The sequence below is a fragment of the Xyrauchen texanus genome, chromosome 14 (assembly GCF_025860055.1).
Source record: "Xyrauchen texanus isolate HMW12.3.18 chromosome 14, RBS_HiC_50CHRs, whole genome shotgun sequence".
Classification (NCBI taxonomy): Eukaryota; Metazoa; Chordata; class Actinopteri; order Cypriniformes; family Catostomidae; genus Xyrauchen; species Xyrauchen texanus.
Window position 1 is genome coordinate 41,562,782 of NC_068289.1, and position 121,896 is coordinate 41,684,677.

At 37.2% G+C, this 121,896-nt stretch overlaps 1 protein-coding gene across 1 annotated transcript; it reads right to left on the reverse strand.

Moving 5' to 3' along the window:
• Nucleotides 1–38,146: 38,146 nt before the first annotated feature.
• On the reverse strand, nt 38,147–121,605 carry grb14 (growth factor receptor-bound protein 14). The gene is made up of 15 exons (XM_052142674.1): nt 121,088–121,605; nt 98,766–98,989; nt 95,046–95,172; nt 62,672–62,828; nt 58,947–59,068; nt 58,737–58,811; nt 58,503–58,640; nt 52,489–52,599; nt 51,831–51,926; nt 49,989–50,045; nt 47,402–47,518; nt 47,209–47,278; nt 45,287–45,374; nt 42,783–42,876; nt 38,147–42,693 (listed from the first exon to the last, which is right to left on the reverse strand). The coding sequence occupies exons 2-15, from the start codon at nt 98,960–98,962 to the stop codon at nt 42,547–42,549; spliced, it is 1,596 nt and encodes a 531-aa protein (XP_051998634.1). The 5' UTR covers nt 98,963–98,989; nt 121,088–121,605; the 3' UTR covers nt 38,147–42,546.
• Nucleotides 121,606–121,896: the final 291 nt, after the last annotated feature.

Genomic DNA, 121,896 nt, shown 5'->3' on the forward strand with positions numbered 1-121,896 from the left:
ACTTGTTGACTGCTTTTCCTACATTACACTTTAAAATCTAGTTAGATATCCTTACTTAAAAAAAGCATTTAAAGCGATTTTCTTGTAAATGTACTTAATTGGTTGAAGTAAAGTGAACTGGGAATAGTCCACTTGAACAAAATAAGTATATTTACTTGATTTTTTTTTAAGGCAATTGGTTTCCCCTTTTTTAAGTAAAGTCTGCTTATTACATTTTACAGTGTATTTGGTAAATGTGTGGTTAAATTCAGTTTTGTAAATAAATAATTTTTTTAAGCTGTCGAAACAAACTTGTTTACACATACAATCAATTTAAAAAGTTTAACATATAAAATGACATTATGACATTAGGTTCTAACATTTTATGCAGCTCTGTGTGAGTTATAAACGCTGGTTGGGATAGGCCAGAACCTTTGCGATGAGTCTGGGACATTATACCTACATACACACAATACAAAGCGATTCTGTGTCAATGATTAAGGGAAGCACAAAGGACCTCTTAATGCTATTTTTTGTACAAAGCAAACTTAAATGGAGCTGGTGACTAAATAAAGTACTTTTCCTAATTACCACAGAAGCGCATCAACTCATACCTATCACCTATAAGCCAAACACATGATAAATTCCACTGATGAGGGACCGCTGTCGTTGGCTAGCTTGTTGGCATTCTCCCATGGAAGGTCTGTTGACTTTCACACATGCAGCGAACCACAGACCCATTCACCTGACACGCTGCAGGGAAGCATACGCGTTTCCCAGTGCCGCAATGTGATTCTTCTTACCGGACAATTCGGACAAAGTCTCATTACGTAGTCAGTGCTAGGGCTAAAAGCAAAACAAGACATTCTATATAGCGCTTTTCATGTGGAGCTCAATCATGTGAATGCGGCTTCACAATTGCTGTAGCAAAGTGAGTACTCCTTGTGAAGGATGAGGGTTTAGAGAGAGATTTAATGTGCATTGACACGAATATGCAACCTGTGAGGACACGTTCTTTCAATCAGTCAACCTCCCACTTAGACTTTGGGAAACATTTTATGTTACTTGAATTGGTGCTATTGTTGTGCATTTCTATCTATATACTGTGGAAGGCTGTTTTTAGCCAATTACTTCTGACAGGAGGTGTACTAAATTGGAGGTGTACCTATGGATGTATTTTAAGGCATACCTTCAAACCCATTGCCTCTTTGCTTGACATCATGTGAAAATCAAAAGATATCAGCCAAGACCACAGAAAAAACAATTGTGGACCTCCAGAATTCTAGTTCATCATTGGGAGCAATTTCCAAATGCCTGAAGATACCACGTTCATCTTTACAAACAATAGTATGCAAGTATAAACACCATGGGACCACACAGCCATCATACCGCTCAGGAAGGAGACGCATTCTGTCTCCTTGAGATGAATGTAGTTTGGTGCGAAAAGTGCAAATCAATTCCAGAACAACAGCAAAGGACCATGTGAAGATACTGGAGGAAACTGATAGACAAGTATCTATATCCACAGTAAAACGATTCTTATATCAAGAACCTGAAAGGCTGCTCAGCTAGGAAGAAGCCACGTCTCCAAAACTGCCATAAAAAAGCCAGACTACAGCTTGCAAGTGTACATGGGGACAAATATCTTACTTTTAGCTAAATATCCTCTTGTCTACTGAAACAAAAATTGAACTGTTTGGCCATAATGACCATCGCTATGTTTAGAGAAAAAATGGTGAGGCTTTCAAGCCGAAGAACACCATCCCAACCGTGAAGAATGGGGGTGGAAACATCATGTTGTGGGGGTGCTTTGCTGCAGGAGGGACTGGTACACTTGGCATCATGAGGAAGGAAAATTATGTGGATATTTTGAAGACAACAGCCAGGAAGTTAAAGCTTGGTCACAAACCAAATGGACAATGACCCTAAACACACCTCCAAACTTGTGGTAAAATGGCTTAAGGACAACAAAGTCAAGTCACTCCAATAGGAGTGGCCATCACAAAGCCCTGAGCTCAATTTGATAGAACATTTGTGGGCAGAACTGAAAAAGCTTGTGCGAGCAAGGAGGCCTACAAAACTTACCCAGTTATACCATTTCTGTCTGGAGAAATGGGCCAAAATTCAAGCAGCTTCTTGTGAGAAGCTTGTGGAAGGCTACCTAAAATGTTTGACCCAAGTTAAACAATTTAAAGGCAATGCTAACAAATACTAACAAAGTGCATGTAAACATCTGACCCACTGGGAATGTGAAGAAAGAAATAAAAGCTGAAATAAATAATTTTCTCTACTTTTATTCTGACATTTCACACCCTTAAAATAAAGTAGTGATCCTGATCCTGTGAGAACTGACCTAAGACAGGAAATGTTTTCTACGATTAAATGTCTGGAATTGTGAAAAACTGAGTTTAAATGTATTTGGCTAAGGCAGGGGTGGACAAAGTACAGCCCGTGAGCCATCTGCTGCCCTCCAACTGCTCTGATGCGGCCTGTGAGATATTTCAGAAATAGAAAAGAATTAGGCCCGCTATGGAGAAATTATATTAAATTCATATTCTGGACACTGAATGTCGCTATCATGTACAGCCACTACTCACAGCACATCATCTCCACTAGTGGGTTCTCACTGGCAGTGTTCAACAGGAGTTTGCAATACTCCTTATTTTCAGTGATGACATAAGATTAGAGACTTTACTCATGTTACTAAATTGTATCTATAATTTCAAGCATTTAAGCATTAGCCTTTTGAAAATAATAAATTAATCATGAGAAAATAAATCAGTCTACTGTGTCCTATCATTTGTCTGGGAGTGTATACGGTTTATTTATACATGGTTTCTAACAAATAACCGATTACTCTGCCACTAGTCAAACCAAAAGTCTGAGTCATTAGCTTCATATTTGTACATAAATATCAATACAATTTTTCTATTTAGTTTCTCACTGGTAAATGAGCTTGGTCATTTGTGTGCATGTAACCCGAAATGGCAACTTTACTTGAAGGCCACATACTCCAATAGTGTGAGCAATTCTCTGGACACCCTGTGATGTCCTTCTACCTTAAAGGGTTAACAGAAGGGAGTGACTGTTAAAGTACAGGATTCTTCAGAGTGTCAGCACAAAACCGAATCATTGATTCAAATACAATACTGCTGAGGTGGTTTGAGTCCTCACATACCTTGATGTGCCCATCAGCAGAATCGCCACCAAGCTCCAAAACAAAACAAATATATACACTGACAAATGAGATGTACAGGACAGCTTCCCACCATAACTGATTCTACACCCAATTAAAGGGTTTCAGCTCATCCACCCTAAGTACAAATGTTTAAAAAAGTAGGCAGCATAATTATCCTGCACTCTAAGGGCGTTTTCACATCTGGCTCGTTTGGAGCATTTGTTTTACAACCTGATGCATATTTTTGCTTAAGGTATGTTCATTTAGGCATATATGAACATGGCAAACACACTCGAATCCGAACCAAAACAATTGGTCTGAGATCACCTCGACAAACTCTGGAGCAGTTCGGTTGAGGTGTGCAATCCTACCCAACGGACCACCCATTAACCCTATTATACTGTATATATCGATGTATGAGCTAAATCCCCAAACATTGTTCAAACATTCTGAGCAATGAGGGAAAGTTTGCTCACATGTGACTTTTATTGACGTAATTTTGGCTGAAACAAATCAAACGAGATACAACAATTTTTCTATCAGATCTAGCTGTTAATGTAGATAGAGCTTTAATTGTTGGTGACGTCAACATTCACATATATAATGAAAATGATGCGTTTGGGATTAGAATTTATCGATATTCTCTACTCTCATGGAGAGACTATGTGACAGGACCAACTCATCTCCATAATCATACGCTAGATTTAATTCTGTCATATGGAGTTGATGTTGATACTATAGAAATTCTACTGCAGAGCGATGACATCTCAGATCATTACCTCATCTATTGTTTGCTGGGATCAGCTAATGTCACTCAATCTACACCATGCAATCGTTCACGTAGAACTATTCTTTCGACCACTAAAGTCTAAAAAAACTTGATGTAATAACAGAAAATATTAAATACAGTCTTCTCTAGCACACTTGATAGTGTCGCCCCCTTTCGATTGAAGAAAATGAAATAACAAAACCTTGCACCATTGTACAATGATCACACTCATGATCTCAAGAGAGCTGCTCAGAAAGTGGAGCACAAGTGGAAGAATACAAAATTAGAGGCATTTTGCGGTGCTAGGAAAGATAGCATCTGTAGCTACAGACAGGCACTAAAAGCTGCCAGGTCAGCATACTTTAGGAAACTCACAGAAAATTACCACAACTATCCTAGGTCTTTATTCAGTATTGTAGCTAAATTGGTTAGGAATAAAGCATTGACTGAACCAGATATTCCATCGCAGCACAATAGTAATTACTTCATGAATTTCTTTAATGATAAAATTTGAATAAACGTAAATTAAATTTGAACTATGCGATCAACTGTCACAGCACCTCAGAAAACAGTGTCTCAAATTTTTTTCTTATGAGCAACTTCAATCCTTCGGTGTCATTGGTCATGAAGAGCTAACAAAACTTATCAAAAATCAAAGCCACAACATATATATTAGATCCAATACCAACTAAGCTCCTAAAAGAGGTCTTCCCTGTAATCTCATAACCTCTCATAAACTCCTCGCTATCCTTAGGGCATGTCCCAAGAAACTTTCAAATGGCAGTTATAAACCGCTTATTAAGAAGTCATAGCTTGATCCTAGATAATTGGCTAACTACAGACCAAATTCAAATCTACCATTTATGTCGAAAATACTGGAAAAGGTAGTGTACTCCCTACTATGTTCATTTCTACAGAGAAATGGTATATATGAACAATTTCAGTCAGGATTTAGGACTCACCACAGTACAGAGTCTGCACTTATCAGAGTTACAAATGACTTGCTCTTAGATCACAACATTATCTTGAATAGGCTGGAGAATTATATTGCCAATAACAGACTTGCATTAGCATGGTTTAGGTCCTATTTATCTGACTGCTACCACTATGTATGTATAAGTTTCTGTGATGCCGACAAAACACAACTTTATATTTCTTCAAAACACAATGAAAATTCACAATCCTCCAAATTAGCTGAGTGTTTCATGGATTGCTAGAAATGCCGACAAATCAGAGGTACTAATTATTTGACCACAAACCACTAAAAATAAGCTGCTAAAATATAATTTCACTCACAATGGATGTACTGTTACGTCCTCTTCTACGGCAAAGAACTTAGGTGTTATATTTGATACCAATCTGCCCTTTGAAAATCAAAGGTTCCAATGTATGGCTAAGTTACAACACATGCTCTCTGTGCAAGGTCAGGGAGGACGAGGAGCAACTCATCATAGGATCACCCTACTGGCCCACCCAGACTTGGTTCTCGGACCTCACACTCCTGCCACAACACTGAACTATCCGCTGAAATCGCCGGGACCCTGTCTCGGCTCCTCAGCACAAAACCTGAATGAGTGGCTACGAGCCAGCTCCTTTTATACCCGTATGTCCGGGGGCATGGAATGCAAATTCCACTCGCCAATTCCCATTGGCCTTTTCTCAAAGATCAGAGGTGTTTGGAGCTCCAAAGGGCAACACAATATCTCATTCCCACCATCAGGGAATGGAGTTTACGAAAGTAACCAGGACGTTCACCTTAAAATTGACATCATGGGTGAACAGCTCTATTGCAAAAAAAAGAAAAAAGTTAGAAAAGCTCTAACAGATGAAATATAAATCCAATAAATACATGATTATTAGTCTATATGGTTTGTTAATTTTTTATGCGGTTAGGGAATTTTTACAAGAATAAAGGATGCTTATATGAGAAATGCTAACCAATGTATCCTGTAGCATAATATAGAAAGCTTCAAAAGAAAGATTTTGTGTCTCATTTTATGAACAGAATCTACAATTATCAGAAGATTTCGTGTACACTCTATAGGGTTTTGAAATTATTTTGGAGTATCAGAAATAATTCCTAGTTTAAATTGCCATATGTACATTTAGCATTGTCAGTGTAAAATGGTATTTCAAGCCATTAGATGCACCAATTACCAGATATGATTATATTTTATAATGAATTCTATTAAGAAAATCCACGTTAGATCTTTTTTTATCCCCTCTAGTGAGATCTTTGATATTAGTGCAAAGATGTACTGCAAAAATATGACTCTTAATAAGATTTTTTTCCCATGTAAAAAAATTGTAATACATCCTTAAAACACATTTAGTAGAGAAACTACAATGCATGAAATAATTTGCTTTTTCAGGTCATGTATATTTTGTTTTACTGCAGTTTTTTCACGTATTTCACTTGTTTATTTAAAAAAAATATATATATTATCTGCCAGTGCTGATTTAGAATTAGGTATTTAGACAACTTAACAGCTCAAATAATACACAAGTTTTAACAGAAAAATGTATGAAAGTGCCTTATTAAAAATATAAGTTTCACATGTCTACCTTTAAACACACCAAAAATTGGCCTATTCACTTTCATTGTAAGTGCCTTTCTGTAACCTCAATTTTTGCTTTTGTTTTTTTTTTTTTTTGTGGTAATCAACATTATGCCACAAATGCTTTTGATTGAGCTTAACTTGTATTGAACCCGGAATATTCCTTTAATAGAACTTTTATTATTAATAATATTTAGTATGAATAGATTTCTTCTAAAATACCACAGTTCAGTGTTTTACTACGCTTAATCCATGGTAAATGTATGTAAAGTTGAAATGGTTTCTAATGTCTGTCTGTTCATGGCACAGTGTTTTCTCCTGTTTTCCTTGCTGTTTAGAATGTCTGGCTGTTGTATATGGTTGTATCATTGAGTCACAGTCTGCAGGTCTGTCTGTACTAGCATACTCTCTAAAAGTTGTCAAAATCTGACAATTCCCACTACTTAGTAGGTCCTTGCAGTGGCGTGGTTACTCACATCAATTTGGGTGGCGAAGGACAAGTCTCAGTTGCCTACGCATCTGAGATAGTCAATCTTCGCATCTTATCACGTGGCTCGTTGTGCAAGACATCGCGGAGACTCACAGCATGCTGAGTCTAATGCTACTCTCCACGAACAAATTACCATGCGCCCCATTGAGAGCAAGAACCACTAATCGTGACCACGAGGAGGTTACCCCATGTGACTCTACCCTCCCTGGCAACTGGGCCAATTTGGTTGCTTAGGAGACCTGGCTTGAGTCACTCAGGATGCCCTGGATTCGAACTCACGACTCCATGGGTGGTAGTCAACGTCAATACCGTTGAGCTACCTAGGCCCCAAGCCATTTAAAATTTACAGTCTTTCTCCTGGGAAAATGGATCAAAAAATATTGATGACTAATCTTGCACTTACGGGCATATTACATTTTTTGTCCAATAAAATGTTGTCAAGAATGACAAAGTCTCTCCCCCTAATACCACCGTTAATCCTATTTGGTCCATGGCAGAAACATAAGCTGAAGGCTATTTAAAAAACTGTGACAAGTCCTTTGATATGTCCAACTACTTCTTTCAATAGGAAATACCTCAACACCGGAAATAAAATGTAATATGTCAAGGGTCCTGAACGCTGGAAAGCATAAACAAGCACAATATCCACTGCTTTTAACAGTTCTCTTGAAGCTTTGGAAATACACACAAGTTCATGTACTCATCCCTGCTGTGAGTATGAACACAATATAAAACTTATCTCCCTCACTCATTCAATCAAAATTGCTCTTTTTCCTAGAACTCTATTTTCTCAGTCCAAACCAGAGAAAAAAATATATAAAAAATAAACATCATGCCACATACTGAGTTTGTGCTTTTTCCTCGTTACAAACCGAGATGACACGTGACACAAGAAGTGATGAGAAAACTGTAGGGAGGCTTCCAGCAGATTGATTCTTCCATTGCCTCATTCTTTTCTAGTTAGTTTTTTATTGACTACAAAGGTGTGGGGAGAGGACAGGCTGGCCTGTTTAATCCTGTAGGGCATAGCAGGAAGGTGAACACTTATATGGACCTACAAGGAAATGCGTAGAAGGGCACTTAAGATGCTTTAAAACACAGGACGGGAAGAGTTCAACATCGGTTCTCAATAGGGAACAAGAGGAAAAGACAAAAACAATGAAGAACTCAGAAAGAGATAAAGAGACACATGTGGTGATAGTAATGGGAATTTCAAGGAATTTAACAATTGTGGCTCCAGTTAACGGTTCATTGTTTTAGTACTTTTGAGGAAGTGTTCCTAACAGTATACTAAAGCTAAATACTAAACAACAATGTGTCTATTTTTTTATTTACTGCAACAAAATTTTGTTATAAGTAAAAAAAAACAATGTCTTGTTTTGCAATAATAATAAAAAAAAACTAATCATCCTTAAAACAAGGTAAATCTACTTGAAAAGCAAAATTGTACACTATTTTTTTTTAGGAAATATGTCTTGAATTACAATTGTTTTTTTCAGTAACATTTTACAGTAAGTTTGTATTAATAAATAACATTATTAAATGGAGTGGAGGTGGCGTAGTGGGCTAAAGCACAGAACTGGTAATCAGAAGGTTGCTGGTTCGATCCCCACAGCCACCACCATTGTGTCCTTGAGCAAGGCACTTAACTCCAGGTTACTCCAGGTTGCTCCGGGAGGATTGTCCCTGTAATAAGGGCACTGTAAGTCGCTTTGGATAAAAGCATCTGCCAAAATGCATAAAAAAAAATAAAAAAATATTTAATTTTCTATATGTTAATTTCAACATATACTAATGCATTTTTTAAATAAAAGTTAAGTATATGTTAACATTAATTAATGCATTATGAACTATCATGAACTAGCAATGGACAATTATATTTTCATAAATAAGATTAATCAAGATTAATAAATGCTGTAAAAGAATAGTTTGTTAGTATATGATACACCTATTGCATTTGCATATGTGTTACCCTACTTTACAATAGAGCTGCATTTAAACTAATGACAAACATCATTTTTAACAGCTTGATCTTAATGCTATAAAAATGCAATTGTTTACTGTTAATGTTATTTCATAGTGCATTAACTAATGTTAACATGTACAACTTTTCAATTAAAAATGTACTACGTTTAAATTAGCATTAACCAGGATTATTAAGTTCTGTAAAAGTATGGTTCATTGTTGGTTAATGTTAACTAATGTAGTTTCTGTTGACGAATACAACCTTATTGTAAAGATTTAGTGTTTTTTTTTTCTTGTTTAAAGCGTAAATCTCACAACATTTGTTAGATCTATGTTTAAAACAAGCAAAAAAGGTCTCTTTCACAGCTTTTCTATAAAAGTGCAAAATTGATTGTGTCAGACAAATAGCACTGACTTTTGTGAATAAGCTGCATTCTATATTCATTTTAATTTACATAGAAAGGAGGCACTTTTGTGATGAAAAGAGAGACAATTGCATAAATATGCATTGCAGAGCTCCATACCAGCAGATAGCACTGTGTTAAACTAAATCGTGTGTTGTTAATGAGTAAAATGCAGGTTTTTGTGCTGAAATACTGCTCGCAGAAGTGGTGCCACTGTTTGAGAATATTATGCTGATCCATCTGCATTGGCCAAAGACTGCAGAAGTAAAAAAAAAATAACTATTAACAGTGAGGAAAATATATGTATATTTTTTCTGTTATTTCAAAGAAAATGTAACCAGTTCTCGATTACCAACCCTTCAGAGTAAGGAAAGAGAGTTTTGAAGGCAGGTGGTAAAACTTGATGTGCTTGATCACACAAGGAGTTTTCGGTCTTGTTGATGCTTGAGCTGCTGCATAAAAGGACAAAAAGAGAAAACATACACAGACCTTGAGATGTCAACTAACTATTTCAGCATTTTCACCATGTTATTTTATCTATCGCAGGCTCGGTGGATTTCGGGGATTTAGATTTACAGATTAAACAAGCATCACACCCGGCGTCATATACAGCGTCCTCAACTTTTAGTATTTTTCTCCTGCTCTCCGTAGCTCTACCCCCGGCCATGTCAGACAGACAGCGGTGCCGATTACCCGTTGTCCTCGGGGAGAGAGGAGAGGACATGAGGTAAGCTCTCTCCATACAGCTTAAACTCTATTGCACTTCAAGGCAGATCAGTGCTGTTTATTCAGGGATAAGCCAAATGCATTACAAAATGTAATTCTTTCATCTCTCTCCAACTTACACAATATAAAGCAACAGATATTGCAACCGTAGAAGTTATTCTGCACCATGTTACGATATAAACAGAATAGTTGATTCAGAAATGAATTTCTGTCATTACTTACTCTCCCTCAAGTCGTTCCAAACATGTATGTTGAAAGTAGCCAAACAGCTCTTTTCTATACATATGGACAGTTCATTGTGAGCATGGCTGTCAAGTTTCTAAAACGACAAACAAACAAAAACATAAAAGTACTATAAATAACTGCCCCTCACTGGATGTTTTTTTGTTTTTGGCACCATTCTGAGTAAATTCTAGAGTCTGTTGTGTGTGAAAATCCTAGAAGATTAGCAGATACAGAAATACTCAAACCAGCTGATCTGGCACCAACAATCATGCCATGGCTCAAATCACTGAGATACATTTGTTTTCCCTATTCTGATGGTTGATGTGAACATTGACTGAAGCTCCTGACCCATATCTGCATGATTTTATGCACTACACTGCTGCCAAACAACTGGCTGATTAGATAATCCCATGGATGACTGTTGGTGCCAGACAAGCTTGTTTGAGTATTTCTGTAACTGCTGATCTTCTGGGATTTTCACACACAACAGTCTCTAGAATTTACTCCGAATGGTGCCAAAAACTAAAATCATCCAGTGAGCTGCAGTTCTGCGAATGGAAATGCCTTTTTAACGAGAGAGGTCAACGGAGAATGGCCAGACTGGTTTGAACTGACAAAGTCTACAGTAACTCAGATAACCACTCTGTACAATTGTGGTGAGAAGAATTTAATTTCAGAATGCTATTCAGAGATGCGAGTTGACGCTGTTTTGGTGGCACAAGGGGGAACTACACAATATGCTGGTGGTTTTAATGTTGTGGCTGATACATACATACATACATACATTTCATGTATACATACGGCCATTCATGTGGACGAAAATTTAACACGTGCCACCTACCTGAACATCGTTGCAGACCAGGTACTCCCCTTCATGGTAATGGTATTCCCTGGTGGCAGTGGCCTCTTCCAGCAGGATAATGCGCCCTGCCACACTGCACACATTATTCGGGAATGGTTTGAGGAATATGATGAGAGTTCAAGGTGTTGCCCTGGCCTGCAAATACCCCAGATCTTAATCCGATTGAGCATCTGTGGGATGTGCTGGACCAGCAAATATGATCCACTGCAGCTCCAACTCACATCTAACAGGACTTGAAGGATCTGCTGCTAATGTATTGGTACCAGATACCACAGGACACCTCCAGGGGTCTTGTAGAGTCCAGCATATTAAGCAGGTGGTTGGTTCATCAGTGTATAATGTTCTAAAATAACACTAAATAACTTTTCAACTTCTGAGACCAGGTTGGAATATTAGAGACTGACAACCTGAGTCCCCATGCATTTTCATTGAATGTGAATGTGATGCATTGACATTCTTCAAAATATCTCTTTTGTGTTCCACAGGAGAAAAAAAAAAGTTACATGCATTTGGAACGACACAAGGGTAGGGCAAATGATAACAGAATTTTCCATTTTGGGTGAACCATTCCTTTTAACATTGCAGAAATTACACACTTCAACTTTAATCGATTTGGTTGTCTCATCATACGCTTATTTCCAGTTCTGCACCAAGTTACCTTTGCCCTGCTCATTCAGGACGCATTCACTCATATGTTTGTTTACACAGAACTTCTCCTTTCATGCGAGGGCTTGAAGGAAGTCTCGTTACCGGATGATTTAATTGAATCAAGAGTTCACTCCGTCCGCACAGATGCTCCAAGGAGGAAAACACAAAGAGTTGGTGCAGGTGTGTCCGTGTTAACACTTACAGCATTTCCATTAAAGATCTCCACAGCGGCCGGCCTCACCGCAGGCCGGCATATTTGTCTTTTTAAACATTCTCTGAACATTATTCTGAAGTTGGCACCATTTAAAAAGATTACACTCTGACCTTGGTACATATCAGCCTATTGATACATCTGAGGAAAGTCAGGGTTGCTTGTGCATTCCATGCGGAAGAAGAAAATTCAGATAGAGAAGGAGATGTGTTTATTTCGTCTTGATATGCACACTGTTAGAACGGCCCTGACCCTCTGTTGCCCAGACCTTTTAGGCATCACAGCGAGTGATTGCGATTCACAATAGTGTAAACGGACATTACATTAATAGTTGGTTGCTCCGAGCACACTAATGTATTCATGTGTGGAATGACTGTTAACCTTCACATCGTTTTTCTTATAGCCAGTGTAATTTTGAAAGATTAGCTTTGAAAGAGTCTCTTTATTAAGACCAAAGGGGAAGTTTAAACTAATGAAAGCGTGGAATAGTTTTTATTAATAACTCTTTATGTGTCTATTTTTTTAGGCAACAAGAAAAAAATGCTTTGTTTTGTTCAGCAGCTTTTGATTGGTTATATTTATTCATAATTTTTAGGAAGCAGCTCTCAGTGTGTTGTGTGAAATCGTTAATTATAAATCATTTTATTTATGATTTACTTTATTTATTATTTGAATCAGATACAACATAAAAATCCCTACTGTGTTTTACAATACAAAACAGAAAACCTGAAACTTTCATGAAAATGAATACAATGTCATATGCATTATACATTTTTCTAGTTTTGCTCTGGTCTAAAATATTAATTTGTCTAGATATTGGATCAAGTATTCAGCCTGACTTTAAGCACAAAATAAAATACTAAAATTGTGAATTCCACCTTCCAAAGTACATTTTCACTCCCATCATATTTTTGTAATAGCTGTTGACAAGTGAACACAATAAAACCACACAGGCATACATTAAGGTAAGGGTCAGCTGTATTATGAAAGCAGATTTTACTGAAAGGTTTAAATGTGTTCTCAGGAGGGGGGCCTGGGTTGCTCAGCGAATAAAGTCTCTGACTACCATCCCTGGAGTCGCGAGTTTAAATCCAGGGCACGCTGAGTGACTCCAGCTAGACCTCCTTAGCAACCAAATTGGCCCGGTTGCTAGGGAGGATAGAGTCACATGGGGTAAGCTCCTCGTGGTCGCTATAATGTGGTTCTCGCTCTCGGTGGGGCGCGTGGTGAGTTGCGTGTGGATGCTGCGGAGAATAGCGTGAAGCCTCCACATGCGATAACGCGCTCAACAAGCCACGTGATAAGATGCGCGGATTGACGGTCTAATATGTGGAGGCAACTGAGATTCGTCCTCCACCACCCGGATTGTGGCGAGTCACTATGCCACCATAAGGACTTAGAGAATTGGGAAATGCATATCATAGGCTTAGATTTAAAGAGAGGCGCAAAATTTGTTTTGGTGGGAATATATTCCCCTGTCTACGGAAGCTCTGAACCACATTGTGATTTTTTTTTTAACTAGGTGAAATTTCTTATGTCCTACAAATATTTTTTTTTCATCTCTCAAAACAAAACAAAAATGCTTGATGACATTCACCACCGAGAATATGGATGCAGCTCTTGATAAAGTGTTTTTTTAATTGTTGGCCCATGTAAACGTGTGTTAGATAAATGTCTTTTCCCACTGACCGAGGGACAACCAGACAGGTCCTGAAGCAGTTCTGCATCTTCCTTGAACTCAACACAGCGCGGAAACACTATGTGTTCATTGATTTGGGCAACACTAAAAATTAGTCATGCCTCTAAACACACTATTTAAAAATGAAAACACAGCGAGAGGTGTCAAAACGGTTAAAGACATCTATCTAGCGCATGTTTACAAAACTATTGTAAAAAAAAAAACTATAATGTGTTGCCTCTTCTGGAAAAAATAAAATAAAAAAAATTTGAGTGGAAAAGAAAAAAACATTTACAGAGGAAAATATTATTTAATATTTTTTTTGAGAGAGAAACAAATTTTGATAATAAAAAAAACGTTTTTTTTTTTAGAAATGTTTTTTTTTATATGACGTTGGCTCAGGAAGGCTCTAAAACACAGATAAAAAAAAAGAAAGAAAGAAATCACATAGTACAATTATTTTCCCACAGTGCAGTTCAGGGCTTCCGTACCTGTTGGCTTCCATACCTGTCAACCTCCAATGTGTGCCTGAATCCTACAACACTGGTTCAAGTTCCATTATTACAACTTGCCCCATCATATGGTGTGACAACATGCCCTGCCTTGCTTAAGTGAACCATAGTTTAATGAATTGTGTTTTTTTCCTGGGCAGAGTAGTGGGAAAAAGATATTAAATAATGTGGCTATGCAGAAACTGACTTTTATAATAAGAACTACTCTGAGAAATATTCACTGGAGTAAGAAATTGTGACAACTAGCCTTAATTGCAATATATACGACTAAAGAAAACAGAAAGTGAATGGGAGCCTGATATTATGCCTAACATCTCCTTTTGAATTCCATGGAAGAAAGTAAGTCATACAGGGTTGGAACAAAATGAGGTAAATGACGACAGAATGATCATTTTGGGGTGAACTAAACCTTTAAATCTATTCATTTATCTCTATAAAATGATTCCCCAAAGAACATTTTCTAGTAATCACGAATGTCTGGAAAGGTCATGGAAATCTGGCCCAGCATAGAGTTTGTAAACAGTACAGCAGCCTACAGTTTAACCTCAATCCCATTCCCTGCCAGAAAGATTAGTTATTTTTCATGTTTCAGTGCCTAAATCAGTGCTCCAATCAAATCTTATTGTCATTTTTGGTTCTGGATGAAATGCACACACTGTTCCTTGCTCAAAATGCTTTCACAGCCCTGCAGTGCTGAGTGATCCATGGTATTGCATGCAAAGGGTCGCATGGCATTTACATTTAACGTGCGACACTCTATAAGGATTTGTTAAATCGTCAAATATTGAGCCTGACGAATTCAAAGCACACTGCCATCAATATCAACTTCCAGCAGTTCTTTCAACGGACTAATAACCTTTGACCTTGTGAGCACTCACTCAGTTGTGAAGTGATTCGTCAGCTGACTGTGAGAGGATGTATAGGAATCTCATTGGCATGTAAAGAGCTTGTTTTTATGTACATGCCACATTGATGAAACAACAAATGAACACATATAATGATCATATGCATTATTCAGTAACACTTTACAATAAGGTTTCATTCGTTAACATTATTTAATTCATAAGGTGTCATAAACTAACAATGAACAATATATTTTTTACTGCATTTATGAATCTTTGTAAATGTTAGTTAATAAAAATACAATTGCACATTGTTAGTTCATGTTAGTTCATATTGCATTAACTAAAGTTAACATATACAACTTTTCGATTGAAAAAAATGTATTAATAAATGCTGTAAAAGCATTGTTCCTTGTAAGTTCATGTTAACTGATGTTGTTAACTAATGTTAAGAAATGAAACCTTAACCTTAAGTTTTACCAATTATTCTTTGCCGTTTATAAAGATTTACCATGTTCCCAGACTTTGCTGTCGCTGGTTTTTGAATTAATGAACATAATCTCAAAGCAGCTGTATTTGGAAAGATCAATTCCTTGGGATACTCTCAGCCACACAAACAGCAGGACATTGACACGCCTATTATAAATTCAATTCCCGCTCTATTTTCCGGCTCTTTATTTCTTATGGATTTTGTAAATTAGACCCATGAAGCGGACATTGATTTACATGGAACTCACAAACTTGACAACAAGGTCTATTATCAATAAGAGGCAATACACAATGGCAAGCTCGCAAAATCCCCCAAAGAGAATCTAAAAAGCTTTTGGGATTTAAATGAGCTTACTCTTACGAACAAATATGATGTTTCTTAATTAGCATGAAAGCAAATGCTCTTTTGGCCTCTGAACAAACGCTAAGATGATTTTTATTGACCGAACTTTGATCCGTGGGATTAAAGACAAAGCGGGGTTGCTGGTTGCGCAGTGATTCCTCAGGGTCACGGAGATCGCGACGACTTTGAGAGTTGTTGCCCGATGCACAAGAACAATACATTTAGAGATTCTCAGCAGCGTCGTGCATGCTAGTTGGAATCTTTATTAGCATGTTCTCTTTGTGGCCTTTGTGGCCGATGAAAAAGAGGAATGGAGGCTTTGGGGTGCTTTTACACTAGAACTGTTTAAATTTAGGGTTCATTTGACTGGTTTCAAAGTCGTTTGCTGAACTTAGGTGCTTGAAAAGATGGTGATGTTCCAAATAATTTATATGCATGTATGATAATTAGCATGTTTGCAATAGTATTTGTCATTGCTGTTTGTCTCCAAATAAACTGTCTTGAGAGAGCAGCTTACATTTGAACTGGAGTTCTGTGCATGCAAAGTTTTGGTGTTAAATCTGGAGTCCGAGAACTTGGTCACTTCATGTGTTATTACTGATCCGATTGCTATCTGATTGAATAAGAACATTTACTCTTGGCCACATCAATGGGTCTCTGCTTAGTGGATATAAATCTGATCTTCTATTCCCACGCTATATGTATCAAATAGTCTTCATGTACACAAGGTCATTTCATGATCAGATTGTAATCCAATAAATACCCCCCATTGTGTTTTGTATGCATGTTCACTTGTAAGATAATATGTCATTGCTCAGTTCATTTCTGGAGTTCTTTGCTTTTGTTTACATAGCAACACCATCTGTTGTAATTGTGCAGGCTTATGCATTCATTGGCATTTGATGCAGCTGTTTTGCAAGAGGAAAGTCATTGTGTCTCAAACGACTACATATGGTCTTTGTTTTCTTGTTAAAGTCAGTGTAAAATACTGTTTGTAGCACATTTTACTTCAGTATTTCTGCAGCATGATTACACGAGAAATGTACATGTTGCTTCCGAAAGTTCACATACCCCATGCAGCTGAATTACAGAAGTGGCATCTCCCATTAGGCATTTTTGCATTAATTCAGGTATGAACACATTTCCCTCTCACACTGTTGTTGCGCAAACAACCTCAGAGATGCAAATTCTGGTCCCATGTGAACCAAGAAGTAAGCACATTCACGTAAGTAATGATAAGCATGATTCAGAGTTTGAATGACATTTTTACTCCAATGATGGTTAGGTTTAGGGTTGGGGTTTGGGTTAGAGTTATAAAATATGCATTCCTGTTTGACCGTATTACATAATTTAACAATAAAAATACAACTAGCTTTTGGCGCCACCTTGTGGACATTTCATCCAGAAGCTGGAGCTCACTTGCTCTCATACGATCAACACCAATTCCAGCTTCGGCCACTGGGGGCAGTGATTTGAATTTCGGTAAATGCAGACTGATTTCAGCTGAAAAACATTCGACCTGCTGTCTCCGAATTCACAGTAAGATTAGTCTGATTTCTGAGTGGGTTTTATTGGTGTTCCAAAAAACCTTTTTGAAAACGATGATTATTTTAGCAATTCTGTTTGGTGGTGCAAATTGTGCAGTAATTACACTGATTAGACCTCAGTCACTATTCACTTTTATTGCTTCTTTTTATATTCAGTTAAAGTGAATGAAACTGAACATCCTTCTAAAGCTTTCATTTTGTATTCAATGGAAGAAAAAAAAAGTAATATGTGTTTCACTAACAGGACTATGTGTGCTTTTGTTTTAAGATATAATTCAGTAATCACGTTTTTAGATTACACTAAATGATTCCCTAGCAGTGACTGCTCATAAGTACTTCAGAATTTGGATTCACCTCAAAACTAATACATACATAAACTAAAATAAAATTTTCAAACTTACCTCTCAGTTAATACCACTAAAGCGCCATGACAAAAAATATTCATCCTCAACCCAATTGATGTCTCTCTGATGGCGTATTCCCACACTTCAAACACTTTTGGGGTATAAGCTCTGTTTTCCTCATATCTGAAGAGAGATGTTATTAGGGGGTTCACAGAATGGAGCAGTCCTCTGTGAAGTGGAGCGATACTTGAGACAAGGATAGCATTTCACAGTTATTGACAGAGAGCCGTTTTCACCCCTAGAGCTCTGGGCCACTTCAGTCGCAACTATTGGCCCAGTAAACGCCAACGAGAATCAATTCATTATAGCTGTGGAGCTGTTCTGTTATTTTGGTGGATTTGTTGGAAGATTCCTCATTTATATGAGTGTTATAATACATGTGACTGTGTCAGTGTAGTGGAAATGGGGCGAATCGTACAAACATTTTCAGTAATGCACTGATCCAGACAGACGGAATCGGGAGTTTATATTTGTGATCTGTGATCATGTAGTCCTGGAAGACAGCGTTGTTTACAATACTGCAGAAACTGGTATTATTGAACTAATCTTTTTGTTTGTTACAGGGATTGTTCCCCAAAAACAATGTCAAAAAACAATAAAATCATGAGCTGAACATGCCCAAAGCAGTGGAGATGATAGTGGACTTCAGGTGAATCACTCTGGACCCCACAGACCCTGCCCACTTCCTCTTTGAACTGTTGACCTCTGGCCGGCACTACAGAGCACTGAGCGCCAGAACATCCAGGCACAAGAACAGTTTCTACCCTCTGTCCATTTTCCACATGAACAATTAAACTGCCTCAGGACTCCCCCACGGTCCAATACTGTAAATAAATATCTCATTTACATATACAAATTCACTCAGATTTAATAACTGTACACACCCCTACCTTGCACACGCATTACCACTTGCACGTGTAAAAATGCCATTCTGTTATGTGTCCTTTTATTTGTATGTCTATTTATACTTGGGACTCAGGCTTGGCGGCCATGACGTGGATCTCGGGCTTGGCGACCAAGACGTGGGGCCAAGTCGTGGAAGGCGGAGCTGTGGGAGGCTCGTAACTAAGTGTCCTAGATGAAGAACCCAAGTGCAGTTTATTTATGTATATGTAAAATTCAGAACCCTAACTATAGACATGAACTAAACTAAACATAAACATTAAGAATTAACATAAACATAAACTTTACTTAAACAAAACTTAGCAAATAAGGTTACATTTAACATTACATACCCCCCCCCTCTTTGGGTGGATCTTGACGCCTGAAAGGCTCGAGCAGAGCCTTGGAGCAGCGGCGAGCCTAGACCATGGAGCAGAAACAGGCCTGGACCATGTAGCAGAGGCTGCCTGGACCGTGGAGCAGAGACAGGCTTATGACATGGCATGGAGCAGGCTGAGGCGTGGCTATGACATGGCATGGAGCTGACTCTGGCATGGCTGTGACATGGCCTGGAGCTGACTCTGGCATGGCTGTGACATGGCCTGGAGCTGACTCTGGCATGGCTGTGACATGGCCTGGAGCTGACTCTGACATGGCTGCCATGACGTGGAACTTGGGCTTGGTGGCCATGACGTGGATCTAGGGCTTGGGGGCCATGATGTCGAACTTGGGCTTGGAGGCCATGACGTGAATCTCGGGTTTGGCGGCCATGACGTGGATCTCGGGCTTGGCGGCCATGACATGGAACTCAGGCTTGGAGGCCATGATGTGGATCTCGGGCTTGGCGGCCATGATGTGGAACTCGGGCTTGGTGGCCATGATGTGGAACTGGGGCTTGGTGGCCATGACGTGGATCTCGGGCTTGGCAGCCATGACGTGGACCTCGGGCTTGGTGGCCATGAAGTGGATCTCGGGCTTGGCGGCCATGATGTGGAACTCGGGCTTGGCGGCCATGACGTGGAACTCGGGCTTGGCGGCCATGACGTGGAACTCGGGCTTGGTGGCCATGACGTGGAACTCGGGCTTTTGGGACCATGACGTGGAACTCGGGCTTGGCGGCCATGACGTGGATCTCGGGCTTAGCGGCCATGACGTGGATCTCATGCTTGGTAGCCATGACGTAGATCTTGGGCTTGTCGGCCATGACGTGGATCTCGGGCTTGGCGGCCATGACATGGATCTCGGGCTTGGTGGCCATGACGTGGATCTCAGGCTTGGCGGCCATGACGTGGATCTCAGGCTTGCCGGCCTTAATGTGGATCTCAGGCTTGGTGGCCATGACATGGATCTCGGGCTTGGGGGCCATGACGTTGAACTCGGGCTTGGTGGCCATGACGTGGATCTCGGGCTTGGGGGCCATGACGTTGAACTCGGGCTTGGCGGCCATGACGTGGAACTCGTGCTTGGCAGCCATGATGTGGGGCCATGTTGTGGAAGGCGGAGCTGTGGTTGGCTCGAAACTCAGTGTCCTAGATGAAGAACCCAAGTGCAGTTTATTTACATACGTGAAATCCAAAACCCTAACTATAGACATGAACTAAACTAAACATAAACATAAACATGATCAATTAACATGAACATAAACATGACTTAAACGAGACTTAGCAAACAAGGTTACATTTAACATTACAGTTAAAAATTGAATTAGATGGAGTACTGCATGTCACACCATGTCAGTTTTCCAAAAGTATTTCATTTTAACTACTTTTACAGGCATGCATGTGTAAATTTATTATTTGATAGATGTTGCCTCTTATAAACTGTGTTGCCTTGAACTTTTACTATATGTATTCAAAATGTCCATGCTTATCCACATGACCAAAACCTGTCATAAAATATATATGCTTAGAGACCTCAGGAAAAAAGTTTCATCTTTCTTTGTCTCAAACTGATTCAGCACATAAAAATTCAAAGCGCAGAATGCAAACTGATAGAAATTCAGCACCATGCAGACAACGGAATAATAACATTAATGAAAATTTTACATTAACTAAAAGTCAGAGTTCCCCCTTCATTAATTTTAAAGTCGCTATCAGACTTGGAAATGTGTTCGGACAGCCGGCTCTTTACTCAGTCTCGCCGTTGCCTTGCGAAAGACTCACCGAGCCCACCGACGCTCTTCACTCAACATTTTCAAACATGACGGCTGCTGCTGACCTTTTGGGCTCTGAAAAGAGTTTACTTTTTGGTCTCCTACTCCTCTGAAGTCATATATTTTACACTTTAATTTAATATTTTATCCACTTAAATATATCGTGGGCGTTTCATCATCATCGTCGTTCTGCGGTATGTTGATACATGTCTCAAATGGGGGTATTTAGAGGGGTTTAGTCCTAAATAGCACTCATTTCCCCTGTAATAGATGATACAAAGTTGGCATTTTCTTAAGGAGACATCATTATCAGAGAGATTTGTTGTGTGGGAAGGATCATCCACATGCACTGGTGCTGCACAAGTATGAAGGTGAACAGGTTAATGTGACAGATGCTTTGTGCATTGTGTACACTCATTTGATAGTGTGCAAGAAAGGCTTAAAGGAACATATTTGTGATCTGTGATCATGTGGTCCTGGAAGACAGCGTTGTTTACAATACTGCCGAAACTGGCATTAGTGAACTAATCTGCTTTATACAGCAGTTACATTGATGCAAAACGTGGTCTATGTAGACACAAGCTTCAGAAGAGCAAAAGATTATGAGTGAATAAGAACTTAATCAGAAGATAACTTTTGTGAACATTGGGGTTTGGAATGAGACGAGGTCATGTTATTGACATACTTCAATCATTTGTATTAAATATGGAATGAGAAACCAAATATTTTCACAGACATTTCCTTTCATAAAATAAAGTGTCGGATTGGAGGCTAGCTACAATTTGATGCCTGTATTTTACAGATTTGAAATTCTGTTTGTTGGAATTAAAGTCTTACCTTTTCATATGAGCCAAAATGTACGATATCTTATGATTTTGCCATCTCATTCGAAACAATGTTGAACCTTCTGCCTATCATCTTTTTGCGTTTTCCTGTTTAGGAAAAAAAAGTTAGATTGATTAAAATTGAGGCAGTCAATTGATTAAAATTTTTACTCAAATCAATTACATGTAATGTTGATTAATTAATTGAATTAATCACAATTCATCAGAATTAACTGCATATAATAAATATTTTCTGAGAAAGCCTTTAAAATAACAATAATTACTTATATTTAGTAATACATACAATTCATGCGTCTTCATGGCTTGGGCCACGCCCTCCTCCTCCTCCTCCTCACACCCACATTTTTGCTTTTTTAAGAAACGAAGGGACGAGTCAAAATATACTTTTTGTGGTAATCAATACTATGTCACAAATGCTGTCGATTGAGCTTAACTTGTAATGAACCCTGAATTTTCCTTTAAACCCAAACTAGCGATGTACTGGTAATCTGGAATACCGTGCATTTTCCCGGTGGGCCGATGAACTTTGGGGACGATCAGGGGTGGACTGGCCATTGGCAGCACAGAGCGGCCGTCTTATGCAGAACGGACCACAAAACGGTGCCGCAATATGCAACGGTTTCAAACGTTAAAATGAGTCATGCACTATAGTTTACGTGTTTAGATTTCACTAGATAGCATTGTGTGAGGAACAGGGCAAAAAGTAAGTGTTTATGAACTGATAATCTGCCGTTTTACTTGTGATTTGTGTAAAAGTGTATAAAAGTAATTGACGTTGTAGCATCTCTAGTGTTCATTCACCAGGAAACTGTAGCGATACATACACCTAGCCACATAAAAATCATTTTGTAAATATGTAGACATAGTAATGTGTTTCTATGAGACCAGGTAGGTTAATCTGAATTTTTGGCAAAAAAAAAAATAAAATCTCATGGGCTCAAAATCGTGATACACATCATTGTATTTAAAACATAAGTTTTGTTCTGAATTTCTGTGATTTAAATGTTGTTACTTGACGCTGGAAAACATGTGTCTGATTAGCACACGGTGTAAAAATAAAACACTGTTATTGACAATGGTCTCCTATTGCTGTCTGCCAAACCAGAGCGGCAGACCATAAATCAACCAGTGAAGGACACAACGCATGACACCACACAGTCTGACAGAGATAAAACGTGAAAACGACAAGCCTGTAGCTCTCTGTAAGAGTACCAGTGTGTTTTACACGTGTATTTCAGCGGTCATCTCACACTTTTCTCGCTTTGCTTTTGTAGAGACGCTCAAAAAACAAACCATTTAATGGTGAGGAGGATTTTGGGGGTCCACAGTTTGGCTGGCTCTGTTGAGGCACAGTTGGGGGAGGGCTTTTTATCCGCGGCAAGCTGAACGACATCGTGTCACATCCTGTCTAGAATCTTTCATGTTTCACTTCACTGCACACTTCACAATCCCTCGCCTTCCCTCGACTGCCACCGAATACATTAGTCTTGTTGTTCTGCCAGTTGTCATGTTTTGGAGACATTCAAGTAAAATGCAGAATAACAACAATAGCTGTGATAAAAGCTAATGCAGGTGGCACAGAGAGGATAAACTTCAGTTGCATCTGTACAATCCAAATAAATCTTCATACATATACACAATGATTTTGAAGTTAAAAGTTACATTTTGAATAGCCAGAGTTAAAAAGATGAAATTTTAGGGTTGCTTTGGATTTTGTACACAACAGATGTTTTGCAGAATGAGATAAGCTTGATGTTTGATTGAGGGGGAAAAAAACATCAAAATGTAAAAGGGAGTAAATGAATGATAATATTATAAAAAGAGATAATTTAATCATTTTATATCTGACTATTTTGGTGTCAAAAGAATGACAAAAATAAAATCACACACACGCATACATGCACACACGTCATATGTACATCGAGGAGATTTCTGCGTGTGTGTGTGTGTGTGTGTGTGTGTGTGTGTGTGTGTGTTTGTGTGAGCAGGTTTAAGTGGTTTACGAGGACTTTTTTTAGGTTATAAACTGGTAATTACAATGGTATTATACTATAAATGTGGTTTACGAAGACATTTCTATTGTCTCCATCATTCAAATCACTTAAAAAACATACTAAACTTATTGAAAATGTATAAATGCAGAAAGTTTTTTGTGAGGGTTATGTTTAGGGTTAGGGGATAGAATATATTTTTCGTACAGTATAAAAATCATTATGTCTATGGAGAGTCCTCATAATGATAGCTGCACCAACATTTGTGTGCGTGTGTGTGTGTGTGTGTGTGTGTGCGTGCGTGCATGTGAGTGTGTGTGTGTGTGTGTGTGTGTGTGTGTGTGTGTGTGTGCGTGCGTTCGTGCATGTGAGTGTGTGTGTGTGTGTGTGTGTGTGTGTGTGTGTGTGTGCCGTGCATGTGAGTGTGTGTGTGTGCGTGTGTGTGTGTGTGTGAAAGATATCTCCATGAGAACTGAGTAAGTGTGTCTCTGATCCAAACATCTGTTACTCCCGTACAATCTTCAAACCTCACACACACACACACACAGACACTCACACGCACACACGCATGCACGCACACACACACACACACACACACACTGACACGCACGCGCACACACATACATACACACACACACGCACGCACACACAAATGTACGTATCTAAATAAGGATGACTTTAACACCTTACACCTTATGTTCTATAACATTAACATTAGTAAATACATCAGGCATCATTCACTAACAATTCTTTTTTATATTATTAACAATATAACTTTTATTCAATTAACAATAAATCATTATTTACAGGTTTATTCTTGGTTAAGGTGCAAATATACTGTTCACTGTTAGTTCATGTAAGTTGATAATGCATTAATATTTACTCATGCAGTAAATGTTAAAATACTGTTTATTAGTAGAATTAATGCTAACCAAGAACGAACCGAGACTAAAGAATTATTGTAAAGTGACAGACTTCAATTGTTTTACATAAAGCTAATCCTAATTAGTACAGACTAACCCAAACATTAAATCTAAAACTTCAAAAATAAATACATATGATTTACATATGAATCCTATTGAGGTCATCTTTCCAATTGAGGATGTCCCCAGATGCCCCAAGTCTCTTTTGGGGGACAATTTTGTAATAAATAAATAAATAAAAGAAAGAAAGAAATAGAATGATTTGTTAATTTTTGTACCTATTTACTAAACGCTTAACCTTAAATGTATTGTGTGAAGATATTGAACACTGAGCACATGAACTTTATTGTGGTTGTGTTTGGAGAGTTTAAATCTGTCAATACAGTGAGTTTCTAGTGAGATCTGAAGTGCAGGCAGCTCTTCTGACTGGATCTGTCCTGCCCTCTAGTGCTGATCTGTGTTCAAACAACATCAGCTGAGTTCATTAGAACTTCACAAGATCATAAGAGTAGACATTATATCCTATTCAAAAGACTACAACCAAATAGCAAGATAAATGAATGCTAAAATTAAAGTGCAATAGAGTAAATCATGTTGGTATCTGTTTGGAATTCATCATCTACTGTGTCATCATTGATAACAAATTAAAAACTGAAATATTTATTTATGAAAAAAAATAATAATAATAATAAAAATAATTATATAGCTGGACCATATGCAATTCTGTTCTTTGTTTTGAGCAGTCGTGCAATTTAATGTTAAACTGAAACCTTGTAAAATGAATAGTGCTGAACTGATGTGGTTTTCAATGTCCAGCGTTGATGCTGATATCTAGAGATAAATGTGTCCAATAGCAAAATTTACAGACGTACAAATAAATAAATAAATGTAACATAATTTTTTGCATAATATAAAAAAAACAAAAATGTAACAATTCACAATAAATTAAATTGTGATTTAAAAATAAATAAAATCATAAGTATTTTTTTAATATCAGCTTATTAATTAGCCTAGCCATCAGTAAAAAATAATAACGAAATTGGAATTTTAAGGAGATTAAAAATGTACTAAATTTTTTTATATGTGTATTTTTCTTTTAACAAAACTTTAAGTTTTAAAATAAGATCAAAATTGAATCTGTATGTTAGTCTGTCTGTATTTGGTTTTGTTATGTAGAAATGTCCTCCACATGTTCAAGCTGTGGAATGCCAATAACATTTATTTATCTGAAATCTATCCTTTACATTATTCATATACCAGTCTGCTACACTCTATAAAACTGCTTTCAAGGTGCCAAACAGTATTTGTATTTATTTATTTATTTATTGGTCACAAAAGAAGTAATTTCCAAGCAAATGATTCCCTGCTATTCTCAATTTTTAGTTTTCAAACCTTTTTCAATAAATGCTAAAACTAATGTAGATTCAAAATTGCAACTATTGTGTGCAGATATTTAACACAGAGATCTTGAACTTCAGTGTGATTGTTTTAAAAGGTTTCAATAAGTTTACAGTTTTGACGTAATATATCTTGTTTTTAGCAGTCATGCAAATTAATGACAAATATAAAAGAAATAAAAGCAATTTTAGAAAAAAAAAACACTTGATACTATAGGAGAAACATGGCATAGTTCAGTTCATCGCAGAGTTGCATATGTTTATATTACCAAGGCATAAAAACACACATACATAATTCACAAAATGAATATGTAGAGTGACAACTGATGTTTCATGCATTAAATAGATCCTTTTGGTTGATCTTGCACAATAATTAACAAAAGAATACAATTTATTTGAAATCTACTTTTACTCTAGTTTATAAACCAGTCTGTTAAACTGCTTGAGATTGAGAGAGAGAGTGAAATACAGAGAAACAGAGAGAGTGAGAGGTCAGCTCGATATTGAATTTTTTCAGATTTCTCGCTGAATACCTTCTGGCACTGTAAATATTTTTGACTCCAGCCTGCTACTTTGGGGAAGCAAGATCTCCCTGCACAGCTTTTGCTGCACTTCTAGCCTGCCCAGAAACAGAGAAAGAGATAGAGAAACATTGCTTGAGGATATGCATAGATGGACTCTTCAAATCCCAACATATGCTCCTCTGTTTCCATTCCCAAGCACCGGGAGAAATGGACCATTTCCTCTCTCGCACCCTGTCTGCTGCTCGCGATGTAAATCAGAGAGAGATATCGAGATGGACGAATCAACACATGAGGGGTGTGTGTGGGCTGCCTGACTGAAGCTAAAGACCTCATCCAAGAATCTGTCAGTCCACAGTGTGTGTGTGTGTGTGTGTGTGTGTGTGTGTGTGTGTGTGTGTGTGTGTGTGTGTGTGTGTGTGCATAATAATCTTTTAAGGACGATTTCAACAAGAGCAACACAATCAGAGTCTATGTTAAGAGAGATGTACAGTAGCATACTATCATACTACTCTAACTATCCCTGCAGTATGTACTGTATGCTTAGTATGTATACTGTACAAAGTAAGCATGAAATATATGGATGATTCTCTGCAGTACATTTGTCAAAATCTGCAGTACACTCACTGTTTAAGCTCACTGCACAGAATATGGCATTTTTTTTTTTTTTTTTTTAAATAGTGTTGCTATATATGGCAGAAAAAGTAACAATACTAATTATATGTGTGTAGCACCTTTTAGCAATTTAGCACAAAGCATAAAATCAAATCACCCTGATTAAAACTCAAGGTAAAAACTCAAATTCACAAAGTAGTAAAAGCATATAAGCTTTTAAATGAGACTTGAAAACAGACAGATTGAGCAGATCTAATATCCCAGGGCAGGCTGTTCCATAACCAATGGCCATAACCATAACCATACAAACGCTCTATTACCTTTAGTTTTGCATCTGGATCAGCTAATAGCCAACAGTTCACAACAAGAATATCTAAGAGGTCTAACTGTTTCATAAGGTCTTAAAAGTTCTGCTGAACAGTCTGGCACAAGACCATGTAATGCTTTATATGTAATTAATTAATTATTCATATAAACCCTTAAATTATATGGTTACCATGCAAAGAAGCTAAAATGGGAATAATATGATTAAAAGACCTAGTTCGGGTCAATAGTTTAGCTGCAGTATTCTGCATAGATTTTATCCGTGCTTAAGTGCATTGATTTAAAGATAAAAACAGGGCATTGCAATTAGTGGTCGACCGATATTTAGCAGAGACGATAAACTGTCCGATATTCAGATTTTTTAAGAACCGCATAGGCTGATCATTTTTTCTCATTTGGCCGATTTGTTTCTTAAGGCCGCAAGGGTGCTGAGATCGCCTGATTGCATGTTAAGCATCAGAGACATGTAAAGAACCAATCACGGTTTGTTTTATTGTAACATGCTGTGGCATGGGGAGCGTGGTTGTTGTGTCTTCAGGGTCACTCTCTCACAGATGCATTGGTGTCCCTTTTTGGTGTCCATCTGCATCACTATAACGAGAGACAGGTGTTAGGGATAATTGTGAACCAGGTGATGAGGCTTACCGCTCTCTCTCTCTCCCGCAGACCAACACACGGGGGGGTGGGGGGTGGATGAGACGGAACGATGTGTCCTCCCTGACATGTCGAACATTGTTATGGACCAGGACTGGAATGGGAAATCGGCCCTTGATTTTACATAGCAACTTTTGCTGTACTTTTCTGCATTACGCGGCACAGATTTGTGGTCCGTTCTGCATAACGTGGCGGAACATTTTAGCTAATTGCGGCCCATTCTGCCCGTTTTGCAGCTGACCCACCGGCACGCTCGATTCCCCCGATGACCAATCCGCACCCGATTGGCCCCAAAGAGCATCGGCCCACCGGGAAAATGCCCGGTATGCCAGATTACCACTACAGCCCTGTTATGGACCATGCACGACACGGCTGTGTTAAGCAGTTGCGCACTGTCTCCAGGACGCGAGAGGTGTCCGAGTTAGGGTGACAAAACAAATTTTTATGTGCCACACTTTTGGCCCTGCCCCTGTTCTTCCTCTCTCTCCTCAACAGATCCCTGTAACTTTTAACTATCTTGTCTAATTATAAAAAGGAAAATATCATACCTCTATCATGTACCGTCTGCAGATATGCAGATGTCTTGTTTAAACAGACGTAATTCACAAACCTCACAACAAGCCTTTTCTTCCTGTTGAGCGCTCATCTAATAATATCTTTGCCAGAATCAAAACTTCAGGATCAGGATCAAAATTTCCTCAGATTCACAAATCAGGACTGTCAGTCCGTGACAATTCAAGCAGGCGATACAGGCCGTTTAAACTGTCAAGAGTTTGCTGCTGCTCAAGCTGGATCCGCACGAGCGCGTGAGTGCAACTTCAAAGTAAAAGTGCTTTATGTGCATTATGAATAAATGTCATATTCACTATGCACTCTATTGGTTTCATTCGGTCTATTGTGAGAAAATGTGATTACTAATGTGCACATGCCATCCATGGTTGCTGGACTACTGTGTGTACCATTGTTCCCTTCTTCCTAATATATTAATATATACAACCTCTGTTTTATAAGTATTTAACTGCAGGAAATTGCAAGCCATCCAATTTTTTTATATCTACTATACACGCTTGAAGAACGATGACAAGTACAACTGTAGGTCATCTGCATAGCAATGAAATGTATTTTCAAATCACAGAACCAGGTGGTAACATATAAAGAGAAAACTAGATTGGCTCTAACAGGGATACTTGCGGAACGCCACAATGTATTGTTGAAGAGGAGGATATCTCATCTCCTATAGACACTACAAATGTCCTATTCAACTTATAGAAAACAAACCAGTCTAAAGCCACCCCAGATATTCCGTCCACATGTACTGTGCCGATGAAGCGCATTGTGTGCAAGACCAAAGTATACTTGGGCCTTTAGTGTAATACTAAGTTTAGGGATTTTGACTAATATCAATACAGTGATTCCATGCAATTCTACATCTCATCTTTATATCCTGTTTTAAAGACAGTTACATTTCCTTTTTTTTTGTAATTTGTTGTTCTTTCATATGGTTCTGATGCTAACATAGTATGCGTCAAGTATTTCTTCTGTTTGTCACAAGCAGAGATTACTTAAATAATTGTCTCTGAAGTAATGATTAAACACTATTGCTGGATTTTAGACAGATCTTTTCCAAGCTTGGTCAAACTATCAAATCTAAAGGCAGTAAAGAAATGGCATGTTTATATTTTTGTGTTTTGAAGCCTTTCCCACAGTACGCTGCTGTCACAAATCTTTTAGTTTGTTCTATTTATTTTTGTTCTTAAGGTACAGTTTTTTTTTATCTTTTATCCTGTAAAAAAGTTCTCTCTTTCGATACCTTCCTGATCCAGTGGTGCAATTTCTTTTTATTTTGTTCTGCGTTTGATCACTTGTACTAGTCATCCATCAATCTGTGGTTCACTCCTGCATGTTCAATCTGCTGTATAGTTCCACTATAAACACTTTTGAAACTTAGTCTCAGTCTGTCTTCAGTCTTTCCCCAAGTAAAAAGACTGAAGGAATGATCTTCACCTTAGTCTAAGCCTCAGACGTCACGTCCTTGGAATATGCACCCAGTATAGTGATGGGGACACTATACTGTAAAAAAAAGTACCGTCTTTTGGATGGGATGTTATACTGAGGTCCTGACTCTCGGTGGTCATTAAAAATCCCAGGGCACATCTCATAAAGAGTAGGGGTGTAACCCTGTGTCCTAGCCAAATTCCCCCCATTGGCACCTATCTATCATGGCCTCCTAATAATCTTCATCCCTGAATTGGCTGCATCACTCTACCATCTCCTCTCTGCCAATAGCTAGTGTGTGGTTGGCATTCTGGTACACTATGGCTGCTGTTGCATCATCCAGGTGGATGCTGCACACTGGTGGTGGTTGAAGAGATTCCCCCTAAACTATGTAAAGCGCTTTGAGTGCCTAGAAAAGTGCTATATACATTTAAGGAATTATTATTAAGTCAACTGTTCCAATCTTGGTTTGAATTACACAACTTCCAGGAGTCGAGAGCATCTGCACCGGTCAATGTTGTGTTTAAAAGGTCCTGGGTTGATGCAATGAGGACATTTGAGGAAGAATGAGTCAAAGAGTTCCCAAAGTTTGTTGGTTAGTGGCATTCAATCTTTGAAAAATATTCAGAGTTTTGTTTGACGCATTTAGTAGCACGTAAACAAAATATCCACCAGTGTTTGGTGTAATCTGATTACAAAGTAATTAAGTAATTCGTTACTGTTATATAATTACTTTTTGGTCCAAAATATGTGCACCGATTTACATTTTAAATTCTTGTAATCAGATTATAGTTACTTACTTTCAGTTAAGTAAATTACTTTACTTGGGTTACACATATTTCTAAAATCATTATTAATTATATATGTATAATACTTTTAAAACATGAACAATAAACAAGGCGGAAATATACTGCAGGCATTATTTAAAATGAGCTCACAGAGCGGAGGAGGGCCTGGGTAGCTCAACAAGCAAAGACGCTGACTACCACACCTGGAGCCGCATGCTCGAATCCAGGGCGTGCTAAGTGACTCCAGTCAGGCTTCCTAAGCAACCAATTAGCCCGGTTGCTAGGATGGGTAGAGTCATGTTGGGTTAATCTCCTCGTGGTCGCTATAATGTGGTTCTCGCTCTCGGTGGGGCGCGTGGTGAGTTGTGCGTGGATGCCGCGGAGAATAGCGTGAGCTATTCTCCACACGTGCTAGGTCTCCGCGGTAATGCGTTCAACAAGCCACATGTTAAGATGCACGGACCGACGGTCTCAGACACGGAGGCAACTCAGATTCGTCCTCTGCCACCCGGATTGAGGCGTCACTATGCCACAACAAGGACCTACAGTCTATTGGGAATTGGGCATGCCAAATTGGGGAGAAAATTTACTTTGGAATAACATGCATTGATGAATCCTGCACAATACAACAAAGAATGTGCATTCAGAAAGTAAATAGGGTCCATTTTGACTGAAAAAGTGAAAACATTTTAGACTTGGTAAAAAACAAAGTGAAAAATAATGCAGCCATAATGTATTTTGACAGTAAAGATTTATTTATTTTTTGACCCAATAAATAGTTAAATTTGTAAACATTTAGTCGGTATACTGGCAAATATTTTATAGTCTACAGGCTTCAAACCTCTGCTCTACACTTCACCTCAATATACACAACCTCTTTTCAAAAGAACTAAATGCCACTAGCTTTCCTTTCTGCCATTTGCCATCGGAATTACACTGGAAATGCATAGCAACTGCTTTGAACCAATTCCCCACAGGCGTTTTCAAAAATAGAGCTTTTTTCCTTTGCCTTTTGAGACGCAATGACTATTTTGCAACTCCACGGAGAATTGCTCTCAGTAATTGATTATTAAAACTTGAAATTGCCAAGCACATCCATTATTTGATGAGTGAATGTGTTATCCTCGTAATTAACAAAGCAGGGTACTCGCCGGCCTTACATACCGAGACCTCCGAATGAAAAAAGAGAAGAAAGAAAAAAAGGACTCAAATCGTGGGGTTAAACAGACGCAAGAGAGTCCACTCTGAAACACTGCTTCATCTACAATCTATCAGAGCGAGAGTGTCTGTTTATTCCCTTGCTCTGTGTGAGAGAGAGAGAGAGAGAGAAAGAGAGTGCATTTAAAGGAAGAAAGTTTGAAGTGGAAATATGTTGTAAGCACATTTGTTTTAACTGTTGGCGTAAAGTCATCAGACTAGTGAGTTAATGGGATGTGCTCTGTAAATAACTATTTATTTCAGGAATAGTCGGCAACTTCTTTTATATATTATTATGAGAAAAAATAGGTGTTGCGTGGTGGAGCTATATTAAACGTGATCGGTACTACAGAAAAAAATATTTGGTATATAGCGACGAAAGCCCAGTGCGCTCTACAGCCCTGAGCGCTTGCGGTGTACAGCTGTTCTCCGTTGGCTTGTCTAATGATGCGGATGAAACCAATCCGTGGTCCGGTTCACCAGGGTGGGCCAACTCATGACTGGGTGGGCCAGGCCCACCATGGCCCCCCTGTGGAGCCAGGCCTGCACTAAAGTTTAAACCTCTATTCTCTAGTATGCAGCTCGTAGAAGTTGTTTATGAAATATTCATTTGTAAATAAGTACTTTTTGTAACATTTTATATGAAAGTCTGGTTTAAGGCTAAATAGAGCACAGCCTAAATGTGCATATACTTTCTGTTCTATGGATGTCTTCTCCCTATACAAATAATAACTAGGTGAATATGGCATGCACAACAGCGTTCGCAAGTCCAGAGGCTTTGATGATTGAATTCAAAGCCTGGGATGATGATGTTGCTACTTCACAGAAGACACTGTTTAAAGTGCTCTCTTCTGCTCTTATCAAGAGACTGAACCCTGCCTTAATGTCTCCTTCTGTTGTCGTGTGTGTGTGTGTGTGTGCATGCATGCATGTGTGTATAAGTGTGTATTTAAGGGTGCGAGGGAGCATTGTTTACAGTAGAGTAAAGTCACTTGCTCCTGTAATCCTTGCTTACCGTTCTGGCAGTTCACTACCTTTGGGGCTTCAGCGACATTAGCACTGGCATTATCGAGAACTAGAGTCGTTCCTGCCTCGAGGCCCGGCTTGACCTCTTTTGAGGGAACAATTCCTGGACATGCACTGGTTATGTAGCCTCACCTGCCTTAGTGTGCACCATATCACCCCACGAGCAGGTGCATCCACTGGGCAACAGACTGGTTGGGTTACCTACTTAAAAAAACACCTAAAACCAACCTAAAGGCTAGGGTATATTTATTTTTTCCACATGCCATTCCATCTCACGTTCAGTCGAGCGCTCAGCCTTTCAATTTGATGCATACGCCCTACAAAATGCAGAGAGAAAGAATAGAGAATCTTTAAGGCCTTGATATGCTTCAATCGAAATCAAAGTATGAACAAGTGTGACATAATTTCAAACTAAATCTGGCCAAAAAATACGTTTTTGAGTTCGAATTTGAGGCTGATAACTAATTACAGTTACTTTTTAGTGGGTTAAGATCAGTCAACATGAAGCGTGTTAGTGAATGCAGAATGTAAACATGACAAATTACACATTATATACTGCATTTATACAACTTTAAATCATCATCGACTGGTTAAAACATCTTCTTTTACAGACCTTGTGTGAATTCTACTCATAGAATGAGGCATGTAGTCATTGATAACTCATTTTTATGTTTTATTAGTTGATGTTTTATATGTAATCTTGTCCATCCTTATATTTAAATGCTCCTCTAAATGCTTCCCAAAAGCGGCATGGCTGATGTCTGAATGTTGGCATACAGTATACCGTTGCTCAACTATTCAAACTTCTTTTAGCTCTGAGCGAAGAATGGAGAAGAACTTCACCATGAGTATACCAGAGTTGTAAAATTGGCTATAAGTTGTATATTGGATTTTGAATATTGAATTTTTATCACATTAAAATCATCTTAACATGCATATTGGTTACGTCTTGTGGCTATACTTGTCATACAGTGAGTATTTTAATGTTTACGGATTGGCCCCATGCACTTTCATTGTAAGTCCATCACTGTAATTTTAGTTTTTTTAAAGAAAAGTAAGAGAAAGTGAAAATACATTTTTGTGGTAATCAATATTATGGCACAAATGCGGTCGATTGAGCTAAACTTCTTCGAACCCGGAATATTCCTTTAAGATGACTGTATTTCAACCGTGGAATTTTGCTGTGCAAAGGTAAATGTGACCACACCTTAAGACAGAGATGTATTAATAGCATCTTTGAGTAAACTTCAATAGCAAAAATGCCATAAGCATTGGTAAGTTTGATTGAGGGCTGTCGATTTAACGCGATAATTCAATGCGATTAATTTGACAAAAAATAACGGGTAAAAAGAATAACGTGCATTAATCGCAATGCCCGCAATAATAAGGAAGTTCTTGCGTTCAAAACACTCGATGGAGCGCAAATCCGAACTAAGGGATCTCAAGATGTGTTCTAAGTATTAAACTATATTTAACGTGACACAGTGACCTAAAAATGTATATTTATGATGCAACACACCCGAGACGCTACACAAGCATGTCTGACGCAGGTGTACAATGACGGACCTTAAACAAGCCCTCATAATATCTGAATATTTTTTATTTTATTTTATATATATATTATTATATTATTATATATTTTTTTATATTTAAAGATAACTATGTATCATTATTTCATCATTATATATTGAAATATATTTATATGCTAAAGATCCTGCGGAGTAAAAGGTATTTTTGTTTTAATATTTTCACAAAAAAACTAAATAGCAACAAAAAATAGCATAGTACTTTTCTTAAAACCTGTTTGTTACTATACACAGCAAAACATTTTCCTGATCATTGAGGTCATTGCTTGCAATTTCTAAAGATTATCCAATAAGTCAAAGGATAGTATTTGGGGTAAAAAGCACCCCTGATGCAGGAGCTAAACACATTGTTTTTCTTAAGTGGGGCAAATAAATATGTTATGTAATATGTTGAAAGTGGACTCACATTGACATCCAATCAGAATGGAATTTTAGAATGTTTCTTTTTCTTTTCTTTTAATAGAATACTAATTTAAATTGTAATGTGATTGAAATTAACAAGAAAAATTAATAATTTTCTGGAGTAGTTATTTTGAATAACAATTATCCGGATATGATACTCAAAAAAGCATCTAGCTCTCTCATAAAAATGTAAGCTTTATGAGAGATAAATTTTGTCCTATAACTATTGTCCTTATATCTACTCAATATCACCATATCCTTCACAAGTATATATAAATATAATACTATATTATTAACTAGATGTTCACTGTATTTAAGTTCTTGTGCTAAACAATTAGCATCTACTTGACAACTATGCCTTAAATTTGAAATAATGGTTCCTCCGATTGATTTATTTGTTTTTATTAACCCCTTTCATATACATAGGCTAAATATCAAGATATATGTCAAATAGTATCAAAAGATATCATTTTATATGGTGTGGCCTAATTTTGGCAAGTGGCTTTTAATCTTGAACCGTATTCCATGTGTTTGTGTGGGCTAAACTCTATGCCGAAATGTTGCCAAATTCGGCTCAAAGCTATTTTGCTATCTGGGTATGTTTTAGCTGTAATGCAAGATGGACCCCAGACATCAAGGCCTTAGCTAAGCAGATCACAGTTATCCACAGGCAGTTTGGACTGTATTTAGTGGATGAATTCATTAAGGATTGGTTTCTCTCAAGTGCTCTCACTCAGACAGCTGCTCTCACTGTGCTACCCTGCAGCCAAACACCGATCAATGGGAGAAATACATCCATAGGAGCATTTAACTGCAGACCTTGGAAGACGGGAGTGTGTTTAAGACATCAGTGCCTCTATATCCTCCAGATCTGTATGTGTTTGTTTAGTAGAGCGAGAGAAAGAGAGAGAGAGAGAGAGGGGAGAGAGATGCAGTGTTAAAACTCACAACAGGGATTAAACACAGTTCAAATATCACATGCATGAAATATGTTGTCACATGAACGATGCATGGGTTTTATGATAACTGGAGATATGTTCATATGTTTCTAACAAGATATTGAAGAAACAAGGATGTGTGTGTGTGTGTGTGTGTATCTAAAAGAGAGAGAGAGAGAGAGAGAGAGAAATGGAGCAAATAGCCATCCAATCGGGGGTATTCCTCTCTATTTCAGAGTAGCAAGTGCGCAAGAGTCATTCACTATAGAAACCACAATCTCCAATTTCGAACAGTATGTCCTCTCCAAAGTGGAAACACCGAGAGGTAAACACCTTGAGTTTGTGTAATTAATCAGTCTGTTGTGTTTCTCAGCTGTGATGATCCTTAATGCTGAAGTTTTTAGTTTAAAGCCGATTAAAGCTATTTCCTAGCTTTAGTAGTGTAGTCGTAATCCGAGCGATCACGCAGTGCTGATGAATGAAAACACTGACTGACGCTAGGACTGGGCGATAAAACGACATAGATATTTATCACAATAAAGATAATCCACGATATCGACGATAAGCTTTTCAGGAATTTTCAATATTTACTGCGTGTCACTAAAACACAAGCATTTCGGCTTTCTCTGGCTGCGTTTCCACTGGGGTGGACAAAATACGCTCAAAGGCGCTCACAGCGCTAGGAGAGAGCTCGCTCCGCACCGCTGCCATCCTACCATCCAGCTTGCAAGCATGGAGGTCAGCTTTCATAGGAATGAATTGAAATGCACTCTGCTTCGCTCACAACGCGCCAGTGGTGACGTAGCGTCAGACTGGATGAACTTGCTAATGCTAGCTGCCTTGCTAACAATTAGGCTACGTCGGACACTGGATTGATTCCATCCGCACCGCAAGACTTTATGACAACGGTTGCGCCCTCTAATCGTCTCTAGTGAAGAGTGCGACAGAACAACAGTGATGTGGACAACAGCTCTGATCTTTCTGCACTGTAATCTTGAATATTGTTCTCTAGCACCAAACACGCAGCATTTCTGCCCTGTCACACTCCGCACGCGCGTGTGTAGACATGAAGCGCCGCATGAGTTAACGTGGTTTCAAAGCACTTTTTAGACCAAAACGTTTTTCCCTTCTAACTGTATCTTTATTAATCAGCATATTACGAACCTTTAATAATAAACAAATCGATTTCTGTTCTAATTTTGTGAAAATGAATTAGATATCTGGAATGGATAAGGAAAGACTAAAATTACTAGTTGGTAGACTAGTCTCTCACTTTAATGAAAATATACAAATGTTTTTTTAAATTTGAAAAAAGAAAAAAACTTTTCTACATTTTCTGTCGGGACACCCCTGAACCCACATTCAGCATCATTCCACAGTCACAAGGGCTTCTATGCCCCATACTTGGGTATCTGAATCTAAAGATATATAAACAATATTTCATTTTAATGTAAAAATATTCCACTGGACTGCTGTCACTATGCTTCAGAACAAACAGATGATCTTTTAACATTCATTTTCAATTGATAAACGGTAAAAGAGGTAAAAGATCCCAAAGACCCCACTGCTTTGGCCGTCTCTGGACCCCAGAGTTTAGAATTATTTTTTTCTTATTTTCTTCCATCAACTTTGAAATAAAAAAGAAAGTGCAATGTGTAAATGTATATCGTGATAAATATCGTTATCGAACAATATGAAAAAGATCATCGTGATAAAATTTCGCCCATATCGCCCAGCCCTAACTGATGCTGACTCACTTCATGTCACATAACTGGCTCATATTACACAAAAAAATTGTCTTTTGCCACCACCTGCTGGCTAAAATATGTAATGTCACAAAAATAAATGTAAAGAGGCACATATAGCTCTTAACAAATTTGCACTGCTCTTACACTTTAGTTTAGAATGGCACGAACACACGTGGCATGATACAAACAGTGAAGCGTCCGAGTGATAATGTACTGAGACTCATGGAATGTCTTTCGTCCAATCAGATTCGAGGAACGGAACTAACAGTTGTATATTATTAATATCATATTTATTTATTATAATTTCAAAATTGCATAAATTATTTCTTTCCACTACTTCAATAAAAAATTTAGACCACTTTTTAACAAACACAACAGTCACAACAAATGTATCAACTACAACATCACCAAATCTGAATGGAGTTTAAAAGATTGATTAAAATAGAATTGCACCTTTTAAAAGCAGAAAAACTCCCCTTTAAGGAGAAGATATTTCAGAGGATAACCAATAATTAGTCTAGTCACACTCTTGCTAAACTTCCAAGCTAAATTGAAGATCAGCTTCACCTTGGTCCGTAGAACAGATTTAACAATCATTTACTGCCATCTGGTGGCCAAAGATGTGTGTCGCAGGTGGCGTATTCAAAACTATAGAAGTCATTTTGGATGGAACAAGGTGTTTCAAGTTTATTTGCTGTCAGTGTCATAAAAACATACAGGAAATGAAAGGGGAGAGTGAGATTCCATGTACACTGAATAATAACATAAGTACAAAAAACATTTTATATTTAGTATGAAAAAATGAAGATGAATATAGTGAGTGGATTTACTCTTATATTCAGTACACAGTAAGTCATTTGATCTGAAGCTGTATGGTCTTTTGATTTTACTCTATGATGTAGATATGCATGAAGCTGAACTGTGGCTCACAAAATGTTATGGTTTCCACACAATTATACAATTAGAGTATCTATCAGAAACACATCTGATGTGTTAAAACAACGGACAATTCATTCATCTCTATGGGTGAATTTCATGAAACCTGTCAAAAACATGTCTGGGTCATATTTCACCCCACAAAAACAAAAAACATAAACAAAACAACGACAACAATGAATTATGCTTTGCATACGGAAAATGAAGCCTAAGTTTATTTAAGATTGTCAATACTAGTAATACAGTAAAAATGACTGTAAAACATTTTTATTGTATTAAAACTAAGGCAGTACAAAAATACTACCACCTACTTTTCTTAAACAAATATTTTATATTTTCTTTATTACAGTTATGAGATTGTTTCGCATTACGGCGATGAGAATCATCAACAGCTTAACTTTCAGGAAAATAATGTCACAGTTCAAAAATGCAATTGTAAGTTTAATTGGCTTAATTTAAAATAGAATATCAAATATAATTTTGAAATGATTTTGGGGTAAAATACGACCCGAACATGTTATTGACATGTTTTGTGAGATTGACCCGTATAGTGGAAATGATGAAGAAATAAGCGGAAAGGGCATAATCGTGGTTATTTGCATGGTTCACATGCACTTCAACATTCAGACAGCTGTAGAAAAATATGGGTTATGTCTGACTAGAAGGGATATGAGAGCAATAACAGAAGTAAATATAACAAAAAAAATATGCACTGAAAATAAAACAGTCAGAGAAACAGAAATCTTATCACACTAGATTATCAAAGCATAAACAATTGAAATAAAAAGTTACCAGTGTTCCAACTACAGTGCAATTATGACCTTGGCCATGTGAAAGTTTTAAAAATGCTTTATGCGTCTCCTTTTTGTTTCAATACACAGCTGTAAAACAATATGATTATATTGTGTTCATTTTACAAGTCACTCTATGAGAAACATACACAGAAAAGATGAAAGAGGACTCGGAAAACACAGCAACATTTCTTTCTTGATTAAAAAAAACATTGCAGCCTGTGACAGTCATTTGGACACTGATAAATGTGCAGTTCTGATATGGCATTTTCCACAAATAGGGTACAAAATAAGAGTCAATGAAGCTATTTGTTGTTTTTCAGCAAAGGATCAGTGAATGGAAATGCTTAACTTTCAGAAAACAGCCAACCCTCAGGAGATAAAATGAAATAATATAAAACAAAGTTTGCAATTTTGCCACCCTGTTACCTAAACACTTTGGTAAATACTTAATTTTATTAACTACTTAATTTTGGTGAGAAAATGTTAGTTTAAAGTTATTAAGAAAAAATTAGTTTGATATGTTTTCTAACTGTATCTTATATTTGATCCTGGAGTTAAAATTACAGTTTGTGTAAAATTGAAAGTGGGGTGGGATGGAGGTTGTACAGTTAAATGTTAATAATATGTTAGATAAAATATGCCCAAACTAGTGCCCGTGGGCCAAAGCTGGCTTGTGATGAACTTTGATTTGGCCCGCCTTGCCACATATGAAAAGAGGTGAAGAAAAAAACATTAAAAAAAAAAATGCAATTGACGCAGCTCAATTTTTGCGAATGGGGTGGCCAGGGGTGGCCACCTTGGACTAAAGCCTGGCCACCCCACTCGCAATTGCCATTTTTGAGCACAAGACTTAACGTGTATTGCCTGAAAATGTCTGTGCCACCACAGACTGATCGTTGGCCCCTGCCCGGCCACCCCTGTGAAAAACTCCTGGCTCCTCCACTGAACCAGGGCAACCTTTATATTTTAATATAATACAGTTTGATATAATGCAACATTTACTTTCGGCCCACGGCCCTCCATAAGAATGATTTTCGGCACTTTGTAGGAAACAGTTTGGGCAATTCTGTGTTAGATAAGAGTTTCTACTTATAAGTTCTCACTAAAAAAACAAAAACATGGGATTTGTGTCCTATAATAGTGTAAAGAGAGACATGGGACACCAAATTGTACCCTTCTAATGGTAAATGCCTTAATGCACAAGACATTAATTCTGACTTTTTAGTAATTTGTTGTATAAATGGTTTATTCTTTATCTTTCTTATTGTACCATTACATTGGCTATAAAAACAACAAACGCTGGTTATTAGTTTTCATATTAACTATGCATGTGTGTATCCTGAAAAAGGATTCGTCTCCTGTAAAAACTGCACATGCAGCACATTTCTGCGACCGTTTTGATCGTTGTACTACTAAAAACATACCATTTTATGTGTGCAACACTGTTTATCTGAATTCTGCATTGCGTCTATGAAAAATCAGTTTCAATGTACTTTTGTTTCAATTGTGAGATCTATAATCGTTAATAAGTGACATGATTTTTGCTGTTCAATGTAAACCACATGAATCGCAGGAACATGCATGTCGCTGTCATTGGGAGGAAATTATACATTCCAAGGTGTGGTAGAGAAGAGGCTAATGTCAAGTATTCAAACTGGTGTTGTTAAATCACGTTACTATACCTAAATTTTTGCGAAATGATTTTTAACGTGGCTCGTTGTAAGTACTGCAGCAGTTTCCTGGTTAAATAGACGCTTAGGTGCAACAACAACAACAACGACGACTTGTATTTCCTTTCACACATCACAAGTAAAACGGCAGATTATCTGTTCATAAACACATTTGACATTTTAGCGTTTGCTTTACATAAACAACTGCATTTGTAAGCTTGTTCGAGTGCGATTGATTTACACGGTAGCTCAACTGCGATGCAAAGGATTGGGGTACGAGTCCTGAAGAGCACATGTGTCGACACGTGAGCCGAAAGTGTCATAGAAGCAACACAAATGGTGTGGTTGTGTATTTTCATCTCGTGTCTACATTTTGTGACACTATTGGTTAGGTTTAGGTTTAAGATTTAGGGTAGGGCGGTCGGTTTTGTTGATTTAAAGCACATTAAGCCCCATCTGTATCGGAGAACATTTAACTCGCTTTTAGCGCCACACAGTGGACATTTCACCTGGAACTATGGCGATACATGTAAAGAACCATGTTGAAATCATTTCGCAAGAATGTCTCCACAGTCACGTAATTTTCATGATATCAGGATGCAAGTGACGTGTTGCCCATGACAATCGACATCTACAGCATACACGAATTTAGATTCTCATCGCCGAACATTTCTTGTAACAAACTCTCGTGTTGTTCATAAAGTACCTGAATTGTCTTGGACATATGATTAAAAGAATACAAAGGATACATTTTCACCCTGTACACACAAAAACGGAGGGTTGCCAGGTCCTCCAGAAATATAACCCCTGGAAAAACAGCATCAGTTTCAGCTTATATTGTGTTTTGATTATGGCTAGACCATGTTTTTCCGATTGTTCACACTGTAGAGACCTGCACGATCAGCCATAAAAAGAAAAATAGCTACTATTGATGGCTTAATAAAGTGGATATGACTCATCCAGTTTGTATCAGGATATAGTAGCTGCAAAATGTACATTTTACATTCCAATCTACATTAAACCCCAAAACGTTTAGCCCTCCATGAATAATACGGTCTTAAAACGTCCATGTCTCCTTAGAAACGCTAATATCGAACCACATCCAACGAACAGCACCAGTCTTTCATGAATCCTCCGTAAATTAGCAAACATCCACATCTGATGTCTATAAGTTCTGTCTTTAATGTGGACAGAGAAACTATAATGTTCAAAGTCGCTGGGTTTCCTGTCCAAGGCACAAGCTGATGTCCAAATTGTCCCCTGCGTGTTTAAGGCGCATGAGTGCGCGGTGCATTGCAGAGGCCTGTAGCAGCCACTAGGGCGCGCTGTGGTTCAGAGGGTGATACGGGCACAGTGATGTCTCAGCTTGCAGGGCAGAACACCTCTGTTTACCTGGTAAAATTCAACTAGTTGAAGCAGGTCAGTAAACCGCGTGTTTCCATCGTCCAGACTGTAGAAGAGCTCGCAGTTATCTTCAACCTGACGCGGTAAACATACAGGTCAGATAGATGTCTTAATAAATAACATTATTAATCAAGAACAGTTCTTTTGAGTTGGTTCAGACTTACTGGTACGATTTGAAAGTGTTTGATTTTCTGCATATGGCACAGTGACAGAACAAACGTCCTCGGGTTACTTTGACTGTCCCTGACAAGAAAAACCCTGGTATGATAGAAACACATTCACTGTAACATTTTCAACATCATACAGAGAATATATCTTGAATTAAGTTTATTATTCGTACCTCTCTCTCTCTCTCTCTATATATATATAGACAGTATATATATAGACACACACACAAAGTACTGTGCAAAAGTTTTGAATAATGGCATAGTTTTCATTTATCACTTAATGTCATACAAAGTCCAGTAAATAAAAAAAGCTACATCGGTATTTGGTGTGACCACCTTTGCCTTTAAAACCACACCAATTCTCCTAGATACACCTGGACACAGTTTTTCTTGGTTGTTGGCAGATAGGATGTTCCAAGCTTTTTGGAGAATTCTCCACAGTTCTTCTGTCTCTTTCGGCTGTCTCAATTGCTTCTGTCTCTTTATGTAATCTCAGACTGACACGATGTTCAGTGGGGGGGCTTTGTGGGGGACATGACATCTGTTGCAGGGCTCCCTGTTCTTCTATTATAATCTTTTCTATTTGCAAAAGTAATGTTTGTGAGTCTAACAATCATATTTCCTATTGACACACTAAAGCTGAAGATATAAATACCCATCTTAAGACAAATGCTTTTGCACAGTAGAGTCCATCTATACACACACACACACACACACACACACACACACACACACACACACACATATATATATATATATGTATATATATATATATATATATATATATATATATATATATATATATATATATACAGTGCCTTGCAAAAGTATTCAAACCCCTGAACAATTCTCTCTTATTATCGAATTACAAATGGTACACTGAAATTTCATTCTGATTGATATTTTATTTTAAACCACTGAATCTCAAAATCAATTATTAGAAGGTGACATAGTTTTTTTTGTTGGGAAATACTTTTATGAAAAATAAAAGACATATCCAGAAATATCTGGCTTGCATAAGTATTCAACCCCCACACATTAATATTTGGTCGAGCCACTTTTGCTGCAATAACTGCTGTAAGTCATTTGGGGTACATATGTACCAGCTTTGCACACAGTGGCAAAGTGATTTTTGGCCTATTCTTCTTGACAGATTGGACTGCAATTTTCAAATAGTGCCACAGATTCTCAACAGGACTGTGATCAGGATTTTGACTGGGCCACTGTAGGACATTTATCTTTTTGTTCTTGAGCCACTCCAGTGTTGCTTTGACCTTGTGCTTGGGATCACTGTCATGCTGAAAGGTGAATTTCCTCCCAAGCTTCAGATTGCCGTATTTCCCTATATTTTGCTCCATCCATTCTTTCTTCAATTCTAACAAGATGCCCAATCCCTTCTGATGAGAAGCATCCCCACAGCATGATGCTGCCACCACCATACTTCACTGTAGGGATGGTGTGTCTTGAGGCGCTTTGAGTTTTGGCCAAAAAGCTCTATCTTGGTCTCATCTGACAACAAAACCTTCTCCCACATCGCAGCTGGGTCACTCACATGCTTTCTGGCAAACTCCAGATGTGTTTTCAGATGGTACTTTTTGAGTAACGGCTTCTTTCTTGCCAACCTCCCATACAGGCCAGGATTATGCAGTGCTCTTGATATGGTTGCACCATTACTTTACTCCCAGCCTTTGAACTCTGTACCTCCTTCAAAGTGATTGTTGGCCTCTCTGTGGCTTCTCTCACAAGTTTCCTTTTTGTTAGAGCGCTGAGTTTGGAAGGATGGCCTTTTCTTGGCAGCGTTTGGGTGGTGTGGTGCAGCTTCCACATTCTGATTATTGATCCAACTGTGCTCACTTGGATATCCAAACATTTGGATATTATTTTGTACCCTTTCCCTAATCTATGCATTTTTTATTAACTTCTGTGGAATGATCTTTGGTCTTCATTTCCCTCCAGATTCACAGCCTGACCAATGATACTTCAACGAGGGTTTTTTTATCCAGAAAATGTGATTGCAGCTTTAATGATTCACAGCTGGATGCCAACGGTAAAGTAACTGTGTGCTCGTTTGGGCAATTTCTTTCATCTGCGTAGCATAGCAGCTTCCACAGCACAGGGGTTGAATACATATGCAAGCAAGATATTTCTGTTTTTTTGTTTATTTTAAATACATTTTATTATATTTCCCAACATAAAACCAATGTCACCTAACAATAATTGATTTTGAGTTTCAGTGTTTTAAAATAATATATCAAATAGAATGAAATTTCATTGCACCATTCAGTAATACGAGATAATAAGTCAGGGGTCTGAATACTTTTACAAGGCACTGCATATATTTGTATTTTGTTTCATAGATGATTAGATTGAAAAACAAGACAAAAATACTGCTTATACTACAATAATAGTTATACACACTGACACACACACACATATATACAGTATGTATACCTTTTTTATTATTATTTTATTTATTTTTTTACAGTTTTAAATGAACGTACCCATCGATGAGGCCTTGCTGACCGATTAATTTCTGAGCTTCTTCTCGAGAGAGTTTGCTGTGAAACCACGGCTGAGCCACATGTATCGCTGGAGAAGACAATCAAATATTCAATGATAAACATTTCTTATTTCATTTTATTGACTTTGTATAAATGAATATAAGGCTAATTGAACAGTGTTGGCAGCAGTGCTGTGAAGTAACTAGTTTAAAACTAACTGTTAAGTTTCTTTTTATATAAAATTGTATTATGCACAAAACCTTTCAGCCAAGCAAAGTAAAGCAATAATGAAACACGTCTCCTAAAATACCTCTTAAACCCATATTAGAGTTCACATTAGTGAATCAGTTCATTAAAATAAATAAATAATAAAACATTTAAATTATATATATTTATATATATATATCCCTGTGCAATTTACAAATTATTTTCTTGTAAAATATTTACTGAAATACTCCTGTTTGTCTCTGTGTTTTTGACTCAGTTATTTACATTTTATTTAGCATACATTTAAATTTTAATGCTGTCAATCCAATTGAATACAATGCCTGATAAATATAAATCAATGATAAACAATTCTGTGGCAGGGCGGAGGGCAGGGCCGGGTTGTGATCATACACACCCGGTCCCTTATCAGGCTAATCAAGCCTCCGAGAGGGATAAAGGCCGACTGAGGAGGATTGTGCAGAAACCGGGAAGGAGGAGGGATACGCCGTAGTAGAGTTCTCGCCACAACCGTCCACCCCAATGGAGCAGCCGCGGCCATCTGCCGGGGGACAAGGAGCCTGGCCACCTGGAGGCGGACGATGGTCGCCGACCGTGAGGGGAGAAGGGGCTCCTAACCGACCGCCTGGAGCATTCAGGGCCGCTGCCAGGGGCGGAGGAGTCCCCTACCAGCTGTTGCAACGCGGCGGGGTCTGAGACCGCCGACCGCGAGCGGGAAGGGGCTCGCTGCCGACCGCCTGGTGCAGGAGAACCGCTGCCAGGGGCGGGGGAGACCCCTTCTGTTTCCCAAGAACGCGGCGGGGTGTTCCGTCCTCCAGGGGCTGGAGGTCTGCCTCCGATCCACCCTGAGAGGCGCGGCTGTCGTCCGTTAGAGGGTGGAGGAGTGGCCGAGGAACAAGCTACGGCGTATCGGAGAACTGGCGAGTAAGTGTTTTTTTTTTATCTCTCTCTCTCACTGCCGCTCCGCGTTGGCCTTTTCCCTCTCATTTCAATTTTACAGTGTTTTTTTGGGGGGTTCTACACTGTTACAGGAAGTACCCCCCCATTTAATTATTTCTGTTTCCCTCCCCTTGTCCCCTCCCTCGTCCAGGTAGACGGGGATGACCTGCCGGCAGACGGGGCAAGAGGCACGCCCCTCCCCAAGGAAGGGGGTGGTTTACGTAATGCCGGGGGCTCCCGTTCCTGAGAGAACGAGGGAGGAATGTGGCAGGGTGGAGGGCGGGCCAGGTCGTGATCATACACACCCGGTCCCTTATCAGGCTAATCAAGCCTCCGAGAGGGATAAAGGTCGACTGCGGAGGATTGTGCAGGAGAGAGAGATGTGTGTTTGTCTGTTAAGTTTATCATTAAAACTATTATTTTATTGTCAAGCCGGTTCTCGCCTCCTCCTTTCCATTGTACTTCTTCACAAATACATATGATGAATAATAAATAAAATAAATGCTATGATTGCAAAAAAAAAAATTATTATCTCATTCGATCTATATATTTAAATAGACATTGCCCTCAACATAGCTGCAATGTAATTAGTTACTTCTTGTTAGTAGCCTGTAGTGTAGCTTAATACTTTGTTTTAAATATGAGTATTTTAAAGAGTACTTTGACTGTAGTAACAACTTTAAACTACAAGTAGCTTATTAGCTGGTCATACGAGACGGGTGTGTTTGTGTGTGTGTTGTGTGTGTGTGTGTGTTCACCTATGTTACACATAGAGCTCTGAGATGTGGATGGACTGCCATGTGAACTCAGTCTGTGATAGCTTTTCCTCTGGAGAACAAGAGAATACATTCACATTACACAATACTGCTCACATTTGCACATATGTAACAATTAGCACATATTTGCCCAAGCACAATCCAGAATCTAGTGTGTTGTGTAAGAGGACATTACCCTCCAGGACAGGCCTTCTTCCACCGCCACTGATAACGCCTCTGACGGGTTCTCAATCACCCGAGTCGCATGCCCTGAGAAATCCATCGCCACCAAAGAGTTCTCAGAGACCCTTCTCTGCAAACACACACACACACACACACACACACACACACACACACACACACACACACACACACACACACACACACACACACACACACACAAACACACAGATTGGACTTTCTGTTTGCTTTGAGGTTGTCAATATCAGGCTGCGTATTGGGGACCCCCCCGGGGTAAATAGTAAATTAATAGATAAAAAATTCATACATTTACTAAAAAAGTTAATTTAAATACTAATTAAAATATGAATAATATCATGGTTACTATTTAGCTGCCTTTATATTTTAGGAAGGGGGTCGCTTGCAAGAGGATTATCAAACATGGGCGTCCTTGGCATTAAAGTTTGAGAACCCCTGGTCTATATGATCATAAAAATAGGATATTAAAGGGGTGTAGGAGACATGTTAAAGCTAATTGTGTCTCTTTAAATGTTAAGTGTCATATGACTAGAAGTGGCAAAGTGTGTCAATCACAATTTGGGTGTTAAAACACCTGTGCTGGTATGTGCTCATATAGAGGGAGGGGGTGAGTTTGGAGCATGTATTTTTTGATGACCATCTAATGTCGTTTATCATATGATAATGTTTACATTACACAAACACATCCTCATGTCTTGGAATCCATCAATTGCTTTCTGGATTTTGTAATCTTCAATAAATCTCAAGACGAAAGTATTTTTGGATTTTTTTTATTGACGACTCATCAAACGCTATCTCTTTGCTTATCCCCTCGGCGGTTTATGGTTTAATTATCTGAAGCCGCTGGAACAAAGGGTCTTGAAATAAGGAATGCATTTTTTCTCGATCGTTTGACATATAAGAGTTTATTGTACTTTAAAAAAACATACTTTAAGTTTCAGAACTCAAAACTACCTCCTTACTGCAAAAAGAGCATTTATTGAAACCAAGCTTCCCAAATGACTCATTCTCTACTTCCTCCATATTGTGATGTCACACTGTGATAGACATTTTCATCTGACTGCCTCCACAACAACACATCAATGCCTACTTTACCTTATCACTTCTGTAGCCCGCCCAGTAGCAGTAAGCAGTGAGATGGTGAGGAGAGAGCAGGTCAGTCAAGAGCAAAGAGCCAATCATAACAGTGGCCGTTAACTGTCAAGTCTTAAAGGAGAAGCAGCACCAAAACCAAACGTTTCTAACAGAGGTTCAGGATGAGGGTGGAAAATGATCATGTTTTACAAATATATGACTTTTTTTTGTGCAAAAAACTTTACTAATATTATAAGTGAACCTCAAGGAACATCTTAATATAATAGGAAAGGGCATGTCATGACCCTTTTAAAATGTACTCATCTTTCACTCAGAGGTGTTTACAGTTCTCATTTTTCAATGAAAAATGTCCCTCCCTCTAATATCACTTGCCTTTAACTCGCAATTACAATCAGCAAATTATGGTTTACAGCTGTAATGTAGAATATAAGTCTACTGGCTTTAACCATTCGCAGGTCAAATTGATCCAGCTTGTGCAATCCCAGTTCAACAGTAACATGTTGCACATATATAACCAACCTTTCACTAATTTACAAATATAATATTGACTCATTTTATGTAAAGTAAATGCTCATAATGTACATTCATTATGTGTGTGTGTATGTGTGTGCGTGCATGTTTGTGGCTAGTTGGGTGGGTGTGGGTGTGTGTGGTTCAGGTTTTGCTTGACACACACACACGTTTCCCCCATTTTTTTCCATTGACTCCCATGGTCCGTGGTTTTGATATTAAGCTAATAATAAAAACGTGTGTGTGTGTGTGGTTCAGGTTTTGCTTGAATCACACACACACATATACACACATTTCAGTTACGTTTTTTGTTTACCTCTCAACGTGTGTGTGTGTGTGTGTGTGTGTGTATGTGTGAGCGTGTATTTATCACTTTGTGGGGACCAAATGTCCCCATAAGGATAGTAAAACCTGAAATTTTTGACCTTGTGGGGACATTTTGTCGGTCCTCATGAGGAAAACAGCTTATAAATCATACTAAATTATGTTTTTTGAAAATGTAAAAATGCAGAAAGTTTTCTGTGAGGGTTAGGTTTAGGGGTAGGGTTAGGTTTAGGGGATAGAATATAAAGTTTGTACAGTATAAAAACCATTATGTCTATGGAAAGTCCCCATAAAACATGGAAACACAACATGTGTGTGTGTGTGTGTGTGTGTGTGTGTGTGTGTGTGTGTGTGTGTGTGTGTGTGTGTGTGTGTGTTTTAAAGCTTCTTAAAACAACACAATGCTTTCTAATGAAAGAGGAAAACTTGTCAAGGATGTGCTGAGCAAAAATTTTAGTATTTCAGCGTTGGTTTTCACTGTATGTCTGTAACGTGTGTTTATGGTTTTCCTTGAGTCTATTAGTGGTTAAAACATTCTGCTGTGCTAAACATACAGTATATGACAGATTATGGACTACACTCGCTGGCTGTAGTGTTTCAGACAAATGTGATGAAAGAGTGTGTCTGTATCTTACCATTGGAGAACTTTTCTGATAGGGCTGACTGAAGTTCTGGTAAAGCTGCACGCCATACTAGGAACAAACAAAGAAAAAGATTATGGCTCTGTGTTCCAATACAAAGTGAGCTGACTTGCTGTTTTCTATCTACATAGGCAGCTGCCTTCTAAGGCAGCATCTGAACTGAGATGGAACCTCATATGAAACCCATCTGAAATGCTCTTCATAGCCAGCAACTCAACAAATTGTGCTCCTTACATGAAGCGCACCAGACAACTGATAGATTTGCCAAAAATGTACCGCATTGGAATTTGTTTATGAAATAAAAAATTTAAGAAAAGTTTATCTTGGATGTCTAAAGTTGTCGTTGTTGTTGTTTTCCCCAGAACTCCATGTATGTGGAATATTCCTCACATTAAGCAATGGGATTGCTTGGCAATATAAATCATAGTTTAATGATAAACTGAACCAAAAACACACAAACATAAACACACAGAGCAGCTGCCTGTAATTCTCTCTCTCTCTCTCTCGAACTGTCATCACCGGCCGCCTTTATCCCTCGCGCGCCCCCATCAGGCTGATTGGGGACTGGGTGTAACAGGAGCCAGATGGTAGATAGCTGTGCAGTGTGTAAACCTCACTCTCCTGACCTCAAAAGTTGCATTAGCGACTGACGCTAGAGGCTGTAGCCTCCTTGTTAGCGCACACGCCTCCCACACCAGAGACGTTGGTTCGAGTCCCGTTTGGAGCGGGGCGATCAGGACTGGTTACAATGGTGCCGTGACCCGGATGGGAGTGAGGTTTAGGGGGGTGAGTGTAACGGGAGCCAGATGGTAGATAGCTGTGCAGTGTGTAAACCTCACTCTCCTGACCTCAAAATGTGCAATAGCGACTGATGCTAGAGGCTGTAGCCTCCTTATTAGCGCACCCGCCTCCCACACCGGAGACATAGGTTCGAGTCCTGTTCGGAGTGGGGCGATCAGGACCAGTTACAATGGTGCCGTGACCCGGATGGGAGTGAGGTTTATGGGGTGAGTGTAACGGGAGCCAGCTGGTAGATAGCTGTGCAGTGTGTAAACCTCACTCTCCTGACCTCAAGAGATGCACTAGCGACTGACGCTAGAGGCTGTAGCCTTTAGCCTCCTTGTTAGCACGCCAGAGACCTCGGTTCGAGTCCCGTTCGGAGCAGGGAGATCAGGACCGGTTACACGGGCTTGCATTGTTCCAGCCCGGCCCCACCCTCCTCTGCTCTACAGGCGTATACACGATTTTTGGTGTACTTCTACGACTTTTTGTCCCAAACACATACGTGAACTTAATTTGCATCAGTTGCACAAAGTAAAGTGGTGCCATCATTCAGACAATTTACTATTTTAACTAAATGTAAACAACAAAATGAAGTCATTAACCCATAGATTTATCACGTACATTTTCTCAGAGGGGGTGCTTACTGTCCAAGACTTTGAAAACACCTGGTTTAGGGTAAGGATGTCTGGGGGATTTCTGCCTCTCATTTGCTTGAAGGACACAATTGGTTAGGTATTTAGGTTAAAGTTTAAGGTTAGGGAGATTTGTTTTACTCATTAAAACATCCATCTAACATTCACCCTAAAAACCTTATCTGGGTCAAGTGACACCATTTCACTCGCTTTTTGCCCCCCCTGCTGGACGTTTCACTGGTAAACTGCAGCCAAACTGCAGAAATATTTCCACGGTCACATATTTTTCATGAGATCAGGCTGTTAAAAATACTTTCAAAGCAGGCTACTCAGTAGGCAGGGAATATAATGCAGAAAAACTTTACAGGGAAGAGAGAGAGAGAGAGAGAGAGAGAGAGAGAGAGAGAGAGACCGTTGTTACCTTAAAGAGGCGCATGGCTGTAACCCAACACGTCCTCGTTTGCTCGTCATCTGCACACAACAGTTTCAGGTCACGTGCAGCATTCGACTTACTTGCCTGAATATAAAAAGAGACATCAACATATGAAGGGATAGTTCACCCAAACATTTTAATGCTGTCGTAATTTTCTCACCCTCATGTTGTTTGAAACCTGTATGACTTTCTCTCTTCAAAGGAGCACGAATTTTAGCCTCCGTCACCATTTGCTTTCATTGTAGGAAAATGACTAAAATGTAATGGTGACCGAGACTAACATTCTGCTTAAGTTCTCCTTTTCTGTTTCACAGTTTTGTAACAGCATGAGGGTGAGTATACGATGACATGATTTTTCTTTTTGGGGGTGAGCTATTCAAGAGGTTATCTTGGAGCAAGCTTTATAGAAGTTTCCATGCATCTGATCATAGATTGACATTTGTAATGCCGAAGAAAGATTACAAAGTTCATGACAGATAAGGAGCCAGACAGATTGTTTGAATGTGGTTTTATATAACACACAAATCTGAAGAAATAAATCAGACATGTTATGTTATAAAACCAACTACTACCCTCTGGTAACACTGACCTGGAGTGCATGTGAAGATAAAAAGACTGAGTGATTTAATGTATTGCATAGAATTACCTTCACACTGAAGCCATAATCTGTCGGGGCACCATAAACTTTTCTTGCAGATAATAATGTGTAGACATCACTGTCGCTAAACTCTGCAATGAACTGCAGGTGCCTGGGTTCCTTAAGAAAAGAAAATATAATAAATGATCCAACATTAAAACATGACTCAAAAAACAAATTCATTGCTATTCAGGATGTTTAATTTTAAAAGTGTTAAAATAATTTCTCCTATCCCTGTTAAATATACAGAAAAATATTTGCAGGTTGATTTCCCCGAAATGTTGCTCTGTGGTGCTATCAAAACATTGCTCTGATTGTTTGAGCATTCCGACCAGCCCGAGTCTGACTCGAGGCAAAGGCATGCGTTTGGGGGCGATACTATGTTTAACAATGATAGTTTTTGAGACACTTTGTGTAGCCGCTAGTTGAGCAGAATTTACATACTTCAGCTTTAAGTTACTGTGAGGAAACCTGAAATTCAATTAACTTAGGCTGTGATATTGCAGCTCATTTAAACACCTTCATCACTAGATCATATCTAGCTATCAAAGCTACTACAGAATTTAAAGTGTTTGCATTTGTTTAAGTATCTCATATACTGTCATGCATTTTTACATCTTTTCCAGAACTTTCTAGCCCAGAAATGAAATCAGTGCTGTTTGCTCACACAGGGACTAGTGCAGGTCTTTTCTCTTCTAAACAGATTCGCCCGCTCAGTTACTTTTATGGTGTAATATGCATATCCATGACAGGAGATAGCACATTAACATGTTGCAATGACGGGAGCTTTATCTCGTTCTCAAGAATACCGCTAGTGAGGCAAGGCAAAATAAAGAGAGAAAGAGAGGGAAGTAAAAACCCCACACAAAAACAGGCTTTGTCTCACCTTTATACACCTCACCTCTCTCATTTCAAATTGAAAGAGAAACAGACAAGTAAGCTAGACTACTATGGTGTGGGCTCACAAACTGGCAGAACTGTTATACTTCTGACACACACACACATACACACATACACACACACACACACACAGACAGACAGACAGACAAACAGACAAACAAACAATGGGGTGTTTCTTCAACTATGGTCACTTTTGGTTTTGTGGACTTCTGTAAAATACTTTTTTTACATTATTTTTTAGACAATTTTTTTTGGTTTAATAGTTTACTGTCTACAAACAATGTCCAAATTTTATATTTGTATATAATATAATTTCATAGCTAATGTTTATGAGTTAAAATGGTATGTATCCTAAATGCCCACAATTAAATAATATTTTTTCAAACATCACTTGTCTCATGTTTCATCTAAAGTGTGCTCTTCACTGACACCTAATAGCTTAAAACAAATTAAATAAATACATAACAATGAAAAATTATTAGCAGAAATTTCTTTTGGTGTGGTGGAAATTATACCTCAAATGTGGGACATTACATAGCTAATGTATGAAATTATCTTTAGCAAGACATTTTATTCCAAATATTTGTAAAATGCCATGTCCACCACCATATATTGTTCTTAATTTAATGTTAAGGATAATTCATATTTTGAGATGTGTTGGAAATTACGATTGTTGGTTCAGAAAACGCATGTATAACCTCTGTAAGACATTAACCTAGTTTCCATCCACTTATCGCACTGTTTTGTTATTGACAAAGTGTAAATTTGAAAATAGAGTGGTGGTGGCGTAGTGGCTAAAGCACAGGGCTGTTAATCAGAAGGTTGCAGGTTCTAACCCCACGGCCACCACCATTGTGTCCTTGAGCAAGGCACTTAACTCCAGGTTGCTCCGGGGGATTGTCCCTGTATTAAGTGCACTGTAAGTCGCTTTGGATAAAAGCGTCTGCCAAATGCATAAATGTAAATGTAAATGCGTACCAAATTTTTTCTAAATTTGACGTCTTCTTACTGTTTCCATTCAAATGGCCTTTTTGTTATCACTGTTCGCGACAAGCATGTATTGCTGCTAGCCCATCGGGAAAAGTCCTGGTGTCGCTGTCCTTTTCTACATTCCGCGGCTCCCTTGCGTATCATTTTGCATCCCTCTTCAGCCTATTGTGGCCCGTTCTGCCCAGTTTCTCGGCTGGCCCACCGGGAAAATTCCCGGTTCTCACTATGGCCAGTCTGCCCCTGTCCAGTGGGACCTCATGTTATGCCCATTGTTAACAACAGTGTTGTCATAATTCTTCATTTAGGTTAGATCAGTGAGTACATTTAAAGTGATACTTCTCCTTATCCTGGAAAATCTGTCATCATTTACTTACTCTCATGTCGTTCTAAACCCATTTGTTGTCTGGCATTACAATTATTGTAAATATTATCTATTTATATAATATGTGTAATATTAGTCATGTGCTCATTGAATAATATTAATTTATTCAAAATATTACCTAAATTGATTGAGTGATTCAGGTAGTAGTCAGTGAAGTGTCCTCATATAGGCTATGGTTTGCAGTCCTGTGTTGGTAGTCTATTAACTGAAATGCTGAAGGCAGTAGACACTATCTGCCAGGTATAGCCTGCATGAAGTCGTCACTTAAAAACACAGACTTTAAGCCTATAAATTAGTGATTGAACAGTGTTTGAAGCATTGATAATTCTGTTCAAAGGCAATTATATAGGCCTGACAATATTATTATAATTATTTTATTTTTTTATTGAATAGCTTTATTCTTTTATTAATTATTCTAATTTAATACAGGAAATTTTGCCGGCATTTTTTCAAAGTAAGCTAAACAATAATTTGATCGAATTGGGCTATATGTTAGTGTTCCAAGTGTTCCAATATGTTCTCCTAGTATTGTGTATTCGTTTTTAATTTAAAACAACTTTGTGCATAGAATAAATGGAGGACTATAGGTCCTATGTGGCCATTCATTTGTTCTCCTTGCACTTGTTGATGACAGGTGCATGATACGAGATATTTGCGTTACTGCTGGAAGTGTCATGACGCAGATGTGTTAGCAGCATCGGATCTGTGCAGATATGCCGTTAAGGCCAATCCATAACAGTGCGAGCAATGCTTCATCATGTACAATGAATTGGCTTTCAAGAAAGTATTCCTTGTTGTCATGATTAAAACAGGCTAACGACTGGGGTAAATTATGTCACATTACACTCAATTTTTGCATTAATGACAATTTTCTCATAGAGTTTATGCACTAGAGTTAAATGGAAAAATATGATCTCAACCCTTGTGAAATTTTAACGATAATTTGCATTTCTATCAGGTATATCAGCCAACTTTTTGATGCGCTACACCTTTTGTAGCAAAACCACCCTTGGATGGCTAATGCTAATGCTAAGCTAATATTAGTAGACAACTTAAGCTATCGAGAGTGTAAAAAGTGAGTTTATTTTCTATGAATCTGGGCCAGAAGTGCCCATAGTTAAAGAAACTCCCTCATATCATGTACTGTAGAGCAAAGTCCTCTTATATCATGAACAAAAGCACCATTGTTTTATACACAACAAAAAAGGAAAAAGAAACATGGCCGAAATGGCTGGAACAGTGTAGTGCAGGTACACAGCCCACCTGTTGTTTGACTGTGAAGGGTTCGGCACTTGGCATGAGTGTTATACAAATCTGGCTCTACGAGTTTGACTGAGCTAAGCTCCATAATTATGCACTGTAAGATCTAACTATCACATCGAGTAACAAGGTTTAGACATGCAGCTCACCTTTAAGGGATTCTAATAAGTAAGAGCAAGTGGTACTGTGAATGATTAAAGCTAATCCCTGCAGACTTTGTGGTACTGAGATCAGAAGGTGGAGAGTTTTCTGGAACTTTCTCTGTATATGTTACAAAAAAGGCCTAAAACTCATTTATTTTTTATTTTTTTAGCAAATGAACAGTGGAAGGAGTTGCTTAAACGTCAGAAAATGTTGTTCATCAATTTCAGCATTTCAATTAATAAACTAAATATAACACTAATTCAATATTAATTTGACTTTTTATGTGCAGTTTGCAATTTTTGCAACCCTGTAACCAACATTTGAGTCTAAATACAGTTTAAATACCCTGATTTGTGTCATTTAGTTATTTTCTAGAAAATAAGCAGTACATAAATCTCAAAATAAAAGAACAAATTTGATCAAAAGAAAGAAAATTATATAGTGTATGCCAGAATTGGTAACAGGGTTGCATATTTAGCCTTAATTACGATATCACTCAATAGGTGCTTGCTAGTTTGGGACCAAATGTTGGTTCATAATTATAGAAAAATAGAAAAAAATATATATTTTATAATTATTTTAATTTATATTATTTTACTTCATTTTTCTAGTCAGTGTAGAGTTAAAACAGTATAGCTAAGGTATGTAATCTTTTGTTTATTTCATTTATTTACAGTATTACTGCTCGTGTGCCTTTCTTCAGTGTGTCTCCGTATTAACTTGGCAATTGTAAATATTGTGTGTATATATATATATATATATATATTCATTTAATAATGAATGTATAATGTTACATCCTGACACCATCTTGGGGTTGTAGCACTTACATTTCACATACATTAAATAAAAAAATATTGATAATTATTCTTACAAGTACTTTGGGACCAGGGTTGAAAGGTTGAGCTGGATGAAACTAGTCAACACGACAATTAATATAAAAATTTAGAACATAGAATGAGATACACTAATTTAATGTGTTTTAAATGGATATTCAACCAAAAAAATAAACAAAAAAAAAAATCCCATCCCAGATGTGTATGACTTTTTTTTTCTTCTGCTGAATATCTCAGCTCTGTAGGTCCATAAAATGCAAGCGAATGGTGACTTGACCTTCAAAGCTCCAGAAATCCCATAAATGCAGCATAAAAGTAATCCATTAGACTCCAGTAGTTTAATATATGACTTCTGAAGTGATCTAATTGCTTTTGGTGAGAAACAAATCAATATTTACATCCTTTTTTACTATAAATGCCACTTTCACTTTTAGAATGTGAAAGCGAAAGTGGAGATTTATAGTAAAAAAAGGACTTAAATATGAATCTGTTTCTCACCCACATCTATCATATTGCTTCTGGAGATATGGAATGAACCACTGGAGTTGTATGGATTACTTGTATGCTGCCCATACCTGTCAACACTCCCGTTTTTGCCGGGAGTCTCCCGTATTTCACACCGATCTCCCGCCCCCTCCCGTTTTGTTATTTTCCCCGGGAAAGTCCCGTAATTTGTATGGCCCAAACCTCGTTATATGAATAATCACATCAATATATTATTCCAAGATTGTCCAGTTGCCAGATCTTAAATGAAACGCATCCTACTCACACAACACATCAAACAAATTTCAACCCATTTGAGATCTCAACCTGGCAACCCACAACCCAGTTGCGCTGTTGATATCTGTGCAGGTAGTAGATGCGGGAAGTTGAATCAAGCATCACTGGTAGATGGGAGGAGAATACTCAGGTGGTGCTAAATATCATGTAAATTTAACAACAGCTGGACGGAAAAATTGCATTTCATATCTCGAAGCCATATCGACAATCACCAATGCCAATGCCCTTTTCCAGACGCACTGATTTTAATATCGGACACAGTGGGGTAAATGACGTTACTCAGCACATTAAATCACAGCGGCACAATTTGTATATATTCAGCCCCCCCCAACCCGCTCAGAGGTCTCCCGAAATTTAGTACCCAAATGTTGACAGGTATGATGATGCCTTAATGGGACTTTTGGAGCTTCAAAGGTCTAGTCACCAATTACTTGCATTGTATAGACCAACAGCGATGAGATATTCTTCAAAATATCTTTGTGTGCTGCAGAAGAAAGAAAGTCATGCATCTGAGATGACACGAGGGTCGGTAAATGGTGAGAGAATTTTCATTTTTGGCTGAACTATCTCTTTAAACTAGCTACATTTCATGTAACTGTATGTTAATATTATGTTAGTTTAGCGGACATTTTTAATAGGTCTCTCAGCAAAAGCATGTGAATTTTGCTTCTAATTCTTTAAACATATATATAGCTTAAAATATATGTCTATATATATGACAGATTTGTACAAACCTTGGACATGCCCTTGTTAGAGAAGTACAATCCTGATCTTCTTAACACAAAGTAGAACTTCTTCCATGATTTCCTGCCATGCTCTTTGGCATGAAGGAACCCGTGAATCTCAGGACAAGAGCTGGAACTGAGAAAGGTCTGCAGGAGAAACATCAGACAACTCAAGTTTTGACTTATTTAGGATGTGAAGTGAGTCATTTCTGTTCCAGTAGTGGCAACAAAAGAAATAGGCACCTGTATAAGTTGAGATTGGTTCATGATTCCGTTGGTTTCACTCGATATAGACACCATGTGCTCTGGGAAAAAATCCTGCAATGACCAAAAGGACCATGACAAAACCAGATTACAATTCAGCTCAACCAGATGAAATCAACTAAAACTGGGCTCCTCAGTGAATTAATGACACACTAACAGGACACAACACAGACACAAATGCACACTCACAAGGGGCTTTTTGAAGAACTCGTATTTGGCGTGATTCTTCCTGAAGTATAGGCAGCCGCTTGAGTCCATGCCCCAGCTCGACTGCACCTCAATAACTAACTCATGGTCTTCTATAGTTCTCTCTGGAAATCACATACAAACATCAGACTACTAGATTCTCATAGATTATCTTCCATGTTAATGATATCATGATGACCATCTAAAACTATTTTAAACAGCATTTACTGTAGGAAATTCTTTTATAATCATTCTGCATTTAGCTTTAATGACCTCATAGTGACTATTTAGTGACTACATGAAACATGACAACATACACCCGGCCCCCAATTGGGCTAATCAGCCGAGGAGAGGGATAAATGCAGCCGGATGTGGCAGTTCGGGAGAGGGAGAGGGAGAGCCACACGCAGCTCACTTTAAATTGGATAACAAACTCTTTTTTGTTGGACAATAAGTGTGTGCGAATTGAGAATTGACAATAAGTGTGTGGTTCTCCAACTCCCTTAGTCTAAGGAGGGCCTTGCCCTACCTAATTTCCAACAATAATGTCGGGGCTGTAAAATTAATAAACCTCTTTATTGGTTTGGTTCCTCAGGAGCCCCAGAATGTTCTATTTGGGTCCAAATGGAAATGTCATCCACCAAATATTCCCTTCATTCAGTGATTTGCTCCCAGCTTCCTGTGGTTAAAATTAGCTGGTTGTATTCTACTCTTTGTGAGCTTTCCAACAACATATGACACATATATTTGATCAGTTTGATGTTTTTACTGATTTCAATAATATGAACAGTGCACATTTTTTATAAATGATAAAAATGGAACTCTTCTGATTTGACATGTATGTTCAGTTTTGGTCATAGTACCCACATGCATTGTAAAGTACAGCTTCTAAGCTTTCAAACGATACCTATTTTGTGTTGGTCAAGACTGAAGTTATTCATATTTTGTCAATTGTATTTTCTTCCGAGCTTAAAGGGTTGCCTATGAATAATAAATGCTGTAAAACATATATTGTTCATTGTTTGTTCATGACACCTAATGCATTAACTAATGTTACCAAATTGAATCTTATTGTAAAGTGTTACTATGTACTTCTTAACAAAGCAGAGAAATGTTTCAGTGAACAGCATCCTTGAGAGGAATTATGAGTGATAATTGAAAGTGATGTTTGAAGAAAACAAAGCAAAATATTTTTCAGACATTTGCCAGTATGCACTTTACCGTTATATCCTATATACTGTTTGCACTTCTGATTACAAATTAACTTTCATTGACTCTGAATAGGTACTGTGCACAATGGAAATAAAATGTTATCTATTCTAATCTAATCTAATTTTATCTAATCTTAGGAAAATCCCATATCACAGAACATAAGTATTCTTCTCTCTTCATGAGTTTGAAGCATTATGAAGCAGTGATTAAACACATTAACCAATGGCGCAAAAGTGCCCAGGCATTTCAGAACATCTGTCTGCCAGCATTAAAGCAGGGTGTTATACCAGATGTTAAAGATGCCACATGCATTATTTACAGTATCTTCTAGGTTATCACTGCAGGAGTTTCACACAGGTGGCAACATTTCTGTGTGCTGTCTTCGTATATACAGTATATTAAATGTGCCGTACAGTCTAATTTTGCTCTGGAAAGAGATAATCTTCAAACAGTTTTCTTGGAACAGTGCAGCCCTTGTCGGTGTCTGATAAACTACATAGCCAAAAGTATGTGGACATCCAAAACAAGATCACTTAGCTTATCTGATCATAGCCAAAGCAAACAATGTTAACAGTTTCCAACTGAAAATATGTGTCCGTTCATTGCAGCTACGCTATGGAAATGAATAAGTACAAGAGATATCATTTTTCTGCATGGCTGCTTCTAAACAGATGCGTTCCATGCAGACATTAAACTTGCATTTAGGGTTGCTGGAGCTCAGTAATATTTAATGATAAAGTGAAATAATGAGCTTCTCACACATCTCTCTCATTGTTATTGAAGGTCGCTCGTTATCAAGTCATCATTCTGAAAAATATGTTAATAATTATTCCGTCAAACCCACAGTGCACTGGGACGGTGAAAGTCAAGACTTGGAAACAAATGAGGCCAGTAAAATCTCATACTATTAAACATATAGTTCAAACTCTACATTCTGACTGGATAAGACACGTTTGAAGCCATTGTAAAATGCTGATAAATGCACTCCAGTATGACCACACATTTTATATTAGACTAACATTTTTACCCCTTAGGATGACTTAATAATAATTATTATTATAATCACCAAAACAACAAGAATAATTAAAATATGACTTTGTATGTCTTTTTTCATTGGAACACCAAAGGAGATGTCTTAGTCACCGTTTATTTCATTGCATCTTTTTTCAATGACATTGAATGGTGACTGAGGCTGTCAGTCTTTAACATTGTGCCTATGCCATTATTAACAATAATGCCATTATTTTGTTTCACAAAATCAAGCATGTCAATGGTTTACAGCTGTGGCAAAAATGATTTGCAGTGACATAAATTTTGAGTTTTGCTAAGTTTTCTTCTTCAGTTGTTGTGGTGTTGATTCACGTTGTTTCTAGAATATTGTGCAGAGTGATCAGATGCATTTTAAATGATTTCAAAACGCTTCATAAAAATTAACTTTATCACAAAAACCCAAATTTCACTGTTTTTTGTCCCTGAAACAAAATGAGCATCATTTCACTAATCATATCGGCAGCACCTGGGAAAGTGTAAACGAGTACTAGTCAGGTGAAATCACTCTATCATTCTGATTGGATAATAAGAGCAGACTGATTGCTATAAAAGGAGGGAAGAAGTACTTCCAATCATTGTGTTCTTGTTAGCAATGGTTACTTCTAAGAAAGACATGCAGCCATCATTGCTTTACATCAAAATGGCCTCACATGCAAGGAAATTGCTCCAAAGAATATTGCACCTGAAAGAACCATTTACTGGATCCACAAGAACTTCAAGGAGAGAGGTTCAACTGCAGTGAAGAAGGCTTCAGCACATCCAAGAGTGTCCAGCAAACGCTAGGACGGTCTACGGAATCATGTCACCACCAGTGCAGAGCTTGAACCTGTGGTCAATCCTCAAAAGGCAAGTGGACAAACAGAAGCCCACAAATCGTGATCAACTCCAAGCACTAATATGTCAAGAATGGATCGCCATCAGTCAGGATTTGGCCCAGAAGCTGATACCCAGCATGCCAGAGTGAATTGCAGAAGTTATGATGAACAAGGGTCAACACTGTAAATATTGACTCTTTGTATATATTAAATGTTTTTGCCAATAAAAAGCCTTCAAAAATCATGAAATGCTTATCATTGTTTTCCAGTATAACATAGAAATATGTGTAAAAATAATCTACAAATACTGAAGCAGCAAACTTTGCAAAACACAAACTTTATGTCGCTGTGAATAATTTTGGCCACGGCTGTATATGGTTTTGAGGGTCAGTAAATGATGACAGAATTTTTGGTTGGACTATTCCTTCAAGCCCATTTTCTAAATCCTCAAACCAGTCCAAATGACGATCAGTTTTAAATTCCTGATGACAAGTATTTCAATGGGCCTTTTGTGGTTGATTGCATCAAATTCAGCTGTACCTTGTTAACAGCCAACAACATTTCTATTCATAAATTTCATTTGCCTGCAATGCATAATCAAAATGCATTTAAATCTACAGATTCTAATTCAATTAGAAAAGAGAAGCTTACCGATGCCCAGATGAGGCATCTGCTCAAACAGAGTCCAGCTGTGGTCATCAATACAGTGATTCTTCAAAATAAACTGCTGGCAGATGTCCCGGGCGGTGATGTCAGTTGGCACCTCCACAGTACGGCTGGTGTTGTCTTCACTGTACACTTTAATTACCTGCAATACAACAGGAAAGAAATAAAAATAGCCTTTATATTTTGCACTATTGTATATGGGATACAAGATTACTATTTACTGAATATGTGCAGAATACTCAACCACCTCCTGTACAGGTATATTAAAAAAAACAGTAAGTGAGACATTAGTCATTAATTCACAATAAATGTTTAAAACAGTACTTTATTATTTGTCACATGAGCTTAATTCAGGAAGCAACATCCAGTTCTTTTTTCCCATTTTGATCCAATTTTATTTTACATAAATACATTTGCAGTAAAGAAATAGATGTTCTGATATAATTGTGTCTGATATTACTTCCAGTTCATTTGTCATACTAGTACATATGTTGTATTCTGGTCATTTGGATCAGGACAAAAAAATAATTTTTTACTTTGGAATACAATTCCTTGACTTTGCAAATAAAAAGAATGGACAATTCTCTGTACGTTTTATTGATTTTATTTCACTTTGTAACAACTGTGGTGTTCCTGATCAAAAATGACCGGCCACTGAAATGAATGGATGAGACTAAAAAATATTAAGTGTTCAGGAGCATCCCAATCCTTTAGATGTGAACACATTAGTGGATCCTCGGACATGCGCATGCACACACACACACACACACACACAATGTGTGTTGAGGGCTCTTTTGTGCATGGACTTATAATGTACACTCTTTGAGGAATATTTCAAGATCTACTTATGTTGTGTTTGGGCTCGTTTGAATTGCTGAAAGTCATGGTATGTCATTGTCTATGTTATATGTATGTTTCTGGAAGTACTAAGGAAAAATATAACAAAAAGACACCCATTTATTCTACTAAAACTCACTGAAGTTTGGTCTCTGAGTGAAACAAATGTACTATTTGCATTTGACAAATTGAGACCTTTCCAACGATATATAACTGTATCATAATTTTTATAGTTATACCAGTTGTAAAAACAAATGTGCAAATAATGAGATGAAACAGTTCTTATTTGTCAGCTAATTAAATAGCATTGTTTAAGAATTGGTAGGATCATCTATATGCATTGTAAAGTCCATTTTTGTGTTAGCACAAAATGAACAGCACAAGGGCTTAAAAAATAAGGTTTTGATGCTATTGATTCTCACATGTGTCATAACCAAAAGTTGCACACTGATTTAAATATGCAGAATACGCAACAGTGCCCGCCCACTATTTCAGCTTAATTTAGGAAGTAATTTCCCAAATAATATTGTTCGTAGGGAATTCATAAAATCCTTCATAATAGAGTTCTAAGCCATAAACTAAACCCACCACATCCAAGGTGAATCACAACATTTGATTGTAAACACATTTTGTAAACAAAGTAAAAATTGAAAATCGACAAAAAGACAAAGGTACAAGACTGTGAACGTAACAATTCCATAAACACTGCGATTACATTATAGAATTAAAAGAACCTATAGAATGAAAATTACTATTACTAAATTTTTGCAAAACTAACTTTTACATGTCACATTCTATGTTTGGACACAGTTCCCTGCTGCAATGAACTCTAGAGGCGCTACAACTACTTTGCGTTTAATTTTACTTTTACACAAATCACAGCTACAACTTTATAAAAACATATTTGTTTCTCTAGTACTCACACAGTGCTATGTTATGATATTGAAACACTTTTACTGCAACACATAATTTGAAAAACAACACAATTTAACACTTGAATTATAGACTCACCTACATTTACACACTTATTCCAACGTGATTAGCTTGCGCAGTAGCTCACCTGATAGAGTTTTGGATTTTGGACAGCTAAAAATGCAAGATGAAACGTGAGAAAAAGTCATATGAACTGACACGGTTTCTTCAGAAGATGTGCTTTTCATGTCACATTTGCTTTTTCCGCACTAGGTTTAGGGTAAGGATGGATATTTGTTCACCTCTCATTTGCTTTTAGGACACTATCGGTTAGGTTTAGGTGTTGGTTTAGGATAAAGATGTCTGTTTTGTTCACCTCTCATTTGCTTTTAGGACACTATCGGTTAGGTTTAGGTGTTGGTTTAGGGTAAAGATGTCTGTTTTGTTCACCTCTCATTTGCTTTTAGGACACTATCGGTTAGGTTTAAGTGTTGGTTTAGGGTAAAGATGTCTGTTTTGTTCACCTCTCATTTGCTTTTAGGACACTATCGGTTAGGTTTAGGTGTTGGTTTAGGGTAAAGATGTCTGTTTTGTTCACCTCTCATTTGCTTTTAGGACACTATCGGTTAGGTTTAAGTGTTGGTTTAGGGTAAAGATGTCTGTTTTGTTCACCTCTCATTTGCTTTTAGGACACTATCGGTTAGGTTTAGGTGTTGGTTTAGGGTAAAGATGTCTGTTTTGTTCACCTCTCATTTGCTTTTAGGACACTATCGGTTAGGTTTAAGTGTTGATGTCTGTTTTGTTCACCTCTCATTTGCTTTTAGGACACTATCGTTTAGGTTTAAGGTAGCTCACCTGATAGAGTTTTGGATTTTGGACAGCTAAAAATGCAAGATGAAACCTGAGAAAAAGTCATATGAACTGACACGGTTTCTTCAGAAGATGTGCTTTTCATGTCACATTTGCTTTTTCCGCACTAGGTTTAGGGTAAGGATGGATATTTGTTCACCTCTCATTTACTTTTAGGACACTATCGGTTAGGTTAAAGTGTGGTTTAGGGTAAAGATGTCTGTTTTGTTCACCTCTCATTTGCTTTTAGGACACTATCGGTTAGGTTTAGGAGTTGGTTTAGGGTAAGGATGGATATTTGTTCACCTCTCATTTACTTTTAGGACACTATCGGTTAGGTTAAAGTGTTGGTTTAGGGTAAAGATGTCTGTTTTGTTCACCTCTCATTTGCTTTTAGGACACTATCGGTTAGGTTTAGGAGTTGGTTTAGGGTAAGGATGGATATTTGTTCACCTCTCATTTGCTTTTAGGACACTATTGGTTAGGTTTAGGAGTTGGTTTAGGGTAAGGATGGATATTTGTTCACCTCTCATTTACTTTTAGGACACTATCGGTTAGGTTAAAGTGTTGGTTTAGGGTAAAGATGTCTGTTTTGTTCACCTCTAATTTGCTTTTAGGACACTATCGGTTAGGTTTAGGAGTTGGTTTAGGGTAAAGATGTCTGATTTGTTCACATCTCATTTGCATTTAGGACACTATCGGTTAGGTTTAGGGTAAGGATGTCTGTTTTGTCACCTCTCATTTGCTTTTAGGACATTATCAGTTAGATTTAGGTGTTGGTTTAGGGTAAAGAAGTCTGATTTGTTCACATCTCATTTGCCTTTAGGACACTATTGGTTAGGTTTAGTTTATAGTTTTAGGCTAAGGAGGTGCGTTTTACTCATTAAAGCCTCCATGTAACATTCACAATAAAATTCTATAAATAAAACCTTTTAATGTGATCACACTGAATTAAAATCAATTGAAATATATATAAAAAGAACTCTCAGAGTGCAAGGAGACTTCATCATGGAAGGGGGGTTCGCTGCAGAGCTCTTGTTCTGTGGGTTGTTTGCCGCAATTCTCTTATTGATGGATCTTTTTCTTTCAGGATAATCGTTAGCGTAATTCTTCAGACAGTTGTATGGACTACTTTTATGGTGCTATGACAGACATTTTTGTACATGATCCTTTTGAAAATAAACATGTTCACTTTGTACTTTCATCCAATTTTGTTTAATGCAGTATTTTAGTATGCCATTCCGAACATGCCATGCAGTTTAAACACAAGATAATTTGCCACACTGCAATAAGCTCTTGCCATTCTACCTTCCGGGATCTGATCATTAGATACAGTGTAACTCCACCATCCCATGGGGACACTTTGAACTAAATTTCACATCATGCCCTATATACTGTATGCAACAACTTGTTCATTCAAACTCCAAGCGTGCTGACCTGAAGTCATGAATGTACCCTTTCATGAATGCAGAAGTTCCTTGCTACACCTCAAATCCTGCAAACCTAGTGTCCGATCAGCTGTAGATGCTAATATTACCTTAGAATCTTCATTCCACAGTCCTTTTGGTGCCGTTTTAGTATGGATCTCATTTTGCTTTTAGCTCAACGTGCTCTAAAATAATCCCACATAGAAATAGAGCAGCATTCATACCCCTTTTAACAGAATTCATCCATTTCTTATGCACAAAACATGCAGAAATGAGTAAATTGGTGTTTCAGCGTAACTTACCTCTGTGCTTGGTGGCAGGCAAGGCTGTGATGTGGAACTTGCTGAGCAGCTTATGTAGGGCTGAGCACACAGCATTTTGCAAGAGTTGAATTAACATAGAATATAAACGCAAGCTCTCTCACCCATCTCTCCCTGCGACCGAGGTAATTAGAGAGAGCACACTCAGTTGCAGCTTCCACTGCTGTATGTCCCCATGGTTCTGGCCAATCACCAGCCACCGTTTATCCAGTGGGGGTGAGTCTCGCTCCGTCTGAACCCCCCGCAAACACACACACAACGGAGGAGGGGGAGGGAGGCAGGAAAAGTCACAAGATTTGCCCCACCTACTTCACACAGTCTTGACAAGCCCCACTCCATAAATCTGAGCATGCAATTAGGAATCCGCTGTTTAAAGGGACAATTCACCCAAAAATAAAAAAACCTGTATGACATTCTTTCTTATGTGGAACACAAAAAGAAAATTTGTATTCAAAACAATACATCGGCAATTGATAGTGACTTAAAAGGATGCAAAGGTATCATAAAAGTAGTCCATGTGACTCATGCATCAAATTCCAAGTCTTCTGAAGGCATACGATACTGTGAGCATTATGAAAGGTAAGTTATATTTTTGTGAAAATCGTAATGTTCATTACGCATTCAAGAGCACTGTGAGAGAAGCTGGCAGAGTGACATGTTATTATGCGGAAACCTGCATTGTATACAGATAAAAACAACAACATTTTCATGTTCACATTATATACTGTATGTGTTAAAGGAATATTCCGGGTTCAATACAAGTTAAGCTCAATCATCAGCATTTGTGGCATATATATATATTTTGTGTTTATCAACATTATGCCACAAATGTTGTCGATTGAGCTTAACTTGTATTGAACCTGGAATTTTCCTTTAATAAATTGTTCTAAATATTAAAGTAAGTTTAACTGTCATTTCTGACCATGTTTAATAGCATTAGATCTTGTTAGTTCTGGTGTTGTTTAGTACTAAAAAATGTCATTTTCATGTTCACATCATATGTCTTAATAAACTGTTTTGGACTAAATATTAAATTAACTTTTAACTGACATTTTTGACCATGTTTAATACAAATAGTTCTCATTAGTTCTTGTGTTGTTTAGCGCTAATGACAACAACTACAAATAAATATTCACATTATATATGTCTAATTATATTTTATGAAATATTAAAGTAAACTTCACTGACATCATTGACCAGGTTTGTTAGCATTTGTTTTGTGTGGCGTAACTGGACATGCGAGACTTTAGAGCTTTGGAGGATGAGAAGATTCTCAGTGAATAAAGGCTTAATTTCAGTCTGTTCCTCACGCAAAGCTATTGTATAACAAAAAAATACTTGGCATATATAGCACATGAGTCGTGGGATATGATTATGGTACTTTAATGGCATTTTTGTGCTTTCTGGAGCTTAACAGATGTGGTAACTTTGTCAATAGGTGTCAAGATTCTTCAAAAAAGGAAAAAAAGGACTCCAGGGTGAGTCAATGACCGAAAAGTAATTCCCATTCTGTTCATTTCATGCCATTGTTTAAACACTCAAGTTATAATCATGTTTAAGTGCCTGAGCTTGACCAGAGCATGTTTCCTAAAAGTCTGGTATACACTTTTAGACAAAAACTTCCTTGAACTGCAACAAAAAGTGACATTGTTGAAAAGGTACTGCATAACAGGACTGGCCATGTAATAGAGAGGGCAACAGATAGGGGTTGAGGGACACAGCAAGAGAGACAGGAGAGCTAGACTATCACACTTTGTGTGTGTGTGTGTGTGTGTGTGTGTGCGTGCGTGCGTGCGTGCGTGCGTGTGTGTGTGCGCGTGTGTGTGTGTGTGTCTGAAAGTCAGATTGGTTGGGAGGACACGGCAGCCCTCTTTCAGCAAGGAAAAGGAGGTCAGTGCTCCCCAGCAGGGCTGGGGTTAGCAACCCTTTCAGCCAATCAAAGCCTCCCACAGTGACATCATCTCTAAATGAGGTAAACGATCTAGTGTTTAATCAGTAAGAGAGACCTACAAGACACAAAAAGGCAGAGAGGAGAAGGAAGGAAAACCCTTGTGAGGACTGGCGCTATAAAGCTCTCTAACAAGCGTTTACCAGACCTAACCTGTTAAGTCAAAGCAATTAAACAAGCAGCATTCTTACTGCATCCTAATCAGAGTAAATGTAAACAGTCCCTACTGGTAAATGAGAAATCGATTTTAAAGTTAAAGAATCCCCATTACAGCATGGTAGAATAGGACATGTGATATGAAATCAGGGCAATGCATTTTTTAAATGTAATTAAAACTCTATGGAACCGACAGCAAGTCAGTGGGCGGGGCCAGAAAGCGTGCACTAAGTTTATGCTTAAACTGTAAAAGTTCTCGGATAAATAGGTCACTCATATGTTGTACCATTTCTGAACCTTTCATAAAATACCATCACTTTTGCGTGCATGTTACATAAATACAACATTCGCGTCGCAAATAAGCGCCACCATGAGATGATGTAGAAATATGTGAACGAATATAAAATTCTTTCACATAGTATTTAAAAATACAAGTCATATATCAAATGAAAGCTCTCATTCTCAGGAATGTAATGTTTATTTCATTGCCCTAAAATCACTGTTTGAATGATAATTAATCTCTAGGCTCCTCCGATCACTGCTATATCAGCTCTTACCTTAGGCTGTAAAGCAGACAAAGCATGATAAACAAATCATCTGCAAAATGTTACCAACTATTAATGAGGAAACGTTATATATCATTTGAAATAAGGATTTCAGCTTTCCAACGATACCTAGATTGAGCTTCTAGTCCACTCAGAGGCCAAGATATTCTACAAAACAGTGGGGAACATGGATGCGATCTAAAATAGACTTGATGTCTATGGTCTGAGTGCTTTCCTGCATAAGAGCGCACCCTATATTTCATATCTGTATATTGTCTGTATATTTCCGTTGTAAGGTTTAAATGTTTTTTTAAGCAAATTATTTTAAATAATGAATTGTGTTCATGAGCGCTGCCAGGTTTAGATAGCATAAACGGCCAAATACTACTTGCTTTATCTCGATAATCTCTTGTAATTGGACTCTTTTTACACTGAATAAATTAATCAAGGCTGACTGCAAAGTTTTTACAATGACTTCTGTTCTGCGTAGTGCAGCATCAACACCGCTAGTGCACCCAGTCATGCAACTTGCCCTGTAGATTCATTTTGTAAAAAGGAATTTTCCTACACTAAGAACTATTAAAGTAGTTCAACTATTGGAGTTATTATAAACAAAGTTCTGTTTTTGACTTAGAAAGGCTGGGTTTACTGTATTCACACTGATAATTATGATTTTGTGTTGGCGCTCATATGGGCTCATCTTGCTCATCATTTCGGCATGGGTTTAAAGCAGCACAAGACTCTATGGCTCAAGGACGGGAACGCAAAGAGCAGTTCACCAGACTGATGAACCTTGAACTTCTTTCTCACAGCTGCAGTTTTATCAAAAACACTGAGCTTCACATCTACCTTACATTAAATCTATCCATGCAATTAATGCCACATGACTAATGACCACTCTGAAGATGCCTGACAACAGTGATTGGCTGATGGCATCATAAGGATGTGTAAAGTATTGCACTTATATCATACTTTAAAAAGCTCTACGATAATAATAATAATAATAATAATAATTAAAATTATAGTACAAGGTACTGTTAAAACATCTTGTATACTATAATGGAAGATTTCAGATTTATATGTTGTTTATCAAAAATTGTATCTTGTCAGAATATGTGACTTTGAACACTAAATTAAAAGACTGTTCAGGGTTCAGAACAAGTTAAGCTCAATCGGCAGCATCTGAGGCATCATTTTGATTATCACAAAAAATTATTTTGATACGTCCCGCATTTTCTTTAAAAAGCAAAAATCGAAATTACAGTGAGGCACTTACAATAGACGTGAATTGAGCAATTTTTTTGAGGGTTAAAAGGCTAATAATATTATAAAAGCATTTACATTCATTCTTCTATTAGAGCCTGTGTATTATTTAAGCGTTAAAGTTGTTTTAATCATCATTTTTCAGATAATTTTAGGGTTTTAGTGTTCACTGCATTATGTTGTCATGGTAACCAAGTTTAAAACTTTACACAGAAAAGGTTAGTAAGCAATTTTATCACACTAAAAACAAGTAAACACTATTGTTTACATCTCGTGGCTATAATTTTGAAAAAGTGAGTATTGTAACGTTTAGAGATTGGCCCCATTCACTTCCATTGTAAAAGGCTCACTGTAACCAATAATCAAAAAAATTCTAAATAAATGTTTATGTTAATTAACATTATGCCACAAATGCTGTCGATTAAGCTTAACTTTTATTTAACCTGAAATATTCCTTTGATTGGTAGAAACATTTTTCTGTCTGCACCACTTTGCATTTGTAGGTCAATGAGGGTTAACAATTTGAGACAACACGAGTGACCGCTGTTAAATTAAATCAATATAAAATTAAATGAACATAATTGCATTGGTAATGTATATAACTTGGCTTAGAAATGAATATATGAACAATATTATATGTTCCCCCACAAAAAAGACTATATCATATATACATATATGCTATGATTATAACTGCGGTGAGCATATTCCCTGCCAGTTTAAACAAATTACTGTCTACAGTGTACTCAATTCTGCACAGAGTCAGTTCTGAGAACTACCATGTGCAAAAGTGCCGAAACTATTTAGTGAATTCATCCTCATAGACAGTGAAATCATTTAAAAATAAATGCAATTGAATAGATAAAATCCTGTGATTCAAATATAAAGAGGAGATTTTCAAATTTGTGTTGGTTTATGTTGTATTAGGCTTTTGTAACAGTATGACAAAAAAAGATGAGAGCTACTGCCACAACTTCAGGAAGCTTGCTGAAAGGGAAATGTTGCATATCTCAAATATGACCAGCTTATCGTGCGCCCTGTTGTCAGTATGATCGTCCCAATTATTTTCATCTCCCCACTTATCTAACTCTGGACTGGCGGATAGGATCAGATTATCCCCCTTTCATTATAACATGTAATCTTGCTCAGCTATCCAGTATTGACCCTAATGTCAATTCCGCAACTAATAAAGATGTAAATAAGGGCTGTCAATCGACTCAAATTTGCTGGTTATTAAATCGATTAATCGTAGCTAATCATATATATGTTTATTTGCAGAGAAAGCCCCCCATATAAAAATTATTAAATCTATAATGGTTAATTAAATAATAAATCATATGTAAATAATTATTGTTTCCATACCAGTGATCCATATAATTGACTACAGTCAACAACAATACATTTTGCTACAGAATTCGTCAATCTAACTGAGGTAGACTTATTATAAGGGCTTTTCTAAGTACACGAATGAGCAATAGACCATGAGTTAAATGTTTATTTTGTCCAGGTTTGTCCATCCCTTGCTCCAAAAAAACTGTAAAATATTGGGAAATGTTGGAGTGTGGAGCTGGAATGTTTCAGAAGCTATACCTTTCTAGAAAAGTGTATCATAATAATTCCCTTTCTGAACTGAATGTGGCATTCCACAAGGATCAGTATTAGGACCCCTGCTCTTTTTAATACATGCTAACGATCATTATCTGTACTCCAAAAAATGTATTCCTTACTCTATTTGCTGATGACCTAGGATATGGGTTCATTGCACTAAATTTCTTCGAATAATCATAGATGATCTTTGGTTGGTAAAATCATTATTCTCTGATTGAATCAAAAATAGCTAAGAATATTGGTGTCATCTGAAGAATAAGCCATTGTCACCTACTCATACAATCATTCTTTTTACTACATTATATTATGATATACCCTTATCTTTTATACTATGATGTTATCTGGGCTTGCACATATAAAAGTAGCATCTCCTGTTTGTACCTTCGCCAGAAGCAATTTATTAGAATGATTACTTCTCATATTCAAGCAACCTCCCCTCCACTCTTTCAAAAAATACAAATTCTTAAAAAAATATTTATGAAATTAATCACATTTAAGAATATATATATATATATATATATATATATATATATATATATATATATATATATATATATATATATATATATATTACTACAGTATTTTTCATATAATAGGATATTAGTAAAGCCATAAAAACTATGAAGTAACAGAAATAGAAGTATATAAATTATGTAGTGACCAAACAAACAAACAAAACATTTACAGTTTAAAAATCTTATAATCAATTAAAAAAATGTTTTGCAAAGAAATGTAGCCCCCCTACATTTCGTTGACTGGCACACAGTTAATTTCTGGTCATTTTGTAATTAATTTCACAAAAGTATAACATCTAAATGTTCACATTCAATACTACAAAACTGATTAATTCCTTTAGGACATTTTAATTAGTAGTGATGGATATGTGTTATATTTTGATGTAAGATTTGCAAGTCTGTGATAAGGTATGCTAGCTGACTAACATCAATAACAAAAAAAAGATTGTTAGTGGGTTTGGTTGGCACATTGATTTTGTCGTTGGTTGGCACACTTGATTTTGGGTTAGTTAGCAAAAAAAAAAGAATAAATAAACTTTCATAAGCACTATTTACAAATGCACTGCCTCTAATATACACATATCCATAAAAGTATCATTATTATTATTATTACACATACACAGTTTAAGCCAAGCCAATGACTAAGCATTTATGACTAATTTCAGGCATGAAACTCTGAATGGCGCAAGCTGCCTGTTAGCCAATCAGTTTGCTCACATGTAATGTCAAGCTAATCATCTCACATGGTGTAAGCTAATAGGTCCTTTGACGTGTAATCAGGTAGCCAATCAACTTACGTACACTCTCTTTGCCTAACATTTATATTTACTCAGTTTGCACGTAAACCGATTTCACTACAGCGTGCTGCAAGAGTTTTCTCTGAAACCCTCCTCCTCCCCAGCTTCACCTGTCTAGCTCTGCGACATAGGAATTGTATTTATGTCTAATTGTGCAGCAGCATGTCATACATGCTTGATGCAGCATGTCTTGTGTTTGTCTAATTGTGCAGCAGCATGTCCACATGCTTAACTCAGTGTGTCTGTGCATGTTTTAGCAGTCACAAGTCTCCGTAGCGTAACAGATCTAGTCTGCCAAGACCAATGTCCTAACAATTCCATACCAACTTAAACATGCTAAATCTTTCCAAGAGTTTTCATGACTGAAATACAAAGTTTAGATATTTATACATATTTTATAACAGTTTATACCAGTAATAATTTTCATATTAATGCCAAACTCTAAATTAATCATATGTTATTAATAATCATTTTAAGTCAAATTAATTACATTATCATTACTTATATTAATTATTTAAGACAAACATGTGTTGACTTCTGTTGTCCTGGTTTAAAATAAACTATTGTTTGTAAATTAATCTTGTGTACCATATTTTTTTCTTCATAGTTGCAGAGGGGTAAGATTTTAGTGAATAAAATAAAGCAAAAAAAAAATAAAAATTCTACAATGGGAATATACAGTGTCTTTACATTCATGCTGGTCAAGCAATTACCTATTACCGATTAACATAACATTTGGTAAAAATGTAGATGCAAATGATAAATGATCCTACCCTTTTTTGTAAGCAGAGAGGTGTAATAGCTGGTAGTGTGACTCTTCTGGCATGGAAATTCATACTGCTCTCTTTAACAACGATCTCTTCTGTACACATTCAGAAATTTCTCAGAATTACGTTTTTGTTAATAAACAGCTGTAGCCGGGCAGTTGGCAGGATAAAAGCCTAGCGTTCTTTAAAATCATTGATAAGAATCTTAAGTCTACCTTCCTGTCAGGGACTATGTCCGTGTGACACTCACAGCGAGACTTGTCCAATATTTGACTCATACTCATTTGGCCTTGGCAACTCTCAGTGTGTTTTTCCCTGCAGACACATCTGATAAAATAGCTGCATAAAGGATTATTATAGTTGGAACATCAGGGAGGTCCAGTGGTGGAGCCGTTATCTCACAGCAAAAAGTAAAATGTCCCTCAAAAGGGAATGCTGTGACCTTCACAGTAGACGGTTTCCCATTGAAAAGCTAAAGATGGCAAAAACTATTTTTGGCTTGGTAAAGATTAAGAGGTATTTAGTCACATTACAACCCTAGTGTTGTAAGGTTAAACCTGGGGTTACTGATTTTAGGTTGCAGACCATATAGGACCATCGTATGCAGGCTGAACTATTATATATATATATATATATATATATATATAGATTAGAGCTGTCAAAATTAACATGTTGATGCATGCAATTAATTAAAAAAGGTTTTTCTTAATGACGATTAATGCATTTACCATTAATACAACATAAACCAGTATAAACACTAGCTGAAAGGCTGGCACCTGACAACCTGATACAAATCACGAACGCAGCTTCATGATTGCTATAGAAAATTGGATAGCCAGGGTCTGCTGGCTGATTAATATTTTGGAGTATGACAGATTAAAAGATAAAATTTTCATTGCAATGAATATGCAACCTATGCGGGACTAGTTCTTTCAATTAGTTAAACTCCCACTAAGACTTTGTGAAATGTTTAATGTTACTTGAACTGGTGTTATTTTTGTCCATTTCTATCTTTATAATGTGGAATACTTTGTTTGATCAATTTAATAAAGCATTATATTGTTTCATATGTATTTTGTTTTGTTTTTTTCTAAGAAGGAAATTAGAAATTAATGCATTTTGACATGAAAATAAGTATATAGAGTAAAATTCCTGCACTTTACATAATCTGCAATTCATCGCAATTAACTTTGAAAAATGATGTGATTAATTTTTAATTTACTGACAGCACTACAATATACATTAGTATATTCTCAGGAAAGAAAACAAAACAATATGTAACAATAATGCTTTATTAACTACTTCCAAACAATGCCTTCTAGTTTAAAGCTGCACTAAAATGCACTGAAATGTCACAAATTCAAGTAACATTAAACATTTCCCAAAGTCTAAGTGGGAGTTTGACTAACTGAAAGAACTAGTCTCCCCATAGGTTGTATATTCATTGGAATGGTCATTAAATCTCTTTAACTCTAATCCTCTACAATATTAATCAGCTGGCTGACTGTGGCTATCCACGTTCAGCCACCTTCAAAATTTGCATCAAGGCATCAACGCCAGCGTCAATCCCCGCTTTGAACTCCAAATAAAAATTGCTTGCAAACAACGTATCGTGGCGTGCTTCTTAAGAGGTCCTTTCCCCATCATTGGATCACTGACGCAGCTGTTGCGTGTGTGTGTCAATGTAATGACTCCGAGCAGTTTTTAATGCTGGTTTATGCTTTATTAACTGTAAATGAGTTAATAGTGATTACACATTTATTTTCAATTAATAGTGTGTGTTAACGCATTAACTTTGACAGCTCTGATATATATGTATATATAGATGTTGCCAAACATATTGGCACCCTTGGTAAATATGAGCAAAGAAGGCTGTGAAAATGATATGTCTTCAGTGTTTGTCCTTTTCATCTTTCATTCAATATATTCACAATAATCTATCCTCAAATGGATTTCAAACAATTGCAAGAACATTTTTTTTTTTTTAATATATGTGCATACAATTATTGGCACACTTTTATTGAATACTTTGTGCAACCTCCCTTAGTCAAGATAACAGCTATGAGTCTTCTCTTATAATGCCTAATGAGGTTGAGAACACATGGCGAGTGATCTGAGACCTCCATACAGAATCTCTCCAGATCCTCCAAATACAGAGGTCCATACTGGTGGACTCTCCTCTTCAGTTCATCCCACAGGTTTTCTATGGGGTTCAGGTCAGGAGACTGGGATGGCCATGGCAGAACCTTGATTTTGTGGTCGGTGAACAATTTTTTATGTTTGTTTTGGATCATTGTCCAGCTGGAAGATGCGACCAGTGTCCAATTTAGGCTTTCTGGCAGAAGCAGTCAGGTTTTGATTTTGTATCTGTTGGTATTTGATAGAGTCCATGATGCCATGAATCCGAACAAGATGTCCAGGACCTATAACAGCCCCACAACATTAAAGTTCCACCACCATATTTAACCGTGGGCATGGGGTACTTTTCCATATGGCTTGCTTACTGTGTGCACCAATCTGTGGTGTTTGCTTCCAAAAAGCTCTATTTTTGTTTTATCTGACCATAGAACCCGGTCCCATTTGAAGTTCCAGTAGTGTCTGGCTAACTGAAGATGCCTGAGTTTGTTGTTGGATGAGTGCAGAGACTTTTATCTTGAAACCCTCCCAAACAACTTGTGATGTAGGTGACGTCTGATTGTAGTTTTGGAGACTTTCTGACCCCGAGACTCAACTAATTTCTGCAATTCTCCAGCTTTGATCCTTGGAGAATTTTTGGCCACTCTAACCGTGTGTGTAGACAATCTATACACACCCTCTATACACTATCCTCTTCCAGGCCAATTCGTAACATTTACAGTTGATTCCAGTTGACAGTCCGTGACTGTGTAAATGGGTATTTTCAATGCTTTAGCCATTTTCTTATAGCCACTTCCCATTTTGCATAGCACAACAACATTTAGCCATACATCAGAACTTTATTCTATAGGATTTGAGACCTAGAGTAGAGGATAAGGTTTTCAATGAATAACATTTACATTTCTGTATACAGTATTCATGGCATAAAACTATTATAGAAGCTCATGAGTTGTACTGACTACTTTTGGTGCTTTTTTTTTTTTTGTCTTATTGGAGCTTGACAGCCTCAGTCCCCTTTAAATTTCATTAAATGGCAGTGGCTAGTTCACTCATCAACATTTTTCTTTTTTGTTTTCCATGGAAGAAAGTTGGAGAACTGTTCCTTTAAATATGTAAATGACTCAATTTTCCTCTCTACTTGAAGGTGCTGTACATGTATGAAAATGTATAGAGAATTTTTGCATACACTAATATATTTGTAAAAGTTTCTGGTCAAGATCATCTATTAACAGGGCTGTTTCACGGCGAGATCTTGGTGTCTGTTCCTTGCTTTTATCACATATTTGTTTAGCTGACAGCTATGAAAACCCACCTCATGTCCATTCAGCATTCCTGGACGGCTCATGCCAAAGGTGAGCCAAAGGTTATCAGGGAATTTTATAGTGGCACAGGAGGTTCAAAAAATCTGTTCAACTTTCCAGGGAAAGGAATATCTCACAGTTTGATTTCTCAGGGCTTCATTAAGTGTAATCATTTTCATATACAGTTCTGGTGTAACACTTTTCTGCATGTCTAATTGTGAACATTTTGGTGCAGTGTTGGGTCGTCACTTGATGCCCACAGTAAAAAATGTATCTAAAAACCAGTTGAAAACCACTGATGTAGTAAATGGAGTGAACATTGCTGTACTCAAGAGCACACACACACACACACACACACACACACACACACACACACACACACACACATTTGCTCAGCGATCTAAATGAGGACATACCACAGACTTCCATTGTTTTCCCAGTCAACTATAATTATTATAAACTAACCCTAACCTGCACCCTAAACCTAACGCTAACAGAAAATTAACTCTTAAATTGCCGATATGCACTTTTAGGCGTCTAAGCAATGGTCTGAGAAACATATAGGTCTTTAAACACATGCTTTTACAATGCTGACATGATGTGTAATAACATTTGTCTTACATAGTCATAAAACTGATATTTTCTCTCTTTTCTACCCATGTGAACTTTCTTTGAACTTGATGAACATTCCTCCAAATATCACATAAATCACGTGCAAAAATGAGTCATAGCTTGCTTGGATGCGATATGTGGTTCCACATGCTTTCTATCAGTTTTATCATTGCAGTGCAGTTAAAATCACCTCCAAAAAAACAAATTTTCAGACTTAAGTGCATATACATTTATAATTACAAGTAAAAAAAAAAAAAATATTTCAAACCTTGCTCTCACTACTAACAATTGTCCATCTATAATTTGCTCCACCTCATAGGATTTGGGTTTGAAATGTCCTCTAAAGGGTACAGCCACACCTCCAGTATTTGAATGACTCAAAACAATATCGCCTTTCTTTCAAATTTACACTCATTGTAATCTTTTGAGTAATTATGGCATTGTAGCAATGTTTATCTGTCCCGCTAGTTTAAAAAAATGCTCTCTTTGCCCAGAATAATTCTGCTCATTTAAAATGAGAAAAAACTTCACCTTGTCTTCATCTTCATTTAGTATGAGTTTAAACAAACATATACAGATGGGCTGAAAACGTCCTGGAATTTGCATGCCACTCCCCTGGACATACGGGTATAAATATATCAAAAGGAAATAGTATATATATACCTGTATATATATATATATATACTTTCCCATATGACGTTTAATGAGAAATATGTTTTATTATTATTTACAAGATATGAAGTTTGAGGCACAATGTACGTGATAAAGGCAATTTACCTTTGTGAGTGTCAGAAAACAAATTTGTACAGTGACAGAAAGAACACTTCACTTTCATTTTTACATAGTAAAGGGGTGCTGTAGACTCACACCATCGCCTCTTGGTGAAAAATACTTTCTGTGCTCCCACACGTAATCCATTTAGATCTATTATTCTCAGTAGCTTCAATACAAACAGGAAGTTAGATGACAACATTTTTAATTCTCCGTAGTGCTGAAACAGGGCGGGGCTGAGAAAGGTCAATAAGAAATGTTTAAACACACCATTCTAAAACTATTACAATGTGAGTTTAGTTTACTTCCATGATATCTAGAATCAAGGATGGTAACACCCTTCTCTAAAAATGGAGATACATTTAATTACAGAGGCATTTGTGTGAGGAGCAAACTGGGGAAGTTATTTTGTAGTACAACAAATTCAAGACTCTTAGACTTCATCACGACTCACAATGTCTTGAGCAGAGATTGGGAAGAAATTACATTTAGATTAGGTAGATTTGGTCTACAGAAGAACCTGGACCTGCTAGAGTAATACTGTCAGACCCCTGACAGTCAACCTCAATATAACTAAAATCACCAGATCTCAGGGAATACACTGTATATTCACATTAGGAACTAATCGCATAACACACTAATCAAACTACAATTATCAATTTACCAAACAATTAAACATACACAGCACGTTTGATAATTTAACAAACAATGAAAAACTGCACTTCTTATTAAGTTTACACAAGGACTGCTGTGTGATAGCAGCAAAACGTTTGTCTAATGCATTATATCTTTTAGTCTTATTGTTCTTCATTAGTTCTATTTTGTTTTTTCCTTTGTTTAACTTAATTTTAATTCCTTAAAATGATCCTATTTACTTTATTTTTCAAGTATACGCTGTATTTATATATTTTTTCTTATAGTATGTAGGTTGTTTTGCTTGGTTGGCAGGTTTACAACTATTTGTCATGCCAAAAAATCCCTTTAAAACTGAAACAAGGCAAGCAGGTGCTAAAACTTATCACATAAAATGGAATAAATATGATAATAATTTAAATTTAACTGATTAGAGAGTCTCTTCGATTCTCAAAACACTGACTAACTTAGACACAGCAGCCTTGACCGCCCCTGAGAGCCAAACAAACAGGCAGTGTGCTTGAGTATACACACATCTAAATCAAACTAGCATGCCATAGAGTGCAAGAATAAAAGAATATATTATAAATTATAAATATTAAAATTATATATATATATATATATATTTAAGTATTATCAATCGAGCAAGAGTGCGATATGGACCTACATCAGCACTGCTGTGATTCGGCTGCGTAGGTAATTACAGCAGTGCTGATATAGGGCCAAATAGCACAATGGCGAGTGTGATGTTGCTTAAATACAACAGTTCAATGAAAAAGTACATTTGTAAAAATGAGGAAAAACTGAGTACGGTCATAAGAAACGCATTTGTGCATGGAACTACTTTCTTATGTGACGGATCAGAATCTGCCGTTGCTGGTTCAAACCAAATGATGCGTCCAAACCTTCAATAGTAATTCAAAAATGTCACTTTGGAACTGGTATCATGGCTTTGGCTGTTTTAACTGGATAAACAACGATGTGTGTGTGTGTGTGTGTGTGTGTGTGTGTGTGTGTGTGTGTGTGTGTGTGTGTGTGTGTGTGTGTGTGTGTGTGTGTGTGTGTGTGTGTGTGTGTGTGTGTGTGTGTGTGAGAGAGAAAGAAAGACTGAGCGTGCGATCACCTGTTGCCACACCCAAGTAGAGATGCTGTCAGCTTTCTGAAGAGCAGCTTTCTCAGTGGAATAATAGTGGTCGAAGTGGGGGTATTTCTCCGAAGTGACGCTGACTCACTTCATGTCACCTAACTGGCTCATATTACACACAAAAAAGAATTTTGCCTCCACCTACTGGCTAAAATATGTAATGTCACAAAATTAAATGTAAAGAGACAGATGGCTCTTAACACATATGCACTTCTCTTACACTTAGTTAGTTTAGAACGACACAAACACAAGCGAAGTGACACACATTATATATATATATATATATATATAAATTGGTGCCCCCCAGCTGATGGTGTATATATAGCCCTGTATATATATATGAATGATCATATGCATTTTTGGGGGGGTTTGTTTGTTTGTTTGTTTGTTTGTTTGTTTGTTTGTTTGTTTGTTTTTTCAAATATGTCAATAGTTCAAAAATATTGTGATATAAAGCAGATTAATAGCAATCAATCTCATATAAAAATATTTGCTAAGAAAGGCCATCATATAACAATAATTCAACATATACTGATTAAAGGATTATAAATAGCTATATAACAAAAAAATGGCAGTTGTGTCTCATGAAATCGTGAAAATAATGATTCCTTTTCTATTTATCCTGATTTGTTGCATTATTTCTTTGATATATGAAATATAAAACATCAAAATATAACAAAATACATTTTAATTCTATTATTTTCTGATTGTCTTGAAAATATTTTGCAAATTTTACACAATATTGACATTCTGTAGATCCATTTGTGATAGAAAGAGTGTTTGGTGAGTTATTATTCATTACCCATATTGGGGACTAAGTTCATTTTCCATACTACACAATACGTTCAACAACACTGCCAGCTTCGGCCACTGGGGGCAGTGGTTCGAATTTTGGTAAGCACAGCCCTTTTTCAGCTAAGAGCATTTGACCTACTGCTGCCGAATTCACAGTGTGATCAGTCTATTCATATGGTCTCTAAGTCTTCCTAAGCTAAATAAATAACATCTCTCTATCACTACAGTTAAGGAATTTGCCATCCACTGTTCAACATTTTTAATTTTTTTTAAAGATCCACGATTAAGCATAGTGTGAAAAGTACTATCAAGAAATCAAGAAAATCTCACTAACATGAATATTTAGATTTAAACCCAGAACATACAACGAGACTATATGCTGAGAGCTGAATCTGGGGCAGATTCAAGTTGAGATTCTTAAGGCCTTGTTCTGGATGGGAGTTCTGGGATCAAGTATCACAGCTCCAGACATGAGTACAACACGTAGGTCTGGCTAGCCGGAGCGGGACACAGATAGCCCCTCTGCAGCACACATTCTCTGAGAGTCAGAAGTTTAAACCCAACACCAGCATGTCTGCAGGGCATCTGTCTGTCTGCTAAAAGTATCTCTCTCTGCTCATGTCTTTCTCTCTCAGTTTCATTTTGCCATCTTTGTCCTGCTTTTAATATCTAGTTTTAATCTATCACCTCTCAAAATATTGTTTTAGCTGCTGTAAAGTCTCACTTAGAAATTGCATAAAAGTGTGACTCACTAACTTAATTTAGTTGCTTCTTGCAACATCTGTTGAGTTATTTTCTTGCTGTGCTCTCTCTCACACTTTCCTGTCCTCTTAAAGGGATAGTTCACCCAAAAATGAAATCACCACTCTCAAATCATTTACTCACCCTCATGCCATCCCAGATGTGTATGACTTTCTTTCTTCTGCAGAACACAAACAAAGAATTTTAAAAGAATATCTCAGCTCTTTAGGTCCATACAATGCAAATGAATGGTGGCCAGAAGTTTGAAGGTCAAAAAAGCACATAAAGGCAGCTTAAAAATAATCTCCATTGGTTAAAATCTATGTCTTCAGAAGTGATATGACAGGTGTAGATGAGAAACAGATCAATGTTTAAGCACTTTTTTTTATTATCAATCTCCACTTTCACTTTCACTTTTCATCTTTTGGTTTTGGCAATTTGCATTCTTTGTGCATATCGCCACCTACTGGGCAGGGAGGATAATTTATAGTCAAAAAAGGACTTAAATATAACTTACATTTTCACCCACACCTATCATATCGCTATGGTATAACAATTGAAGTTTTACGGATTACTTCTATGCTGCCTTTATGTGCTTTTTAGAGCTTCAAAAGTGATACCCATTCACTTGTATTGGATGGACCTCCAGAGCTGAAGTGTTCTTCTAAAAATCGTCATTTGTGTTCATCAGAAGAAAGAAAGTCATACACATCTGGGATGGCATGAGGGTGAGTAAATGATGAGAGAATTTCCACTTTTAGGAGAACTATTTCTTTAATGGTCCTAAAACCATTATTATTATTAATATTATTATTATTTTGTGAGGTTCATTTATTTAATGGACCATCTAGACGTCATGTTGAAACTATATTACATTTATTAGTTCTAGGTACTTTCTTTATCTTTAGCCCTTTAGCTTAGAGTCTCAATTGCACTCTATATTAGATTATTATGTAAAATTACATCATAGCCAGACTGCAAGAACCCAGTCGAGAAAAGCTAATATAATTCACACAGGCAGTTATCGCTGTTTTAAAATGGGATCTATTGAACTGACACAAGATTTAGTTTGCCTTGCAGGTGTCTAGTATGACACTGTCCTCCAGAAAGCAAGCTTTGTATATAGTGATTAGGGATAATTAATCATCATCAGGACAGGCAGCAAGAAAGGGTGAAATTTATACCTTTACCTGCATTGGCATTGAGTATTCATGCTGAGGAGGCTGCAGCAGACTGAGGGCACTCAGGCTGAACGTGTTCTTGCACGAAAAATATCTAAACACAATGCAATGAATAGGACGAACGCAGGTGTCTCCAGACAGCTTTTAAAAAGTTAATGTTCTTTTTATCCTGACATAGAGTCAAAAAAATACACCGCTCCTGCGCGAGACACTGATCAAACAGTAATAAACAGTGCAATGGTTAAAGACATTCGTTGTTTACATAGAAAAACAACTGAAAAAGAGTGCAAATAGATGCAACAACGTGTTCATTGTTGATATTTTAGAGCATTTCTATCTTTATACTGTGGAAGGCTTTGTTTGGAGAATTTATTAAAGCATTATATTGTTTTGTTTTCTTTCCTGAGAAAGAAGTTAGTGCATTTTTGACAGGAAAAGAAGTGTGCATATATTAAGTAAAACTGCAGCACTTTCAAAATCTGATTAACCACGATTACCTATGAAAAATTATGCAATTAATCACAATTAAAAATCTAATCGACTGACAGCACTAATTTTCAGATGACCGATAAGAGGCAAAGACATATCAAAATAAAAAAGTGAAAAATATTTTGGTTACTATATTTTTTTCTACGGCGCTGTTCCACCAATAAGAAAAGACATACCAAAGTAAAAAAATAAAAATAAAAAAAAAAATATATATATATATATATTCTTTTTTTAAATTATTTATTTATTTTTTTATTTTTTTATTAATTAAAATTACAGTTTTGAGAATTAATTAATGCTTTTGGTATTACTCAAAGTATTTTACTTGCTAAATCTTTAAATTGCTTCTTCCTTGTCTGGTTTCTGATCATGTGTGATGTTGGATAGTAGTTGGGGAAGAGCCAAACAAGAGGACTGGTCCTTGAAAAGAACAGTCGGGTCCTTGCGCTGCTGCTGAACTTTCTGAACCAGACCATCCCTGAATTTCGTGTGGTTGGTTCAAAATTATTTTTGACCACCCACTCTTTGGCGTGTTTGGGGAAAACCACATTGCATCCAAGCACGGCCACAAAAAGATAGCATACTGTAAATGCAGTTTTAAACCTTATTTACTGACTTTTGAAGATGCTGTGCATAGTAATGTTCAGAATATTCCTACTTTAAAATCTTCTGCCAAAAACTCGTTTTAAGTGGAGTTTCGGGAACTAGGAAACTATGGCGCATTGTAAATGCATATAACCCGGAAACAAGCAAGCCACTTTATTTCAAAGCGGAAGCATATCACGAGGCTCAGTGCAAGTAGGCCATAACATTTTAAACAAAGGTTATATGAACTTCCTCTTCAGTTACATGCTATAATGTGTAGAATAACCTATTATGTAAAATAACGCAACCTCTAAGTCATTTACTTTTATTTATAGATTTATAGTGAAAAAGGCCTTTAATATGAATCCGTTTCTCACCCAAAGCGATACCATTGGCTCAGAAGACGTGGATTAAACCACTGATTACCTTTATGCAGACTTTATGTGTTTTCCAGGGCTTCAAAGTTGTGGACTCCATTGACTTGCATTTTTTTTTGGAACTACAGAGCTGAGATAGTCTTCTAAAAATCGTCATTTGTGTTCTGCAGAAGAAAGAAAGTCAAACCCATCTGGGATGGCATGAGGGTGAGTAAATGATGAAATAATTTTCATTTTTAGGAATGAATCAGGCTACAATGAGATTTGAGAGATTATCAGTGAATAACACCTTCAATATTATTCTCATATGGCTTCAGAAAACTCATAATATAGTGCATGAGTCCTTGGGACAACTTTTAGGACACTTTTACGGTGCTTTCCTGTGCATTTAGGAGCTTGGCAGTATAAATCACCATCCACTTATGTTAAATAGAAAAGAGCAGCTCTTCCATGCTGTCTATCATCATAAAAAAAATGACATGACTGTGGTAATGTTTTTGCAGAATGACATCACGAGGTTCATGATGTGTCTCACATCATGGCAGTCACAAGATAAAATGAGGTGAATTTCCTCCCAAACAGAAGAGGTTTTTAAGGTTAATGCTCTATCGAGTTTTAAATCAACAATCCCTCCCTCACTAGCCTAAACCTTAAACCTAAACATCCCAATCACTATTTTGATGTCATAAGATAGCATCAAATCATTCTAGTCAAATCTAAATGATCTATGCTATCCACATTCATTTTATAGCTCTATATTCTTAATGTATGTCATCAAATGTCTCAGTTGTGTCTCCCAAGTCATTTTAGCAGAAATATCTGAGACAAAGCTGAGTCTCCTGAGCAATAAACTCAGTACTTAAGAAGTTCTCAATGAGGCATTGGTTCACAGAAAACCCATCATGCAGTGGAATATGCAACCTATAATTGTCTACACCACTCTCATGGAACATTCACTGTGGGGTATAAAAACAGTTTCACTGCATATGGATCTACTCATTTGTGAAAGCAGATCAGGGCCGGTCTCTGGGAGAGGTCGCTGGGGCTAAGGGCATGAAGAACAGCTAAGAGACCTCAGAGAGCCCTGAGACAGCACTTCCAGCTCTCTAGGCCTTTGTCATGTAAAAGTACCATGACACTGCAAGAGCAGGGGCTGAGAAGAGTGCTTTCTCACGACTGAAATAACTTTTAAAGACCACATAAAAAAAGGTTGTGCCAATTGCCAGGGCCTCTGGGCGTTTAAGACTCAGCTGGTCATATCAAAAGCACAGGAGAACTTTTCTACCAATGTACAAGTGAGATTACAGGGCTCTTCATTTAGTCTCTCTGCTGTCTAGGAGAAACAATTGAGGTATATTAAAGAGATCTAATTTGGGATTTTTTTCTTACCAATAGGCACAGAATTGAGCACAGAAACACTAGAGGTGGGAAAAATCAATATTTTCAACCTGGTCTCATAGAATGACGTCACTAAACCCAATTATGTTTTTTTGGTTTTTTTTTATTCAGACCATAAAAATCCTTATCGGTCAAAACTCCTGAAGAGAAATAATCCAGTATTGCATAGCAGTCTGTGTACAAGCGCACTATCAAATGAAGTGTACTTTAAAAGGCTAGTATACACGTAAAAAGTAAACATTGGGCTTAAGGAACCACATAATATCATTTAGCAAGCATGTCGCCATAGTCACTTAATCTTCATTAAATCAGACTGAATAAATCAACGTATAGCAGATCTTCATGATATTCTCACGGCAAGAATATCTACTTTTAGTTAAATATTTTACAATAATATATTTGGAGACAAGAGAGATTGAGCAACACTCTTATATTACGAATATTATCATATTGTGACCAAGATACAAATAAAACCATGTCCCTTCACTGTGAAGCATGCAGCACATGCAAACTATTTAATTATTTCATTAAATCACAGACTTTTATGGTTAAATAATTGCACTAGGGCATTTTGTGATTTTTTTATTTATTTTGATTAATTGTGTAGCCCTAATCCCAATATATATACAGTACATATTTTAAGAACTGTCAATTAAACAATGTATCACAATATCATATTGTGACCCAGATACGAATATAACTTAGTCGCTCCTTCAATTTAAAGCACACAATGCATTTTTTTTTTTTTTTTTTGCTATTTAATTAAATTGCAGCCTTTTGTGGTTTAATAATTGCACTAGGCCATATCATGATTTAGATTTTATCTTAATTAATTGTGCAGCCCCAATCGCAATATATGAAAGTTTTTAATAACTGTCAACCAAACATAAATAAATCAAAATATTATTATATCGTAAGCCAGAAACGAATATAACTGTGTCACCACTTCACTTTGAAGCATGCAGCACATGTAAACTATTTCGCTATTTAATTAAATTGCAGCCTTTTGTGGTTTAATAATCACAATACACCATATTGTGATTTTGATTTCATCTGGATTAATTGTGCAGCCCCAATCGCAATGTATCAAAGTTTTGAATAACTATCAATTAAATATAAAGAATCACAATATAATTTTATCGTGAAGCAGAAATTAATACAACTGTGACACAACTTCACTTTGAAGCATGCAGAGCATGCAAACTTTATATCTATTTATTTAAATTGCAGCCTTTTGCAGATTAATAATCACACTAGGCTTTATAATGATTTCAATTTTAACTCAATAAGTTATGCAGCTCTTATCACAATATATAAAAGTTTGGAATAACTATCAATGAAACAAAAAAATCACAATATTATTTTATCGTGACCCAGAAACGAATTTAACCATGCGGCCACTTCACTTTGAAGCATGCAGCACATGCAAACTATCTAGTTATTTATTAAATCACAGCCTTTTGTGGTTTAATACTATGCTAGACCATATCACGATTTGTATTTATTTAAATAAAATACAAATTTAAATAAAATAGCCCTAATTGCAATATATGAATGTTTATAATAACTATCAATTAAACATAAAGAACCACTCTATTATCATACTGTGACCCAGAATTCAACATAATTTCATAATTGCTAGGTTCCTGCTGATTCAAACCCCTAGTAGATAATATTGGATGGGCTGCATTGTGAAATGTAAAATAGTTAGAGAGCTGAATGACACTTCACTTCTCATAGGCCTTCATTTACTTTAAATGTTTCTAGAACTCAAAAACACTCAACACAGAAAAGAAGGAATTATTAGTGCTCTGGGGTGAAGAGGGCAGGCAGAACAATGATGCAATGCTTTTAGCTAACCAGCTGAGTCTCAGGGCAGTGATGGAGGCAGGGCAGGCCTATGATGTCATTGCTTTTTGCATGCTGACCGTGTGACTCAGCTGTGCTGTCAGACAAACAGCTGTGCACACTAACATTCTTCTTTTGTTCTGCTCGCAGGAACGTCTCAAAAGGCTGCTGAAAGACCTGCCAACCAAATCATCCATGGCTGCAGACCTGCATGAGAATTAACCCTTCGCTAAGCAGGGGACCTGTAGCTCAACATGGTGCTAGCAGCTCAAATGTTATGGACACACAAATTAAGTTAAAAAATAAAAGTACTAATTGAATGCATTAGTTACTTTATAAATGTTCAAATTAATGTAAATGGAATAGTTCATCCAAAACCGGAAATTATCTTATCATTTACGCAGCCTCATGTTTTTCTTTCTTCCGTGAAACACAAAAGGAGATGTCAGTCACCACTTACTTTCATTATAAGGAAAAAGATGCATTTTAAATAGTGACTGAAGCACCTATGTGTTCCATGGAAGATATAAAGTAATAAAGGTTTGGATCATTGACAGAGTTGATGACATAATGATGATGACAAATGATGGCAGAATGACAAATGATGCCAGAATTTTCAATTTTGGGTGAACTATCCCTTTAAGGGAGAGCTGAGCGAAGGGTCAATTGCAAAATAATTGCTTGAGAAGTCTAAGAAGAGATCAGGAGGTCACAGAGGTGTTGTTTCGCTTTCACAGCTGAAGCTTAAGTGTTCCCCTCCTCTAAATCATCCAAAACCAATACAAATCCTCCATAATCTCATCATTCAACTCAAACAATATTAGGCCAGACAGTGGAGAGTTTGCAATCAGCGGCTAGTGCAGCCTGAGGCATGTTTAAGAATCAATCAAGTAAGACCTGAATTGTATCTTGTGAGGACACCACACTACCTGCAAAGAGGGTATCAACACAATCAAGCTTTTTAGACAGTGAACAAGTGAACAGAACTCAACCTGATTAGCCGCAATAACTCTGAATCACACAATTACCTGCTGCAGAGCTCACAAAAAAAGTTGCAGAAACCAAAACTTGAACTGGAATCCTTATGTATACATATTCATCTGCGATCGCTAGTCTGTAATTTCAGCCTACAGAGCTAGTCTTTCTGACATGCAAAAATGGTAATTGGTACAGTGAGGTCTAGCTAGCGTTGGTGGATGACTAGCCGACCACCAATCAATAAGTCACCAATCAATTTATTTATTTATTATTATTTGTTTAGCATTAAAATGATAGTTAACCCTTTGTAAACCAAATGTAAAAAAAAAACAAAATCTGGAAATTCTGTTATCATTTACTCTTATTCTTTTGATGTTCCAAATGTCTGACTTTTTAATGCTAAAACATGCTAAAAAAACCTAGCAACGTTCTAAAACATGCTAGCAATAAATAATAGTATTCAAGAAACTAACTACATGCTAAAACATGTAAGCAATGCTTAGCTAAATGCTAAATCATTCTGGCAATGTCTAGAAACTTGCTAGAAACACATAGCTACAAGCTAAAACACGCTAAAAAGGCCTAGCCACATGCTAGCAATACTTAGCAATATGCTATGATGTGCTAGCAGCACCTAGCAACATACTAGCAATGCATAGCTACTTGACAACAATGCTTAGCGACAAGCTAGCAACGCCTAGAAACTTTCTAAAACATGCTAGCAACAACTAGCTACTTCCTAAAATGCTAGCAATGCCTAGCAACACCTAGCAACATTATCTATCACTCTTTATTATGCACGGATTTATTAAGGCACCGGCACACTGATGTTACACTCCATGCCAAACACAGCTTGTTTTGTATTTCTATGTTGCCAATAGACTATTGGGGTTACATCAGAAAGCTAATATTCACACCGAAAAATAATCACTCTGAAAAATAATAAATGTTATCAAGCTTTCAGGCAACATAGGTTAATAGAAAATTTTAACTACTAATAAAATACTATATACTGGATTAAGAATATCAAAGCTTGTAGCCTACAGGCTTGACCTGAATAGCGTTTCTGATTATTATGTAAAACTCTTAACGCATGTTAAGATTTGTAATATTATACAAATAATGTGGTGACTCACAGTACTAACTTCCACCCTAATGCATGTAAAGGAAAATTGCGATTCTTTTTCAAATATTTTATAATATATCATTTGATAAGTATTCTGCTCCCATAATGATTCTGTTCACCTTTTCTTTCATTTTTATTGCCAGGAGAATATAAAATAATATGGCTCAATGGTATACATATAAATGAATACATTCATATTTGATAATCCTTGTTAAAAATAGAAAATATGGGCTATCCTATTGGCTCATTAAAAGAAAGCACATGTTTTGAGTCTTAACAGTTTTTGGAAGTAACAATTGTTTGAATATGCGGTCTAATGATGCTTGCTCATAACGTCTGTACATATGTATAAAAATACTCACAAATGTTAACTCTTTCTAATGAAATGTGAGTTAATAAATGCAAGCAAATAACTCTCCAATGCACAGATGTCCTCGTGAATGCTAAATGCTGTAGTAAAGTCTTTATCATATGTCTCCATTGCAACGTTTACCCAGAAAATTAATTTTGTGGTGTTTGTTGTTCTTCTTCTTTCTCTTTTATTTTTCCTTTTTAAGGGTGGTTGGGAAAACAAGCTTAACATGCCCTTATTCAGCTCTGGCCTGTTGAAATGCTATGGTTCTATGAATCTATAGCACCCTTTAGTGGTTTAGGGCTGCTAATGAGCTGCTAATGTCTTGCTGCAGTGATCGCGGTGGTAGAAACCTATTCTGAATGGAATACACCATTTCATGACCCCTTTAAAAGGGATGAATTGGAATGCAACTTTTCGGAGAGTTCTTGCCGCATGCTGTTCTCTTCTCTCCGAGAAGATGCACCTCTAAATTCATCCTTTTTAAAGCATCGCCACTACAGCCATTAAAACAGAAGTTATGTAACAAATTTGCTGCCTTCAATATATTTCAAGACAATTTCTGTCTTCTTCAAATTGCCTGCTGTAAGCAATACAAAGAGTGTGCTAATATTGTTACATCTGCATTCTGTTCCCATCCAGCTGTTAAGCTGTTAGCATGTTATTAAACAAAATAACATGTCCTATGTGAACATCCCCAAAGAAACACGTCTGATTGTGTGTTGGAGGACCCCAAGAGTGATTTAAGGGCTTTTAAAAGCTTGAAATGGAATTATCAGTTGTCATTGATGAGTGATCGGTCACATGACAACCGATCCCGGACGTGATCAACAATGAGTAAAGATGTCAGCCTCCAGATTGCGTACTTTCGCGTGTGCTAGCCAAGCAGATGTCATTGGAATAACTGGAATGCTAATAGATAGCTCTCTCCAGGTTTTAGTGCTCATTGACCTCTTCAACATTTCGCATAGTCTGGGTCAGCTCACCGCTCTCCTATCGGAATCAAACTCCAAAAACTAGCACAGCAAAAATTATCCATGGCACTTCTTCCCCCCTCCCCCCCTTCCATTTCGCTCATATGCTCTGGCTGTAGAGGCCATAATTGCTAGCCTCAGATATAATATGAGAGGGCTCATTACTGCCTGCCTCAAATGAAATGAAGGCCCCCATAATGGAAAACTGCAAAGCCACATTATGATGGTACATTTCAATATGCTGTAATTTGTAGATTGTGCTGCAGGTCAGAGCTGTGCCGGAAAGTCATTCATAACATACATTTTGCATATTATAAGATCAGTGGGGGTCTACTGTAGCTTTTCACAAACCAGCAATGTAAGCAGATTGCTTTGGCCAAGTTCTGGAGCAAAAATAGTTTCTAGTAGAAAAGCGTCTACTGTAAATGCGTCTGATAACAAACTTATAAGACTACATCAGCATTAAATGGTTGCAAGGTTTCTAAGCTTTAATGATGCACAATGCATCAAAACCAACAACAACTTCACAATTATAGCTCAAAACTAAAAGCAGACATAACGAACAAACTCTTTATCAAGTAAAACTGTTAATGCAAAAACTATTTTTTATATTTATTTCCTATTTAAATTTTTTTGAAACCCCTAAACTTAATGATTAAACTCTTGCATCACACCATTTGTGAACATGAATGATACCTCAATTCGTGCGGCTTGTTGAGGAGAGGAGGCAATTTTTTTTTATCAAACATGTGATTTTTTTGCCACATCTAGACACCAAAATTTCATAGAAACTTGAGGGTGGGCTCTTTTTACTTGGGGGTGGGCTAGAATGTACAGTATCCATCTAGCAACCACCCAGACCACCCTAGCAACCACATAGAAATGCACTAAAAACCGTTCAGAAAACTTTAGCAACCACATAACAATGCCCTGGCAACCATCCACAACACCCCTAGTATCATGGTGGTGAGATTTGCATGCGCAAATACCACTTACATTTCCTTTAGAATATGTAAAAATCAAGGTAATCACTTTTTATTTAGCAAATATATGTTTTTGTAGCACTGGATTGGGAGATAAATTCAGAAATTCTCCTTAGATTTAGACACAATCATGATTTGGGGTGGGGGTCTTTGGGGTGTTTGCAAATTTAAATAATTAAAGAATCTTTAATTGAAAAACCCATATCGATTGACCATTAATCTAATATTTTAAGGCTACCAGTCCACTTTAATATTTATGGTGTTCATAGCCCGGCTGGATTCACAGAACATTCTTATTAACACAAATATTTTCAACTACTATTTCTTCTTATTTTTTTTTATTATTATTATTTTTAATTTTTTATTTACAGTTTTTATGGTCTTTTCTTCATTCATACTTTGTATTCTGCTATTTTATTTTAATAAAAAATAAATAAAATAATACCACAGTTATTGTCTCCAAAGTTTCTGGCTAGATACTGTATGAATTTAAACTGAAATATTAGTAAAATAGTGTAACTTTTTTCTTTGAGTACAGTTTCAAACAAATTATACAATCAATCAGTCAACCGATAAATCAACTAACTAGGGCAGGGTATTGATACAGATTTCCTGATTCGATTCAGATTCACAAGCTCTTGATTTGATACAAATTACGATTCAATTCGATTCGATATCGCTTCATATTTCTGTTACAATGTTTATTTTGCTTACATATTATTATAACTGATCTTTCAGCTAATGCTCTTAATTATGAAGAAACCTTCTAGGCACAATTTGAAAATATGAATTTTCGTAATTATATTTTATCATTCGTTTTTCATCAAATAGGTCACATTTTAGCTTTTGAAAATGTTCAAATTCATTCTATTCCATCAATTAATGTCTTGAAATTGCATATATTATGTTGCATATATTTTTTGTTAAATTTGTATTATTTACTTGCATAATTTGTACAATTTACAATTATTTACATTGATATATAGAACATGTGCTAAATCGGTTCCGTCTCTTTAAGACTACCGGCATCAGCCAGTGAGCGAATATAATAATAAGAGGACGTGCATGGTTTCTGTAGCACTTTCATGTGTGATAAGAATGGAATGTTTATTTTTTGCTGTTATTGTAAAAAATGGAAAATGGAAAAGAGACATTATTCAATGACATATGGATCTGTGGATCTTGTCTTTGGACACAGAACGAGTTAAACCAAAGTTTTACTCACAACATGCAGTGAAATGACCTCACTGGTGAGTTAAATCTGAACATTTACTAGCCAGTGGCTAATCAAAGACATTTTTAGCTGTGTAGACCGAGATTTAGTCGCAAATGCGAGTGATTTACTTGCATTATAGAGGGTTGCTCCATAAAGAGAAAGATCGATCTTGGGATTTAAGAATCGATATCGAGATCGTTCAAATGAAGATCAAGATGCATCAGAAAATTTATATTGTTACCCAGTTCTACCCTTACAGAAATCTAGAGTTCTGGTAAACTTGCCACACATTTGCCACTCATTATTTTCACATGCAATTGAGGTTGTGATTTGTTGAAAATGTTTGCACAAAATTGACAATTTGCCTGCAAGTTTGCAATAAACTCTTGTTTTTTGTAATCGTACACCTATCCATTTAATTACTCTCATTAAAAACATAAACCAATAAAATACAAACATTCAGAAAGTTTTCCTGACATACTGCTTATAAGTATACTTTAAGAAAGTGTTTATGTAAATAATAAAATATGTACGGTTTCACCCAACATTCGATGTGAATGTAATGCCTATTAGAGCACTGCAGCATTAGCTTAGCAACATGCTAACACCAAACTCTATTGAAATCAATTGTGAAATGAGTCTCCTGTGCACTTAATATGAGTTGCTACCTATAAAGAATGTTTCAAATTGCTCACTTATGAGGTTTAATTTCAGTTAGGAAGGTGGTTCCCTAAGTAGGCAAAAAATCTGAACAGTAAATCATGGAGAAGTGTCTCACCTGAGTTGTAATGTTTTTGGTCCAGGGTAACAGACACTCAGACACTAAAGAGAAAGGGGATTGCAGCAGCTCTGAGAAGGGGTTTGGGACGGGTCTCACATGGGTTTCCTTCTCCTCTCTACTTTGCCTGAAGAGAGAAAGAAAAACAAGTGAAAAGAGACGTAAATAGGAACAATGGAGACTGTGGCACAACTACCATTGCAAATGACATCATCGAGTTAGTGTTCCTACACTCTCAATCAACTTACACATTGGTAAATATTTGAATTTTGACTTATTTTGTACTTCAATAATTAATGACTTATAGTCAGTTGTTGTATATTGTACCGTAATTTTTTTATTCAATTGCATAATTTGCAATGCTTCATGGGATGATTTATGTTTTTGCTTGTGATGTGACAAGTTGGCAATGCTGTGATTCACATCGGAGCTTGTTGGTTTGGCTCATGTCTAAGAACTCTTTTATATATTATTTTATAAATGCCTTAAAATTATTTGAATTAATAAAAAAATATATTGAAAAAGTACTTTCAGAAAAAAAGATTGCTGAAAAAGTTGTCGGACATTGTTGTGCGCTATTGTGCTCCGTCATCTGAATGTGGCTGTTACTCAAGGTTATGTGCTCTGATTCTGAATGCATGCATTTTATTTTATTTAAAAAAATATATATATATATATTTTTACATTTGACGTGATGCCAGCAGACAGTACTTGAACCAAATGTTTTCAAGAAAGTTGGCAAAAAAGTCCAAATTCATGGTTAAGATTCAGTAGGCAGCTAAAAGCAGCAGACAGCACTGAAACTAAAATCTGATGAGTAAGACAGCTGGCTGGAGAGAGGCAGAGGTTGATGTCATACTGATGTCTCCCTGGCAACACGCTGTCTTCAGCCAGAGATGACTTCATCGGCCGTACCTGAAAGATCCCTGGAGGGCCGGTGTAAAGTGATGAGCTGCGGTCTGATGCTGCGTGATCATGCAACTATTTATAATCCGTTTAGAGACTTCTGTTAATGGATATAGCTCACAAAACAATCAATAACATGTCCTGGTCATATTTCACCTAAAAAATCCAAATAAATAAATAAAATCAATAATAATATTGATTAAAAAGGAAGGAACCTTATTTTAAAGACCATTCAAATGTATGCATCGTGACATTATTTTAATGATAATAAAGCAAATTTTCATCACCTAAATTCTCATTACAATAATGCAAAAAAAAACTTTACAATATAATGTCAAAAATAATATAATTTCAAATTTTTTCCTTTGATTTTAGGCTGAAATCTGAAATGGACATGTTATTGTGAAATTCAGGTAGAGAGAATTTGGGAAAAAGTGTTTGATTGCCATGGAAATAATGTCACAAAATAAATAAATAATAATAAAAAAACTTCACATTCCTAAAAATCAGCCTCAGTTTCTTTATGCATAATATAATATATTGTTTCTATTTTTTCACAATTATATATATATACATGAACTATATAATGTAATATAATATAATATTACAATATAATATAATATACAGCTATGCAAATAATTGAGACAACCACATAATCAGTTTCTCTGGATTTACTATTTTATAGGTATTCCATTTATTTGCAGAAAATAACAAGTAATAAAGTTTTTAGACTTCGAATAATACAAAGAAAACAAGTTAATTTTAATTTTTAAACAAACAAGTTTATTTTACTCAAACACATACATATAAATAGTAAATCCAGAAAAAACGATAATTTTGCAGTGGTCTCTTCAATTTTTCCAGAGCTGTATATGGGCTGCTTATATTATATTATATTATGTTATATTATATTATATGTTATATTATATTATATTATATTATATATATATTATATTATATTATATTATATTATATTATATTATATTATATTATATTATATTATATTATATTATTATATTATATTATATTATATTATATTATGTTATATTATATTATATTATATTATATTATATTATATTATAGGTAACACTTTACAATAAGTTTCCATTTGTTAACATTAGTTAACAACATTATATAACATGAACTAACAATGAAGAATACTTTGACAGCACTTATTAATTTTGGTGAATTTTAACTTCAACATATACTATTATATATATATTTTAATTATTATTAAAAGTTGTACACGTTAACATTAGTTAATGCATTATGAACTAGCATGAACTGAGAAGGAACAATTACATTTGTATAAATTAACATTAAATAAGTATAATTAATGCTGTAAATATATATTGTTAAATGTTCGTTCATGATACCGAAAGCATTAACTAATGTTAACAAATGGAACCTTGTTGTAAAGTGTTACCATATTAAATCATTTTAAATCATTCATCCTGATAAACCTTCAGTCCAATTAAAATAGTGTTAATGAATATAACAGTACATGTGTAAACAGTAACTTCAGTGCCTGCATGCACATTTTACTGTGTGTACAATATTTGTGTGTGGCTCCATCTCAGCTGGCATGCTCAGCTTAGAGACGCAATGGATACTTGAGAAAAGTGAAAAAAAATGGGAGAGAGAGAGAGACATAGAGATGAGAGAGAGAGAGAGAGAGAGAGAGAGAGAGAGAGAGAGAGAGAGAGAGAGAGCATGCGCACTGATGATATGCATAAGCCACAGCGAGAGTCAGCAAATTACCATCATTCAAAGGCAACAAAACATGAGATGTGACAGACTGAAATAACAGTTTTGTAGACAATTTTGGTAGTGTTGGGTCGCCACTTGTTGTCTAATGCTTTATGCTAGTGCGTGGCATTAGCAGAACATTATTGCTTAATAAAACACAAGATGCACAAAAAGAGAAAGATGAATGGCAAAAGTGCTAGCATCTCCCGCATCTAAATTGCTTGTCCAGGACACTACTTCAGCAGGCATACGGTGAAAACGTTTGTAATGTGTCAGCATGTTCTTGTATTTAAAGTTTAAGTAATTAACTTTAAGCAGTGTGAAATGTGATTGCACATGTAGACCTGCAAACACAGCGTGGTGTGTTTCATTTTGTTGTTTGTGTGTCTGGATATGAGGGGGCTCAGCAGCCATGACAGTTGTTCGTTGGTTACAGTACAAACAAACAGCTTATTCCTTTAAGACCAAGTCCTGTTTGTAGGACATATTCAAGCTAAACTTAAATGACCCCCAAGCTAGCAGATGACATATAAAGTGCTAGCAAAGAGGACCCTGATTCGAAATTACTCCCTTAAGCTGTGTCATTTTGTCCCGCTCGGCCCTAGCATCGCTGACGGACCCACTCATCGAAAGCTGGAAAGTAACAGGTGTTTGATTCTATTCCAGTTTTGAAGTCTCCAAGGACAACGGTGCATTCTGCCCTCCTCTGTATACAGGTACAAAGTCTACAGACATTTTTCAGGCAGACGGTTTAGGGAGCACAAGGGCAGCTTTATTCCTCAGAAGGTAGAGACAACACACTGCATGTGTGCGGGATTGGATGCATTAATGATTAACCGGTGAGAAAGGAGGTACAGTATCGACATAGATAGATATGCTGTGGAGAACCTAGTGTCCTGGATAGCCTGGGTTGCTTATTATACAGAGTGTTCTCATGCACGCAGTTTAGTTTCCTTGCATTCCGACAGACATTTTCATGTGTGACAATTTTGTAAACGAAAGTTGCAATAAAGAAAATACAACTGGTGGAACAAGTCGTGATGGGGCGCAATAAAAGTGTCTTACCTATTCCCCTTGAAGAGCGTAGAGACAGCAGGAGTTGTCTGATTGTATGGAGCATTAGGTGGCTGCAAGGGGGAGCGTAGTGGGATGAAGGCCGACTCGAGGTTCCCGCTGTCTCTCACTCCCCGAAATACGGCCGCATTCTCCCCGAGGCTGCCAGAGGTGTGTGGCTCGTCCAGGGAATCATTCATAGCACTCATGGAGCAAGGTTACATCCACCAGCTCATCTGGGGCACAGGATAGGACAGAAACCATCAGGACAGGCCCGAAAGAGTGCTCGTATGTGTGTAGTGAACGCAGCGCAGCAGTCCTCTTCTCTCAGCGTGCTCCTGCTGCCACAAAAACACACACGCACATGCAGCAACGCATGCACACACACTCAGACTGTGCTGCCCCTGCATGGCAGGCTGTCCTAGCTTGGGAAGTAGATCCCTCCTTCCAAAACATGATCCGCAATAAAGTTATTTTTAACTCTATGACTCTTGAACGTGCAGCTCATTTTTATGCGCTCATGCACACACTCGCTGCGGGAATCAAAACTCACTGCACTCCTGTCCACTCACTCTTAATCCTGCCTTGAAAACTCTTTATTCTCTTTTTCGTTTCAGCCCAGAAATCCAGGACTTTCCATTTTGTTCTTTTGCTTGCAAAGCAGACCTGCTCTGACAGACAAAAGGTTTCTTCGTTATTGGTATGCAACTTAGTTCAGTAATGAGACCTGGAGGTCAGCCAGACAGTAAAACCTACTGTTCCTTTGTCACGGACTTTGCTCCGTGCTGCACCCTCCCTTTTCCTCACCTCTCCTCCTCTGCCCTGCACCCACAGTAGATCTGAAGCCATGCACGGACATTGATGTCCACAGATAAGATGCAGTGTGTGTGTTTGCGTATGTATCACTCACAGACAGACAAGAATGGACTGGGACTTAAGAACAGCCCAGAGCTTATAAGAACTCTTGGACTGGTAACAAGACTCTAGGAATGTCTTGTCCTGTCTTGGAAGGTGGAATGGAATGGAAGAGCCAATCACCTTTTTGATAAAGATATCAAAAAGGTGATTGGCTTGTGAGTTTTGTCAGGGTCTTTGGCAACAGTTTATTTTGTAATAATCTAAAGGGGTATTCTTGTGTGTCTTGCAATAAAAAAGCGACTAGGTGGCGTGAGTTAGCAACTTCCAGGGACATGAGTGTCAGCGACCAGGTGCTCAGCCTTTCAAAGTATACTGTTTTGACTGCAAGCCCATATGGATGCATTTGAAGCATGTGCACTACGACTGATCTGCAATACTCTTTTAGCACATTTAACACAAAGATGTGGAAAAGACAAAAAGGCATACAAGTCTACACGTATTGTGCTGAATGATGAAAACTGCATCACACACATTGTGCCAAGACATACTGGCATGTACCTTGGCCAAATGCTGCCCTCATCCACTGTGGTCCTAACTTTCAAGTCCACGCTTTGGTGGTGCAATGCCACAAACTAACTGAGCACTTTATTGGGAACATAATGGTCCTAATAAAGTGCCCACCTTGATCTTCTGCTTTTGCAGCCCATCCAGCTCAAGGTTCGACACGTTGTGCATTCTGAGATGCTATTCTGCTCACTACAATTGTACAGAGTGGATCCCTGAGTTACCATAGACTTTCTGTCAGCTCGAACCAGTCTTTCCGTCCACAGAACTTCCCAGGAGATCAGCCATTACAAAACTACTCAAACCAGCCCATCTGTCACCAACAATAATACCACGGTCCAAATCACAGAAAAATCACAGCTCCTGACTCGTATTTGCATGATTTTATGCATTGTACTGCTGCCACATTATTGGCTTATTAGTTTATCACTTATGGATAATTAGGTGTACAGGTGTTCCTAATAAGTGCTCAGTGAATGTAGATTGTCAAGTAGTAATCCACTGTGGAGTGTGCACTATTGCCAGTGGAGGTAATAGAACAGAATGCAAGGGTTTTCAGGAGTGTTTTTAAATGCTGCTGCAAATAAGTTGCAATGGCCAAAGAAATCATTTTAATATGTAAACCAACAATTAAAAATAAATTGCTGACCCATGCCAAATATTCATCTGATTTATGAGTTTGTCTGTCAACCAATCAAAATGACCTAAATGCAATTGTGTGTCATCTTCACACACAGGTCCTGTACCCAAACGAAATAAGTGTATCTACGTGCAGCCCATGAATCCATGAAAGAGTCTGATCACCCAAAGTTCTACATGGCCTAAGACAAGGACATCAGAGGCCGGATAGCATGACGGTCCAAAAATAGTCTCCGGCCTACAACACATTCTTGTGTTATCAGTCAATGCAAATGCTTTCTAATTACATTAGCGTGACATGTGCGCCTGAGCTATTTCAGTTCAGCACTGTCACTCTTGCGTGTGGACCCACATGAAAACAAGAGCCACAGGACAATACAAACTCATTCAAGGGTGTCAGCGAAGAAGAGGATGGAAACATTAAGTGTAATTAAGTGAAAGTGACAGCTACATGTTGAATGAAGCATGTGCTAACAGGTAACCACATAAGTGCATCCAGATGGATCATCTTATCTCTACATATCTTTGTGTAAACAAACATTTCCATGCCCCTCACAGACAATGTTCCTTCCAATTTTCCCTCCAATTTCTATGTGCCAAACCTTTGCAGTGTTCAATGTGCCATTTGATAGAAAACAAAACTGCAATAAATACACTGCAAGAAAAAAAAGTTGGTATCATTTCTGGGTCAACTATTCCTTTAATAACGGGGTTCTGTAACTATAGCATTTGGTATAAAGGTTTGAAATCAGCTGCTTGGTTTCTGGTCTTAACAAACTCTCCTGAAATTCTCCTCATCTGAGTGTATATGGTCATAAAGTTCACTGAAGGAGAATGGAAGGAGACCCACATCCTGGGGGGTATAATTCAGTGTTCCTTGGCAGGCTTTCTCCTAATGATTAAAGTTCCAGTAAGCCATGTTAGCAGTAAAATTAGACACACCTTTCCTATCCAAAACCCGCCCTCCAAAGACACGCGCGCGCACACAGGGATGCTTGGAGACCGCTGTAATTAGAGAAGGAGCAGGAAAGCATCTCAAAATGTCAGAAGAAAAATAAAATAAACGTCAATGTCTTGTAAGCAAACCCAAACAGTTACACAGACCTTGTATAGGTACTATGATTTCAAGATCATTAGTCAAAAGCAGCGGTAGAAAAATAGCATTCCCGCTCACACGCGAAGGATATAGCTGCAAGCAGAGGTGGGGCCAAGTCATTGTTTTACAAGTCACAAGTCAAGACAGGCAAGTCCAAGTCAAGTCACAAGTTATTTGATCATACTAAAATCATGTTTACATGAATATTTTTTATGTATTGTGGCAGTACTTTTGAAAAAGCCTCCATTCACTTCCATTGTAAATGCCTCACTGTAACCCAGATTTTTGCTTTTTTTAAAGAAGAGTCCAAATGAATTTTGATGGTAATCAAGATTATCCCACAAAATGCTGTCGATTGTGCTTAACTTGTATTGGACCTGGAATATTCCATTAACAAGTGCAAAAATGGCACTGTCACTTTAACAAGCAACGAGCATCTCATAGACACGTGCAGATGCCCCGGTTTATTAACCAGAGAGAAGTCTCTCTTTGCAATTTGTGATTCAAATTAATATGTATTTTTACTTTTTTACATTATTTAATGAAAGTTGAGTGAGGGATGTCATCTTTGATGGACACATTACACGGATGAATGTTCTGTTTTAATCTCAAGGACTTTTCAGCAAAAATACGATTTTCCAGTTATTCAAGTACTTAGATTTTTTAAATGTAAGTGCTTTAAGGACCTTGTGCGAACCCTGTAAACAGTGTAGAAACAAACCCACAGTAGGGGTCAAATCAAGCAATAGAGAGATTATATTTGTTGCAAATTTCGTAATGTCGAGTTTTGCCTCGATATGGTTTGTGATATATCAAAATTCTATATATTGTTGCATCACTAGTAGCTAGCAAGCTAACCCAGCTGACACTGTAAGTTAAATGGAACGGAGCCATAGCTGACATGTGAAAGATAACAATCCTAACCTCTGTCTGTGGGTTTGAACACATTTGGACGTTGTTGATAAAGCGTCTGACTATTTGAACCGCAGTATCTACATGTACCAATCCTTTTGTTGCCTTCATTAGTGTATTCTTTATATCCAAAAAATATTGGCTTCATTTTGGTTGTGTAGTTCTTGAATGTGCGATCTTCATACTTGGTCTCCCTCTCGTGGAAGGTGATTGGTAGGTTGTCTGATTGGTTGAATGTGGAGTCTGGAAATGCAGATTTGAACATCAAATGAATTGTTCATTGGGTAAAATGAATAATTGATTTGCTGCACATTTTTAAATGTACAACTCTAATATTTGGCTTTAGAAGGTATCAAGTCTTTCCAAGTCAGAGAACAACAAGTCATTGTTGTCAAAGTCTAAGTCGAGTCACAAGTCTTCTTTGATTATGTCGAGTCGAGTCGCAAGTCATCAAATTTGCAACTCGAGTCCAGAACTCTTACTGCAAGCATTGCTCCAAAAAGTGTCAGGAGCTCCAAACTGCCATTAAAGATGTATGGAGCCCCTTACCCAGGGCTGGACTGGCAATCTGGCATACCGGGCAATTTCCTGGAAGGCCGACGCACTTTGGGGCGGACTGGCCAGCGGGTGAACCGAGCGGGCTGGTTGGTTGTTCGCGAAACGTTCTGAATGGGCCGTGATAAGCAAAAATGAGCCGCCGCGTTATGCAGAACAGACCACAAAATGGCACTGCGATATGCAGATAGGGACAGCGAACACCCCCGCCGCCCCTTTTTGGGCCAGTTGCCATGTAAAATCCCAGGCCGATTTCTCTTCCCAGTCCAGTCCAGCCCTGCCCTTACCTAAACCTTTCCCAAACCTTAACTGTGAGTAGAATTGACAACCCCTTATGGAGTTGACACAAGCCCCGTTTTTCTGAGTAACTCCACCCTCTTTTGGAGATTAAGCCCCCATTTGGAAGTCTCCTGCCTACAGCTATACTAACTTGGCTCACAAGACACACTGACAACTGTCAAACTGACACTCTTAGCTTCCTGCTGCGCATATATGGACTGTCCTATGAACTTGCAAAATGACTGACAGACAGAAAGCGCCTCGAATTCTTTTGATTGGCTAAAAAACTATCTTGTCGCGGTCCGCCTCCAATATTTTTGTAGTTTACCGAGGCTGTCACAAAGACAGGTTTGAAATTTCATGGCACCTATTACAGTGTCAGGTAATGGGGATGTCTTCTGTGTCATTTTATAAAAAAATAAATAAATTGCTTACAGCACCTTTAAAGCTAAGAGTTAGAGATGAGATATTGGGTGTAGGGATGCGCATACCACACTTTTTCCCCCATGTGATACCAAGTACTCTCAAGGCCAATATCACATACATTGATACTAATTCCAACACCAGTACCCAATACCCATAATATCTTTGCAAATTCTGAGGATAAAATGGGGGATTGATTCTGCAGACTAAAACCTAATTGTAACATTCTCAAAAGTTCTTATTAGTTAGTCACAACTAAGTTACCTTAAATATACAGTATAGATAGTGACAATTATAGGCCAAATTTACCTATTACATTTTTGGGGTATTTATTAGTATTGCATGCATTGAGAACATTACATTACTCATTACTGGTCCCACTTGTCTGAACTGTGTCTTAAGTCTTTCTCAGCTAAATCAAAAGCATCGAAAGTTTATGCATCAATCCACCCATCCCTAAATCAGCACCATGTCCAAACTTCTGCTGCTGGTTTTGATTGATGTTGACAAGACATCAAATTAAACCACACACCTTTAATTTTGAGGTGCATGTTATGGCATTTATATATACAGAAATAAAAATACTGTAACTGCACAACTCAAAATGCAAGCTTATTTATTAACCGACATTTCGGCTTACCAGCCTTTTTCAAGGCAATGTCAGTTAATAAATAAGCTTGTATTTTGAGAGTTGTGTAGTCATATTTCTTTCTGCACACATGTCTTATTTAGTCAATTGCAAAGACAAATGACAAAGTGTATGGCAACAGACATCCACCTCAGTCTGAACTTGAGCATGGCTACAGTAAATTAAGCAGGATATTTGCTGTTGTTTCCCGGTTTTGCATTGCATTGCTAAAACAAAACAAAGCCATTGCTAAATCAAACAATCTGTCTTCACATAAACCTTTCCATGTGTCAGGTTATATATTAACATTTTAACATGCACATTTAAGAGAGAGTTTATTTTGAAATTTTACTTTAGACTGAACCATGCTTTCCTGAAAGGGAACGCTAGCGGTCAGTCGGTTATACAGAGTCCAAAACCATAGAAAAGTAAATTCACTAAAGAGATCTCTAAAAGACATCAATGGGCAGCAATGAGATAATACTAAGGAGGTCTATAACGGCTGAAGAAAGCCATCCATCAGTATTTCCTTTCAAGTAAATGGCAGTTGCAATTTCCCCTGAGAAAAAGACCTCAGTTATCTTACATGTGTCCGGGGTTCCTCCTGCATTGAACATTTTATGATATTCATCTCATATCCTGTGCTTCATAAGTTTTATATATGCTTTCGCGACACAAGCCATCGTAGAATCACTCACGGCAATGATCTGCCTGCCATTATCTCCAGATCACACAGTTGTGCATGCGTCAACCAGGCTTCCCTCGAAATCGTGGTGCAGACCACAAAACGTATGTGACCCATTTGAATTATACTGAGAGGTTTATTACTTCAAAGACCTATAGAGGAAGTCAAACAGCTAGACAACCCTGACTAGGAAAACAGCTCCAGCACTGCCATTTGCCAAAATAAAGGGTTTTTAAACTTTCACCCTTACTAAAATGTATCACGATAAACTGCAACAGAAATTTCACATTAAATGATCTCTCAGGGAGAATAAACCAGACTTCATTTTATCTTACTCATTGCCATAGTACTGAGGAGGCATACATGATCTTACCTGTTGTTATGACATTACAAATGCCCCAATAGGAGAACTATGGTAAACATTAGGCCAAGTCTGAACTCAGTGATTTATGAGGTTACTGATTTTCACTTCCGTAACATTTTAGAGGTGTAACAAGTATCACTCAAACAATATTCATTCAAATATATTGATAGCTTTTGAACAAATCAAACTTATGTTGGTGTTAAGTATGATGAAAACGGGGCCTGAGTAGCTCAGCAAGTAGTTTTTACCTGCTGACTACCCCACCTAGAGTAGCAAGAGTCCAGCGCGTGCTGAGTGACTCCAGTCAGGTCTCCTAAGCAACCAATTGGTCCTGTTGCTAGGGTGGGTAGAGTCACGTTGGGTTAACCTCCTCGTGGTCGCTATAATGTGGTTCTCGCTCTCGGTGGGGCATGTGGTGAGTTGTGCGTGGATGCTGCGGAGAATAGCGTGACGCCTCCACGTGCCCTAGATCTCTGCGGTAACGCGCTCAATAAGCCACGTGAGAGGCAGTCTCAGATTCGGAGGCAACTGAGATTTGTCCTCCGCCACCAGGATTGAGGCGAGTCACTACGTCACCACAAGGATTTAGAGTGCATTGGGAATTGGGCATGCCAAATTGGGGAGAAAAGGGGAGGGGGAAAAAATCTGATGAAAAAATGGTCAGAGCGATATGGACGTGACAGTTACGGACACTTCATACAGTATAAAATTATATGGATATTAATGAGAGAATCAAAATTCTATCGCTCATTACCAAGATGATTTGGATAGATTGCTGACTATCGCTGTCCTGTCACATGTTTCAAACTTTCTGCATCTACAGACAACATTTGGGAAGGGATCATTATGACTAACTTTCCAATTTGAATTGTAATATGATAAACATCATCTAATATTCCTGAAATACTCAGTGTGTGCCGCACAGAGCCGCTAGAGGGTGCCGCTTGCTCACGCAGACTGAAGCGGTCAACGCAGACTATATTATTAATAGGGCTGGGACAACGCGTCGACGTCATCGATGAAGTCGACGCAAAAAATACGTCGACGCAAAATATGCGCGTCGATTCATCAGACCCAAAAAAAAGATGGCGGCGCCGGAGAGTAGTAGCAACACGAGTGGCTCCTCAGACTATCAGAAGTGCAAGGCACTCGTTCCTCTAAAGTATGGGAATTCTTTTAAATTAAAGGAAAAAAATTCCTTGATATGTCGTCTTTGCAAAATGGAGATGGCCTTCCATTCTAGCACCACGGCAATGCACCAGCACCTAAAGAGGTGCGCACGCGCACACACGCACACGCACGCGCACACACACACACACGCACACACAGTATTCTTAAGGTGAAAGGAAAGTGTCAGAGTGTAAGTTGTTATTTGCATGTGAATGAAGATGCTTTTTTTCAGTATGTTCAACATAAATGTTGAATTCTGAATGTTTATTTTCCTTATTTATTTTTAGTTGGAAAAGCAATTTCTATATTAGCTTAAAGCCCCCAAGTTTACAATAGTTACTGTATTCTTTCAATAGCTCTAAGTAAGGGTGACCTTTTTATTTTTTTATTGAATGCTAGACATTAAGTTGTTGTTATTTTATTCTGAAAGAAGAATTACAAGATGCACTTTTTTCAGTAAGCTAGGCCTATGTGTTTTCAAGGCTTCAAGGTTTTATTGAATGCCACCTCTGACTAAGAATGCACTACTTCGCACTTGTATATTATTTTATTTAGGAATGCATTTTTTTTTTCATTCAGATATGTAAATCAACATGTATAAATTGCTATTAGTCAATTAATGGGGAGATAATCGAATCGAATCGGACTGGAAAAATTCATCGTTAGATTAATCGATGCATCGAAAAAATTATCGCTAGATTAATTGTTTAATAAATAATCGTTTATCCCAGCCCTAATTATTAAACACAGCCTTTTGCGGTTACATTATTGTGGAAGGTCATATTGCGATTTCAATCTTATTTCAGTTCATTATGCAACCTTGGTGGATATTATACCTTGGATGTCTCAGACGTCAAAGTCTGCAAGTTTCAAAGCATTTGGATGGTTTTACCTCATCATGTAAATGCTGCTTTCACAACTGTCACGTTCATATGGAAGAGATCTGTCATGTCTGTTACACTAGTTTTACCAAATTAATGTATAACAACAATTAATACAAATGAATAATTCCATTTTCTTAAGAGTGCCAATGCTTCTACATTATGTGGCAATTATTATATCTGGATTGTGTATTTTAGTTCACAGAGTTTTTACAAAGTGTGTGGTCTCCCAAAATCTTGTGTCCATTTTTGTCATGTCCATAATGCAAGTTAATTCCCCAATCAAAACTGGAAAAAATGGCAATGAGTAGCCTACTTTATATGTGAAGTAAAATGTCACATTTCCACTGCAAATGTCACGTCTGTAATGCTGTAATTGTCCTATACCCAATGTATACATGATATGCAACTACATAATTAAATTTCTCCTAAAACAGAGAATGGAAATTATTTTTAGGAGAAATATCTGAGACATTTAAGACATGGTACTTCAAGTATCAAGCTGCAATTTCTAACAGCCACAAGTGGAATTGCAAAAACAATGACTAAGTGTTTACATGCTCACCAATAACTACCAAAATCAGCTTATTCAAAAAATCTGATTATGCAAGAAAATCATGAAACTTCAAATCATCGGGCCATTCTCTACTTATGAAGTCAAAAAGACATTGGATAAGCCAGTAAGAACACAGTTAAAGGTGTTTAGGTGCAAGGCAAGAAGCAATGGACAAAAATCTACCTGTGTCAATTGTTTTTTTGTTTAAACCATTTATAACCTTATAAAAACCAATGTGTTGGCTTATTACGCATAATCGTAAATATGCTCACTGTTTTAGACAGGTTTCTTGAACACTCTGCCATTGGTTGTCAGAGAGTACCGCCCTAAACTAATGCCACTGGTTGAGCCAGTGTTGGCTCAAGTTGAGATGCTCAAACAAAGCCACAGACCCACACTGCACTTTTCATGGGAAATCAACCTAAAATAGGTATAGCCTACTTATAGTTGTCTCTGCATAAGCTTGGACAGAAGAAAGAATTTTCTTGAAAAATGCATGACATCTTTAAATGAAACTTAACTGAGAATTAAGTTTCTTGAGCTCTGAAGGAGCAACCCCTGAGCAATGACATTTTCCTCTGGGAAGACATTAGCACTCTTACGGTAGCAAGTGAAGCATACATCAGATGACCGCAGAGTCAGAGGTTGGAGCCCCCCGCAGGGGTGGAGCAGTAACACGAGCTCTAGTTAGCATCACTTGTATGGTCTGGAGTAATTATCAGATTAACGAGCGCTCACAAGAGAGTATACACACCCCAGCTCTGCTTAAAACTCAACATTCATGCATCTGTGCTGTGAAGGACAGGCAGAAACAGTTATTCTTAGACTGTCACATACAGCCATAATTGCACATTAGAGACACGGTACTCACTTTAACCCCCTCATTAGTCATTGGACCTTGAAAATGCCACTAGCTGAAGTCCGTGAGAGTTCTAGAAGAGGCACAGACAGGAAACTCTATCGCCCCCTTGAGTACTGAAGATTGTTACCGCCACACAGTGTTTCCAAAATAATTCAGCTCTTGTCCCCTTCCCCCCTCTCCATATACTTTATAGAAATATACAGGTGAAACTCGAAAAATTAGAATATCGTGCAAAAGTTCATTAATTTCAGTAATTCAACTTAAAAGGTGAAACTAATATATTATATAGACTCATTACAAGCAAAGTAAGATATTTCAAGCCTTTATTTGATATAATTTTGATGATTATGGCTTACAGCTTATGAAAACCCCAAATTCAGAATCTCAGAAAATTAGAATATTGTGAAAAGGTTCAGTATTGTAGGCTCAAAGTGTCACACTCTAATCAGCTAAACACCTGCAAAGGGTTCCTGAGCCTTTAAATGGTCTCTCAGTCTGGTTCAGTTGAATTCACAATCATGGGGAAGACTGCTGACCTGACAGTTGTGCAGAAAACCATCATTGACACCCTCCACAAGGAGGGAAAGCCTCAAAAGGTAATTTCAAAAGAAGTTGGATGTTCTCAAAGTGCTGTATCAAAGCACATTAATAGAAAGTTAAGTGGAAGGGAAAAGTGTGGAAGAAAAAGGTGCACAAGCAGCAGGGATGAGGATTGTCAGGAAAAGGCCATTCAAATGTGTGGGGGAGCTTCACAAGGAGCGGACTGAGGCTGGAGTTACTGCATCAAGAGCCACCACACACAGACGGGTCCTGGACATGGGCTTCAAATGTCAAACGTCTTACCTGGGCTAAAGAAAAAAAGAACTGGTCTGTTGCTCAGTGGTCCAAAGTCCTCTTTTCTGATGAGAGCAAATTTTGCATCTCATTTGGAAACCAAGGTCCCAGAGTCTGGAGGAAGAATGGAGAGGCACACAATCCAAGATGCTTGAAGTCCAGTGTGAAGTTTCCACAGTCTGTGTTGGTTTGGGGAGCCATGTCATCGGCTGGTGTTGGTCCACTGTGCTTTATTAAGTCCAGAGTCAACGCAGCCGTCTACCGGGACATTTTAGAGCACTTCATGCTTCCTTCAGCAGACAAGCTTTATGGAGATGCTGACTTCATTTTCCAGCAGGACTTGGCACCTGCCCACACTGCCAAAAGTACCAAAACCTGGTTCAATGACCATGGTATTACTGTGATTGGCCAGCAAACTCGCCTGACCTGAACCCCATAGAGAATCTATGGGGCATTGCCAAGAGAAAGATGAGAGACATGAGACCAAACAATGCAGAAGAGCTGAAGGCCGCTATTGAAGCATCTTGGTCTTCCATAACACCTCAGCAGTGCCACAGGCTGATAGCATCCATGCCACGCTGCATTGAGGCAGTAATTAATGCAAAGGGGCCCAAACCAAGTACTGAGTACATATGCATGATTATACTTTTCAGAGGGCCGACATTTCTGTATTTAAAATCCTTTTTTTTATTGATTTCATGTAATATTCTAATTTTCTGAGATTCTGAATTTGGGGTTTTCATAAGCTGTAAGCCATAATCATCAAAATTATATCAAATAAAGGCTTGAAATATCTTACTTTGCTTGTAATGAGTCTATATAATATATTAGTTTCACCTTTTAAGTTGAATTACTGAAATTAATGAACTTTTGCACGATATTCTAATTTTTCGAGTTTCACCTGTATATACAAACACCAATCAGCCACAACATTAAAACCACCTGCCTAATATCGTGTAGGTCCCCCTCGTGCCGCCAAAACAGCGCCAACCCGCAACTCAGAACAGCATCCTGAGATTATATTCTTCTCACCACAATTGTACAGAGTGGTTATCTGAGTTACCATAGACTTTGTCAGTTCGAAGCAGTCTGGCCAATAATGCATTCGAGTCAGTCTCTCTCTTAAATATTTTATTAAATCTTAAATATATATAAAGAAAACTATTTCGCAACAAAACTAAAATATGTTGTTTGAACTTTAAATCCACACAACAACATGGCATCAGTTGGGGCGAGACTATTCTGTATGTCTGTTTGATCAACGGCAGACGGGAGTGGATTCGCAATTTGGTTGTTTGAAAATGTTTATTTTCGCAATTCTGTTCAGTGTTGCTAGTGCCACAAATATTAAACACTTCAGCTTTAAATCTTATTTCCCACCGATCATCTTTAGGATGAATTAAAATGCCGACAGAACGCCAGGCCCCATTACCCATCATAAATGTAACTGAATTTGAATGTGCAAAAAGCACACATGGGCGTAGTGTTTGGGTATTCACATACTTTTGGCCATGTAGTGTCTGTTTCTGGCACTATAGTTAGAAGTTTCACTGTTTGAGAAACAGAACAGAAAGTTCTGTACCAAAAACAGGTTTCTGGAATGCAGCTGTTCTGTCCCACTCAAACAACTGCCACTATAAATTACTGACAAATTTGTTTAACAACCATCCCGGCTCATATTTGACTCATGTTTGACTTCAACATTGCCTATGTTCATTTTATGACATTTATTGGTTTGCATAGTCAATGTAAGCAGTGAAAAACTGACAGGTAAAAAGTCATTCAAAAACAGTTGCCTCATAAATGTGCATTTGCAAAAACACTAGAATGCACTATTCAAGTTTTACACTTTGAATATTCACTGCAATTCTACAAAGCTTGGCAATACGTTTAAAAGACATTTTTTAATGGTTTATGTCCATGTGCACGCTGTTAAAACAACATCATCACACTGGAAATCGACATGTTGCCTTTTGAAAGTTTGTGTAACCTCTTTAGACGTGGGATCTGGTTCCGTGGGAACCAGGAAGTAATCATGTTCACATAAACAATGTGCAATGTGTGTGTTCTCAGAAACAAGGTTGCTTTTTTGCTCTAAAATGACATTTTTACTCCAGTGATAATTCGTTTTAGGTTTTGGGTTTGATGGTACATTTAATTAAATATGCATTCCTGTTGACTGTATTGTTTATTTACAAGTACAGGCGCCACCCTGTGGACATTTCAAGCGGAAACTGGAGCCGTTAAAAGGGAAAGTACACCCAAAAATGAAAATTCTCTCATAATTTACTCAACATCAGATTGATATTTAAGTCATTTGTTTACAATAAATCTCCACTTTCCCTTTCACATTAGTCTTCTTTCTGTTTTTTGGTGATTCAAATTATCCATGCATATCACTGCCTACTTGGCAGGCAGGAGATTGTATAGTGAAAAGGGTTTTAAATATTGATCTGTTTCTTCACACACCTACCAAATCACTTCTGAAGACATGGATTTAACCACTGGAGTCATATGGATTACCTTTATATGCATTTTGGATCTTCAAGGTTCTGGCCACCATTCACTTGTATTGTATGGGCCTACAGAGCTGAGATATTCTTCTAAAAATCTTTATTTGTGTTCAGCAGAATAAAGAAAGTCATACACGTCTGGGATAGTATGAGGATGAGTAAATGATGAGAACATATTTATTTTTATGTGAACTATCCCTTTTAAGTGCTCTGTTCAAATAGGCCACATGCAGTCTGTGTAAACAGTGTACTGTCGATTTAGTGTGAACTCGTTGCTAATCTTTTTAATGATTGAATGCTAAAACAGTCTGTTTAATGAAGGCTGTTACATAACTCCCAACAACACCATTCTCTCAAATGATATCATGGAATCAAGGCCTTATAAATCACACTCTTTTATCAGGACAGAAATGAAAGGTCTTTGAATATTAACTAAGTATGCAACCGTCTAAAAAAGCAAGCCATGAAATATTGATAGGTAGATTTCAGATTCCCATAATTAACTGTATCCCTGCTCTCACAGTAATCACTTTAATGACTTGCTTATCCAATTCAGGGACACTCCCATAGGAAAGAAAAATCCTAAATGAGATATCTTTTTAATATCTCATTTATTTGATATTTATTTGACATTTCTCAAATAAAAATCCTCCTAGACCAAATTATCTTAGCAATGTTTCTCACGTTACTTTTATAGATTTATACTCTTATTTTATGTCAACAGTTGTCAGATTTGTGTCTACTTTTGTGTAGATGAAAAAATTCATTTGAATGGTTTAAGTATAACGCTGCAACATAACACATCTGAAAAAAGTGAAAGGGTCTGAATACTTTGCAAATGCACTTTTCATCTATAATAGAAGTCAATATAAAAAAGGGATTGTTCCGGTCATTTTGACCCGGACAACTTTTATTATTTTTATTTTTTTCAGTTAATCCAATTGGAATAAAATTCCTTGACTTTGTTCATATACGGTATCTGAACACACACACACACACACACACACACACACACACACACACACACACACACACACACACACACACACACACACACACACACACACACACGCACACAGACGTTGTGTTTCCATGTTTTATGGGTACATTCCATAGACATAATGGTTTTTATACTGTACAAACTTTATATTCTATCCCCCCACAGAAAACTTTCTGCATTTTTACATTTTTAAAAAACATAATTTAGTATGATTTATAAGCTGTTTTCCTCATGGGGACTGACAAAATGTCCCCACAAGGTTTTACTGTCCTTATGGGGACATTTGGTCTCAACAAAGTGATAAATACATGTTCACACACACACACACACACACACACACACACACACACACACACACACACAGTACATCCTTGTTAAATAAATGTACGTTCTTTACATTTCTTGGTTTTATTTTACTTTGTTACACTTGTTGTGTTACCGGTCACAAATGACCGGCCATTGGAAATTAATGGGCGGGGCTACAAAAGAAAAATATAGCGATCAGGAGCCTATCCAACCATCTGATGAGCACATATGTGCATGTGTACTTGCACGCATAAAGTCCTTGTACATGTGTACACACTCTTACACACACACACACTCCCTTTGTTAGCTCTGAAATTTTGTATGATTTTTACCAATGCAGCAAAGATTGAGAGGTATGTGGGGGTGTGTGGGTGAGTGTGTGCTCGGACATTTCCACACACACACACACACACACACACACACACACACATTGGTACAGGTATATTCTTATGAGGACTCTCCAAACACATAATGATTTATATACTGTACGAACTGTAAATTCTATACTCTAAACCTAACATCACAAAAATACTTTCTGCATTTTTACATTTTCATGAACCACATTTATTGCATAATATCCTTTGTAATACCCATAATTACCAGTTTGTAACCTGAAAATATTTCCTCGTAAGCCACCCAAACCCGCCCACACACACCTGTGGTATGTGGAATAAATTGATGAGGTTACAAAAAAGAACAAATAGTGTTCAGGAGCCTGTCCAACCATTAGATGACTAACAGTATGTGCAAATAAACACACATTAAACACACACCCCCTTTGATTCTTAGGCCGATGTTCCTTCTTGTATATCATAATTTTTGGCCAGTAACACTGCAGGTATATGCCATTATTGAGAAAATTAAAGTGTCAAAGTAAAATTCTTTGTTAAATATAAAAACAACATTAAAATAAGAATTTTGATAAAAAGCACAGAACATTTCAGTCAAAACATTCAATAAATAATGCTATTTTAACTCAAGTTATATAGCAGTATAGTAGAAATCAAGTTAACAAAAAATAGTGAAAATATATTCATGATGAGAACTGTATATATATTTTAATGGGCCAGTCATTTTTGACCAGGAACACCACAAGGGTGACTTTGAGCCATTTTTTACTAAATAGAGTAAAAAAAAAAAAAATCATTATTAAAAACGAATTTAAAAAAAAAATTATTGTGATTGACAGGACAGAAAACTTTATGAATGATATTTAATATAGTAAAAAAAAAAAAAATGCTTTTTATCATTAGTTTGCGTTAGTTTATTTACAACAAATCAAGTTGACAAAAAGATCTAATGCAATATTTAGTATTATTTTAGCATTACATTACAAACAATAAACGTACTCATTGTGTAAATACAAAATCACAAGATTCACATTTTCTGCTACTGAGGTTGAGGTATGTGTAGGTTTAGATTAGTTTAGACAAGGGTTTAAGGTAAGGTTGGGGTAGGGTTAGGCGAAAAATCAGCCAATTTAAAGGGCAATACCAAGGGAATACAAATCTGATGCTTAAATAATTGGGGGATCTGTCATTAAAATAATGTCAAAATTTTAAAAATCTTAATAGCCCAAAAAAATACTTTATTTTCTATTTCCAAAATATCATCATTTTGCTTTTTCTTGGCAGGTTTAGTAAGAATCACCCATTAGGTCATTACATCATTCCCTCAATAGGCTGTGTGGATGTATCTCTTACAAATCACAGATAATCGAGTTCAATAATGAAGCGTAAACCAATCCGGCCTGATGTTAGTTGGTCTTGTTTCATGTTTAGGTCATTTCTGTTATGCACTCTTGAACACTGTAACTTTTAAGTTTCAAGTAATTAATATGCTTGTTTTATAATATTTTATATATTTCTGTGGGTATACCAGACTTTCAGGAATATGCGCTGATCAAGCAATTAAACTTTATCAATTATAGCTTGACTATTTACACAATGGCATGAAATGAACTGAATGGAACCTAACAACTGTGAGTTAAATATTTGATCTAATATATTAAGAGCCATGAAAATGTATTTCATAGTAGGAGTAGCAGGAATGACCCATTTCAAGCTCCTAAACCAACTGGAGTGACGGATAATTGGATGTCAAAAGACAAAATAAGTCCCCCTCCGATTCTCAAATACCTCCAGGCCTGATTTGTTTTATATTGCCCTGAAATATGCATTCAGTTTATAGAGAAGTTCTTTGTGCAATGTGACAATCCGTGAAACCAGTTGCCTGTGTAAATGCTGTGCAGGGAGGAGTGAGGAGTTGAGGAGTGACTTGTCACATGGTCTTTCATTTAAGCGCATGATACCAGGGCCACACAAAAGACTCGCCGGACATACAAGATCAGATAATTATAGCCTTTAGCACAACCCCAGACACCCACCCTCGGCCGACTGCGTTCCATCACTACAATCATCACATTCACAAACACTGTCCTCTCTAATGTGGCATTACATGCAATCAAGTTACTAACACACACTGTGTTTGTCTGGCTGGCCAGCGCGGAGCCACACAGACAAATAAAGATGGATCTGTAAAGTAAACAAGCCTTGTGCTGGGAGGAGACTGAAATGAAGCTTTGGTTTGAAGAAGCCTGTGTCCTTTGTTGCTACAGTATTGTTACAGACACATTATTGACCAATACAAGTGCCATAATGCATAATCATTTTACAGGCTGTTGTTAATGATTAAAGGAGTGTTCTGGGTTCAAAACAAGCTCAATAGATAGTATTTGTAGCATAATATTGATTACCAACTACCGCGTTCTTTAAACATACCTTGTCACATAAAAAAATTATGTGTTAATGTTATTTTAGTGACAATTGCTAACGTTATTTGTGTAAATTTAGGGATCCACTTTTCTGAAATGTTGGGGCTGATACTGATTTTAGCTGTTTTTAATCAGATCACTGTTTTGCTCAGGGATTTTAAAAAGAGGTACAAAAGTTTTAGCTCTAACAATAAGCACAGGCCAAAAGTTTCAAAAGAGCCACTATGAAAGATAAATAGAAGATAAAAAATATTAAAAATAACACAAAAATCATAGCATGATGCTTGATGTAAAAACATTTTGGACTTCTGTTTTTGTAGTTCAAAACAATAGAACTCACATTTTACATGTTTGCACAGTATATAAGTACTGTATATAATAAAACATCACACATTCATATTATGCAAATATATTATGTTCCAATTATATTTCAATTCCAAGGAAATGTAAACCACATCAATTAAAAATAAAAAGCCACCAAAGTAACAAAACGCCTTTTTAAATTCTATAGTGGTGCAATGGATAATGAAAAATGCTGTCCAGACCGCTAGAGGGCGCCGCATGCTTACACACTGCTGATTGAAGTGCTAACTGAAGAGCTGATTGGAGTCTATTTTTAAACGCAGCCTTTCAAGCTTTTGTAATCGCACAAGACCTGATTGTGATTTCAATCTTAACTCAATAAATCCTGCAGCCTTAATGGATGCCATATCAATGTTTTGAAGTCAAAGTTTTCTGTTTTCAAAGCGTTTGGATGGTTTTACATAATCATGTATAGGTAAGTGCCGTTTTCACAAGTGCCACGTAATGACGGTTTTTCCTCATTAATGTGAGAACGAGAAAGAATAAAAAATGAAATGTTACATGTTCTTTCCCAACCCTTCTAAATTCTGTGGCTATCGTTATTTCTGAATTGTGCATTTTAATTCAAAGAGTTTTTATAATGTGTGATGTTAATTGTTTATAATTGAAACATGTTTTTTTCATGCTTGCAGATGGTTTTAATGTGGTCATTAATTGGCCAATAAATATCATTGGCCGATACATCAGCACATACCTATGTAAAGTTATATCCAATATTACAACTTCAATATAATGGTGATGCAGCATTGGTAAACCCTGTAATCTGTAACGCCAATAAATCTCAGATTTTCTCACATTAAAATCATGTTAACATGTATAATGTTTACATCTTGTGGCTATAATTTTGAAACAGTGTATATTTTAACATCTATTGACTGGCCCCATTGACTTCTGCTGTAAGTTTCTTACTGTTACCCCAATTTGTCGAAATATTTTTTTAGGTATTTATATTCAACATTTTACCACAAATGCTGTAGATTAATCTTGACTTGTATTGAACTCGGAACATTTCTTTAAGGTTCTCCTTTACAAATGCAATGCCTGCAAGGCACCACTGTAATGATATTCTTCAAACATTATAGTTAGGGTTTGTTCTAAACCACTAATCCTAAATGTTAATGCTGGCTTCATGTGTTGTCAGAATTCTGTTGAGAGTTGAGAGTTTTCTCAGTAATAGTTACAACTTCAGGGGTCGTCCATGTGCAACTTCAGAGTGGGAAACTCATATTTATGATAATTCTGCTAACATATGATGTAGCATAAAAGTCAGCAATTAGCCTAATTCGGCCTGAACTACTTTACATACAGACTGTATTCAAACTTGTAGAATTGTAGCCTTCATTATTTTTTTTTTTATAAACATTATATTTTACTTTCAACATCATAATATTAATAGATAAGTAAGACTGAAGTGTGAATTTCTGTGAAAATTTCTGATTGACTTTTACTGTTCAGTCATTGTTCAATATGTAACCATTGAATTACTGCCATACTAAATCACGATTGGTCTACTTTCTTGCATCTATTGTCATGCTAAATTGTGATCATTCTTATCTACTTTAATGCTATTATTAGCAGAATATTGCAGCTTTGCTATTGTCAACAACATGCCCTCTCTCCAAAACCCCGCCCTCCATAGACATGTCAGTCAACCTGATGTAATAAAAACACAACACACATAATGTCTTTCAAGAACAGTGTTTCTAATTTGCTTAAAAAGCGCAGACCAGCCCTTGAACTCTTCACAGTGCAGGGGTGGCACAGAAAGTTTCGGGCAGCATTTATATATCGTTGGGGGGGGGTAGAAAGTGTGTAGGGGTGTATAAAGCAAGGCGCGTTGACAGAAAAATGGAGGGGAGTTGATAAAATGACAACAGTGACGGAGAGGTGCGGTGACCTTGGTGTGCGTACAAGTTAAGTCTCCTGTGTGTTGCGGTAGTGCAGAGACGGTTCCACCTAGGGCTGCACGATTATAGTAAAAATCACAATTGTCAATTATTGCCCTTGATGTTGTAATCACGGTTATTAATGTGGATTTAAAATATTAAATTACCATGATGTCACATATATGCTATTCATGCCATATTCTTTATCTTGGCTTCACCTCCAAAACACACTTAGAACAGTTCAGCCGAATTACTTTATTGCTATTTTGTACAAATCAAATTCACACTGGCCTACTTATTAACATGAAAAAACAAAACTGTTATTACATTTTTAATAAATTGTACACAGAAATCGAGCAATGCGACAAACTCTCCCGTTACAAGACTGCTGTCACTCACTGCAGGTTTACACAGTTTGAAATTTGACATTTGTGCATTAGGATCATTTGTCATTGCTGATAGGACGGAGGACTCATTTAAGCTGCTCTGATTGGCCATTGCCATTTCATTGCTCAACAGACATGTTAGTGATTGGTTAGTATACTCAACCGCTGCAAAAACGCATTGTAAATAGAAACCATTGACGCAACAGGAGCAGACTTAAATTGAATGCTGTAATCGTCAGTTTTCACCAATACATATTCGTGACAGTCATAATCGTCATTAGTTTTTCATTTAAATGTGCAGCCCTTGTTCCACCTCTAAAAAACAAAGACAAAAAAATCACAAAAATGGCAATTGTGAGTGGGGAGGCCAGGTTTTGGTCCATGGCCACCCCTAGCTCCGGCACTGTCACAGAGACAGCTATGCTGGTTTGAAAGATGAGTCTGAAAGTCACTCATGTAGCAAATATTAGGAAAATCATACCTCATACCAACATGGAGAGTACGCTATCTATTCTGTCCGAGTGCAATAATAGCTTTAAAAACCCTTCAAAATTGCTTAAAAAATTTTGAATACTATATCTGGCGAATAACAAGTCAGCCAAGCAGAGTTTTATTAAATTGTTGCTTGCATATCTCTGCCTTACCAGTAGGTGGCTGTGGAACAAGGTGCCACTTTTACCACAGAAATCAATCCCTAAGACAAGATCAATTCGACCCAGATGCAGTTTATCTAATAAAACTCAATATATATATATATATATGGCACTTGTGAAAAATGATGCATAGTGAGGATGTCTTCAAAAATAATGCCATAAATAGTTTTCATTTATCACTTAATGTCATACAAAGTCCAGTAAATGTAAAAAAGTTCAATCAATATTCGGTGTGACCACCTTTGCCTTTAAAACTGCACCAATTCTCCTAGATACACCTGGACACAGTTCTTGGTTGTTGGCAGATAGGATGTTCCAAGCTTCTTGGAGAATTTTCCACAGTTCTTCTGTCTATTTCGGCTGTCTCTATTGCTTCTGTCTCTTTATGTAATCTCAGACTGACACGATGTTCAGTGGGGGTTTGTGGGGGACATGACATCTGTTGCAGGGCGCCCTGTTCTTCAATTCTAATCTTTTCTATTTGCAAAAGTAATGTTTGTGAGTCTAACATTCATATTTCTTATTGACACACTAAAGCTGAAGATATAAATAACCATCTTAAGACAAATGCTTTTGTGAAACATCTTATGTGCCTTAGACTTTTGCACAGTACTGTGTGTGTGTATATATATATATATATACACACATACCAACAAAAAACCACATATCACTACATGCAAACATTAAGCATGCTTTTTGACTTCTTCTCTATAAAGATAAATACATATCATACATTATTCATCACAAACATAAAAGGCAGAATCCATTAATGTATTGTAAAAACCTGGTAAACTTCCCCCAAAACATCACAGAACAGTCATTATTGTAAAAGCATATTCAGGTTAATATGAGACCTTCTTCAAATAGAGTTAAAGCTCTCAGAATCAATCTTTTAACATATTTATGACATTTGAAAGTGTTGCAAATAACAATTGACTATTTAAACATTACTATGCTGTTTGGTTGGAAATGGTTACCATGATAGCCTACATTTTTAAGGGGCATAAATAGAGAAAATATGCAGAACTGCCGAGAAGTCCCTAATAATAGTTACCACTATCATAAAACAATAGCATGGCATATTGCCGCATGCATGTCATCACATCGAATGGGAGTCGATGTTAAAAGTAACGTGAAATCAGACTTACGATTAGCTCCGTTTTCAGAACAGCAGTGGTGTGTGTGTAGTTGTCTTTTGCTGAGTTATGTATATTTTAAACTGCGCTCTGGTCTACAGTACAGTACGTACAGTGCATTACAGTTCCGCAACGGGCTGCACATATCTAACTTCGTATTTGATGCTGCTGTGGCCGTACAGTCATGTGATATATCATGGCACTGTACCTGCTTCTGATGCCCCTCTATCGCTTAATGAACCGTCTGGACGTCTATTGACGCGCGCGGGCGGGCGGAAAGCGTCGCTCCTCCAGCTTAAAAGCGCGACGTCACGATACTGTACAGAGGCAACACTGCGCAGGGCCGGTGCGATCAGATGTGCGCGTCTCCAAGAGGGGGGACAGGCATCATTCACAAGAGAGCAAGTAAGAACAAACTGAAGAACAAGAAAGACACGAAGAAAGAAAGACACGAAGAAAGAAAGAGAGAGAGAGAAAGAAAGAAAGAAAGAAAGAAAGAGAGAATATTTAACAATGAAAATAAAATTATTAGGCAGAAAGAAAAGAAAACAAAAGACAAACAAAGAAAGTATATTTAGAAAAGAAAATTATTAGGTAGAAAGAATGAAAGACAAAGAAATAAAGAAAGAGAAAGAATATTTAACAATGAAAAGAAAATGATTAGGTAGAAAGAATCAAAAAAAGCGAAACACAAAGAAAGACAGAATGAAAGAACAGAACAAAGACAGAAACGCAAAAACTTTTAAGAAAGACAAAATGTTTAAGAGACAATATAAGCTGAATATTAGGTAAGAAAGAAAGAATATTTAAGAAATAATAGA

What these genes read in the sequence shown, in the direction of transcription:
- grb14 (XM_052142674.1), bottom strand. Translation starts at nt 98,962, where the DNA reads ATGAGTGCTATGAATGATTCCCTGGACGAGCCACACACCTCTGGCAGC. An exon ending in ACGCTCTTCAAGGGGAATAG is followed by an intron (nt 95,173 to 98,765) that starts GTAAGACACTTT and finishes TTCTCTCTTCAG; the next exon opens with GCAAAGTAGAGAGGAGAAGG. An exon ending in ATCAGAAAAGTTCTCCAATG is followed by an intron (nt 47,519 to 49,988) that starts GTAAGATACAGA and finishes GTGTGTTTGCAG; the next exon opens with AGAAGGGTCTCTGAGAACTC.